The sequence below is a fragment of the Mesoplodon bidens genome (genome assembly GCF_964165515.1).
Source record: "Mesoplodon bidens genome assembly, chromosome: 7".
NCBI lineage: Eukaryota > Metazoa > Chordata > Mammalia > Artiodactyla > Ziphiidae > Mesoplodon > Mesoplodon bidens.
Genome location: NC_138164.1, coordinates 18,215,887 through 18,341,132, shown reverse-complemented (window position 1 = coordinate 18,341,132; position 125,246 = coordinate 18,215,887). Strand labels below are relative to the sequence as shown.

At 43.4% G+C, this 125,246-nt stretch overlaps 2 protein-coding genes across 2 annotated transcripts; both read left to right on the top strand.

The window, feature by feature from the left end:
• Positions 1-38,155: 38,155 nt before the first annotated feature.
• HTR3B (5-hydroxytryptamine receptor 3B) lies at positions 38,156-72,537 on the top strand (the record flags this gene model as incomplete). Its single annotated transcript, XM_081239301.1, has 9 exons — positions 38,156-38,195; positions 43,685-43,845; positions 59,707-59,751; positions 60,072-60,181; positions 60,969-61,138; positions 61,651-61,808; positions 70,795-71,002; positions 71,136-71,311; positions 72,319-72,537. 9 exons carry the CDS (start codon positions 38,156-38,158, stop codon positions 72,535-72,537), a joined length of 1,287 nt encoding a protein of 428 aa, XP_081095427.1.
• Positions 72,538-87,931: 15,394 nt separating this feature from the next.
• HTR3A (5-hydroxytryptamine receptor 3A) lies at positions 87,932-101,216 on the top strand (the record flags this gene model as incomplete). The annotated part of the gene is made up of 9 exons (XM_081240401.1): positions 87,932-87,998; positions 90,335-90,501; positions 91,816-91,860; positions 93,812-93,921; positions 95,309-95,478; positions 97,983-98,143; positions 98,468-98,678; positions 98,789-99,010; positions 100,918-101,216. 9 exons carry the CDS (start codon positions 87,932-87,934, stop codon positions 101,214-101,216), a joined length of 1,452 nt encoding a protein of 483 aa, XP_081096527.1.
• Between the last annotated feature and the right edge of the window lie 24,030 nt (positions 101,217-125,246).

Sequence of the window (125,246 nt, the reverse complement as noted above, 5' to 3'; positions counted from 1 at the left end):
GCCGTCGTCCCTCAAACCTGCTCATTTCTAGGACTCACCACCGGCTCAAGACTCCTCACAGACGAGTTCAGGCTGCTCCGCATTTGGGGAACGCGTCTAGTGACCACGTAATAGAGGGTTTTCCACCTGGCGGTGGAGCCATTTCCAAGTCCAGTGACACGAAAAATTTATCATCCTTGAGAAAAGGAAAGGCAGAGGCTGAATGGAGTGGTCTGACGAGTAAAGCTAACCAAACGGACCAGAGCCTGTATTCACTGATGCTCAGGGAAGTGCCCTAACACCGACCTGGGCATGGGGAGCAAGAATTGCCCAGTTCCCATTTTAGATTTTATGGCGTTCAAACTAAAATTTTATAGGGTTTTAAGTTTGAGCCAGATGCTTATGATGGCACATTAAGCGCTAAGGTGCCCTCAATTGGGTTGTGTTTTCAACAATTTGATGGAAATTGTAACTGCTAAACCCTGTCTCACGTTATTCACATGTATCGCAGTGACAATCCACTTGGCATACTTTGGACTGGTCCAAATCTGTGTGGAGGCTGGGTAGGGAAGGGCCTCTTTTAGAGGGTAGTGCTTATCTGGTTGCCCTGGTCTAGCCCTTGGGCAGTACCTTATGTGGATGGTGGCCTTTCCTGTGCTCCTGGCATCGTCGTTGTCCATGTGATTGTAATGTTTCACCTGCAGGCATTTCTAGTCTGCATGGAAGCACAGCTTGAGGCATAAGGAAACAGGTACAGATCAGGTGCAGCTCCCATGGGAGACCTGATTAGCCTCAGGAGCCTAGACCACGACGGCTGCTACTTCCTTCACCTGGAGATTCAGGGGGTCCCCTTTCCCTGGCAGGTAAACTGGCAGCGTGATCATAATCTTCCACGTTCAGCGGCTATGTGTTTATGTCTGATGGTTGTAGGACTCTTTATGCTGTGGCTTTGACTTTTTTTTTTTTTTTCCTCCTGGGTAATCAAAACGTGTGTTCCTGGCCTCAACCTGGGGGTCATAGCAAAATAAGTTGATTTCTCAGTCCACTTTCTTTGCAGCATTGCATACTTCTACATTGCCAGAAAGCTCTATTTCCGTGTGTCTTTACCATGTCTCTGGAGCAACTCGTTTGCCTTTGCACATTCATTTTAGGAAATTGCTTATTTAATGTGTTTAAATGCGGTGGAAACCTATAACTCTTGTTTATGAAAATTTACTTAAAAGACCTCCAGAGACCTTCTACACCCATATATCTGAAAGAGGTATGCATAGCCATTTTGTAAATACAGGCCCCTGAGTTTTGATTAAGTGTCTTTCTGCTATATGGTTCTAAACAGGGCTCCAGATCTAATAAATTTGTTATAATCTGAGAGCCGTAGATCTGGTAAATCCTCTTAGCCCCCTTGAGTTTAACTACCACTTGGTCCTGGATGTGGTAATCAGCTAGAGACCCCCTGTCCAACCAGAGTATTTAATGAATATGTCATTGCTTGGCCATCAGTTGGCAATCTTCATGGTGATCAAATATAAAAAGTAGGTATCATGGAACGTCACTACAGAAAACCCCTTCTCATTTGTCCTTAAAACCAGACTTGAAGGCTCCAGAATAATTGCATTGTTCGTTGATAATCATTTCAAGAATATTCAGGAAAAAAATAAATAATAACAAGCAGTAGCAAATAATTGACTTGTTTAAAAAAGGAATCATTTCCAGAGTATTTTCCCAAAGAGAAAATTTCCTCTCCTGGAAAACTTCTTGTCCCAATGCTAAATTATTTTCTGAGTCAATGAATTTATATTTCTGCCTCTGATTTACCTCAATTCCAAAGTATAGTTTATTTTAATGAAATGATCCCATTTCAATGTTATTGAATACTGGTGTGGAGCTTGTGTGGGCTAAATGAGAATGAAGGGGAAATGTTAGGAAAGGAAAAAAGGGAAAAGAAAGCAATGGATACTTATATTTCTTCTCTGCTTCACTCCGTAAATAGTTTTGCCTCTAGCTTCAGAGCAACTGGATTTGAAAGCTGATGGCTGAGGCTGACTAACAGGTGTGACTGTTGTTTGAGCTATGGATTCCTTTCCAGGAATGATCTAGACAGGAATGTCCTTAGAGCCAACTTCTCAGCAGTTAGGAAAATGGCCTTTCTTACTATGGAGGAAAGAATATGGGTATTTCTGTTATAACCCCTAGATGAAAAAGTTAGATGATGTGTAAGGTTAAATATAGGTGTTAAAAAGGTTTCAGAAAAGGCTCTCTTTTGCTAGTTGAAAAACAAATGTGTTTCCAACTTTTCTGAAGTGTGTACTATAGGCAATGTATTTTGTGGAGAATTGAAACAACTTTCAATAAAGTTAATGAGTTCATTTTAATTTGAGAAATATTGGGCCCTGGTATTCAAAATAACAACATCAGGTTTCCTTCCTTTTGTTTCTCTAGAAAATATAGAGAAACACTAAAAAAACAAACAAAAAAACCTACTGAAATCTGTTTTCATGAAATACATGAAAACCTTAAACTCTGGGGATTCAATTTTCCTTTTATAAAAAAGTGAAAACAACTTTAGCCTCCAGATGGAAAGGTAAAAATAGACAATTAGAAATAAGTCCATTTTTGCAAACTTGATTTTTGACAACATTGTAACCTAGTGGGGATAAGATAGACTTTTAATAAATGGTCCTCAGTTCTTCATATAAAAATTAGTTTTGGACTATTACATTATAAACAAATGTAATGAAAGGCTTAAATGTAAAAAAGCAAAATTTAAAACTTTTGAGACACTTCATTGGGGAGTCTCTATCCTTAGGGCAGAGGAGAGCTTTCTTAAATCAGAGACAAAAGCACAGTCCATAAAAGAAAAGATTGATAACTTAAATTACATTAAAATTAAGAATTTTGCTTCATCAAAAGGTACCACAGGAAAAATGAAAATATCAACAGAGAGAAAATATTTACAATACATATAACTGGTAACATATTAGTATCTAGGACAAACCTCCGGTTTCATTTGGCATGATTAACATTGGGCCCAATAATTCTTTGTTGTGGAGGCTCAACTTATTAGATTCCAGTAGCTCTCCCCTGCCAAGTTGTAGGACCATTAAAAATGTCTCCAGGGCTTCCCTGGTGGCGCAGTGGTTGAGAGTCCGCCTGCCGATGCAGGGAAGACGGGTTCGTGCCCTGGTCCGGGAAGATCCCACATGCCGCGGAGCGGCTGGGCCCGTGAGCCATGGCCGCTGAGCCTGTGCGTCCGGAGCTTGTGCTCCGCAACGGGAGAGGCCACAACAGTGAGAGGCCCACATACCGCAAAAAAAAAAAAAAAAAAAAAAAAAAAAAAAATGTCTCCAGACATTGTCAAATGTTTCCTAAGGAGCAAATTCTCCTCCAGCTGAGAATCACATATCTAAACTAAGTGAAAAATGAAATAAGTCAGACAAAGACAGATACTGTACGTCAGGGGTCCCCAACCGGTCGCGGCCTGTTAAGAACCCGGCTACAGCAGGAGGTGAGTGGCGGGCAAGCGAACGAAGCTTCATCTGCCGCTCCCCATCGCGCCCCATCGCGCCCCATCGCTCGCATTACCGCCTGAACCAGCCCCACCCCCATCTGTGGAAAAATTGTCTTCCATGAAACCGGTCCCCGGTTCCAAAAAGGTTGGGGACCAGTGGTGTACATTATCACTTATATGTGGAATCTAAAAAATAAAACAAATGGATATAACAAAACAGAAACAGATTCAGATATAGAGAACACACAAGTGGCTACTAGCGGGGAGAGTGAAGAGAAGAGGGGCAAAAAAGGGGATTAAGAGATACAAACTACTATGTATAAAATAAATAAGCAACAAGGATATATTGTACAGCACAGGGAAATATAGCCATTATTTAGTAATAGCTTTAAATGGAGTACAATCTATTAAAATATTGAATCACTATGTTGTAAACCTGAATCTAACACAGTATTGTAAATCAACTATACTTCAGTTAAAGACATCTCAAGATGATTTTAGTCCTTTTCTAGGTATGGAAAAATGCAAGTCTGGGCTCACTGAAATTATTCCTCTGATATGCATCTTAACTGTCTAGGGCCAGTACCCTGTTTTCCTCCATCCTGAATTCCCCTCAGGGCACACCAGCAGGGGCTACAGTGGCTGATGGCTTTATGGCTGCAACACCCTTTGTTTACTGAAATGGCAGGTGGGACCTTCTTTTTCCACATGTGTCAAAGCTGGGGCCTTGCTACAGAAACCAAAAACATGACTTAGGATAAAAACCAGAAAGCCACCCAGGAAAAGCAAATAGAAACTTGTATAATGCAGCAAGTACTTGGACATAAATTGTGACTCCAGGTGACTTAATTTTTTTTTTCACTCAGGACCACCACTGAAGGAAAAGATCCTCCTCAAAATATCAGGATTTGAAGGAATAGATGAGGTAAAAGTAACTTATACAATTTTGCCTTTAGAAATGCAAATTTTTTAGTGATCTGATACTTGACTCTGGTAGGAAAAAAAATATTTTTAGAGGAAGTGTTAGCTAACAGTACTGAGCACTTACAGCCTAGGTGGTGTTCTGAGTGCTTTGCATATATGAACTCATTTTATCCTCACAAGTAAGTACTATTATTATTTACTACCTGCTTCACAGATAAGAAAACCACCACAGAAAGGTTAATTTGCCCAAAGTCTCTCTACTAATAAAGGTAGAGCCAGGATTCTAAGCTAAGCAATCTAGCTCTCTTTCGGTAGCCTGGGTAAAAGATAAGAAGATTCTGGCTTAGAGAAACCCAGTCTGGGAAAGATGAATAATTAGAGAAGAAACAGCCTCTAAAGACTTCTCTGAGGAGGTGCTATTTGAGTTGAGAAAGACAGGGAAGGCTGAGAGAAAGACAGTGGGAGTCCAGGCACTCAGAAGACCAGTTATAGTTGGGATAAACACAGGTCCCAGTTTGCCTGGTGCAATTCTGATTTACCCCTATTTTCCCCACATGATTATTAGTAGCTCCGCCTTCCTCAAACTTCCAGGTTTGGATGATAAATTACGTGTTCACCCTCCTTATGGAGCGTTTTATCCTGAACTTAATTTAAGCAGTGATCCTAGAAAATTTTACCGTAGTATTTCCCAAAGTCTTTCAGACTAGCTAAGTCTGATAAGCATGCATCATTCACAAGAATTTGTTTCATTTCTAAAGAACACAGCCAGAGGGAATAGAGGGTACCCTAGAATGAGTGAATTCCTTGCCTTGAGTTCATGCCCCTAAGGGACTGTAGCTTTTTCACTTTTGTAAGCCAACCTCTACTGGCACTTAAGGCCTAGGTGCCTCAAGGCCATCCCTGAAGAGATGGAGCTTTGTGGAGGGGAGTGGGGGCGGGGGGGGGGGCTAGCAGGTAATAATTGATGGTCTCTGCCAGAGGGGTAAAAGCTAAGGGCAGAAGTTGAATGGGGCTTTCGGTCCCAGTTGGAGGAAGAGTTTAGAATTTCAGACCTGAGGAGACAAAGGTAAGAACTCTGAAGCTCTGAAACAATTGTATTTATTGTCTCTTACACTTCTCCAGAGTAATCCATAGCAAGCAACTTAAAACCAAAGGAATGGGGTGCTGAATAGACTGTCTGGAATCCAACCATTTTTTTGTGAGGAGCTGCAGCCCTATAGAATGGGTGACAGTGTCTTTAGGGAGTACAGGTAAGTATTGCATTACTGGGGCCAGCAGATTAGAGTTGGTTTCTGCAAATCAAGGAGCTCTAGTACCAAGGAGTTAAAAAGATTTAGGAAAGTGTTTCAGCTTAAAATTGTTAGTCATGTTATTTGAAGTAGAGGATTCTCAACTTTTGTTCCTTCAGCTTTATGAAAGGATGAGCAGTGATCCCAATGACTATTATTTTATGCTAAATCTCATTATTCATTGGCAAGACAAAGAGAATGGGCTGAGGGCAAACCAACACTATGACTTGTTTCTGAATGAGCTGGTTCTGAGCTCATCTGATGAACATGAAAATATTGTGACATTATGAACTGACACTTGAATGTTTTGATTTTTACAAATGCTAAATATACATTCATTGCTCAAACTGGATAGGGTAGTTAAAGAACCCCTATTCCATCAGCCTGTGGACATTACCAAATAAGCCTACACCTTCAGAGCAAATTCTAGAGATTGCTTGAGAGATATTTCTTGAAGCAAAAGTTTGTTAAAGTGACAGTTTTGTTTCCTTTCTTGGTTAGCAGTATTTAGCCATACTAGAAAAGCTATGACATATCTTTTGCCTTTTCCATCCATGTACACATGTTAGTTTGCAATCTCTCTATTGGTAAAAACTAAAAATCTGAACCATTAAATGCTGTAAGATATCATCTTTGTCTTAAACTAAGCTACTAGAGCTGATTTTCTCTTTTAAAAATGACAGATTAAAAATAGTTTCATTTTTCTCATAAAGGAATTTATATTTTAAAGATTTATTTCTTATAGTTCTTATCTATTTTTACTTTCAGATTAAAAAATTAGTAATAATTAATCACTGTTATTTTTATGCTTATGTTCAGTCCACAGCACGTGATACTCATTTTCCTTCTATATTACTGATACGGTGTTGACTTTTAAAATAAACCTAAAAAGTGAATCAACCAAGAGTACTACTTCTGATGTGGAGGAATAAAATCTTAAAAAACCTATCCTCCAACAGATAACAGTTATAAACTCTGGACAAAATAAAAACAACTACTTGAAGGGTCTGAAAATTGAACATAGTTTTTAAAAGGGAATCAAAATGTGAAAGAAAGTTCTGAGAAGGGGCGTGTGCCCCATTTTTGCAGCATTACTCAGACAACAGACCACAATTTCAGCATGACAAGGATGGTTGAAGCACTTATAGAAAACCAACCAGGTTTCTGGACTGATAAATCATAAACTAGAGCTTGGGATATTTAAATACAGCCACTCAAAAGTGAGAAAGGGAATTGTGAAAAGGAGGTAAGTAGAGAAGAAGATCCCTGAGTTCTTGTGTAGACTCTGCCCAAGTCTCTGGCTGACTCTTATACCATAGACACAAAGCACCTCAAAAAGGACAAAAGAAATCATCTGAGATTTGAACTGTTACCCACCTTAGAAGAAACAGTTTGCAGTTTGAATATAACCAAGTTAATTCGCTGCTAAAACAAAAACAACACACACACACGGACGCCTCTCTCTCCTTTAGATGTAACAGAATCCAGAGTCTCAACAAAATAACATAATGTGCAACATACAATAAAAAATTACTCAATATATAAAGACCCAGGAAAATGTGACTCATTCTCAAGAGAAAAGACAATAGGCCAGATTAAATGTTGGAATTTTCAGATAAAAACATTAAAGTGTCTAGAACTACCATATGACCTAGCAATCCCACTCCTGGGCATATACCTAGAGAAAACCACAATTTGAAAAGATGCATGCACCCCAATGTTCATTGCAGCACTATTTACAGCAGCCAAGACATGGAAGCAAACTAAATGTCCACCAACAGAGGAATTGATAAAGAAATGTGGTACATAAATAAATGGAATACTACTCAGCCATATAAAAGAATGAAATAATGCCATTTGCAGCAACATGGATGGACCTAGAGATGGTCATACTGAGTGAAGTAAGTCAGAGAAAGACAAATATCATGTGATATTGCTTATATGTGGAATCTGGAAAAGAAGGGTACAAATGAACTTATTTACAAAACAGAAGTAGAGTCATGGAGACTCTACTTCTACTTTATATGTATATATTAGTGTGTATATGTCAATCCCAATCTCCCAATTTATCCCTCCTCCCCCTTATCCCCTGACATGGTTGCCAGGGGATAAGGGGGAGGAGGGATAAATTGGGAGTTTGGGATTGACATATACACACTAATATATATATAAAATAGATAACTAATAAGAACCTGCTGTGTAGCACAGGGAACTCTACTCAATACTCTGTAATGGCCTATATGGGAAAAGAATCTGAAAAAAAAAAAGAGTGGATATATGTATATGCATAACTGATTCACTTTGCTGTACACCTGAAACTAAAACAACATTGTAAATCAACTATACACCAATAAAAATTTTTTAAAAATTAAAGTGTCTATGATAACTATGCTTAATGAAGTAAAGGAAAACATACATGTAATAAATGAAAAACTGGAAAACCTCAACAGATAATTAGAAAATACAAACAAGAACCAAATGAAAAATTTAGAACTTAAAACATTCAGTATTTGAAATAAAGTAATTGAACTGGCTTTATAACAAGCTACATATTTTTATGTAAAGGAAAAACTATAATATTTTCACATGGAGTATATAAAACAGAATACATATGACAATAGCAGGGGCTAGTAAATTGAACTAAGTGATTGCAAGATTACTACATTTCATGGGAAGTTACAGTCCTAACGCTAAAAGTAGACTGTGAAAAGTTAAGAATGAATATTTTAATCCCTAGTGTAACCGCTAAGAAAATATGTAAAAGACATAGCTAAAAAGTCAATAGGTAATCTTAAATGGGAGTTAAAAAAAATCGAAAAGGAGGAACAAAAAAACCAGAAAAATATAGAAAACAAATCATAAAATGGGAAACCTAAATCCAACCATATCAATAATTACTTTAAATGGATCAAACATTCCAATCAAAGGCACAAATTAACAAAATAAAAGCAAGACCCAACTATGCTATACACAAGAGATGCACTTTAAATATAAAAACACATGTAAGTGGATTGGAAAAAAGGGGTGGAAAATGAACTGAATGTTTCTGTCCCCCTAAAATTCATATGTTGAAATCTTAACCCCCAATGTGATGGTATTAGGAAATGGGGCCTCTGGGAAAGTAATTAAGTCATGAGGGTAGAGCCCTCATGAATGAAATTAGTGCCCTTATAAAAGAGGCCCTAGAGAGATTTCTAGTCCTCTTTCTACCATATAAGGATACCAGAGAAGTTGGTATTCTGCCACCCAGAAGAGGGCCTTCACCAGAACTTGACCATGCTGGCACCCTGATCTTGGACATCGGTCCTCTAGAACTGTGAGAAATAAGTTTCTGTTATTTATAAGCCACCTAGTCTTTGGTATTCTGTTTTAGCAGCCCAAAATAATAAAGACATAGTGCAAAATAACCATAGGAAGGCTGGAGTGGCTATTAATATCAGACAAAATAGATCTCATTACACAGAGGGTCATTTTATACTGATGAAAGCATCAACTCATCAGGAAGCCATAATAATCATAAATGTGTATGCACCTAATAACAGAGCTTCAAAAATACATGAAGCAAAAATTGAAAGAATAAAATGGAGAAACAGGCAATTCTACAATAGTGGCAGGAGATTTTAACACCTTGCTGGAAGGGGTAGAACAAGAGACCACCCCCCACCAAAAAAAATCTGTAAAAATATAATCTGAACATACTGTCAACCACCCTGATCTAAGTGATATTCACAGAATGCTACATCCAACAATGACAGAATATACAGTCCTTTCAAGTGTACATGGTTCTTTCACAATAGTAAATCATATGCTATGCCATAAAACAACTCTCAATCAGAATGAAATTATTGAAATCATATATATGTATGTTCTTTGACCCAAACAAAATTAAACTAGAAATCAAAAGCAATGCAAAGTTTAGAAAACATCAAAAAATTTAAAACAACTCATTTCTAAATAATACAAGGCTCAGGAAAGAAATCACAAGAGAAATTAGAAAATATTTAAAACTGAAAAATAGTAAATATACAACATACCAAAATTTGTGCAATGTCACTTATGCAGTGCCTAGAGGAAATGTATTGTTTTAAATGCTTATGTTAGACAAAGAAGAAAGGTCTTAAATCAATGACCTACTGTTCCACTGTAACACAATAAACAAAGAGGAGCAAAGTAAAAAAGTAAGCGTAAGGAAGGAAATAATAAAGAGGATGACAATGAAATAGAAAACAGACAAAAGAAAGAAAATAACAAAGCCAAAATCTGGCTCACTGAAACATACTTTAGAAAACTGATAACCTCCTATGTTATCAACTGAATTGTGTTCCCCGAAAATTTGCACACTGAAGCTCTAATCCCTAATGTGACTATATTTGAAGACAGGACGTTGAAGGAGATAATTAAGATAAATGAGGTCATAAGAGTGGGGCCCTAATCCTATAGGACTGGTATCCTTATAGGAAGAGGAAGAGACACCAATGATGTATGTGTACAAATTCACATATGTTATGTGAAGACATAGCAAGAAGGAAGCAATCTATTAGCCAAGGAGTGAGGCCTCAGGAGAAACAAACTAGGCATACCTTGATCTTGCACTTCCAGATTACAGAAATATGAGAAAATATATTTCTGTTGTTTAAGCCACCCAGTCTATAGTATTTTGTTATGGCAGCCCTACAAGGGCTATGTAGGGACAGTGAGAAACTGGCCATCTGCAATCCAGGAAGTGAGCACCAGGAATCAATCACTTTGATCTTGGATTTCCCAGCCTCCAGAATTGTGGGAAATAAATTTCTACTGTTTAAGCCACCAAGTCCCTGCTATTTTTATTACAAGAAATAATAAAAATAGTCAGCCTAAGCTGACTAAGACAGATGGTAAGATTCAATAATTGTTATGTTGTTAATTCTTTCCAAATCGATCTACAGATTCAACATAATTTCATCAAAATCTCAGCAGGTTTTTTTTTTTTTTTTTTTTTTTTTTGCGTTACATGGGCCTCTCACTGTTGTGGCCTCTCCCGTTGCGGAGCACAGGCTCCGGACGCACAGGCTCAACAGCCATGGCTCACGGGCCCAGCTGCTCCGCGGCATGTGGGATCTTCCCAGACCGGGGCACGAACCCGTGTCCCCTGCATTGGCAGGCGGACTCTCAACCACTGCGCCACCAGGGAAGCCCACAGCAGGTTTTTTTAATAGAAATTGATAAGCTGATTCTAAAGCTTGTACAGGCATACCTCATTTATTGCACTTTGTTTTATTGTGCTTTGCAGATACTGTGTTTTAATACAAACTGAGTTTGTGGCAACCCTGCATCCAGGAAATCTATTGACACCATTTTTCCAACAGCCTTTGCTCACTTCATGTCTCTGTATCACATTTTGGTAATTCTCACAATATTGCAAATTTTTCATTATTATTATATTTGTTATGGTGATCTCTGATCAGTGATCTTTGATGTTACCATTGCAAAATGATTACAACTCACTAAAGGTTCAAATGATGGTTAGCAATTTTTTTAGCAATTAAGAATTTTAAAATTAAAGTGTATAAATTGTTTTTTTAGACATAATGCTACTGCACACTTAAGAGACTACAGTAGAGTGTAAATATAACTTGCATATGCACTAGGAAACCAAAAAATTCATGTGATTTTCTTTATTGTGATAGTCACTTTGTTGCGTTGTCTGGAACCAAACCCACATATCTCTGAGGTATGCCTGTATAGAAATGTGGAGGAGCTAGAATAACTAATATAATCTTGAAAAAGAACAACAAATTGGAGATCTTATACTGTATAATTTCAAGTCATGTGGTGTTGGCAAAAGGATATGCAGTGGCTCTCCCAGGGACAATTTTGTCCCGTAGGAGACATTTGGCAATGTGTGGAGGCATTTTTGGTTGTCACAATTAGGGGATCGATACTACAGGCATCTTATGAGTAGAGGTCAGGGACACTGCTAAATATCCTATAATGCACAGGACAAACTTCCCCACAACAAAGAATTATTTGGCTCAAGATGTCAATAGTGCTGAAATTGAGAAACCTTATGGTAGACAAATATGTCAACACAACAGCATAAGAGAGTCCAGAAACAAATTCACAGAGTCAATTGATTTTCAGAAAAGTGCTGATGCAATTCACTGGGAAAAGAAAAGTCTTTTCAATAAATGGTGATAAACAATGGATATTTGTATAGAAAAAATGAACCTTGACTTTAATCTTATATACAACAACTAATTCCACATCAGCCAAAGATCTAAATGTAATACTAAAATTTTAATGCTTCTAGAGACAAGACAACATAAGGGAATATCTTTTCTACCTAGATATAGGCAAACGTGTTTGACAGAACATGAAGTACGTTAAACGTAAAAGAAGAAATTGATAAATTGGATTTATCAAAATGAAAAATTTCTCCTCGTCAAAAAACTGTTAAGAAAATGAAAAGGTAAGCCACAGACCAGGAGAACACATTTGCAATACATATATCTTACAAGATTATTCATACCCTGATGTATAAAGAATGCCTACAAATCATTAAGAAAAAGCTCATTTTTAAAAGGGCAAAACACTTGAACAGATACTTTACAATAAGATATATGAATGTCCAATATATCATTAGTCACCAGGGAAATGCAAATTAAAACTACAATGTGATATTACACACAGCCACTAGAACAACTAAAATTTAAAGGACTTTATAAAGTGTTGGAAAAGATTTGAAGCAACCCAAACTCACATATAGATACAATGTGGGAGTATAAAATGGCAAAACCACTTTGGAAAACTGAGAGTTCCTTATATGTTAAACATACACCTATCTTAATACCCAGCAATCCATTTCCAGGTTTTTACCCAGGAGAAATGAAAAGTGTGCATCCATAAACAGACTTGTACAAGAATGTCCACAGTATCTTTATTCATAATAGTACCAACCTGGAAGTGACTGAAATGTTCATAAACAGAAGATTGGATAAACAAGTTGTGTAATATCCATATGATAAAATATCATTCAGCAATAAAAATCAAATAATTATTGTTATACATAACAACATATTTGAATTTCAAAAACACTTAATTGTGAAAAAGAAGCCTGGCACAAAAGAGTACATACTGTATATGATTCCATTTATATGAAATTCTAAAGGCAAAGATGTGTTAAACAGAACAGGAAAAGAACATGAAGGAAATTTTTGGAAATGTACTGTATCTTAATTGGGATATTGGTTACATGAATGTATACATTTTTCAAAATGCATCAGCCTGTACACTTAAGATCTGTGCATTTTAGCATATGTAAATTATTATCTCCATTTTACAGTAACAACAAAGCATAAAAAAGAAGAATTTAAAAGTTAAAGAATTAAAAAGTGAGCTGGCCAAACTGAGGGTAAAAACTAGAATAAAAGCCTTTTAAAAAACCATTTCCATAGGAATTCCCTGGTGGTCGAGTGGTTAGAACTCCATTCTTCCATTGCAGGAGGCACAGGTTCAATCCCTGGTCAGAGAACTAAGATTCCTGCATGCCATGCAGCATGGTCAAAAAAACAAAAACAAAAAAAACAACAAAAAAAAACCTGTTTCCAAAAATCACATGATCATATCAGTAGATGCAGAAAAGGCATTTGACAAAATCCAACATTCATTAATGATAAAAACTGTCAGTAAACTAGGAATAGAGGAAAACTTCATCAACTTGATAAACATTATCTACAAAACACTTACAGTTAACATCATACCAAGTGGTGAGAAACTCTAAACTTCCCAACAAAATCATATAGAAGGCAAGGATGTTCTCTCTCACCTTTCCTTTCAATAACATACTGGAAGCTCTAGCTAATGCAATAAGACAAGAAAAGGAAATAAATGTATATAGATTGGGAAGGAAGAAATAAATCTGACATGATCATCGATGTAGAAAATCCAAGTAATTGTCAAAAATACCTCCTGGAACTAATGTGTGATTATAACAAGGTTTCAGGACACTTGGTTAATATATAAAAGTTAATTACTTTCCTATATACCAGCAATGAACAAGTGGAATTAAAAGTTATAAACACAATACTATTTATATTAGCACTCCCTCCCTCCCAAATTAAATACTTAGGTATAAATCTAACAAAATATGTACTAGATTTACATGAGGAAAAATTAGAAAACTCTGATGAATTAAATCAAAGGAGATCTAAATAAATGTTGAGATAGTCCATGCTTGTAGATAGGAATGGTAAATATTGTCAAGATGTCAGTTATCTCCAATTTGATCTATAGATTCAATGGAATCCTAATCAAAATCCCAGCAAGTTATTTTGTGAATATCAACAAACTGATTATAAAGTTTATGTGGAGAGGCAAAAATTCCCAAAATAGCCAATACAATATTGAAAAAGAAAAAGTTGGAAGACTGACACTACCCAACATTAAGACTTAATATAAAGCTACAGTAATGAAGACAGTGTAGATTCAGAAAAAAAAATAGACAAATAGATCAATGGAATAAAATAGAGAGTGCAGAAAAATACCCACAAAAATATAGTCAACTGATCTTTGACAAAGGAGAAAAGGCCATACAATGGAGCAAAGGTACTCTTTACAATAAATAGTGCTGGAACAACTGGACATCCACACGCAAAGAAAAAAAAATCCTAACGCATGCCATACACTCTTCACAAAAAAGTACCAAAAATGGGTCACAGACCTAAATGTAAAACAAAACTATTAACTCCTGTACAATAACATAGGAGAAAACACAGATGACCTCAGGTACTTTTTAGATACAACATCAGAGTCACAGTTCATGAAAGAAATAATTGATAAACTGGACTTCATTAAAATTAAAACTGTTCTGTGAAAGACAATGTGAAGAGAATGAGAAGATAAGCCACAAACATGGAGAAAATATTTGCAGAATACATATTTAATAAAGGACTGTTATCCAGAATATGCAAAGAACTATTAAAACCCAACAATAAGAAGACAACCTGACTAAAAATGGGCCAAAGACCTTAACAGAAACCTCATCAAAGATATACAGATGACAAACAGGCATATGAAAATCTGCTCCACTTCATATGTCATCAGGGAAATGCAAATTAAAACAACAATGAGGTACCAGTACCTACCTATTAGAATGGTCAAAATCCAGAATAGTGGATCAAGATGGCGGAGTAGGAGGATGCGAAGCTCACCTCTCCCAAAAACATATCAAAATATATCTATATGTGGAGCATCTCTCACTGCAGATAACATGAAGACTGGCAGAAAAGCTCTTCAACAACCAAGACTATAAAAAAAGATTCACATGTAGTCAGGTAGAAAGGGAGGAGAAGCAATTGGGTCAGGAACCACACTCCTAGCATGGGGACACAGAGGAGGAGGGGAATATCTTGGGCTTGGTGATCCTCCCTGGGGAGTGAGGGGTTCAAGTCACATTTTGGGCAACTCAGCCCTGGGGTCCAACAGCAGGAAGACAAGTCCCCTTAGCTGGTTTGAAAACCAGTGGAACTTACAGGAGGGCTGTAAGAAACCAAGACTCTGCTGTTTGGGAGTGCACACACACACACACTTGCTTACCCCCAGGAAGAGCATGGAGGCAGCAGGTTGAAAACTGCCTGGGCTCTGACCAACTTGCTGGGACCACCCCAGCATGCAACCCAGTCCATATCAGGCACCTGCTCTGGCCCCTCTTGCTCTGGCTCTGCTAGTGTGGAAGTGCTGTTGCCAAGGAGAGTGGGCACACTTAAAGGAAATGGAGCTGGCTCAGACGTAGCCCTCAGGACTTGCACTCCAGTCCCTTGAACCCCACTCCCATCCCTGAGAAGGCAGTGACTGCCATTGAGCAGAGGAGAAGCCCTGGCTTACACATGTCTCTGGCCCTAGCCCTTCCATCTCCAGCCCTACCTCCTACCAAGGTGGTAGTTGCCAGCATACCCTGGGGAAGATTTAGCCCATGATTGCTTCAGATTCAGCTCTTCCACTAAAGCCACTAGGCACAAGCAGACTATATAAGGATGCTCCCACACAAGGACACCCCTTCAAGACTGGGATAGGTAACCATTTCACCTAATTTCATAGAGACAGAGAAAGATAAGCAAAATGAGAAGACAATGGAATATGTTTCAAATGAAAGAACAAGAACCCTCACCCCCCAAAAGAACCCTAATGAAATAGAGATAAATACTGAATAATTTACCAAATAAAGAGCTCAAAGTAATAGTAATAAGAATGCTAACTGAACTTGGAAAGAGAATATATGAACACAGTGAGAATTTTAACAAGGAACTAAAAAGTATAGAAAAAGAAACAGACCTGAAGAATACAATAACTGAAATGAAAAATGCAGTAGAAGGAATTAACAGCAAACTAGGTGATACAGAAGGATAAATAAGCAATCTGAAAGACAGAATAATGGAAATCATCCAATCGGAATAGCAAAAAAAAAAAAATTAAAAATGAGGACTTTTAAGGGACCTATGGTACCATATCAAGCATACTAGAATTTGGATGGAGAAGAGAGAAAAGGATAGAAAATGTATTTGATGAAATCATTGCTGAAAACTTCTTGAAGATGAAGAAGGAAACAGATTTCCAGGTACAGGAATCACAGTGAGTCCCAAACAAGATGAACCCAAACAAAATGACACCAAGATGTACCATAATCAAAATGGCAAAAAGTTAATGATAAAGAGAGAATTTTAAATTCAGCAAGAGAAAAACAAAGAACCACATAAAAGGAACCCTCATAAAGCTATCAGCAGATTTTTCTGCAGAAACTTTGCAGGCCAGAAGGGTGTGGCATGATATATTTAGAGTGCTGGAAGGTAAAAACCTAAGCCCAGGATACTCTACCCAGCAAGGTTATCATTCAGAATTGAAGGAGAGATAAAGAGCTTCTCAGACAAGTAAAAAGTAAAAGATTTCATAAACACTAACCTGATCTTATAAGACATGTGAAAAGGTCTTCTTTAAGTGGAAAAAGGCTACAATAAGAAGTAAGAATTTATAGGAAAGAAAAATCCCACTAGTAAAGGCAAATATATGGTAAAGGCTGTGGATCAACCACTTAAAAAGCTAGTATGAAGATTGAAAGACAAAAATTTTAAAATCAACTATAACTACAATAAACAGTTAAGTGAAGGACACAAAGATGTAAACTATGACATCAACAACACAAAACATGGGGGAGGGGAGTAAAAAATGTAGATCTTTAGAAAGTGTTTGAACTTAAATGACTGCCAGTTTAAAAGAAGTGGATATAGTTATCAGTCAACATACATGAACCTTATGGTAACCACAAATAAAAAACCTTCACTAGATACACCAAAACTGGAGAAAAAGGAACACAAGCATAGTGCTAATGAAAATTGTCACACCACAAGGAAAAAGACTAAAAGAAGAAAATAACAGAAGAACTACAAACACAACCATAAAACAAGTAATAAAATGGCAAAAAGTACATATCTGTCAGTAATCACTTTGAATGTCGATGGACTAAATGCTCCAATCAAAAGACAAAGGGTGATTATCTTTGATAAAGGAGGCAGGAATGTACAGTGGAGAAAGGACAGCCTCTTCAATAAGTGGTGCTGGGAAAACTGGACAGGGACATGTAAAAGTATGAGATTAGATCACTCCCTAACACCATACACAAAAATAAGCTCAAAATGGATTAAAGACCTAAATGTAAGGCCAGACACTATCAAACTCTTAGAGGAAAACATAGGCAGAACACTCTATGACATAAATCACAGCAAGATCCTTTTTGACCCATCTCTTAGAGAAATGGAAATAAAGACAAAAATAAACACATGGGACCTAATGAAACTTCAAAGCTTTTGCACAGCAAAGGAAACCATAAACAAGACCAAAAGACAACCCTCAGAATGGGAGAAAATATTTTCAAATGAAGCAACTGACAAAGGATTAATCTCCTAAATTTATAAGCAGCTCATGCAGCTCAATAACAAAAAAACAAACAACCCAATCCAAAAATGGGCAGAAGACCTACATAGACATTTCTCCACAGAAGATATACAGACTGCCAACAAACACATGAAAGAATGCTCAACATCTTTAATCATTAGAGAAATGCAAATCAAAACTACAATGAGATATCATCTCACACCAGTCAGAATGGCCATCATCAAAAAATCTAGAAAAAATAAATGCTGGAGCGGATATGGAAAAAAGGGAACACTGTTGCACTGCTGGTGGGAATGAGAATTGGTACAGCCACTATGGAGAAGAGTATGGAGGTTCTTTAAAAAACTACAAATAGAACTACCATATGACCCAGCAATCCCATTACTGGCCATATACCCTGAGAAAACCATAATTCAAAAAGAGTCCTGTACCAAAATGTTCATAGCAGCCCTATTTACAATAGCCTGGAGATGGAAACAACCTAAGTGTCCATCATCAGATGAATGGATAAAGAAGATGTGGCACATATATACAATGGAATATTACTCAGCCATAAAAAGAAACGAAATTGAGCTATTTGTAATGAGGTGGATAGACCTAGAGTCTGTCACACAGAGTGAAGTAAGTCAGAAAGAGAAAGACAAATACTGTATGCTAACACATATATATGGAATTTAAGAAGAAAAAAATGTCATGAAGAACCTAGGGGTAAGACAGGAATAAAGCCACAGACCTACTAGAGAATTGACTTGAGGATATGGGGAGGGGGAAGGGTAAGCTGTGACAAAGTGAAAAAGAGGCATGGACATATATACACTACCAAACGTAAGGTAGATAGCTAGTGGGAAGCAGCCGCATAGCACAGGGAGATCAGCTCGGTGCTTTGTGACTGCCTGGAGGGGTGGGATAGGGAGGGTGGGAGGGAGACGCAAGAGGGAGGGGATATGGGAACAGATGTATAGGTATAACTGATGCACTTTGTTATAAAGCAGAAACTAATACACCATTGTTAAGCAACTATACTCCAATAAAGATGTAAAAAAAAAACTTTATAAGCATAAAAAAAAAAAAGACAAAGGGTGAGAGACATTAGCAACCAAGATGGCGGAGTAGAAGGACATGTGCTCACTCCCTCTTGCGAGAGCACCAGAATCACAACTAACCACTGAACAATCATCAACAGGAAGACACTGGAACTCACCAGAAAAGATACCGCACATCCAAAGACAAAGGAGAAGCCGCAATGAGATGGTAGGAGGAGTGCAATCACAATACAATCAAATCCCATAACTGCTGGGTGGGTGACTCACAGACTGGAGAACACTTATACCACAGAAGTCCACCCACTGGAGTGAAGGTTCTGAGCCCCACCTCAGGTACCCAACCTGGGATTCTGGCAATGGGAGGAGGAATTCCTAGAGAATCAGACTTAGAAGGCTAGTGGGACTTGATTGCAGCACTTCGACAGGACTGGGGGAAACAGCGACTCCACTCTTGGAGGCCACACACAAATTAGTGTGCACATAAGGACCCAAGGGAAGGAGCAGTGACCCCAGGGGAGGCTGAACCAGACCTACCTGGAGGGTTTCCTGCAGAGGAGGGCAGTGGCTGTGGCTCACCATGGGGACAAGGACACTGGGAGCAGAAGTTCTGGGAGGTACTCCTTGGCCTGAGCCCTCCCAGAGACTAACATTAGCCCCACCAAAGAGCCCAGGTAGGGTCCAGTGTTGGGTTGCCTCAGGCCAAACAACCAACAGGGAGGGAACCCAGCCCCACCCATCAGCAGTCAAATGGATTAAAGCTTCACTGAGCTCTACCCACCAGAGCAACAGTCAGCTCTACCCACCACCAGTCCCTCCCATCAGGAAACTTGCACAAGCCGCTTAGATTGCCTCATCCACCAGAGGGCAGACAGCAGAAGCAAGAAGAACTACAATCCTGCAGCCTGTGGAACAAAAAAACACATTCACAGAAAGATAGACAAGATGAAAAGGCAGAGGGCTATGTACCACATTAAGGAACAAGATAAAACCCCAGAAAAACAACTAAATGAAGTGGAGATAGGCAACCTTCCAGAAAAAGAATTCAGAATAATGATAGTGAAGGTGATCCAGGACCTCGGAAAAAGAATGGAGGCAAAGATTGAGAAAATGCAAGAAATGTTTAACAAAGACCTAGAAGAATTAAAGAGCAAGCAAACAGAGATGAACAATACAATAACTGAAATGAAAACTACACTAGAAGGAATCAACAGCAGAATAACTGAGGCAGAAGAATGGATAAGTGACCTGGAAGACAGAATGGTGGATAAGAAGGAAGTTTATAGCTATACAAGCCTACCAGAAAAACAAGAAAAATCTCAAATAAACAATCTAACCTTACACCTAAAGGAACTAGAGAAAGAGGAACAAATAAAACCCAAAGTTAGTGGAAGGAAAGAAATCATAAAGATCAGAGCAGAAATAAATGAAATAGAAACAAAGAAAACAATAGCAAAGATCAATAAAACTAAAAGCTGTTCTTTGAGAAGATAAACGAAATTGATAAACCATTAGCCAGACTCATCAAGAAAAAGAGGGAGAAGACCCAAATCAATAAAATTAGAAATGAAAAAGGAGAAGTTACAGCAGACACCACAGAAATACAAAGCATCCTAAGAGATTACTACAAGCAGCTCTATGCCAATAAAAAAAAGAAAACCTGGAAGAAATGGACAAATTCTTAGAAAGGTATAACCTTCCAAGACTGAACCAGGAAGAAAAGAAAATATGAACAGACGAATCACAAGTAATGAAATTGAAACTGTGATTAAAAATCTTCCAACAAACAAAAGTCCAGGACCAGATGGCTTCACAGGTGAATTCTATCAAACATTTAGAGAAGAGCTAACACCCATCCTTCTCAAACTCTTCCAAAAAAATGTGGAGGAAGGAACACTCCCAAACTCATTCTATGAGACCACCATCACCCTGATACCAAAACCAGACAAAGATACTACAAAAAAAAAGAAAATTACAGACCAATATCCCTGATGAATATAGATGCAAAAATCCTCGGGCTTCCCTGGTGGCGCAGTGGTTGAGAGTCCGCCTGCCGATGCAGGGGACACAGGTTCGTGCCCCGGTCCGGGAAGATCCCACATGCCACAGAGCGGCTAGGCCCGTGAGCCATGGCCACTGAGCCTGAGCATCTGGAGCCTGTGCTCCACAATGGGAGAGGCCACAACAGTGAGAGGCCCACATACCGTAAAAAAAAAAAAAAAAATCCTCAACAAAACACTAGCAAACAGAATCCAACAACACATTAAAAGGATCATACACCATGATCAAGTGGGATTTATCCCAGGGATGCAAGGATTCTTCAATATACTTAAATCAATCAATGAGATAAACCACATTAACAAATTAAAGAATAAAAACCATATGATCATCTCAATAGATGCCAAAAAAGCTTTTGACAAAATTCCGCACCCATTTATGATAAAAACTCTCCAGAAAGTGGGCATAGAGGGAACCTACCTCAACATAATAAAGGCCATATATGACAAACCCACAGCAAACATCATTCTCAATGGTGAAAAACTGAAAGCATTTCCTCTAAGATCAGGAACAAGACAAGGATGTCTACTCTCACCACTATCATTCAACATAGTTTTGGAAGTCCTAGCCACGGCAATCAGAGAAGAAAAAGAAATAAAAGGAATACAAATTGGAAAACAAGAAGTAAAATCATCACTGTTTGCAGATGACATGATACTCTACGTAGAGAATCCTAAAGATGCCACCAGAAAGCTACTAGAGCTAATCAATGAATTTGGTAAAGTTGCAGGATACAATATTAATGCACAGAAATCTTTTGCATTCCTATACACTAATGATGAAAAATCTGAAAGAGAAATTAAGGAAACAATCCCATTCACCATTGCAACAAAAAGAATAAAATACCTAGGAATAAACCTACCTAAGGAGGTAAAAGACCTGTACTTAGAAAAGTATAAGACACTGCTGAAAGAAATCAAAGATGACACAAACAGATGGAGGGATATACCATGTTCTTGGATTGGAAGACTCACTATTGTGAAAATGACTACACTACCCAAAGTAATCTACAGATTCAATGCAATCCCTATCAAATTACCAATGGCATTTTTTATGGAACTAGAACAAAACATCTTAAAATTTGTATGGAGACACAAAAGACCCACAATAGCCGAAACAGTCTTGAGGGAAAAAAACGGAGCTGGAGGAATCAGACTTCCTGACTTCAGACTATACTACAAAGCTACAGTAATCAAGACAATATGGTACTGGCACAAAAACAGAAACATAGATCAATGGAACAAGATAGAAAGCCCAGAGATAAACCCACACACCTATGGTCAACTAATCTATGACAAAGGAAGCAAGGATATACAATGGAGAAAAGACAGTCTCTTCAATAAGTGGTGCTGGAAAAACTGGACAGCTACATGTAAAAGAATGAAATTAGAACACTCCCTAACACCATACACAAAAATAAACTCAACGTGGATTAGAGACCTAAATGTAAGACCGGACACTATAAAACTCTTAGAGGAAAACATAGGAAGAACACTCTGTGACATAAATCACAGCAAGATCTTTTTTGATCCTCCTCCTAAAGTAATGGAAATAAAAACAAAAATAAACAAATGGGATCTAATGAAACTTCAAAGCTTTTGCACAGCAAGGGAAACCATAAACAAGACGAAAAGACAACCCTCAGAATGGGAGAAAATATTTGCAAATGAATCGATGGACAAAGGATTAATCTCCAAAATATATAAACAACTCATGCAGCTCAATATTAAAAAAGCAAACATCCCAGTCCAGAAATGGGCAGAAGACCTAAATAGACATTTCTCCAAAGAAGACTCACAGCTGGCCGAGAAGCACATGAAAAGCTGCTCCACATCACTAATTATTAGAGAAATGCAAATCAAAACTACAATGAGGTATCACCTCACACCAGTTAGAATGGGCATCATCAGAAAATCTACAAACAACAAATGCTGGAGAGGGTGTGGAGAAAAGGGAACTGTCTTGCACTGTTGATGGGAATGTAAATTGATACAGCCACTATGGAGAACAGTGTGGAGGTTCCTTAAAAAACTAAAAGTAGAATTACCATATGACCCAGCAATCCCACTACTTGGCATATATCCAGAGAAAACCATAATTCAAAAAGACACATGCTCCCCAAAGTTCATTGCAGCACTATTTACAATAGCCAGGTCATGGAAGCAACCTAAATGCCCGACAGACGAATGGATAAAGAAGATGTGGTACATATATACAATGGAATATTACTCAGCCATAAAAAGGAACGAAATTGGGTCATTTGTAGAGACGTGGATGGATCTAGAGACTGTCATACAGTGTGAAGTAAGGGAGAAAGAGAAAAACGAATATCGTATACTAATGCATATATGTGGAACCTAGAAAAATGGTACAGATGAACTGGCTTGCAGGGCAGGAATTGAGACACAGATGTAGAGAACAAACGTTTGGACACAAAGGGGGTAAAGTTGGAGGGAGGTGGTGGTGGTGGTGTGATGAATTGTGCAATTGGGATTGACATGTATACACTGATGTGTATAAAATTGATGACTAATAAGGACATGCTGTATAAAAAATAAATAAGGTAAAGTTCAAAACAAAAAAAAAGACAAAGGGTGGCTGATTCAATAATAATAATAATAATAATAAAAGATGAATCTATACACTGCTTACAAGAGACACTTCAGAGCTAAAGGCACACACAGACTCAAAGTGAGGTGATAGAAACAGGTATTCCATGCAAATGGAAATGCAAAGAAAGCTGAGGTAGCAGTACTCATATTAGACTAAGTAGACTTTGAAACAAGTCTATAACAATGGACAAAGAAGAACGTTACATAATCATAAAGGGATCAATACAAGAAGATATCATAACTTTTGTTAACGTATGTGCACTTAAGGTAAGATCACCTAAACTTATAAAGCAAGTGCTAATAGACATAAAGGGAAAAATAGAGAATTCAATTCAATTCAATTCAATACAATACAATAATAGTAGGGAATTTTAACACACCACTTACACCAATGGACAGATCATGCAGACAAAAAATCAATAAGGAAACAGTGGCCTTAATTGAGACATTAGACCAGTTGGACTTAATAGATATCTACAAGACATTCCATCCAAAACAGCAGAATACACATTCTTTTCAAGTGCACATGGTATGTTCTCTAGGATAGAACCCATGCTAAGCTACAAAGAAAAAGTCTCAACAAACTTAAGATGATAGAAATTATACTAAGTATCTTTTCTGACTAAAACTATATGAAACTAGAAATAAATTACAGGAAGAAAAAGTGGGGAAAATGCAAACATGTGGAGACTAAACAACATGCTACTAAAAAACTAATGGGTAAATAAAGAAATTAAAAGGAATCAGAAAATACCTCAAGACAAATGATAATAAACAACTTTCCAATATCTATGGGACACAGCAAAAGCAGTTTTAAGAGGGAAGTTTACAGTGATACATGCCTTCCTCAAGAAACAAGAAAAATCTCAAAGAAACAACCTAACCTACCATCTAAAGGAACTAGAAAAAGGAGAACAAAGCCCAACATTAGCAGAAGGAAGGAAATAATGAAGATCAGAGCAGAAAATCACATGATAGTATATACAGAACACCCTAAAATCTCCACCCCAAAACTATTAGAACTAATAAATGAATTCAGCAAGCTTGATGGATACAAGGTTAATATACAGAAATCTGTTGTCTTTCTATACAATAATAATCAACTATTAGAGAAAGCAAGAAAATAATCCCATTTAAAATTGCATCCAAAAGTATAAAACACTTAGGAATAAATTTAACCAAAGAGGCAAAGGACCTATACTCTGAAAACCATAAAATGTTAATGAAGGAGATTGAAGATGCTACAAAGAATTGGAAAGATATCCCATGTTCATGGATTATAAGAATTAATATTGTTAAAATATCCATACTAGGGAACTTCCCTGGTGGTCCAGTGATTATGACTTTGCCTTCCAATGCAGGGGGTGCGGGTTTGGTCCGTGGTCTGGAAGGTAAGATCCCACATGCCTCTTGGCCAAAAAAAGCCCAAAACATAAAACAGAAGCAATAATTGTAACAAATTCAATTTAAAAAAACACTTAAAAAAAAGTCCATACTACTCAAGGCAATCTACAGATTTAATGCAGTCCCTATTGAAATACCCATGACATTATCCACAAAACTAGAACAGATAATCCTAAAATTTATATGGAAGTACAAAAGACTCTGAATAGCCAAAGCAATATTTGGAAAAAAGAACAGAGCTGAAGTTGTCATGCTCCATCAATTCAGACTATACTACAAAGTTTCAGTAATAAAAACAGCATGGAACTGGCACGAAACAGATCTATTGATCAATGGAACTGAATAGAGAGCCCAGAAATAAACCCATGCATATATGGTCAATTAATCCATGACAAAGGTGGTAAAATACACAATGGGGAAAAGACAGTCTCTTCAACAAGTGGTGTTGGGAAAATTGGAGAGCTACACGTAAAATAATGCAATTAGAACACTTTCTCACACCATATACAAAAATAAGCTCAAAATGGATTAAAGACCTAAATGTAAGGCTAGAAACCATAAAACTCCTAGAAGAAAACATAGGCAGAACATTTTTTATATAAGTCATAGCAATATTTAATTCTTTTGGACCTGACTCCTCAGGCAAAGGAAACAAAAGTAAAAATAAGCAAATGGGACTTAATTAAACTTAAAGCTTTTGCACAGCAAAAAATACCATCAACAAAATGAAAAGACAACCTACTGAATGGGAGAAAATATTTTCACATGATATGTCTGATAAGGGGTTAATATCCAAAATATATAAACAGCTCATACAACTCAATATCAGAAAACAAAGAACCTGATCAGAATATAGGCAGAAGACCTGAACAGATATTTTTCCAAAGAAGTCATACAGATGGCCAACGAGCACAAGAAAAATTGCTCAGTGTCACCAGTTACCAGGGAAGTGCAAATCAAAATCACAATGAGATATCACCTCACACCTGTCAGAATGGCTATTATCAAAAAGACCACAAATAACAAATGTTGGTGAGGATGTGGAGAAAAGAGAACCCTCATAGACTGTTGGTGGGAATATAAATTGGTACAACCACTATGGAAAACAGTATGGTGGTTCCTCAAAAAACTAAAAATAGAAATACTATATGATACAGCAATTCTACTCCTGAAGAAAAAAAAGAAAGAAAATACTAATTCAAAAGATATATGCTTCCCTATGTTCATAGCAGCATTATTTACAATAGCTGAGATATGGAAGCAACTTAAGTGTCCATCAACATATGACTGGATAAAGAAGACATGGTGTATATATACAACAAAATAATTCTCGGCCATAAAAAAAGAATGAAAATTTGCCATTTGCAACAACATGGATGGACCTGTAGGGTATTATGCTTAGCGAAATAAGTCAGACAGAGAAAGACAAGTACTCTATGTTATCACTTATATGTGAAATCTAAAACATAGAACAAACAAATAAATACAACAAAACAGAAACAGACTCACAGAACAAACTAGTGGTGACCAGTGTGGAAAGGAATGAGGGCAGGGGCAAGATAGGGGTGAGGGATTAAGAGGTAGAAACTGTTATGTATAAGACAAATAAGATACAAAGATATGTTGCACAGCACAGGGAATATAGCCAATATCTTATAATAACATTAAATGGAGTATAATCTATAAAATATTGAATCACTTTGTTTTTCACCTGAAACTAATATTGTAAATCAATGATAAAAAAAATATCCAGAATACCACAGCACCAAATGCTGGTGAGGATGTGGAGCAACAGGAGTTCTCCTTCATTGCTGGTGGGAATCCAAAGTAGTAGAGCACTTTGGAAGACAGTTTGGCAGTTTCTTATAAAACTAAACATACTCTTATCATGCGATCCAGAAATTGTGTTCCTTGGTATTTATCAAGAGGAGTTGAAAATTATATCCATACTAAAACCTGTACACAATTGTTTATAGTAGTAATTATTCATAATAGCCAAAACTTGGAAGCAATTGAACTGTTTTTCAGTAGATGAATGGATAAACAAACTGTGGTACATCCAGACAATGGAAAATTATTCAGCACTAAAAGGCAATGAACTCTCAAGGCATGAAAAGACATGAAGGAACCTTAAATGCATATTCGTATGTGAAAAAAAGCCAATCTTAAATGGCTACATACTGCATGATTCAAACAATATGACATTCTGGAATAAAAAAACTATGGAGACAGTAAAAAGATCAGTGGTTGCCAAGGAGTTGGGGGAGGGGGCATAGGGGATAGCGAAGTACAGAGGATTTTTAGGGCAATGTAAATACTCTGTATTGTACCATAATGATTAATACATGTCACTCATTATGCATTTCTCCAAACTCATAGAATGTATAACATCAAGAGTAAAATGTAGGGCTTCCCCGGTGGCGCAGTGGTTGAGAGACCGTCTGCCAATGCGGGGGGACAGGGGTTCGTGCCCCGATCCTGGAAGATCCCGCATGCCGTGGAGCGGCTGGGCCCGTGAGCCATGGCCGCTGGGCCTGCGCGTCCGGAGCCTGTGCTCCGCAACAGGAGAGGCCACAACAGTGAGAGGCCCGCGTACCGCCAAAAAAAAAAGAGTGAAATGTAGTGTTAACTACGGACTTTGGGAAATTATGACATGTCAGTGTAGGTCTATCAATTGCAATAAATGCTGCACTTTGGTGGGGGATGTTGATAATATGGGAGGCTATGCGTGTGCTGAGTGGGGCACGGTGTGTATGAGAAATCTTTGTACCTTCCCCTTAATTTTGTTGGGAACCTAAATCTACTTTAAAAAATAAAGTCTTAATTTAAAAAAATAATGAAGCAAAAATTTAAAAACTCTATCCATACTGGTTTTAATAATAAGTTTATGTGCTGGGAACTTACCTATTTTTCTGAAGTGTGTAGCCTTAGATTTCCTCTGAGGGCTAATCATATAATTTGGAGTTAATTCAATCTCTAAGATTCTCTGAGAGTTATAAACTATGAATATGAAGGAGTTGGCATATTTAGCAATGACGGAGCACCCTAGAGTCTTTAGTTTGAAGGATCACACTCGACCTATTTCATCACAATCAATAAAAGTGAGTTGAATAAATAAATCAGCACACATTGTGATGGGCTGAACTGTGCTCCCACCAAATGTGTATGCTGAAGCCATTACTTCTAGTACCTCAGCATGTTACTATGTGGAGAATATGTGGTCAAGTCCTTCAAAGAGGTAATTAAGTTAAAATGGGGTCATTAGGGTGGCCCTTAGTTCAATATGACTGGGATCCTTATAAGAAAAGATTAGGACACAGAAACTTACACAGACCAAGGGGCAAGCAGATGAAGACACAGTGAGAAAGTAGCCACCTGCAAGCCAAGGAGAGAGGCCTCAGAAGAAACCACCCCTGTTGACGTCTTGATCTTAGATGTCCAGCTCCAGAAGTGTAAGAAAATAAATTATTTAAGCCCCACAGTCTGTGGTATTGTGTTATGACAGCCCCAGCAGACTAATATATACATATTCTATTTGACAAGCCTCATAGTGGAATTCAACAATCATGTACTGAACCTTCACTGTACCATTTTACTGTGCTCGATGGCAGCTGGATGATTAAGGCATAGCCTCTCTTCCTTAAGGGCCCTCTAGTTCAGTGAGGCAGACAAACATGGTGATGAAGAATGACTCCACACAGACTCAGAAATGTATACGCACTATCAGCCCGTATAATTTACCTAACAGAAAGTTATTCTGGGGCACAAACTTAGCACCTGGCCAAACTACCGTTGTTTTAACAAAGGCTTTTTAGTTGTAAGTAAGAGAAACCAGCACAAAGAAGCTCTAAGTAAAAAGGGGCGAGGAGGGCTTTTGTGGAAGCCACAGGGCAACTTGTTGGTAACATAGCTGGGCCACATGAGCACTGAAACCAACTCTTGGAGAGTCATCAGGAATCAGTTACTCTTCTCTTTGCTGCCACGTGATTTCTCATCCTTGATCTCTCTACAGGTCTGTTGTCTTCTCATTCTCTGTCGTCCAGTTGCTTCTCTGTGGAAATGGTGGAAATTGACATTTCCCCAGCCCCAGGTCCATGACACTTTCCCAGCCCCAGCACCACTAAGTTCTGGGAGAGAGTCTAGTGGTCCACTTGGACCAGATGTCCACCCCTTGTCCTATTGGCTTTGGTCAGAGTGGTTGGGAAAACAATACACACATGGCCATGGGAACTGGAGAAGGAGGCAATTATCAAAGAAGGGAAGTGTACACAGGGCAAATATCCTGACAGTTTCTTTTTACAAGCGTCAAAGTAGAATTCAATAATAATTGAATGAAGGGAAATTCATTCCATACATCTACAAGTGCATCTATTTGCACTGATTTAAACTTGTGATTTTCAGACCTGGTTGCACATCAGAGTCACCTGTGGAGTTTCAAAAGCATGCCAGTGCCTTGTTCCCTTTTACCTTAACATCAGAATCTGTGAAGTTGGGGCCCATGTAATCACTGTTGTGGGCTCTCCCGTTGTGGAGCACAGGCTCCGGATGCTCAGGCTCAGCGGCCATGACTCACTGGCCCAGCCGCTCCGCGGCATGTGGAATCCTCCCGGACTAGGGCACGAACCCGTGTCCCCTGCATCGGCAGGTGGACTCTCAACCACTGCGCCACCAGGGAAGCCCCCCATGTAATTTTTTTTTAAGTTTTTAAGCACTCCAATGATCCCAGTGTGCTGCCAGGGTTGCAAACTTCTTGTTTAGACTTCATGCCATTACAATTTAGACTTACGATTTTATGGTTTCATATCTCATTCTTTAATACTTAAGAATATTTATTTATTTGGTTGCGCCAGGTCTTAGTTGCAGGACACAAGATCTTCATTGCGGTCTGCAGGATCTTTCTTTTTTGTTGTTGTTGCTGCATGCAGGCTCTTAGTTGCAGCATGCAGGATCTAGTTCCCTGACCAGGGATCGAACCTGGGCCCCCTGCACTGGGAGCACACAGTCTTAACTGCTGGACCACCAGGGAAACCCCTTCATATATTATTCTTAAAAGATGTGATCAAGTTAGGAATCATGTGCCTCTCCTAAAATTTAAGGCAAAATCATCATTGAGTATTTTGGGGAGAGAAGAGCTTCCTTCAGGGTGGGGTAGTATTAATTTGCAGGTACCTTTTGTTTTATTTTAAAAAAATTGTTATTGGAGTGTAGTTGATTTACAATGTTGTGTTACTTTCAGGTGTGAAAGGTAGCTTTTTATATTTCTGTATGATTAGGCTCTGAAACAAAGTTGATCATCAGGTTCCTTAGAATGTAACAGTCTTCTGGAAAAATAAGAAACTTAGTATCTCCCACAAATCTTTGCTGACTCTTCAGTGGAAACCTTCAGTGATCTTCCCAGCTCTTCTCAGATCCCTTTTTACTGTTTCTGTGCTCCCTTATCTCAACTTCTATGTGCTATTGCTTCCAAATGCCAATACCTAGAACTTTCATAGAACTTTCCTTGGGCTACTAAAGTTTTGTCTGCCCAAGAAAAGAGCAGAAAATGCCTGGGAGTTCACTCCCTGTCACCCCTGCCCCCAGGCCCAAAGCCAATGACAGACAGGTGTGAGTATGCCACCAGGCTCCCTTACTGATGAACAAATTCTTAGTGTAGCTTTCTATCAGTTTCCCTGCAGTGTGAGGCTATAACGGTTGTTTTTCCTTAGCTATTTCTGTTGTGAGTACTTCTACAATAAACACGTGTTCACAAATCCTTATCTCAGGTATGTTTCAGGAAAACCCCATCTAAGACATTCAGCTTTATGGAATTTTATACTTTCTGTCTAACATTAAAATTCTATATGACTTTTAATAGTAATGTTTATAACTTTTCAGATAAGGAGCATCAAGGCTTTATTTATTCCTGCTCTTAGCAACAGAGTAGGGAAGTCACTGAGTCACTGGGAAACTCCCAGAAGCAAAGAGTTTGGAGGAACAAAAGTAAGTGAGCAGGGAGGAATTGGTTGACATTTGTAAGCAGAGTGGAAATAGATTAGACAGGTTGGTGTGAGTTGATGTTGGGGAATCTAAAGAGGGATGGTCAGAACAAAGAAAAAAGAGTGGTGACACGAATAGAGGTGGGACGTGACTTTCAAGTCATGTAAAAGTGCACTGTATAATAAAATAGAAAACAGCTTGGCGTTTTCTGGGGCTGCAGGTATGACAGCTGCCACAAGGCAGCGCTCTGATTACATTTACTTTGACTTCCAAGTAGCTTTCCCTTTTCCCACTCTGCAGTCTTTAAGGGCTCTGACTAGAGGTCTGTCACACTCCAGCCATAGTCAGCCAGCCTATTATTAGTGCCAAGCCTTCCTCCTGGCGCAATGACAGTGTAAATTTCAGCAATGGCAGAAAGGGGACAAATACAACTGTTGTGCATTTTAGAATAATTGCTACAGGCCATTTGGAGACAGCTTTATAACAACAGCCCTTATACAGACTTATACAGTATTTCACTTTTCCATTTTATTCTCTCCTCAACGCTTTTTAACACGAACTTATTAATCCACTCAACTCACGTGAATCTGGAATTATCTGCCTCCCAATTTTACACAGTGAGGCTTGCAGCTCCCTGGAAGGTACCATGCTCTTTCTTTTCTTTTAGTTTTTATTGGAGTATAATTGATTTACAATGTTGTGTCAGTTTCTGCTGTACAGCAAAGTGAATCAGTTATACATATACATATACCTACTCTTTTTTTAGATTCTTTTCCCATATAGGTCATTACAGTGTATTGAGTTCCCTGTGCTATACAGTAGGTCCTTATTAGTTATCTATTTTATATATAGTAGTGTGTACATGTCAATCCCAAACTCCCAGTTTATCCCTCCCCCCTGACCTTTCCCCTTTGGTTAACGATAGGTTTGATTTCTATGTCTGTGACTCTATTTCTGTTTTGTAAATAAGTTCATTTGTATCCTTTTTTTAGATTCCACATATAAGTGATATCATATGATATTTGTCTTTCTCTGTCTGACTTACTTCACTTAGTATGATCATCTCTAGGTCCATCCATGTTGCTGAAATGGCGTTATTTCATTCTATCATGCTCTTTCATCTCACCATCCAGCCTTTTCATATGCTATTCCTTCTGCTCTCCTAGTTCTCTCCTCACCTACCTATCTTTACCCAGCACAAATGTCACTTGTGAAAAGCCTCTCCTCACCTCACCCCAAATCTGGGCTCCATTTTTTTTTTTTACTTCTATTTTCCCCCACTTCACTCATCTGCTGGCATTTATCTCATTGTATTCTAGGTGTTTCTTACTTATTACCTCCACCCCAATTTCCTTGAACTCCCTTATCTTTATATCCCCAGTGTCTACCACAATTCTCCACAGAGTGAATGAATGAATGAATAAAGCAAGCTCTAAAAGATCAAAGCCCTTGCCCATCTTGAGTCCACAGCAGAGATAGAAATATCCAGAAATTTAGACCAAACCAGAATATCTTACTGGTTTCTGTGATTGACCGTATCCAGGCCTCTCCACAGAAGACTCCTAAATGAACCTAAATGGAAAAGTCCTGGGCTCTGCGGTGAGCCACAGGTCACAAGAGATTCCCCAGTGCTGGCACAGCAAGACTTGAAGGCTCATGATCTGTGCAGAAGGCCTGACCAGCATGGCATCATGTGTCAGACTATTTGCTTTACACTTCAGTCTAAGCAGCTTCCTGGAACTGCTGTCATTGGAGGAATACACAGAAGCAACAAGCTCCCAGGTCTACATTCCTCTGGCTTCTGGGGGGACATCTCACTCCTAGTGATCACAAGACTCCCGAATTTTAGGTACCCTCTGAGAGACTCAAAGAGAGGCATGAGCTTCCTTCATTTGTGTCCCATGTTTATCCTTTTCACGGCTTGCTGGCCGGTTCTGGAGCAAACTAAATAAAAGCAATCTTGATCTGAACCCAAGTCATTATTCTCACCATCCTTTTGAGATGGGTAGTGAAAAGATAGCATATTATATGTGGTTGTGAAAAAGCTAGGCCCTTCTTGGTGCCATCTTTCCTGCATCAACCAAAATCCTTTTCTGCCTGTTTGTTCATTCCTTCCTTCCTCTCCTCTTTCCATCCTTCTCAGACATTTAATGAACACTCACTAGGTACCAGGCTCTGTGCTGGAGATAGAAGGATGAATAGGATACAGTGCTCTGCCTTCAAGGAATCCACAGAATTCTGGAAGAGATAGGAAAGCAAACAGATAGTCATAACACACTTGAATTAAGTGCCGTAATGGAGGTGTCTATGAAGCCCTGTAAGTTCAAGGGAGTGGGCCCTGGGGTGCTAGTGGGCGTTTAGTAACCAGCTGGTCGGAGGAGACCTGATTTTTAGTATTTGCTGGTTCCCGTGTGGCAGATACTTCCGTCATGGCTGATTTCAAGCTACTAACCTGAACACAGAGTTGGGAAGGGCTGTACACAGTTGCGCCCCCCACCCCCCCTTTTTTTTTTTTTGGCTGTGCAGGGCTGCCTTCGGGATCTTAGTTCCCTGACCAGGGATTGAACCTGTGACCCCTGCAGTGGAAGCGCAGAGTCCTAACCACTGTACCACCAGGGAAGTCCCCACAGTTGGCCTTTTTGATGCAATAAGAGCCAGCTCCAGCATACCACCATGATTTCTGCCTTGTGAGATCCTGAGCAGAGAATATATCCCTGCTGTGCCTGGGCTTCTGACCTACAGAACTTTGAGCTCAAAAATGAGCTTTGTTTTAAGCTGCTGTGTGGTAATTTGTTATGCAACCATAGAAAACTAAACAGAGCCTATTATACCCTTTTTACAGTTGTGAAAACTGAGGCTTAGAAACAGTAAGCAATTTGACCAAGGCCATGAGCATCTAGCAAGTGATGGAGCTGGGAGGCAAAATGAGGTTTGTCTGACTCCAAAGCCTGGAACCTTAGCTCCTATATTCTCATGGAAAACAATGTCACATAACCACGAAAGGCCAGGGTCATGGCGGACCATATTTCTTTGTTTCTTTGTTTATTTTTAGGGACCAGAAAATGTGCATTATTACTAAAAAATGAAATCCTGTGCCAGAAAAAAAAGCAAATGTTCAATGGAACTTTGAACTTGAAGTGGTACCCAAGTGGTTACCTTGATATTTATTTCAGAAGACAATGCTATGGAATAAAAGATATTTCATATGGGACTCTACTCATTAAATAAAAGAAATTTCATATGGGACTCTACTCATTAAATATTTGAGTTTGGCTAGGGTGTCCATTTCTGCTTTTCTCCTCCAGCCTGACCAGATGTGCTCAGAAAATTTGGTTCTCCCTGAATATGTACATCTGTCAAAATTCCTGTCAATTTTAGCACTACTGCCAAGGGAGTGAACAAAGAGAGTTAGCGATTAACTTCAAAGAACTTTGTTGGAGAGGAATAAAGATATTTAAGGCCTATTTTGTCAACTAATTGCATTTGCATATTTATGGGATTTACTGATATAGCGGTAATTAAAAACTATTTAGTAGTCTTAAAGGACACATAACTCAGTTGCTGTTTGCATAATAAACACTTCCTTATTATGTTTGCATAATAAACACCTCCCCCTGCTTCTTCCAAAAAACTGGTCCGAGAGGTGTCATATCTTACTTGGAAATAATGGAAAAACAAAGTGCAAGGGCTCATGGGAATGTGGAGAGCGGACTTCTGAAATAAATATATTTCTAGGTACTCTCTTAATGTTAGGCCTGGCCTGAACTGCTCTCAGAGAACGGCAGATTCAAACTTCAGATTAATAAGTCTTTTTTTTCCCAGGTGATATTTAAGAAGCCTGAATGCTTATCCCCTGACAATTCCATTTTCCTTACTTTAATACCCTGATCTGTTTGAAGGGTCTGAACAGGGTTCACCCTGCATTCATCCTTCCTAAAGAGATGTCTAAGGGGGGGTGAAATCTTTGACTAATGGATTGCAAGAAATAATGTGAGTAAACAGTATTGAATTTAAGGAGTTGTGAAGAGACGGTTTTCATGGAAAATTAAAGGTTGAGCAAGGGACAGACACCAAATGTAAAGGCACTGAGTATATAAGCTAAACCTAGACAGGACAGTAAGGTTGGGAAAAGAAAGCTCTGAGCCATCTGGTTGTGCAGAGCAGGGCGATCAAGATCTGTATATAAACTACTTTGAAGACAAGTCACTCACACAAACCTTTCTTGTCTTTGCAAAATTCATCAGCCAATAAAGAGCTGTAATGGGCAGGATCACCAGACTGTTGTTAAATTAGCTAATGAAGGTCGTAATGTACCTGTATTACACGTCATTAGCAGTGGCCTTCCAGTAACAGATGGGTATATGAGAAAGTGAGCCGGAAGGGAGGGCAAGCGTGTCCCAGGAGGTCTGACTTAGAGTCATGGCTTACTAAAATGTGTGGCAAGAAGATAATGTTGATTACCATCTCAATTAAACCTTTGCATAAAGGCAAGCTTCTGTGTTACCTGCCCACAAAGAAAAATGGTCTGCTGCCTGCTTGCCTTTCTCCTGTCCTAATTCATCTCATAGGTAGAAGCCAACAATTCAAAGCATTGATGGGATTTTGATGGCGGAGTCAGTCCTTCATGATCTTACCTCTTGATGAAGCCCTATTTATTTTTCTACCCTATCTCAATGGTATTTCTCAAACTTTCCATAACTTTGTATCCAATTTCCTCTACCAGGTTATATTTCTTTTTTTACTTTTTCTTCTGAAAAAGTAAAAGTATTTTCAAATGCCCAGCAAAACTGGAAGCACAGGAAGTAGAAAGAACTCTCCACCCCCACCAGCCATGTGAGAGTTTGTTGCCAACATGATGACCCTTCACCTGTGATTACTTAGAGCATTATTCTTACAAACAAGGACATTATTTTACATAATCTCAATATAATCAAAATTAGGAATTCAACATTGCTATATTACCACCATCTAATCCACAGACCCCATTTGAGTTTCACCAGTTCTCTCCAAAATATGACAAAAGGATCCACTGCAGAATCACACATTGCACTGAGTTGTCATGCCTCTTTAATCTCCTTCTGTTTGATACAGTTTCTTTAACTTTCATATCCTTGACACTTTTGAAGATTACACGCCTGCTGTTTTGTAGAATGTCCCACAATATGGGGTTTCCTACTGGATAGATTCAAGTTATGAATTTTTGGCAGGATGATAACAGAAGGGCTGCTGCGTCTTCTCAAATCTCATGGTGCACAACTCCCGTAACTGGTGATGCTAATTTTCATCATTTGATTAAGGTGTTGTCTGCCAGACTTCTCCACTGAAAGATTTTTTTAAATTAATTAATTAATTAATTTTTGGCTGTGTTGGGTCTTCTCTAGTTGCAGCGAGCGGGGGCTACTCTTTGTTGCGGTGCACGGGCTTCTCATTGTGGTGGCTTCTCTTGTTGCAAAGCATGGGCTCTAGGCGTGCGGGCTTTAGTAATTGTGGTGTGCGGGCTCAGTAGTTGTGGCACACGAGCTTAGTTGCTCCGCGGCATGTGGGATCTTCCTGGACCAAGGTTTGAACCTGTGTCCTTTGCCTTGGCAGGTGGATTCTTAACCACTGCACCACCAGGGAAGTCCTGAAAGATTTTTAAAAATCTTTGTATTTAATAAGTATTTTGTGTTAATGTCCTGTTCCTCATCAAACTTTTGCCAACTAGTTTTTATCACCCATTGATGTTTCTTTTGTGAATTAATTATCACTATAAAGATTCCATTATTTCTTCTACATTTATTTATTAGTTGGCAATTCTAATTTAAGGGGAAAGTTTCCTCTTCTTCCCATTCATCTCTTTATTTAAATCAGGATGGACTCATGGATTGTTATTCTACTTCATGAGTTATAATTCTTTGCCATCATTATTGATTTTGATGCTTGAATCATCACAGATTTGGCCAGTGGGAGCCCCTTCAAGCTGACTCTGTCCTTTTATCCTGTCCCCATGATTCTTTTAGCACTTCTTTACTTTGTGATACAAGGAGGCATTCTAGGCTCTTTTTCTACTTTCCTGCCCTGGCCCTGGCATCACGCATTTCTCCATTTCTTCCTTGTAGGTATGTATGCTATTTAGAGACCAAGATCTGGGTGTTAGGTGTACTCATTTTTGTTGGGCTGTTCCTGCTCTCAGGCGCTCTAGTGGACAGAGCTAGGAACATATGCATGTATGAACACGTGTACACACACGCTTACATTTGTATGTATTTCTATATTTAGCTACATGTATCGAAAACCAAGAGTTCACTCTGATACTTCCAAAACCAACTCAACACTACAGGGTTCATCCTAGTTTTCTCCCTTTCCATATTTGTAACTGCTTTCACTAACATCTATATTTTACTGGTAGATGAAAATTAAAAAGAGAGCTTCATGGATTCTAAACAAAGGGACCAAATGATTAGGAGAACAGGTATCAGGTATATACTTCCCCACCCTCAGTTTGTTCTGTGAAAACTTATCTCAAACCTGTACCTCTACATTCCATCTATAGTAAAAAGTGGGCAGATGTTGGAAATGGTATGAAATTTAATTTTTGTTTCTAGAGCATCTAGGGGTCTACCAATACAAGATAGAGTTATGTGGAATGATGCATCTTTTTCCTTAATAATGAAAAGTGAATGGGGCTCAATCAAAAAGTGAAAAAAAAAACAGTTTCTATTGAGCAATGTTAAACTTTAGTAGTTTCCATCTTCAGTAAGCCTAGACGCATTCTCTCTTATGTAGTTACTTTCTGAATTGTGGGCAGTGAGAATTTAAGAAGCATTTCTATTTATCAAAAATCAATGTTTCTTTTAATGAAAGGGGCCTAGGAGAAACAAAAGGCACTCTTCCCACTGTACTGTTAGCAGTTGCTCTTCATTTGACAATACCAGGTTTCCATTAGCTTAGTGTAATTCAAGAGTCCAATAATCATAGTCAAATGCTGAAGATGTTACTGCATAAGTCTGATTTAGATCAGCTATTTGGATCTCAATTATTAATGAAATTAGTGTCCTAAATGTCAGCAAGACCACTGCCTTAGGTAAAGGCTGTAAAGGAAATCACATTAGTGTGGAATTTCCCCTCCTTAGGGGCTCCTCTTAGATTACATTATTCACTTAGCTATCTCCTGTCAGGGAAATTGAAATGTTGGCCAAGATCTGATCCTGGGGCAGAACCAAATGGAGAAGTTAAGAGGTATTGCAATGGCATCAATTCCAAAACATTTGTGTGGTGCTGGTACTGCCTTTGGTCCCATTTAGTGTTTACAAAATAGCACCAGCAAGGACAGCATAAACTGGCAAACAGAGAAGAACGGAATGGAAAGGAGGTCTTTTAGGAAAGATTGAGTGGCATTCCATCCAATAGGCAAGTTTGTGTTTCTCATCTTCTGGAGGTGGCTGGGGAACACTGGCAAGTTCAATGGCCCCTCTGTGGTCCTTGGTCCTGGTGGCCGCCTCAGGTGAATCTTTTAATGATATTACTAGGCTTTGAATATTAACGCCTAGAAGCTAGAGACATGGTTTTCTACGTTGTGCTGTATAACTCATCACAAGTGTTTGTTTTTATTTACCATCTGTAAAATGTCAGTCCTGTGAAGCTACATGGAGACCAACAATTTGTTACAACTTTGCTCCTACAATTATAGATGTATATACACATAGGGTCACACAGTGGGGCTTTACACATGGCTGAAAATATGCTCTGAAATGTTATAATTGTCTGATAAAATTTCTGCTTCCTTAGAAATCAAGCTTTCTTTACAACAATTGACATTGAGAGTTTGGGGTATTCTCTTTCAGATTTACTTTTATGTCTGAATAGTATATTTTTATTATCCAAAGTAGTCTTGGCTTTTAGTAGCCCAGGGAGAGAGTCCCTTGGATCCATCATAGCTACAGAAACCTGGATGTCATTTTGGTATTAGGGGCTTTACATCCAGCTGTACAAAGTCTGTGTAGGTGATGAGTGTTTCTCTAAAGACGAGCTCTATAAACTTGCATGTTTTGAGTCTACAATTCCCCTTAAAAATACTTTAGAAACTAATATGTGTGTGTGTATATATATATATATATATGTTTTCTTTCCCTAAATTTCTGAAACTAAAATTCCATAGTGCCAGTATTAACTCTACTAAATTGAGCCATTTGAATAGGATACAATTGGTTCTTAGAAAGTATACACAAATCAAAAATTTATGTTTATGCTGGTGTTTCCCAACACCCCATTTTCTTGAGGGTTCTTCTAGAGCTCGTATCTGAATTTCCATGTCTTAAAATATAACTGAAAGTGGAATGAGTCAATTATGGAGACGATGAAGGAATTTGGTAGCCAAGCAGCTGGCAATGATTTTTTTATTGGGTAGAGAAGAAAAATAGCCACTTATCATTAAAGTATAAAAATGCTGGGTGTTGAACTTAAAGGATAAAAGCATATCTTAATTATAAAAATGAAAACAGAGGGAATTTCATTAAATGTCAAATGGGTTTCTTAGCAGAAAATAATTGTGAACATTAAACTAAGAAAGATAAAATAGAAAAATGAAGGTTTGAAAACAGAAGAAATTCTTCTTAATGATTTCTCTTTCTAATATTTTGCATTGTGCTTGATTTTTGCTCTAACTGTGGCAGAGAAAGTGTTTTAATAGTGTCCCGTAATCAGTGCTTGACCATAAATCATACTGAGAACATTTGTTGCAGAAAAATTCATGCTTTGGAATTTTTACTGGTTTAATATCAAGATGATTTGTAAACATTAAAGCCCTGAACCAACCACCAATTCACCGCTGCACCCAGGAGACAGTGTTGTAAGGTAGGAGGCCTGGATTAGAAGCATCTAGTTCCTGCCACTCTACTCACCAGCCATGTGACCCCAGGCAAGTCAATTAACCTCTTAGAGACTCTGTTTCCCTGTAAGTTAACTGTTTATTTTGTGTATTCATGAAGACCGAATAAGATAGCATTATGAAATTGTAAGGTGCAATGCAAATGTAAGATATCACTGACCTGAAAACACACAAATGGCAGTCCAGTGGCTAAGACTCCGTGCTCCCAATGCAGGGGACCCAGGTTCGGTCCCTGGTCAGGGAACAAATCCCACAGGCAGCAACTAAGGGTTCACATGATGCAACTAAAAGGTCCCGAGCGCCGCAACTAAGCCCCGGCACAGCCAAATAAATAAATATTTTTTAAAAACCCACAAGCACAGAAAATAACAATGAGCTGTTTCTGTCCAAAAATGTACAACATGCGACTCTTCCTTTTTTTTTCGGTATGCAGGTCTCTCACTGTTGTGGCCTCTCCCGTTGTGGAACACAGGCTCTGGACGTGCAGGCTCAGTGGCCATGGCTCACGGGCCCAACCGCTCTGCAGCATGTGGGATCTTCCCGGACCGGGGCATGAACCCGTATCCCCTGCATCGGCAGGCGGACTCTCAACCACTGCACCACCAGGGAAGCCCACAACTCTTCCTTTTGAAGGGTTACTCACTGCTGTTCCTAGTATTCTCAGGGAACCAGTTCAGGGTAGTGCCAGAGTAAGAGCTTGACCTTTGCATCCAGATCAGTCTTGTTTAAATTCCGGCCTCCTCACTTACAAGCTGTGTGATCTTCAGTGGTCCTAACCTCACTAGGCCTAGAGTCCCTCACCTGTAAGTGACCCTTCACGGGGCTGTAGAGTACCTATTCTTGTAGAAGTTAAATGAGATAATTCATGTAAAGGGCTCTTAGCCCAGTGCCTGGCACACAGCAAATTATTTAATCAGTATTAGGTATTCAGTAGTACCATGCCCCCAAACCTCTGTTTCCTTGTAACATCTCAGATATATGTATTGCTACCAACCAGGTTTCTTGGCCTTCCTTAATCAATAGAAATTGATAAGAGGCCAGACAAGAAGTTCAGGCAAGGCTCTATTGGGACCCCTACTATAGCAGGGAGGGGCAAAAACAAGTAACAGGTTCCCTTGCTTGCTCCTTGAGGTGGGACGAGCTGGTTCCTTACATGGGGTGAGGGTAGGGGTGTGTCCAGGGGTCCAGCCAGAGGGGAGGCTTAGGTGGTCTGCCCACCCCCTTGGTGGTGCTGTGTGCAGGGGCATGTGCAGTACCCTGCTTTTGCTCCCTGCTCTTCAGAAGTGGCAGTTGGGTTTTTTTGGTCTTTTTGTATCTTGTTGTCCATAATTTGCCCTAACTGCACATGCACGCAGTTATTTTTAGTCCCTTTAATTTCTTTGTATTTTGCTTCTTAAGGAGACGTTTGTCCAGGTGTAAGCATTGCAACAAAGGGTCCTAGGTCCCAGGTCCCAGCCTGTCTCCGTCTCATTCTCTTATAATCCTAAAGGTGGCATACTTACTAAAGCAAAAAGAGCTCTTTTCATCAAGGTGCACAGAACATTCTAAGATAGGCGTGTGTGTAACTCGTTGAAATAAGGAAAACAATGGAATAATTCTATTGTATTCTTATCTTTTCTAAATCCCTCTTCACCAAAAGTGCTTCACAGCTCAGTGCCTCACACATTCTACTTTCCAGAAATTTCATAGGTGAATTATTTGAAGCTGATTATTAGCATTCAAGGAGGCAGAGCTAGTGAGGACTCTTTCCTGGGTCTGTTGACAGTTTCCATCAGTGTCTGTTGAAACATCACCGAACTGTGAGTCATTTAGTGCTTGTGTGAATGTCACATTAGCTTTCAAGGGGCATAATTTACTGTTAATTAATGGTCACTTAAATCCTTAATCTCTCTCCTCTAATTGATCTTTCTCCTCAGGCAAATTTGCACTCATAGTAGAAATGTAATTTATTATTTCTTCCCATTTTAAACAAAGAACTCTTTCCCTCTGTAGTTTATTTAAGCATACTTCCATTCGCTTCTGATTTTTCTCCAATCATTGCCTGCTTCGCTTTTGTTCCTATTTCCAGCTTCCAGAACATTCTCTTTTTACCCAAAGACTTTGACACATTCTAGAAAGTATGTGTTTATCCATAGGGGACCTATGGATTGTTTCCTAGAAAAGGTATCAGAGGGGAATTTGAATCTCCATGAACAGAGGGTATAGGGAACACATATTCACTTCTCAGAATTATGTCTTAACTCTGTCTCAAGTGGTTTCCTGTATTCAAACAGGCACATTTCAATGGTTCCGCAACTGGGACTTGAATTGGGAGCTTCCAAGGGAGGTAAGAGTGAACTTGCCCGAAGCGAAGTTCTCAGGAAAAGCACCAGACCAGCTTTGCTTTGGGCTCCAGAAATCTCTCCCCACAGCGTCCGCCAGCAAGAAACAGTCTCAGGTAGAGAGATTCACAGCACATTTTTTGAAGCCCTCAGTTCACAAAAACTAAAGATGATGCCTGATGCGAGCCACCCACCTTAGTCCCGCACGCCAGAATAGCTGTTGCCACTTCTGGCGTCTTGTCGGGTGAATAGTTAGGGAGTTAAAATGCTAATTAGATTCCCAGTTCAGATGGTAATGAAAGTGAATATTCCACTGCCCACAATGAGTCTGGAATTGCACCTCCAGCACCGTTGTTAGCATTTTGGTCACACTGACATTGATAAATATAGAAATTGCTGCCTGCGGCAGCAAGTGACACAACATCATTCATAAAGAGATGGGTATAAACAGGATTGTCGCATCGGGAGAGGATATCTCATTTACAGTTTCCTGCTGGATCCTGCGTACCTTCAGCAGCTCATCAAAATAACCATCAAAACCGCTGAGAGCCGAGGTGAATTCACGTGCAGGACACTACAGATAGATTTCACTCAGGCGCTGTTGGCGGGAGGTGTGCAATTTGCTTCAGTCCAATGACTTAGCAAAGCTTTGAATCCCCCAGGGGCCGGCAAAGCTGGTGAACAAAATATCTTTTTGCAATTCTGAGAAAGCCCTCACAGATTCGTCACTTCCAATTGCTGGTGCTCATTTCTCTTGCTTGCTTTCCCCTGGCCTTCCTGGCCTCAACACCAATCACGGCTCCTCTACAAATCAAGATTCCTGGGTCGTAGGAAATGGTTGTTCCCTGGAACCACAGAGAATTTTCCCAAAATGAAGATCTCATTTTCTGACAAGTGCATTTTAAGGCAGAGTGAGAGAACAGATATATTTTTGAGGAGAAAAATATGAATTGGAATCTCACTAATCCCATTATTCAGAAATCCACACAAATCTTTGTGTTCAACTGTTTTGTCCATGTTTCTGCTTGGGCTTTCTATGTGATTTTGAATTACGAGTGGAAAATCAAAAGAAAAATCCAAAGAGGAAGTTAAATGTTGGCTAAGTGCATAGGAAGCTTTCTCCTATGTACCGGGAGGGGGTGATACAGGAAAAAAGAAAGGATGTTGTCTCCAATATGCAAGATTGTTGTAAAAATGGAACTGTAGGTGAAAGTTTGCATCCTCAGAGATGGGGTTGATTTATTTATCTTTACAATGAGATTTCTCCATTGGGCACTTAGACCATCAGCTTACTTTACTTTTTTTCTTTTTCTTTTTTTTTTTTTTTTGCTTTTTAATTGAAGTATAGTTCATTTACAATGTTTCAGGTGTACAGCAAAGTGATTCAGTTATAGACACACACACACACACGTATTCTTTTTCAGATTATTTTTCATTGTAGGTTATTATAGGATATTGAATATAGTTCCCTGTGCTATGCAGTAGGTCCTTGTTGTTTATTTTATATACAGTAGTGTGTATCTGTTAATCCCAAATTTCTAATTTATCCCTTCCCCCTCTTTCCAGTTTGGTAACCATAAGTTTATTTTCTATGTCATCAGCTTACTTTAAATAAGTGTCTGCCAATAAGCCCGCTAGTTGGCTGTGAACTTAAGCAGTTCGGATGAGCTGAAAACCATATCCTGCTAGGAGCCACTGAGTCCTGAGCAGTCTGAAGTGTCCTAAAGATGCTAAGTTCCTTTTATTTTCATAAATGATGAAAACGATGATAGTTTTCTTTTTCAGGAATCCTGACCATAGATACCCCTCATCCCAGGAGTTCTGCTCTGCATCATCTCACCAAGCAGCTATTACAGAAATATCACAAGGAAGTGAGGCCAGTTCACAACTGGACCCAGGCCACCACAGTATACCTGGATGTGTTTGTCCACGCCGTGTTGGATGTGGTAAGGACCATCTTACCATCTCCTAGTCCCATCATTATTTTGTAAAACTACCTGCTGTTTATGCAGGGGTCTAGGAGAAGTTTTATTCTTGAAACTCTCGTTGAGCTGATAGAGAAGTTGTGCTAGACTCAGCAGTGAGCCTGGGGTAAATATTTATTAGGCAAATCATGCTTTCTAGCCCCCAACTTACATTGTAAGGACAGATAGTCTAGAAATAGGAATTTCACAGAAATAAGATGTTTTAAGAATTGTGGTCATAGGTCACAGAACATATTTTATGAGCATTGCTGAAACCAAAAATGGCAATAGGTACTATTTTCTATGGTTCACATTTCTTAGTGATAGTAGTAGGTTTATGAAACAACTTCTACAACTTACTGCCTGAAATTTTAAAAGAGGGAAAAAAGTGCCTTGCTATCCTGAGCTTTTACAGGAATTTATACCTAAGATATTTGCTAAGGGTAGTGGGAAGATTTGTTTATTAAAGCGCATCTTTCCTACTATGTCTGAAAAATGGGTTGTTGTGGGTATTAAATGAGGAAGTGCATGTAAAGCAGTCAGCAGAGGTCTTAGGAAACCCTCAGTGATGGCCCGTATAATTATCTCTGCTTCTTCTTTCTCCTTTTTCTTAATTACAAAGTCTTCCATATCAATAGATCCCAAATTTCTTTTGATTTCTTTTAAAAGCAGACTTTACTGAGCTTGTTTGTTAAAGTAGTTTAATAATTGTTTTTCAATTTAGTTCTCAAAACTTTTTTTCCAACTGAGGTATAATATACAGATATTGAAATGCACAGTATGAGTTTTGATAATTGCATGCACACACATAATCCATATCCCTATCAATACGTCAAACATTTCCATCACCCCAGAAAGATCCCCTATTTCCTTCCCAGTCAATCATCATCCCCTCCATCCACAAGGACAACCACTGTTCTGATTTCTTTCATCATAGATTATTTTTGCCAATTCTAGAACTTCATAAGAATGAACTTTTACTGTATGTACCCTACTGTGCCTGGATTTTTCACTCAGCATAATGCTTTTGAGCTCCATTCATGTTGTTGTGCATATCAGTAGTTTTTCTTTTTTATTGATAAGTAGTATTTGGTTATGGCTATACCATGACTTGTTTATCCATTCTCCTGTTGATAGGCATATGGGTTGTTTCCAGTTTTAGTGTATTATGAATAAAGCTGCTGTGAACATTTCTGTACAAGTATTTTGGTGTATATATGTTTTTATATCTCTTCAGTAAAACCTAGAAGTGGAATAACTGCCACTTCTCATAGGATAGATGTACATTTAATGAGAAACTGCCAGACTGATTTACAAAGTGGTTGTACATTGTATACTCCCGCCTATCAGCTATGAGAGTTCCCATTTCCCCACATCTTCACCAACATTAGGTGTTATCAGTCTTTTTAATTTTAGCCATTCTGGTAAGTGTATAGGGATATTTCATTATGATTTTTCTTTATACTTCCCATGACTAATAATTAGGGGCTCTTTTTTTTATGTGTTTATTGGCCACTTATATATCTTTCTTTGTGAAGTACCCGTTTAAGTCTTTTCCTATTTTTTATTGTGTTGGTTGTATTTTTATTATAGATTTATAGGGATTGCTTATATATTCTGGACACAAGTCCTTTGTCATCTATGTATTGCAAATGTTTATTCTCAGTCTGTGGCTTGCTTACTCATTTTCCTAATGGGTCTTATGATGGACAGAAATTTTTAAATTTAATGAAGTCCATTTTTTTACCAGTTCTTTATTTATGGTTAGTGTTTTCTGGGTACTGTCTAAGAAATCTTTGCTACTACAAGTTTACCAAAATATTTTCCTATATTTTCTTTCAGAAGATTTATAGTTTTTAGTTCCTTAGATTTAGTTCTGTGATCTTGAGAATTAATTTTTGTAATGGTGTGAGGCATAGTTCAAAGTTTTTTGCTGTTGTTTTGTGTTTTGTTTTGTTTTGTTTTTGTTCTTGCATTTAGAAAGGATTTTTTCCAACACCATTTTTTCAAAAGTCTTTCCTTTCCCCGTTGAATTGCTTTGATGTCTTGGCTGAAAAGGAAGTTAACTTATAAGTGTCAGACTATCTGTTATCTTGAAATCAGATAGTGTAAGTCCTTGAACTTTGTTCTTCATTTTTAAGATAGTTTGGCTTTTTAGAACCTTTGTACTTCTACATAAATTTTATATTCATTTTGTCACACTTCATTAAAAAAAAAAACTGCTGGGAGTTTGCTTGGCATGCTGTAGGACCCACAGAGAAATTTAGGGGAGAATTGACATTTACCAATACTGAGTTTTCCAGTCTTTGAATATGGTATGTCTCTCCATTTATTTGGGTCTTCAGCAGTGTTTTATAATTTTAAATGTAGAAGTTTTATACGTATTTCCGTTAAAGTTATCCCAAAGTATTTTTGATGTGGCTATAAATATTACTTAAAAATTTAAATGTTCCAGTTATTTGTTGTCATTATAAAGAAATAAGATTCATTTTGTATGTTGACTTTGTGTCCTGTAACCTTGCAAAATTCACTTACTAATTCTAGTAGTTTTTCAGATTAATATTTTCTACATATACAATCATTTCATCTGCAAATAGTTTTACTTCTTTCTTTTTTAATCTGTGTGCCCTTTATTCTTCTTGTCTTATTGCATTGCCTAAGACCTCTACTACAGTGTTAATGGAAGTGGTGAGAGCAGACATTTTTATTTGTTTCCATTCTTACAGAAAAATCTTTCACCATTAAGTGTGATGTTAGCTATAGATTTTTCATAGATGATCTTTATCAGATTGAAAAAGTCCCCTCCTATTTTCTATGTGCTGAGAGATATTTTAAAAATCATGAATGATACTAAATTACATCAAAGTTTTTCTCAATTTGAATGATCATATGATTTTTCTGTTTTATGCAGTTAATATGGTAAATTATTTTTGATTGATTTTCAAATGTTAAACCACCCCTGCATTCCTAGAGTAAACTCTACTTGATCTTGATATATTATCCTTTTTATATATTTCTGGATTTGAATTCCTACTTATTGTAGGTTGCATCTATGTTAATGAGGAGTATTGGGCTATAGTTTTATTTCTTGTAAGGTATTTGTCTGGTTTTGGTGTCAGGGTTATGCTGGCCTTATAAAACTAGTTGAAAAGTGTTCCCTCCTCAGTTTCCTGAAGGAATTGTGTAACATGGATAATTTCCTTCCCTAATGTTTGATAAAATTCACCAGTAAAACTATCTGGGACTGGAGTTTTCTTTGTGGGAAGGTATTTAAATATAAATTCAATTTCATTAATATATATAGGAATATTCAAATTTTCTATTTCTTCTTGTGTGCATTTTGGTAATTTGTATTTTTCGAGGAATTTGTCTATTTCATCAAAGTTGCAAATTTATTTGTTCATAATATTCTCTTTTAATTCTTTTAATGCCCAAAGGATCTCCAGTGATACTGCCTCTTTCATTCCTCATATTGGTAATTTGTGTTTTCTCTTATTTTCCCTTGACCAATATTGCCAAATGTTTATCAATTTATTTCTTTAAAGAACCAAATATTGGTTTTGAATTTTCATTATTGTTTTCTATTTCACTGATATCCACTCTTATCTTTATTTCCTTTCTTCTACTTACTGTGTACTTAATTTGTTCTTCTTTATCTTGTTTCCTAAAGTGGAAAGTTATATCATTGATTTTAAACCTTTTTTCTTTTATAATTTTAGCATTTAAAGTTATAAGTTTTCCCCCAAGCACTAATTTAACTGCATCCTATGAAATTTTGATGCATTTTACAATTTGAGGTATAAATTATATAGACTGAAACTCATCTTTTTAAAAAAGATTTATTTATTATTTATTTTATTTATTTTTGGCTGCATCAGGTCTTAGTTGTGGCATGCAGGATCTTCATAGAGGCATGCAGGATCTTTTGTTGCAGTGTGTGGGCTTCTCTCTAGTTGTGGCATGTGGGTTTTCACTTCTCTAGTTGTGCTGCATAGGCTCCAGGGTGCCTGGGCTCTGTAGTTGTGGTGCATGGTCTTAGTTACCCCGCGGCATGTGGGGTTTTAGTTCCCTGACCAGGGACCAAACCTGCATCCCCTGCAATGTAAGGGGGATTCTTTACTCCTGTACCACCAGGGAAGTCCCTGAAACTCATCTGTTTTAAGACAGTCCCCTCCCCCTAGCCCCAGTCTCTGGCAACCACAGATTTTCTTTTTTTCTCCCTATAGTTTTGCCTTTCTAGAATGTCATATAAATGGAATCATATTGTATTTTATTCTTTGTTTTTGGCTTCTTTCACTTAGAATAATGCCTTTGAGAGCTATCAGTGTTGTGTTGTTGCTTATATCAGTAGTAGTATTCTATTGTACAAATGTACTGCAATTTGTTTACTTATTTACCAGTTGGACATGTGATGTGGGTTGTTTCTAACTTGGAGCAATTATGAAAAAAGTCACTATAAACATTCGCATATGCTTTCACTTCTGTTGGATAAATACTTAGGTGTGGGATTGCTGTGTTGTATAAGTCTATGTTTAACTTTATAAGAAACTGCTAAACTGTTTTCCAAAGTGGCTGTGTTATTTTGCATTCCACCTGCAATGTCTGAGAGTTTCAGTTCCTCCACATGATTGCCAACATTTGATATTGTCAACCTCTTTAAATTTTAACCATTCTAGTAGATTTGTCACCACAAAGTAAATTTGTGATATCTCGATGTGGTTTTAAACTTTCATTTCACTAAAAACTAATGATGTTGAACATCTTTCCATGAGCTTACTTGTCAACTGTATATCTTTTAAAATAGAGTATTCACTCAAATCTTTTACTTTTTAAAAAATAGTGTTGTTTATTACCTTATTATTGAGTTACAGAAGTTCTTTATATAGTTTTGGTCTATTTTTGGATTCTATTCTGTCCAACTAATCAATATTTCTCCTTACACCAATACACTGTCAATTACTGTGCATTACAGAAGTCTTGAAATCAGATAGTGTGAGTCTTCCAAACATATTCCTCTGTTTTAAAATTGTTTTTGACTCTTCTAGGCACTTTGCATTTCCATATAAACTTAAGAAAATTCATCAATTTCTATTTTAAAGACTATCAGATTTTTGCTGAGATTGCATTAAATCTATAGATCAATTTAAGGAGAATCAACATCTTAACAATAAGCTTCCAATCCATGACAATAGTGTATCTCTCCATTTGTTTAGTTCTTTAATTTCTTTGCATAATGTTTAGTGTTTTTCAGTGTTCTGCACATATCTGGTTAAATTTATCCCTAAGTATTTCACATTTTTGATGCTATTATAAATGATATTTTTTGATAAGAAAGAATTAAAATTTTAATAATATAAATGTATTTTAATTTTGGGTCTCTGTTACTTGCTAGCATACAAAAATATAACTGATTTGTATATATTGGCCTTGATCTTGTGACCCTGCCATCTCATTAATTTTTGAGTCTTCTTTGTAGATTCTTTCAAATTTTCTCTGTAGAAGATCATGTTGTCTGCGAATAATGAAAGCTGTATATCTTTCTTTCCAATCTTTATAGCTTTTCTTTCCTTTTATTGCCTACCGCCCTGACTCGAACCTCTAGTGCAATGTTGAATAGAAGGGTGCATTCTTTTATAAATGTAAATTCAATAAATGTGTTTATAGTATTGTTAAAATCTCCTATAACAATTTTATTGTCCAGTTGTTCTATTAATTTCATAGAGAGGGGTATAACAATCCCCAATTATAATTGTGGTTTGTCTATTTCTCTGCCCTGTTATTAGATGCATATGCATTTAAGATTGTATGTCTTCTTAACAAACAGAACCTTTTACCATTATAAAATACCCTTCTTTATCTCTGGTAATATTCTTTTTCTTGAAGTTTTTTTCTTGCTTACTTTTTGCATGGTATGTATTTTGCCATCTTTTTATTTTCAATTTCTGTGGTACTCAAAGTAATCTCTTAGACAGAGCATATAGTTTGGTCTTTCATTTTGTTAAACTTTTTATTTTGAAATAACTATAAATTTACAGGGAGTTGCTAATAAATTTATAGGGAGGTTCTGTGCACCCTTCACCCATTGCCCCCCAATGTTAACATCTTGCATAAATACAGTACAGTATCAGTACTAGAAAATGGACTTTGGTGCTTATTCAAATTTCTCCAGTGCATGTGTGTGTATGTTTCTCTATAATTTTATCATATGTGTAGCTTTGTGTAACCACCACTACCACCACATCAAGCTACACAATCATCATCACAGGGCTCCCTGGTACTGTTCCTTTACAGCCGCAATCCTTTCTCCCCTCTAACCCTTAGCCCCTGGCAACCAATAAATCCCTTCTCTATCTTTATAATTCTGTTATCTCAAGAATATTATATAAATGGAATCATGTAGTATCTTACCTTTGAGGTTGGCTTCTTTCATTCAGTGTAATTCCCTTCAGGTTCATCCAAGTTGTTGTGTGTATCAATAGTTCACTCTTTTTTGTTGCTGAGTAGTATTCGAGGGTATTGCTATTTTAACCTGTAAATCTATGCATTTTAATGGAAGTGTTTTGTCCATTTACCAATACCATCTTGCTATTTGTTTTCTAGCTGTCTCATCTGTTTTCTGTTTTCTGCTCTTCTTATCCTGCCTTATTTTGGATAAATTAAATATTTTTTAATATTTGATTTTAGTTCCTCTAAAATAAAATTAGCTTTTTTGCAATCCCTCTGTGTATTGTTTTTAGATGTTATTTTAGGGATTTCCATACCCATCATTAACTTAATACAATGTACTTAGAATTAACATTATTACGCTTCATATAAAATGTACAAATCTTACAACAGTAAAATTCTATCTACCTGTTCCCCTTACATTTACATACATAATACGCCCTACAATACAATGTTATCTTAATGTACTTAAAAAAATAATTCAATAATTTCTCTTTAATTTATTTTAATGGAGGTGCTTCTCTATGTTAATATCTTAGTGCTGCACTATGAATCATAGACTCTGATTTTTTGACTGAGACTCAGGTATTGAAATTGATGAAAAATACTTTAAAACTGAAAGTATAAATTTTCTGTTATAACACGGTTTAAATTATTTTTTATCTAATGAAGTTATTTTAGCATAATTTTCCTCGAGCTTAGATAAACCCCTACTCATTATTTCTTCATAAGCATGTATATTTATTTATTTATTTTTAACATCTTTATTGGAGTATAATTGCTTTACAATGGTGCGTTCGTTTCTGCTGTATAACAAAGTGAATCAGCTATACATATACATACATCCCCATATCTCCTCCCTCTTGCATCTCCCTCCCACCCTCCCTATCGTACCCCCCTAGGTGGACACAAAGCACGGAGCTGATCTCCCTGTGCTATGCGGCCATAAGTAGGTACATTTAAATGAAACACAAAAAATCCTCCTTTTAACACACAATTTCACTTTTCTCAGCTTTATTTTCCCACTCACACTAGTAAAAGTACTATATCTAAGATCCTAGAAAATACTGTTTAATTAAATGCCAGAAAACACCCACCCTTACTCTCCAAAAGACCTAGTCTTACACAAACCTTCAGTAGAAAACTCCTTTAAATGTCTTTTCTATTTGGATGTTGAACTAGAATTTTGGAGACAATTTTCTGGGGCTGCATCTTCACTTACTTAAGAGATATTAGTCCTTGCTATTTAGTTGCCAGTGGGTTATTACATCTATATTGTTTATCGGACATTGTCCAATGGGAAAAGCTTGATTTGAATAAAGACACGATATGAACTATGTTATATGAAACTCCAGGGAAGAGATAGAATCAGCCTTGAGTTAAGAGCTGAAGACAGATTTCTAGGTCTCTCCTCATTCTTGTACTTTCTGACTTCATATTGGTGAAAGTGAAGTAGAATTGCTCAGGCTTTCCTTTAGAGGCTTATTTGGAGATAAAGAAAAGGAATAAAGTCTTTATATTACTAATTCCCTTGGAACAACTGCATCAAATTGAAAGTTTTAATCTAACTCTTTCTTCTTACCCCAATAAAAGAAAATAAAATTATATCCCTTATGGTGGGTAAGGAGAACACCATTATTTTTTCAAAGATATGATTTTCTCCACTGTTGTGAAATATACTAATTTTTTACAAGAATATGTTAGACATATTTTATTGGATATGGAAAACTTGCCTTCAGAAATATGGAAAAATCTTATATTCCATCCCTCTAATTTTATCCCTATCTACTGTCTTAACTTTATCTTCTACATGTACTCAATGCTACAGTGAACCTGAACTTTTTGTTTCCTGCCTATATGCTGTTAATTCTGCTATTTCCTCCACTGAATGTGTTTTCCTCTTCATTTGCCATCTATCAAATATTACAGTCCTCAAATCTAGCTCCTAAGAGAAATTTTCCTCAATTCTCCAAACTGACAGCAATGTCTCCCTCTTTTGAATCCAACGAAGTATGTATATTTCTTAATGCCCATAGTTAATTGTTAAAATGTCACATACACTAATGGCTACTTGAGGGAAGGATTTTCTAACTCATAGTCCTATTTCCCACAATATGCAGCATAGTATATCTTACTTCAAAGCTACTGGGTAGATATTTGTCTAACCAATTAATTAAGATATGTGAGTACAATTCTAGGGTTGTCTTTATGAGTGACTCAGTCTAATATACTTTGCAAATGTCTCTATTACATTCAGGTGGGCTGTTCCTAAAGTTTGTTCCAGAGGCAGGGCTGGTTTGAAGGACTTGATGAAAATCACTCACAAATTCTGCTCAGACAAGGACACTCCCAATGTGAATAGATAACTTGTTGGATGCATCTACCAGCAGCTGAAGCACTGGCAACTTTTGTTTGGAGTGAAGAGCTTTCAGCCCAGCTTTCATCAGTGCACCTCCCTTCCGTTATGTTTTGCCTCCTGTTCTGTTTACATGAAAGACTACAGTCTTGTCTTAGAATTTCTGGGTATTATGTGTACCTTAGGGAAATCTGATTACAGAGATAATCTACTAACAGGGAAGAGTTTCCATTTGTTTCTATTGAGTTTTGTCAATTCGGAATCCAAGATTCCTTTGTATTCCAGTCCATTGACTAGAGCCTCCCAGCCAGACGTTGAGGCATCTGTTTCTATAGTCTTTGGAACTGGGAAAGATAAATAAGAACGTGCGGGAATTATCTGTATATTTGCTAACCACCAATTTAGATCTAAATAGACTCCCTCTGTTAGGAAGACTAATGAATTCCAATTCTCTGAAATATCCTTTGCTTTTAACAAGCAAGATGGAAGGCATCTAAAGAAAAAAATAAAAGAAAGAGATGCACAGAGGGAAAAGCTGTGAATAATGCCACCAGAGAACCAATTATGTTCACCAGCTGGCATTGAGAAACTTGTTTCCCTTGACAAAAAAAAAAGACTTCAGTTTTAGCCTCAAACTTCTTTTTGACGTTGTGTTCTTTAGGGCTGAATGACAAATCCTCCCAGACACCCACGTAAGATATTAGGGAAAAAAGTCTTAACATTATTGTTACGTGTAACATGACAAAGAGCTTGGCAGGAAGAGAAAAACAAGCGAAGGCATCAACATGGCAGTTAATAAGAACCAACTAGATAAAATGACAGTGAAAATGAAACATTAATACGTAGAGACCTTCCTCCCCAGCCACATGACTGAGTCAACGAGTTATGTTCACAACTTGACATGACAGTGATAAAGAAACTGGTTGGGACATTTCATAGATGTAAAAGTATATTTGTTATGAAAGAGTAGCTAAAAGCTATATTTCTCAGTAATAGAAACAACATTTTGTACTTTTTCCCCTGTTAAGGGGGGACCCTCTTTGATTGCAGCTAAGCCTAGAACTGTGCCTTTTGTGTGTTAGTGGGTGAGATATGATCTATTTCAGGCTCTCTCAGCCAGTAAAACTTGGAAGAAAGTGGTGTCACCCAATCTTGGGCTCTCAGTAGAGGTCTTTTTTTAACTGCCCTGAGCCCCTCAGAGCCAATCTTGGCTGGGAGTCCTCTCTGTACCTCCTCCAAGCTGTTTCTTGGGGAAATACTTGTGAATTCAGTGTTTTCGTTTTGTACAGTCAGTCCTCCATATCCGTTTTGTATTTGCAGATTGAACCAACTGTGCCTCGAAAATATATTTAAAAAAGAATTCCAGAGACTTCCCTGGTGGCTCAGTGGTTAAGAATCCGCCAGCCAATGCAGGGGACAAGGGTTCGATCCCTGGTCCGGGAAGATTCCACATGCTGCGGAGCAACTAAGCCCGTGTGCCGCAACTATTGAGCCCATGTGCCACAGTTACTGAAGCCCACGTGCCTAGAGCCCGCGGTCTGCAACAAGAAAAGCCACTGCAATGAGAAGCCTGGGCACCACAACAAAGAGTAGCCCCTGCTCTCTGCAACTAGAGAAAGCCCGCACGCAGCAACAAAGACCCAAGGCAGCCAAAAATAACTAAATAAAATAAATAAATTTATTTTTAAAAATTCCAGAAAGTTCCAAAAAGCAAAACTTGAATTTACCATGCTTCAACAACTATTTACGTAGCATTTCATTGTATTGGGTATTATGAGTAATCTAGAGATGATTTAAAGTATACTGGAGGATGTATGACTGATTCACTTTGTTATAAAGCAGAAACTAATTAAAAAAATAAATAAATAAACTTAAAAAAAAAATAAAGTATACTGGAGGATGTGTGTAGGTTATATGCAAGTACTTCTCCATTTTATACATAAGGGTCTTGAGCATCTATAGATTTTGGTATCTGAGGGGGTTCTGGAGCCAATCCCACATGGATACTGAGGGACAACTGTATACCATTTTAAAACCTGCCTTTCTCAAGTGTCTATTTGAAGTTCATAGAAATCTGCAGAGCAAGTTCACTCAGGCTAACCTTTGCTGAACCACTGAAGTAGAGTCCCTCTGTATCTGTGCACAATCCCTTTTTTCTCAAGGTACCTAGAAATGTTTATTCAATAGCAACTTGCTTTTTTGATTGCAAAAAGGGGGAACTTTAAAAAGTGTATTGTTTCTCTTTCAAATGATGCCATCCTGTGTACACCTGTATAGTCTGAGCACTACACAATTCCAGGTGCACCCCCCGCAAGAAGTAAATATCAATGGCTCCTCCCTACCCCCCACCCAACCTGGATTGAAGAGAGTGGTAGTCTTGACCCTATGCACAAAGATTATATATTTTTGATGTGATTGGATAACTGACTGGATAATTAATTTAATATACTTTGTTCTGGGGAGGAAAATGGAGCTGTTATTGCTTTCATGCCATAACTCCCCAATTCTATTATTTTACTGAAATTGGTATTACGCTTAATATTACAGAAATACAAATGTTATTTAAATGACTCCTTAGCTTTGAACCAAAATCAGTAAGGAAGTGTTTTACACATTTTATTTCACATGTTTTCATCTTGGATTTTTCATGCCTCTTATTCTCTTTGAAGGATACAATTGGAAAGGAATGGTTTCATCAGTAGTTTGTACCAGCCTTCTTACTTATACATTCCCTGAAACATCTTCAAAAATGGTTTCCTGGGACTACCCTGGCAGTCCAATTGTTAAGCTTCCATGCTTCCACTACTGGGGGCACGGGTTCGATCCCCAATCAGGGAAATAAAATCCCGCATGCCACACGGCGTGGCCAAAAAATAATGATTTTCTTTTTCTTTATTAATACATTTTTTAAATGGCAGTTCTATTGAGATACAACACAACCACAAAACTCATCCATTTAAAGTGTATAATTCAGGGCTTCCCTGGTGGCGCAGTTGTGGAGAGTCCACCTGCCGATGCAGGGGACGCGGGTTCGTGCCCCGGTCCGGGAAGATCCCACATGCCGCGGAGCGGCTGGGCCCATGAGCCATGGCCGCTGAGCCTGCGCGTCCGGAGCCTGTGTTCTGCAACGGGAGAGGCCACAACAGTGAGAGGCCCGCGTACCGCAAAAAAGAAAAAAACAAAACAAATAAAGTGTATAATTCAGTGGTTGCAGTATATTCACAGAGCTGTGCAACCATCACCACTATCTAATTTCAGAGCATTTCATCACTTCCAAAGATTTCATACCATTAGCAGCCGCATCCTGCACCCCACCCCCACCGGCCCTAGGCAAACACTAATCTACTTTTTAAGTTTTCTTTTGATGTGGACCATTTTTTAAAAAGTCTTCATTGAATTTGTCACAATATTGCTTCTGTTCTATGTTTTGTAGTTTTTTTATTTTTGGCTGCAAGGCATGTGGGATCTTAGCTGCCCAACCAGGGATCAGACCTTCACTCCCTGCATTGGAAGGTGAAGTCTTAACCACTGGACTGCCAGGGAAGTCCCACTAATCTACTTTTTATCTCTATAGATTTGCCTATTCCAGACATTTCATATAAATGGTATCATACAATAAATGGCCTCTTGTGATTGAATTCTTTCATTTAGCGTAATGTCTTCAAGTTTCATCCATGTTGCAGCATGTATGAACTTGCTACTTTTTAGTGCTGGAAAATATTCTATTGAATGGATATGTACCACATTTTGTTTATCCATTCATCAGTTGATGGACATTGGGTTATTTCTACTTTTTGGCTGCTATGAACAATCCTGTACAAGTTTGCTTTTTTTCCTGTACACACTGTGTATGTGTGTGTACTTCTGTTTTCAAGAGTCTTGGTTATTTACTTAGGAGTGCAGTTGCTAGGTCCTATGGTAACTCTATATTTAACATTCTGAGGAACTACCATACTGTTTTGCAAAGTGGCTGCACCATTTTATAATCCCACTAGTAATGTAGGGGAGCTCTAATTTGTCTACATTTTCCCAACACTTATTTTCTGTCTTTTTAATTTTATCCGTCCTAGTGGGGTGAAGTGGTATCTCATTGTGGTTTTGATTTGCATTTCCCTAATAACTAATGATGTCGAGCATCTTTTCAAGTGTTAAATGGCCACATTTATATATCTCCCTTGGAGAAATATCTATTCAAGTCCTTTGCTTATTTTAAAATTATTAATTTTGTTTGTGGTAAACTACACATAATTTAAAATTTCCATCTTAACCTTTTTTAAGTGTACAGTTCAATGGCATTAAGTACATGCTCATTGTTGTACAAACATCACCACTGTCCATCTCCAGAACTCTTCATCTTCCAAAACTGAAACCCTGCAGTCATTAAACACCAGCTCCCCATTTCCCATTCCCCAGCCCCTGGCAACCATCATTCTACTTTCTGTCTCTATGAATTTGACTAGTCTAGGTACTTAGACTATATATAGTGGAATCATAAAATATTTGTCCTTTTTTTTTTTTTGGCGGTACACGGGCCTCTCACTGTTGTGGCCTCTCCCGTTGCGGAGCACAGGCTCCGGACACACAGGCCCAGTGGCCATGGCTCACGGGCCCAGCCACTCCATGGCATGTGGGATCTTCCCAGACCGGGGCACGAACCGGTGTCCCCTGCATCAGCAGGTGGACTCTCAACCACTGCGCCACCAGGGAAGCCCTATTTGTCCTTTTGTGACTGGCTTATTTGTGACTTTGCATAGTGTCTTCAAGGTTCATCCATGTTGTAGCATGTGTCAGAATTTCCTTCCTTTTAAAGACTAAATAATATTACATTGCATATATAATACCACATTTTGTTCATCCATTCATCCACTGAGGGACACTTGGGTTGCTTCCACCCCTTGGCTATTGTGAATAATGAACATGGATGTACAAATATCTGTCCAAGTCCCTGCTTTCAATTCTTTTGGGTAAATGCCGAGGAGAGGAATTTTTGGACCATGTAGTAATTCTATTTTTAAGTTTTTAGGAACTGCCATACTGTTTTCCATAGCAGCTGCACCATTTTACATTCCCAACAATAGTGCACAAGAATTCCAATTATCCTCACCAACACTTATTTTCTGCTTTAAAAAAAAATAGTAGCCATCCTAATGAGAGTGAAATGGTATTTCATTGTGGTTTTGGTTTATATTTCCCTAATGATTAGAGATTACATCAGCCAGCTCCAACTGCCATAACAAATACCATAGACTGGGTGGCTTAAACAACAGAAATTTATTTCTCACAGTTCTGGAGGCTGGGCAGTTCAAGATCAAAGTTCCAGACAATTTGGTTCCTAGTAAGAGCTCTCCTCCTGGCTTGCAGATGGCTGCCTTCTCACTGTGTCCTCACAGGGAGGAGAAAGAGAGATCATTCTCTCTTCCTCTCTTTCTAAGGTCACCAATCCTATTGGATGATAGCCCCACCCTTTTGACCTCATTTAACCTTAATTATCTCCTAAAAGTCGTATCTCCAAATACAGTCACATATGAATTTTGGAAGAACACAGTTTGGTCCATAACTGTGATGTTGAGCATATTTTCATGTATTTATTGGCCATTTGTATATCTACTTTGGACAAATGTGTATCCAAGTCTTTTGTCCACTCTTAAATAAGGATATTGGTTTTGTTTTCAGTTGTAGAAGTTCTTTAATATTCAGGATAATAACCCTTTATCAGATATAGGATCCACAAATGTTTTCTTCCATTCCATGAGTTGCCTTCTCACTCTGTTGACTGTGTCATTTTTTTTTTTTTTTTTTTTTTTTTGCGGTATGTGGGCCTCTCATTGTTGTGGCCTCTCCCATTGCGGAGCACAGTCTCCGGACACGCAGGCTCAACGGCCATGGCTCACAGGCCCAGCCGCTCCACGGCATGTGGGATCATCCCGGACCGGGGAACGAACCCGTGTCCCCTGCATCAGCAGGCGGACTCTCAACCACTGCACCACCAGGGAAGCCCTGGCTGTGTCCTTTGATGCTCATTTTTAAATTGGGTTATTTATCTTTTTATTGTTGAGTTGTAAGAGTTCTTTATATATTCTGGATACAAGCCCCTTACTAGGTATATGATTTGCAAATATTTTCTCCCATACTGTGGGTTGTCATTTGACTTCCTGATGATGTCCTTTCAAACACAAAAGTTTTAACTTTTGATGAAGTCCCATTTACTTTTTCTTTTGCTGCTTGTGCTTGTGGTGTCATATCTAAGAAATTATTGCCTAATTCAAAGTCATGACGTTTACTCCTATGTTTTGTTCTAAGAGTTTTATAGTTTTAGCTCTTACATTTTGGTTTATGATCCATTTTGAGTTAATGCTTGCATATGGTATGAGGTATTCCTTTTCTTTTGATCCCTAAGAACACAATCATTTTAGTATGTTTTTACTAGATTCAATATGAAAAAAAATTAGTAAAGTGGGTTTTTTTGTTTGTTTGGGGAGATCTTTTTTTTTTAATCACTGACTCATTACAGACGTGGGAAACCACATCTATTTATATCACCAAAAATATACCTCACTTGGATTAAGCTCATTCAGTCTGTTTTATAAGCAGAGAAATCCAAGCATAAGGTAACAACAGGAATGGCTGCCAATGGCAGTTGTGATAACACTCATTGAAAGATTATGAATAACATCTTGATTACAAATAAAAGCGTGGTCTCATCTTTTTAGTCCAAAATTGACTACGACTACATATCATCTTTTAGTCTGATTAATGGCAGAGTAACAATTAGAGTAGGAAAGAGATTAGCAAATCATTTAAGATGTCAAGTGCAGTTAGTGTGTCATTTTATCATAGATAATATAGTAAAGCTCATAGCGACAGGTGTATGTAACAAATAAGAACTGAAAATACTCAGATATTGAAGAGCCAAGTTAATGTTTCTAAAATCAGCATTATTTCATTGGATTTGATTTTCTTCCTCTGAATTGTCATACTGTTGAATTGGGCTTTGACTTAGTGACACTCTAAGATTTGGTGTGGATGTTCTTTTTGCTTTGCAGGATGCACAGAATCAAAAATTAAAGACAAGTGTATGGTATCGTGAGGTAAAAGATTATGTTTTCTTCCATGCATGCTGGACTCCTGAATTCGATCTGTTGCAAGATGTAATTATTCGAAGAACTAGATACTATCTTGTGTTTCTAGTTCTTTATGTCTGCAGCAGACCTGATTTATTAGAATCTGAGTAAGATACATGGCTGTGGTTTCTGGTTGGGGCAACCCTCTTTAGGAGTTGAATGGAAAGTCTTCTTCCCTGACAGATAGAACCAATGGGCTGATCAATTGAGTTATTCATCCGAATCCCTCTCCAGTTCTGTGATGAGATTGACATTGCCCCTTTGTGATGTTTCCTTTTTGGCTACGGGTTTGGGATGATGAGTTTTTATCCTGGAACTCCAGCATGTTTGATGAGATTAGAGAGATCTCCCTACCCCTAAGTGCCGTCTGGGCTCCTGATATCATCATAAATGAGTTGTAAGTGTACTGGGGTGTGTTTCTGTGGGGTTTAGACTGCTTAGAATATTCAGGCTGGTTGCTGCTTCCTTTAAGTCATTGTTACTATTTTTTGTTTCTCAACTTGAAGAAGAGCATACTGTTGGGAATATTCAGGTTAGAAGTACCATGAGTTGACGTCATTTAAGATACAGATTTGATTGCTAATGCTTGATGTTACTCATGGATTATGTCTGTGTGTGTGTGTGTGTGTGTGTTTGTTTTATACATTTACTTATTTATTTATATTTTTTATTTTTGGCTGCATTGGGTCTTTGTTGTTGCGCATGGGCTTTCTTTAGTTGAGGGCAGCGGGGGCTACTCTTCGTTGCGGTGCATGAGCTTCTCTCATTGCAGTGGCTTCTCTTGTTGCAGAGCACGGGCTCTAGGCATGCGGGCTTCTGTAGTTGTGGCATGCAGGCTCAGTAGTTGTGGCGCACAGGCTTAGTTGCTCCACAGCATGTGGGATCTTCCCGGACCAGGGCTCAAACCCATGTGCCCTGCATTGGCAGAAGGATTCTTAACAACTGCAACACCAGGGAAGTCCTGTGTCTGTGTTTTAACATTAGCAAGTGAGTTGATTTATAAGGCTGTCATTGCTGAACCCACCTTTGCCAGGGTGGCTATCTCATGTAAAGTGTGATTCTGTCTTTGCACTTCTAGGCTAGTCTTGGGTGTTACGGTCACTATCATCTCATAATCAGTTCTGCTTGTGTATTGGAATGACTAAAGCCCTTTCTGTAACAAAGATCTTTTGTGTTTCATATAGTGTGGACATTGAAAGATCACCTGATCTTCCCTATGTTTACGTGAACTCATCTGGGACCATTAAGCACTCTAAGCCCATCCAACTAGTCACTGCATGCAGTTTAGAGACATACGCTTTTCCATTCGATATCCAGAATTGCAGCCTAACCTTCAATAGCATTCTGCACACAGCTAAGCCATGAGAGGTGTAGCCTGCTAGTGGGCAAACACACTTGTGCTGGGTTGGCACACATAGGTGAAATTATTATATTATGCTGTCCCTCAGGTCTATTTTATTTTTGCACATAACTGACTTTTTATAAATCTAAATCTCTTCTTGCAGTTATTTGGCTCCCGCTGTAATTCAGACTAAGTACAGTATTGTGCCCAGAGATATTGCCCTTTGCTGCTGTTGGTTTGAAAATACAATATTAGGCCTCTACTGCCATTGAGAATGTTATAGAAGTCTCATTTTATAGACAATGGAGTACAAACCCTCAGTTCATAGCTGCTTTTTTTCATGACAGAAAGTTTTTATCCCCCATCCCTACCCCTAATTCAAAATGGTATATTGAACCCCATCTCCATAAGACTGTCCATGTGGGGACAGGAGTAAAAAGGAAGGATTTGAATTGAGAGTTGGAAAAGTGGTTTAATATTGGTGCCTCTCTCCATGGGAAGTCAACTGTTTCTGTTGTTTTCAGTGGAAGATGTAGACCTGGCCTTCCTGAGAAGCAGAGAAGACATTACACATGACCAAAAAGCATTTTTGAATGACAATGAGTGGGAACTTCCTTCTGTGTCCTCAACGTACAACATCCTGCAGAGCAGCGCTGGAGATTTTGCACAGATTCAGTTGAATGTAAGTCCTCCCCCTTCCTGTCCCTGTTGCCCACTTCTCTGCAGTCTTTCACCTTCTCTATTGGGCTGAGGAGTCTCTCTCCTGCATCTTCTCATTCGTTACCACCTAAGTACAGGAGATTCCAATGGTTCCAACATCCACTTGCATTTTGGCATTTCAGAGACCAGAGATTCAGCCATAGGTCCTGGACTCCTGCTGTAGCTATTCCATATGTGAATATAAAGAGAAGGGTTTTCAGACAGAGACCTGAACCAGCCACTACAGCAGGAATCTTCAAGCCTTTCAATACATGTAACATCCTCACTTTTAATTGCTACTGAAAGAGAGAGAAAAAAAACCCCACAAACAACAGCAACAAAAAATTGGGAGAAGAGTGTCTCTTCAACATGAATGTCCTGTTTGCAATTGAGTAAATTATTAATTAATCCCAGACTCAAATGCATAAAATTATCATATTATTAACTTGAGTATCTTGAGGGATTAGCTAACAAATCATCTGCAGGATCCACAGAGACCACTGGTGGTTTCCGGATCAGAGAGAACAACTACTCTAGAACGACGTGATAAGAACAGGAACTTCTCAGATGTGCCACCGGGAATGCCCTTGGCTGCACTGTTCCTGGGGAAATTTGTCCAGCAGACACCTCGGAGGCAGTTGGAGCAGGACAGTGAAGCCTGATACTTTGCAGCAAGTTTCTGCAGCCGGCAGACTTGTCATTAGTATTCAGCCCTGCTTTTCTGCACAAAGTCAGATGGTGGTGGGACCTGGGGGCAGTGGGAGGGTCTTTCATGCCAGGTAATCTGATTGAAAAGTAGAGACTACAGACAGGTCAGGATTGCACAGATGAATTCACACAGATGAAGTCTCCTGGAAACAAACCTTTTGAATAGGAAGGAAAAGTCAGACTAGACTAAGGTGCTATGGTTACAATGGATAATCATATGCTAAAGGGAGTGGTGGGGATGAAATAAGCGATTATTAAGGGCACAGAAGTCCTCCATTGGTTAAAAGGTGTGGTATGCAGCTTTCTAGCAATGCTCTTGTTAAATCAAGGCCTCTTAGACACAGCTGTGATTTGAACCTGACTAATGTATAACGCCGGGCATGAGCTAATCCCAATTCATACCTTCCTTGAGGTAGGGCTTGGGTTCTTGCCTATCCTGCTTGGTTTTTATTAAAGCTTTCATTGTGGCTTGTTTGTCCACTTTTTTACCAAGAGAAAGGGAGGGGAAAAAGAAAGCTTTTTTAATTTCAATGAGTTTCTTGGCTAAGAGTAAACACCTCATTAATTTTAAAGATATCAGCCCGCAAACATTATTAATGCAGCCCGAATAATGGAGAGCATTAAAGGGAAATGTGAGGGTGTAGCACATGCAAGGTGGAACACAGTCACCTATCAAGCACTCTGGAGAACGCTGCACACACCATTACCTACACTGCATGGAGGAGACAAAGATGGGAGACAGGGCAGGTAAACAGGAGTGTGTGTTCCCAAGTGCACAAACTCATTCTCTCCATAGAGCAGCCATTATTTGTAGTTACATGTCACCCTTTACCCTAAATATTAATTGCCTTCTCAACAGTGGCAAGAGGTTTTCTTTTTTTACTTTATTTATTTATTTGTTTGTTTGTTTGTTTTTGGCTGTGTTGGGTCTTCGTTGCTGTGCGCAGGCTCTTCTCTAGTTGCATCGAGTGAAGGCTACTCTTTGTTGCTGCACGTGGGCTTCTCATCATGGTGGCTTCTCTTGTTGCAGAGCACGGGCTCTAGGTGTGCGGGCTTCAGTAGTTGTGGCACATGGGCTCAGTAGTTGTAGCTCGTGCACGGGCTTAGTTGCTCCGCAGCATGTGGGATCTTCCCGGACCAGGGCTCAAACCCATGTCCCCTGCATTGGCAAGCAGATTCTTAACCACTACGCCACCAGGGAAGTCCTGGCAAGAGGTTTGCTATGTCCTAGCTCCATGTTAAATATGATGAACAGAGGTGTAAAAGATTGTTAAAGGGAGGAGACGATCTCCTCCCTGGATCTCAGGGACCAAGGTCCCATTCCTTTGTTGTCTTCACTGCCACCCTTCTTTTCCATTCAGTGTTTACATTGAGTGGGGCTGGAGGGGACATCAATGCGAGATTTCATGCTCTTGGAACTTCTCCCTGGGGACCTTTGCCCTGGGGGTTAAGGTTGGTTATCTAGCAGGCTGGCTTCCACCCTGGCCCTCGGGAACAGAGTAGGGAAAGAATCCTGAGAAGAGCCACAGATCGTGTTTGGTAAGGCAGGGAGCCAGACTCAGGAGCATTCCTGCAACTTTGGAAGACAAAGTAGATTGAATGACTCTCCAGTTCAGTTCTTTGTCCCCCTTGACCTCTTTCAGCCTCCCTGACTCCCTATTCCCACTATGTGCACCGTGTCTGCTCATGTTCTCCTACTCTGTGCCAGACATCCTACTCTGAATTTAGCAATCAAGTCACCCTGGTGTCCTTCAACGACCTTTAGCCAATAATGTGAAATTCAGAGCCCAGTTCCATGCCAACAATGGGCTGCCAGGGTCCTGACAGCAAAGGGCCAGCTCCCTCTTGATCTAATCACCTCCTATGTCCAAGTCCAGGCTAGGTGGGGCAGGCAGGAGGAACAAAGATCTATTCTAAGTATGTCATCAGCCTGGGCCTGATGTACATGCTGCCATTGATACTGAACCAAAGGCTCCGGATGCCCCATTAGTTACGGCTAACGTGCAATCCTGTCTGCAGCTCCAGGATATGTATTGTTGATCAGAGGACACCGCTGACACTTTGGAGTCAGGCTGCATTCCATAGGGGGCCCAGAGCACAGGCACCTCTGCCTACCAGGATGTCTGTGTGCAGACTGGCACCCCATCCAGCAGCCATAGGAGGGAAGGTTTCCTCCAATACATTGTCAGAGGTGCTGGTTCCCAGAAACAGCAGGATGAACATTTGATTTCTATATGGTAGTGTTTTGTTTCTTTTTTGTTTGTTAAAGAATGAGGGTAGAAGTGAGAGGCAGTAGAAATAAAATTTGAGAACTCATGCTGGATAGAAAAGGGCGGACCGTTGTGGGAACTAAAGTGAGCCCAACCACAGATGTCCTCTCACTGACTAAATGTTCATGCGGTCAGAATTGGGAGGCCCACAGGGGACTCCTAGAAAAATGCAGAGGGGCATCTGGGAAAGAAAGGCGCCTTGTTTACCCTCATTTTCAGATATAATTTTCCTTTCTAGAGTAGGGTAGATTAATTTCGTTGAGATATCCATTGAATGCAGCTCAGAAACTTGATAGAAGATCCTTCTAAGCTCTATTAGGTCACTCCAGAGAGAGAGAGAAAGAGAGGAGAGAGACAACACACACATAGATAGATAGATAGATAGATAGATAGATAGATAGATAGATAGAGAATTTAGACCCCTAGAAACCTTTCCAGGGTCACTCAAGTAACCCTGGAATCTCGGACTTTCTGCTAATACAACCCGACCCATGGTCTAGATCCAAGAAACTCTCATTCTTGTGCAAGGATCTTACTTAAATGGCCGCAACTTTCCTATTCTTTCTGAATTGGGAATGTTAGGAGGGGCTTGGGAGAGGAGGAAAATGGGCTTCTGTATGAAGCTTGAGTCTGGGCGTCAAAATTCCAACTATGTTATAAAGATGGTCATGCAAAATTGAGTACTGGTGAGGTCTACCATCAAGAAGGCAATTAGAGGCTAACCTTGGGGCCTATTCCATCTCCAAGGAGCTCTCCACATACACATTCTGAATTAGATTGATCTCTTTCATTAACATCAATAGGCTCCAAATACCTTTGTGTACTTATTATTACCTGGCTTTAATGGATAATGAAATTGTGGCATAATATTGCTAACACCTGAAGGGTGTCTAATGGAGAATACGGACTGAAACCAAAGTGCTTTTTCTTCCCCTTCTGTGGAATTTAAAGGCACCAGCTCCTTTAGTCCATTAGAAATGATGGGCTCTAGGTAGGGGCAGTTCTGCAGAGAGTGGTGTCTCACTGAGTTGGTGACATACTGTCCCCTGGCATACAGGGGTCACTGCCTGACATGACCTACCTCTCTAGGTGACCCTCAGAACACTGACCTTAAGACAAGAGCCCCCCTTTGGGCTCACTCCACTCTCCCACCCTACTGGAGCTAAAAGAAGCATTATTAACAGACTCTAATACAGCTCAGTGAACACCTTTTGTGCTCTTATCATGCACCAAGCTCAGTGCTGAGCACTGAGGACACAAGCATGAATAAAACAAGACTCTTGGTTCCTATCAAGGGCCTCAAAATCTACCCAGGGAGACATGGTAACAGTAACCACAAAACCAAGCACTGACTCCAAATCAGGCACTGTTTTAAGAGGTCATACTGTAACCCTCACATCTCCATGAGATGTAGCCTCTAAGGATCCACATTTTTACAAGTGTTTGAATTGGGGTGCAGAGAAGTTAAATATCTTAACCAAAGTTATAGGGTGACTGGTGGAGCCTGGACTTGACTCCAGAAACTATGTGCCTAATCCTATATGATGGTGACACACAACTAAAGATAAGCAGTAATATTCCAGTCCAGTCTGTGGCATCCTTCCACTGTGTGTTACTGGCCAAGTCGCCTGTATTAGTTTCTAAGGGTTGCTATAACAAAGTACCACTTTAAAACAATAGAAATTTCTTCTCTCACGGTTCTGGAGGTCAGAAATCTGACATCAAGATGTTGGCAGTGTTGGTTCCTTCTGGGCACTCTGAGGGAGAGACTGCTCCATGCCTCTCCCTTAGCTTTTGGTGGTTGCTAGCAATCTTTGGCTTTCCTTGGCTTGTAGACATATTGCTCCAATGCCTGCCTCTATCTTTACATGGCATTATCCTTTGTATGGATACAAAGGATATCCATTTTTTCTTCTTCTTACAAGGACATCAGTCATATTGGGTTAAGGGCCCACCCTACTCCATATGACCTCACCTTAACTAATTTCATCTGCAATGATCCCATTTCCAAATAAGGTCATATCCTGAGCTTCTGGAAGGACACGAATTTTGGGGGACATTATTCAACCCAGTACCATCTGCCACCCTCTGACTCCCCCAAATTCATGTCTGTCCCATGTGCAAAATATAGACGCCCTATCCCAACATCCCCAAATGTCTTAACCCATTCCAGTACTGATTCTAAGACCAGAATATCACCTAAACATAAACTCAGAAAGTCCCAAATCTTGTCATCAAATCAAGTATAGACCCTTGGTATGGTCCATTCTGGGGCAAACTTCGATCTGCAGACTTGTGAAATATCTAACCATCAGAATCTGGTTCGTGATCCCATAAGACGTGGGTTGGGGGTTGGGGGGGCAAGAGTAGAGACCTGTCCTGTCACCAGGTCTAACTCTATCATTTAGGATAGTGCCTGATACTCTGTTCATGCTCAATTCATGTTTCTTGATCGGGGGAACAAAGGGCTTTGAGGATCAAAGGAGATCATGAAAACAAAACATTTCTGAAAACTGTGGGATAAAATCAGAGTTTCTTTAGGCTGCATTGGGCTTGTAGAGAAAATTAGTCTAGTCCATAGGTAACATTGCCCCCAGATCAACTTAAAGGAAAAGGTGGGTCCTTTGTGCTTGAAGAAAACCAAAACTGTAGGAATTATTTGACCTGTCTTAGGAATTGGAACATCCTTGCTAAAAGGCAGAAAAATGGCTAAGGTAGTTCTGGAGGGTCTATCTAGTTTTACGATTTTACAAGCCAAACATAGACATAGAGCTTTCTGCTTTATGTCACAGCCCAAGCTAATTGTCCACCCCTGTACCTACCTGTTTACTTTCACCTATTGTTGATAGTCAGTGAGGAGTATCCTCACAACAGGGCAGGCTACATGCTTTGTGGGGCCTCCTGCAAAGTGAAAATGCAGGGCCCCTTGTTTAAAAATTATTAAGAATCTCAAAATGGCACAAAGCCAAGCATGGGCCCATCTCAGTGCAGGGCTCCTTGTGACTGCATGAAGCTGGCCTGCCTCTCAGCCTCTTAGCTCTTGCCACGCCTCTCCCGTGGCACCTTGGGGAGCATGAGGTTTGGTGAAACTGCACTTTCCTGGGAACCAGGGACCCTAAGGAGCCACACTGCCCGTCTTTGGTTCTGTCCCAGATTTCCATTCACTCTCTGCATCAGCCTCTGGGTGGAGAAGAGTCATCTCAGCACGTGCTATTTACACAGAAACTTTATTTAAAGAGTACAACAACCAATCTCAATTGTACCCAAGATGCTTGGCAAGGGAAAAATCAAGGCATGGAGAGGTTCGATACCATCCAGAATCACTTAAACCAGCACATCAAATTGAGAGGCTTGGAAACTCTGCTGTTCCTTTGACTCTAAGTCTGAGCTCTTTTTGCTTAACCAACATGCCTACTGGTACTTTTCTTTAGGGTGGTATTCTTATTCCTTTCTGTAATATCCACCATGAAGTCTCTGGTGCTGTTCCCACTTCTACCCTCCAGAGACAGCAGTCTTGGTGGCCCCCATCTCCCCATATGGCCAGATCACCAACAGCCCAGGTGGGGCTCACAACACAAGAGCCCCTGTGGACTCTGGCCCCTTGACTCCCTTCCCCCTGCACCTCTTAACCACGGCGATGTCTGTCACAGCACAATGAAGGGAGTAGAAAGGTGCAGGTTGATGACAGGTCATGGTTTTCCTTGTTGACTGCACTTGGGTAAAAATGTATTTTAACCAAATGATTGCAAAGCAGTGAGTGTCACTCTGGTTTAAATATTTGCAGCCAGTTATGTCTCATGTGAAAGACAATAACCAGACTACAATCCACTGAATGGCTCTGGTCTGCAGAACTCCACTGAGTCAGGACATGCTTCCAGACCCAAAGGCGGGGGAGGCCCTGCTCTCACCAGCAAGGTGACATCTGGTCTCACCCAGCCAGACTCTTCGCCCACCACCTTCTGCTCTTTCCCTGGTCTCTGCCCTGGCTCCCGTCTATGTGATCCTCATCCAGAGAGGGAGGCAGAGGTGAGAGAGAAGACCCTGAACTCAGCTCAGAGGTCTGATGAGACCAAGAGTAGGCTGTATGGGAAAGAGCACAGGGCTTGGAACCAGAAGATGTGGGAGCACATCCCAGCTCTGCCACTTACTCAGCTTACTTAGGGGGCTGAGCTTTATTTTTAAAGATCTATAAAGTGGGGATGCTCTATTACCTCCCAACAAACTGACAGTGAAGAGTGAATAAATCACATCCTATGTGAAAAAGTGTCTAGCACACTATCTGACACATAGAAATCATTCAGCTGTTTGGTGAATCAGAGAAATGGGAGATTTCAGACATTATTTTTTTCCAAATCTAACAGCAACATGGCCCAGAACATTCATTTGTTCAGTAAACATTTATCGAATACCCACTGTAAGATAGGTATTATTTCTGGCCCCATGAAGGATTAAAAAATGCCATTTTCACCCTCAAACGGTCATTGCAAAGCAGTAAGTGTCTGATGGGGGAAACAGCCCTGTCATATCATAGTTTCTCTCCAGGAAAGATGAGAATAGATTTTGTGTTAATTACAGACATCTCCTATTCCCATCCCAGAGAAGCTAGGTATAACAAAATGGCAACAGCAATCATTGTAATTTTATGAGTCTTAAATTACCAGCTAAAAAACCTGCTCAGCAGCTCTCTGCCCAGCCGTGCTGCAGGTCCTGCTGGGTATCTGCAGTTGCCCCCACCTCACATCTACTTTTGCTCCTGGAGGCTGGTCTACGGCCTGTAGAGTTGGGACTCCTGGTCATGTTTGGCCAATAGCAGGCAGGGGAGACAGTGGCAGGAGATTGGAAGGAGGGGGAGAGTGAGTGGGGCATTTATCTCTCCATTTCTCCCCACCCCACGGTGTCTCCACCAGCTGGCTGTGCTCCTAAGAGGAAGCCACAAGTCCAACCAGCTTTCTGTCCCCTCAAGTTCTAACCACATTCCCGGTCTTTGGTCCTTCAGGCCTAAGGGTAGGAACAGCTGACGCAGTCCCCCAAATCCCTGGGGCACTGTCCTCTTCCTTGTGCTTTCTCTATGTCCTGCCCACACTTTGTCAAGCTCTCCTCTACTTTCCCAGTTTAACTGTGCTATTTGTTCCTAACCAGACTCTGACAGATACACAAGTACTAAAGTGTTTGCATTCCAGGTAAGAAGAGAGACTAAAGCAAAACCAATACAATATATTGCAAACTAAATGGTTTAAAAAGAAGGATTATGGTGTAAAACCTGGTTTTAAAACAGTTTCTCTTTACCAGTTATGTGAATTTGGACAAGCAATTTAATCTCTAGGAATCTTAGTTTCCCGGTTTGTAAAATGGAAATAATAATACCCAGCCCTGTGAGAGAGTGGTAGTGTATATATGGACATATATACAGTACCAAATGTAAAATAGATAGATAGTGGGAAGCAGGCACATAGCACAGGGAGATCAGCTCGGTGCTATGTGACCAGCTAGAAGGGTGGGATAGGGAGGGTGGGAGGGAGGGAGATGCAAGAGGGAAGAGATATGGGGATATATGTATATGTATAACTGATTCACTTCGTTAAAAAGCAGAAACTAACACAGCATTGTAAAGCAATTATACTCCAATAAAATCGTTAAAAAAAATAATAATAATACCCAGCCCTCAGAGCAGCCCTCAGAGTTGTTGTGAGGATTAAATAAGACAAATCATATGAAACACTCATTCCAGTGCCTGGCATAGAGCAAGTGCTAAATAAATGGTAGCTTCTTCTTATAATGATTAATAATATTAATATTAGTTCTATGTAAAAGCTTAAAGGATTTTTTTCTATTTTCTAAACCGCAAGATAATCTCCTATTCTAAACTACATAGACTTCTCATATTTTGCAGAAATGTTGGGATGGCAGAAAGTGTTCTTGGCTAGGGGTTTGGCCAAACATTTGTCCATTGGCTTAGACCCTCTTGTCAACAGATTCCTCATCCCTGTCCAGGTGACTCGCAGGCGCCCACTGGTCTATGTTGTGAGCCTGCTGATTCCCAGCATCTTCCTAATGCTCGTGGACCTGGGGAGCTTCTATCTCCCACCCACCTGCCACGCCAGGATTGTGTTCAAGACCAGCGTGCTGGTGGGCTACACCGTCTTCAGGGTTAACATGTCTGATGAGGTGCCGAAGAGCGCAGTGACCACCCCTCTAATTGGTAAGCAGCTCTGGGGTCGCTAGGTACCTGTCTTGCATTACTTCTGTCCAAGATCTGATGTTGCCTTTCAGATGGGGAAGGAAGAGGCCCAGAGACCCTTGCTAACTCCACCTCCTCTGGCTCCTTCCCTCAGGGCTCTTCTTCATGGTCTGCATGGCCTTCTTGGTCCTCAGCTTATCCAAGTCCATCCTGTTGGTCAAATTCCTCCATGATGAGCAGTGCAGCCGGCGGGAGTGGACCTTCTTGTGCCTTCGAGGGGACACCGATGTGGAAGGGCCTAGAATGGATCCCTGGGCCCAGCTCACTGGGGTAACAGGTTTGTGAGAAGCCTTGAGGTCCCTGCCTGGTTCTGCTTTATCACCCTCAGCCTTAGTTCCCATGGGTGGAGCACCAGGCCGTCTTGAGTTAGCTGTATAAAAAAATGGAAACACCTGCTTCTTAACCTCGCCCTGCATATTACATTACCTCCCTGGAGACTGAAGACCATCTCCTGCTGGCTTCCCAGAAAGCCACGTGTCAGCCTAGGGATCAGGGCCTCAGTCCCCTTAGCTTGTTTTATTTTCCAGTTTGGAGCCATTGACTCCAGAATAGCAGAGTGCGTGCATGTGCACGTGTGTGCACACACACACAAATAGTTTGTATACATTTGGGATCTGATCGCTTAATGTGCAAAAGTATACAAATCATCCCAGTGTTCCCTTTGGCAACACATATACTAACACTGGAATGATACAGAGGTTAGCATGGCCCCTGTGCAAGGATGACATGCAAAGTCATGAAGCAGTCCACATTTTCACTGTATCCTTGAAAGTTGCCAAGAGAGTACATTCCAAAAGTTCTCATCACAAGAACAAAAATTTTAACTGTGTGGTGATGGATATTACCTAGACTTATTGTGGTGAGCATTTCACAATATATACAAACATTGAATCATTATGTTGTATGCTTGAAACTAATATAATATGTCAATTATACCTCAATTAAAAAAAAAAAGAACCATTCCAGCCCCTAAAGCTCTAAGTCAATGTGGGCTGGCTGCTAGCTCAGAAAAATCTCCCAGATAGATGTAGCCTCGACACCCTACTTACACAACACCCTACTTGCTGTGTTCTCCAGGGGTTCCTTCAGCGCAGTCTTGCCTCCCCTCAGCAGGTAAAGAGAGGGTCCCCAATCCTAACTAACCCACTGCCCAGTTTTGCCCACCACCTTTCTTGAATGTTGAGGTCATCGGCTTCAATGGGAAGGCGGGGGGAGCCTTGGTAGCCCCTGGCTCACCTAGAGTGTCTTCCTCTCATGGAAAGCCCCCCATCTGTCAGGAGCACCAGGCCCAGCCATGGACCCTGAGGGAAGTCTGGTCCCAGCTTCAATCAATCAGCAGCTACTTCCAGACCCAGGACCAGGTGGACCGACAGGAGGCTGAGTGGCTGGCCCTCCTGGAATGCTTTGACCGATTGCTCTTCCAAAGCTATCTTGTTGTGCTGGGGTTCTACACCATCACCCTGTGTTCCCTCTGGGTGCTGTGGAGTGGCTTATGAAGACCCAAGTTTGCTGGTCTCCATCAATGTGTTTGCATGGCACTTGGGGAAGGCTGAAAAGTTTTTGTGGGGATATTGGAAGGGGACAAATGATGGGGTAAAAAGTTCTCCAGCCCCCGTTGCCTCTTTTCATTCAGCCCAGGGATGCACATCATCGAATTAGCTATTGAATGACCCAGAAGTAATGCATTCATGATGAAAATGCATAAACAGTACGAGGTATCCAGTGAAAAGTAATCCTGCCCTCTTACCCAGTCCACTCCCCGGAAGTAACCACCGTTAGCAACCTCTTTCAGAAAATTTCTAGCACATGCAAGCATACATGTGTGTTTAAAGGGTTTTTTAAAAGGTGTAAGAGCACTCCATCTCCCAGTCTTGTCTTGGTCACTTATTCAGTCAGTCGTTCAACAAAACTTGCATTGAATGTTAAGTCCTAGGCCTCGTGTTAGGCACACCAGAGAGTACAAAATAAGTCCGTTTCAGATAGTTCTTCACTTGACTTGATCCCTGAGGAACCTTGTTCCAACCAGAACACAAAGTTCCCACCTTATCTATATCCTGGAGCTCTTGTTCCCTTAATCCCAGGTGAGTATATCTTCCCCTGTGCCTTCTCAGCAGTGCATTCCTATTGGAGGGGATCCAGATCTAGCACAACATTTCATCAACATGCACCATGTGTAAGGCACTGAGCTGGGAGATAGGCTTAATGCATGGCCCTTGGGTTCAAGGAGTTTATTATAATCTGCTATCCTTGTATTAGTCTGCTCTGGCTGCCATAACAAAATAACACAGACTGGGTGGCTTAAACAGAGATTGATTTTCTCAAAGTTCTGAAGGCTGGAAGTCCAAGATCAAGGTGTTGGTAAGGCTGATTTCTTCTGAGGCCTCTCTCCCTGGCTTGTAGATAGCTGCCTTCTTCCTGTGGTTCTTTTCTTGATACATATGTGTCCAAATTTCCTCTTCTTCTATGGACACTAGTCACACTGGACCAGGGCCCACCCTAATGAACTCATGTAACCCTAACTACTTCTTTAAAGGCCCCGTTTCTAAATACAGTCCCACTGTGAAGTATTGGGGGTTAGGACTTCAACATACGAATTCTGGGGGGACACGATTCAGCCTATAACACTCACATGATTGTGGAGGCTTGGCAAATCCATAATCTGTAGAGTATTCTGGCAGGCTAGAGACTCAGGAAAGAATTGCAGTTTGTGTTCATAGGCGGTCTGCTGGCTGGATTTTCTCTTCTTCTGGAGAGGTTGGTCTTTTTCTGTTAGGGCCTTCAAATGATTGGATGAAGCTCACTCACATTCTGGAGGACAATCTGTTTTACTCAAAGTCTACTGGTTTAAAGACTTTAAACATCTAAGAGATACCTTCACAGAAACATCAAGAATAATGTTTGAACAAATATCTGTGGCCCAGCCAAGTTGACACACAAAATTAGCCATCAGAGTCCTGATGGCCCCTTAGGTCCCCATCTGTGCCCACAGCCATCTCTCCAGATAGAAGAGCCCTGATCACCTTGCACTTGGGTAACTAATCAACTTCTGGTTCATTCTCCTCAGTAGCCAATTCTGTACTGATTATCCTATCTTATGGCAGTTCCTGTGGCCTCATAACCTGAATCCTAAGATTAGAATTCAAGCCTTCCACAAAGTTTCCCTCCCCTTATATTTAACTTTCTTCATTTCTCATTGCTTTCTATTACAGAACCTTCAATCTAGCCAAGCCAGCCTGCCTACCATCCTGCTCAGGAAGGGGTTCACTTCCATCTAAGCCTCTGTTTCTAGTTGGCACAGTCTTCTTCTGTTTCACCAATCTGTAGGTCCCTGTCTAAGGACCTGGCTCAAAGAACAGCCTTCCTCCCCGCCCCCCTTACCACCTGATCACCCCATGACTCTGTCCTCTCTCCTCTAACTTCAGACTTACATTATCCCCTATCCTTCTCCCCTTGAATGTTTCATGGCTCTGTGTGTGTGTGTGTGTGTGTGTGTGTGTGTGTGTGTGTGTATCGCTTGTCAAATAGATCGCACACTCCTAAAACAGAAGTCTAGTTTTCTATTTCTAGGTCATCCTCATCTCTGCCCAGGTCCATACAGAGTTTTTTTCATGGTGATTCTGCCATAACTATTGCAGAGAAACTCATTCTAGCTCATGGCTGATGGTAGACACATTTCTACCATCTACCAGTGTGTTTCTCCAAGTCTGAGGGACTGAATCTGCCCAGGGTCAGACACCCAGTCCCTCAGCATCCCTCACTCAGGACAACCACCAGGATTTGGTGGGTAGAAGAACACAGTGTGCTGAGGGTAAGGCATTACTCCTAACACTGCTTACAGAGGACTGCTGTTTGCTGGGAACTTTTTCCAGCACTAAAATTGCCTTTAAAAAAATCTGCCCCCCATCCCCCCAAAGGAAAAGAATTTAAATTCAAACAGCCTTTACCCGCATCCTCCCTCTCTCATTACCTCCCAGTTAGTGCTCAACGCCAATTGTCCATGAAATTCCGCTGCTGCTGTTAATGAAATGAGGAGCATAAGAAGTTTGTGAACAGGAAGTGTCCATGCAAACGTCCACCTGTTTCCCTCCTCGCTTCCTACTTCCTGCTCCTGGTCTCCTCTGCCTTGACCTGCTCAGTTAGCCTCTAAATTGATCCCAAATCTTTCTTCACTGTCTGGGTTATTAGAAAAGGAAAAGATCTGCGGTGAGGTCCCCACTACAGAGTCTCCTTCCTTTCCACCTCTGTCTTGGAGAAAGCAGCTGACTTTGCTCCTGACTCCATCACTACCTAGCCAGGGGAGCTTGAGACTGACCTCTCAGAGCTTCGGCTTACCCTGTTTGACATCGGGGCTGCTTATACTTATTCTACCCATATCACAGAATTTTGAGGATCAGAATGAAGCAATGTATTCAAGAGTACTTGGAAAAGTAAATCATATATTGCAAAATAAAAAGATCTGCCTGCTGTCAACAGACGGATTCCATTCTTTAGTCTTTGCTGTGAGGTCCTCTTCCAGCTACCTCTATCAGAATCCATTTATGGACTGGATTCCCCAGAAGGGCCTTTATTCCAGAATCCAAAGGCCAAGGGCTGAAGCCACCATATGCCTCCTTGTCAGGAACTTGGGCTGCGGGCCGGGCGAGGGGTGAGGGTGGGTGCTGCCCAAGGGACTTCCCATTTCACTTCCCATGCAGCTCACCTTGGCTTCCTCCCTAGGGAATATCTCCCAGCCTCTCTATGTCCGCAGGCCTTCAGAAGTGAAGCCTGGCTGCTGAGCCAGGCCCCAGTGTGTGGACCTCCTCTGTCCAAGTGCCAAGTGGCCCTGATGTCAACATGGCAGCCAGGGACTCATTCTAAGCCCTGGGTCAGGTCTGCATCCTGAAGCAAAGCTATCATTAGCGAATGGCACTAGAGCCCTCCTCCTGGAATAGTGTCCCTCGGCAATGGGACGAAGATAGGGCACCAGCAACCCTTACTTACAGAGCAGCATTAGTTCAGCCTCTCCAAGTGTTTATACCTTTCATGATTCCCATTTCATAGAGGGAGGAAACTGAGGAACAGAGCAAAAATGGGATTTTCCCAGCTGTGAATGCTCCTCCATCTGCTGTTTCCCAGAATCTCAGGTAGTTTCAGCACTCACCAAGAAATCACAGCTCCAGTTCTGGGGACTTCACTAACATCTAGAATAAAGAGTTAGTTAAGCACAGCCCCTGGCTAGACAGGCAGCCCTCTCTTTGTCATTATATCCAGAAAAACCTCCAAGTGCTGCTGCTACACTCTCCCACAGTCTCTGCAGCCTGTTGGATGGCCAATAATTCGATGGTACAGGTCTCACTTTCCTCCCAAGACATCCCCACCTCCTTCTCCAGTTGTCCTAGAGGAGAGGAGCTGTGTGGTTAAGGATGCTGAGCCCCTCGCCTCTTACATCTCCATGACTCAGCCAGTCTCCCGGGGTCCAGCTTTAAGCCTCTAGGGGCCAGACCCATAAATGAACCAAAGAGCCATCCTGCAGGCAGCCAGCCTGAAGCTGCCCGAAGGCATTAGTTCTCCCCTCGGTAAAGTCCCAAGGCTTCCAGGGCCCTCTCACTTCTCAGGGATCTAATTATATTTTTAAAGGCAAGGTTAGTAGGAAGGGGTGGAACTTAAATTTTTACCCTACCCTGTGGCTCTGAGGTTCCAGAAAACTTCAGGTCTTGGGTTTTCTTTTTTCTTTCTTTCTTTCTTTTTTTTTTAAATTGAAGTATAGTTGATTTACAATGTTGTACCAATCTCTGCTGTACAGCAAAGTTATACATATATAGACTTTCTTTTTTAAAATATTCTTTTCCATTATGATTTATCCCAGGAGATTGGATATAGTTCCCTGTGCTCTACGGCGGGACCTTGTTGTTTATCCATTGTGAATGTAATACTTTGCATCTGCCAACCCAAAACTCACAGTGCATCCCTCTCCCTCCCCCCTCTCCCCCTCCCCCTTGACAACCACAAGTCTGATCTCTATGTCTGTGAGTCTGTTTCTAGGTCTTGGGTTTTAAGACCAGTTCCCAGATGGTGGGTGGTCACCCCAGGGCAGGGACAGCAGTTCCTGTGTCCCCTCCAGGAAGGCTGTGCCTCCCTCCCTGCAACCCCATCTGTGCCCCAGGGCCCATTTCAGGCGTTGCCCTGTCCGGTTCCCCAGCTCACACTCCATCTCAGCAGCCAGAAGCTCTTAGTCCTGAATTATTCAACTGGGAGACAGTAAGAGATTCACAATTAGCTGAGCACCAGCATGGAGACTTTTAGGAGCTGCCACGCCCCCAGCACACTCCGTTGGCATGCGGAATTGAAATGACCCATGCCAGTGATTAGATTAGGGGCTGAAGCCGCCCAGCGTTCCACTCCAGCCCCTCCCTGTCCTGTCAGGGGGGTGATGTAGTTAAGTTTGTGCTTCATTTGGCAGAGGCCATAAAGTGGGAATTGCAGCCAGGCTTTCTGCTGGGCAGGAGGGGACTGCTGGGCAGTAGGTGGGCTCGATAGCAGGCAGTAGAGCCGGGGTGGGGAGCCCTTTCCTCGCCCTTTACCTCACCTTCTACCTCTCCCCAAGCCTAGTGCCAGGCTCCAAAGACATGGGGCCCACAAGGGCCTAGCAGGATTATCAGCCCTAATTGGTGTCACTAGGGACAGACCTGCATGGGGATGACCAGCCCCCCGCCCAGTCTTCTTGCTCATCCTCTTTGGAAAGCTCCAGGCCGAGAGCAAGGGAGTTGAGCAGCTGTTGGTAGGGCTTTCCCTCCGCATCTCCCTGGTCAATCTTGGCTTCTCAGCTCTTCCCCATATGAACCTCCCTCTGTCTCTGTCCCATCTGCCTCCTCCTGGGTGCTGACACCACAGGCTTTGAGGTCAGAAATGTTCAGTTGTTCCATGATAGCATGGTTACTCAGAGCTGACATAGCTTTGGTCTCAGTGCAGACAGAGGCTGCCTGGAGTACTGTCTTGAGACAGGTTTTTTGGACAGAGGCAGGCTCTGCGGGAAAGAATGCTGTGATCAATTAGTGATGTCTGCCACAGGCAAGAGAAGGGTTAGAGGACAAGCAGAGCTAGTGTTCATTGAGGGTTTTGCCATGTGCCAAGCACTGTGCTGAGTGCTTAGGAGGTATTAGTCTAGGACCCCTAGAGAGCAGGGGCGTTATTGTGTTCACTGCTGTATTTCCAGTGCCTACAGCAGTGCCTGGCACACTGTAAACACTCAATCAATATGTCAATATGTGTTGCATGAACCACACTGGGTTCAAATTCCGGCTTTGTCACTTATTAGCTATGTGATTTGGGGCAAGTCATTTAAACTCTGTGCCTCAGTTTCCTCATCTATACAATGTGATTAATATTAAACCTAGCTTATAGACTTATTATGAGAATTAAATGAGTTACTACATGTAGAAAAGTGTCTGACACTTGCAAAGTCTTTGATTGAATGAAAGTCTTTATCTTTAGTATCAATATCCCCATTTCACAAGTAATCATATCACTGATATTTGTGCCAGACACCTTTCTAAGTGCTCTCTGTCTACAATCTCATTGGACAGATAATATAAAAATGAATAAACAGAGACCTCAATGAAAAGCAAGTTGGGAAGTCAGAAGGAGGAGTTCTCACACCGTGGATGATAGCAGAGCCCTACAGGAAGAAGAAAAACTTTCTCTTCTAGGCTGGCAGGAGCTCAACCAATGAACAGCCACTATGCTTTGAACTCTCAATTCCTCCAATGGATTCCAAGTTTACTATAGCCCTCCCAGCTTCCTTTCCCCCTCTATAGAAGAGTTCTCCTCTCTTTGTTGCACAAGACTTATACATGGCTCACCATGCTTGCAGACCCCAAATTACAATTCTTTGCTGATCCTGATAAACCCATGTACTGCTGAAGAAATAACTGTCTATTTGTTTAAGGTCAATGATAGATAGATAATACTATGGTTATTATGAGGATTATATATATTATGAGATGCATATATAATGAGATAGTATCTACAGTGTCACTTGGTATCTGAGGGGGATTGGTTCCGGGACCCCACCCCCTTGGATACCAAAATCTGTAAATGCTCAAGTGTCTTACAGTCAGTCCTCTGTATCTGCAGGTTCCACATCCATAGATACAGAAGGCTGACTGTATAATCCTCATAATAACCCTAGTATTATCATTCCCATTTCAGTTAAAGAAACTGAAGCACAGAGAAGTTAAGTAAGTTGCCCAAGATCATTAAGCTAGCAAGTGACAAAGCTAGCATTCAAATCTTAAGAGTCTGGGTCCAGATTCTTGGGCTCTCTGCTAAAGTCAGACACACTCTGGCTCCAGAGCTTACACCCTTGACCATTACTTTTTAAAAGAAGCTTAAATTTGCCAACCTTATATATAAATAGAGGAAGGACCAGTGTTAGAAGTTGGAAGTTTGAATTCCAACTCCACCGCTCATTGGGTTCATGACCTTGGCAAGTTATCTCAGAATGTCAACTTTTTTCTCATCTGTAAATTCTGAGAAAGAGCTCTTTTGCTGAGGTGCTGTGAAGATTGAAATAGGATTTATGAAATTCGGGGTTCAGTGTCTTGCATTGGAGGCAATGAGAATGATATATGCTACTACTATTATTATTTTTATTACTATTATTATTAATCTTTCCACAGGGCTGTTATGAGAGCAGAGATCATATACATAATAATGCTATGAAAATTCTAAAGATGTCCTACTCAGAGCATTGTCCCTGCAGCAGCAGCAGCAGCAGCAACAGTACCGGGAACTGGTTAGAAATACAGAATCTTGGGCTCTAAATTGGAATCTGAACTCTAACCAGATCCCAGATGATTCACTTGCTTATAACAGTTGGAGAAGCGTGGATCTAAAGAATGATGAAGGGAAAGGGGGACGGTCTGAGTTTTGGGAAGGGGACACACAGGAGTCCCAGGAGCTGGGGCTTCTCGGGCAGTACAGCGTCACGTGGAGCCTGCCTCTGCTACCAGGGCAGCCGGGCCCCCCAGGCACCTGCCAATCACTGCACTCCACTCGGTAATCTGCCCTCCCCACAACCAGAGCAGCCAAGCACTCAGTGCAGCTGGGTGGCTGAATTACAGGCTGTGGGCAGATGCCGGAGATGACTCTGTGTATGCTGTCCAAAGAGAGAGGGCAGTGAAGGGAAGAGAAAGCCCCTTCCACTGTCCTCCTTCCTCTGACAGCAGACACCCTCTTTTTTGGAGAACCAAGCTGCCGATACCAACCATCAGGTGGCCCCTTTCCCCCAGAGCCCACTCGCCGTGGAGCAAACTCAATGCAGCAAACTCCTGAGCCCTCCTGCCGACCAGGTCATGGCCACAGTATCTCCAAGGACCTCCATTGTGTGAATCCTTCCCCTCACAGGAGGGGTTTCCTCTAACGGATTGGCCTCTGACAGATGGAGCAGGCTTGTTCACCCAAATCCTCGCCACTCCCCAGAGCTTGGCGCCTCAGAACACCTGCGACCAGAGCTGCAGTCGCCCTAACCGTATCTGGCATGTAATCACAGGCCCGCACAGAGTAGGGCACTGGGAATTCCGGATGAAGGAACATGTGCTCCAGTTTCCCCAGAAGGCATCCGGCCAAGCTGCAGTGGGGCAAGCGCTTTGCTGCCATCTTGTATCAAAGCGCCGGGCCCCGGGGGTGGGGACGGGAAGAGCCCCAGGTGACAAGGTGCGCCGTGCTGCAGTCACCGCTCATTGCCTGCCTTCCAGAGGTGCCAGTTCTGGGAGGAGGTGACGCTCAAGTGGAGATGAAGCTCTGCTCCCCACCCAGGTCTCCCTGCCACCATGTCTCAGCCCCAGTTGTGGGGGGGGGGATGAAAGCTCTCTCCAACTCCCAGACCTTCCCTGGCTGGTGATAGTTCAAACACCCATTAGGTTTTATGGGGCACTGATTCCAAGTGATGGCTCTGGGGCTGCACTCCAAGACCTTAGGTCTCCCTGCATCCTGCTAATCCTTCTGGACATTTGGCCTGTTTCTCCCTCACCCTCTGCCCTCTTGCCTTTCAGCCACCATGACACTCTGCCTACTCCCTGAACTTGACCCTTGAGGGTAACTGAGCAGAGCTCAGGCTTGTCACTGTGGCTTTGTAAATCTGGGGTCCCCTGCACTGCCTCTTTGAGCAGCAGGGTGTGTGTGTGTGTGTGTGTGTGTGTGTGTGTGTGTGTGAGTTTGAGGGAGTCACTCAAATTTGGAAGGGAATTAGACCATCTCGTTCAAAGCTCTCATTTTGTAGATGAGGCTGGGAGAAAATAACAATAAACCAGAGATAGTGATAAAGATGATGGTAGTGATACTGATTACTGACAGCTACCACCTATGGGATACTCACTAAACGTGAGAACTTCCCATATTGCACATAAGTTAGTCCTCCTGATAATCTTACAGGGTCGGGTAAATTTACAGATACAGAAACAGAGGCCCAGAGAGGTTAAATAACTTGCTTAACATCACAGTGAGTAAGAGAAAGAGTAGAATTTGAGCTTAGGATTATCTGACTTAACACCTATTAGCTTGAGTATCTAGATGTCAGTATCTAGGTGCATCTAGTATCTCTAGAGTTTAGGGAGGTGGTGATGATAACCGGGGCCCTCCCTGTCGCAGGGAGCTGTGGCAGAGTTAAATCAGCTCCTGAGGGGGTGGAAGCTGCAAACATGAGGGGTTATTATTCTCAAGTGCAGAGCCCAGAGGAGAGCTGGGGTCTTCTGTTTCCCAATGCAGTGCGCCTCCCCGAGGTTAACCCTGCTGGGAGAGAGGCCCTGCCCCCCTGTCGTCATGTTAGAAGATGCACACACCGTCCTGGACTAGAATCCTGAGGACCCCCTGTGCTCCCCTGCCCAGGTTGAAGAGAATCTGGTGCGAAGGGTAGGGGAAAGGGTCAGATATGGGGCTGGGCTACCGCAGGTCAAGTCAGGATGGGCCAGGTCCAGATTTAAGGGGGAGGCTAAGAAGGCTGGCCTTGTGGTGTGACAAGCCATGCTGCTCTGGGGAAGTGTTGGAGCTAGTTGGGGCTGGAGTAGAGGGTGCAGGGCTTAGGGGTGCCCAGGGCTGGGAGCCTTCTCTTTCAAAGAAAATATAGAAGATGATGGGGAGAGAGTCATCCAGGGCTAAATTCAAATCCTGGCTCCATCATTTAATGACTCTGTGACCTCAGAAAAGTTAAATAATTCTCTGAGCCTCAGTTTACCCATCTGTAAAATATGGATACTTCTGCGAAAAATGCCATTGGTAATTTGCTAGAGAAATGTAAATCAAAACCACAATGAGGTATCACCTCACACCGGTCAGAATGGCCATCACCAAAAAAATCTACAAACAATAAATGCTGGAGAGGGTGTGGAGAAAAGGGAACCTTGTTGCATTGTTGGTGGGAATGTCAATTGATACAACCACTATGGAGAACAGTATGGAAATTCCTTAAAAAACTACAAATAGAACTACCATACGACCCAGCAATCCCACTCCTGGGCATATACCCTGAGGAAACGATAATTCAAAACGGGTCATGTACCACAATGTTCACTGCAGCACTCTTTACAATAGCCAGGACATGAAAGCAACCTAAATGTCCATCAACAGATGAATGGATAAAGAAGATGTGGCACCTATATAAAATGGAATATTACTCAGCCATAAAAGGAAATGAAATTGAGTTATTTGTAGTGATGTGGATGGACTTAGAGTCTGTCATACAGAGTGAAGTAAGTCAGAAAGAGAAAAACAAATACCGTATGCTAACACATATACATGGAATCTAAAAAAAAAAAAAGGTTCTGAAGAAGGTAGGGGTGGGACAGGAATAAAGACGCAGTCGTAGAGAATGGACTTAAGGACTCGGGGAGGGGGAAGGGTAAGCTGGGACGAAGTGAGTGAGTGGCATTGACATATATACACTACCAAATGTAAAACAGATAGCTAGTGGGAAGAAGCCGCATAGCACAGGGAGATCAGCTCAGTGCTTTGTGACCACCTAGAAGGGTGGGATAGGGAGGGTGGGAGGGAGACGCCAGAGGGAGGGGATATGGGGATATAAGTGTAAGTATAGCTGATTCACTCTGTTATACGACAGAAACTAACACAACAATGTAAAGCAATTATACTCCAATAAAGATGTTAAAAAAAAGATAATTCCTCAGAAAATACTAATAACAATATATTAAGACTCTAATCTTCCCGGAAACAAGAGGATGGATAAAAAGGCCACTCCAGTTCCTTCCTTGATAGGAATTAGAATTCAAGTAAGAGAGAAATTTAAGCCAAAACATCTCCATCCCCAGGCCCAGCTCTGGGGTGTCCAGATGGACTAATGGCCACTCACTAGGAATAAGGTGCCTTCTCTGGTCCCTTCCTTCCTGGAATTTAGTAATTCTTTTGAGTGAGAGAGAAATTTAAGCCAAATGACCTTCTGTCCCCAGGTCTAGATCTTGGGTGACCAGATGGACTGACCCATAACCAGCCCCATTAAGGCCTGGCCTTTGTTACTAGCTTGTTAATTCTAGATGCACTTTCCAGGACCTTCTACCTTGGAGACGTTTCTCTGTTTTGGGGGCACAGAAGAAGAGATTCCATCTCAAGGAGCTGAAAAAGCTAGAATTTGATGGAAATTTAGGGAAAAGGGAAGGGGAAAAGTTTCATCTTTAGGAAGGAGACATATTCAAGAGGCTGGAATACCCCCTTCTTGGATCTTTGCTAGGACTTGAGAGAGACCTCCATCTTTCTTTGCCAGAAGGACCCTGCCTGTGCTGCTGTTTCCCACACCCATGACCCCACCACCACCACCATGGACTGTGTGAAGGATTACCAGCTCCCTTGTGAAAACAAGTCCCTGATCTCTGAAGTTTAGCAACAGGAGGATGGCCAGGCAGGCGAGGCAGTGGGACCAAGCAGCCCACCGTGGTCCCTTGGGTTTCACTGTTCTCACTGCTTCTCTCTCAGACCGTCGCTGCTGCTACAACACTGGCCTAATCAGTAGTAAACTCCCCTTCCTTCTCCTCCCCTTAGCGTGGAGGAAGAAGGTGGGGCATTCTGTATTGAGTACATATTAAGGGAAGAGACGAGGGAAGTAAGCAAAGGGATACATGAAGACTGAGACAGTCTTGTAGGGCACAGGGCACTCATTCCTCCTCGACTTAGTGTCCCAAAATAGCTTCATAGAGTCCCAGAAAGAACAGCATAACTTCACAGGCCCCTTGCCTGGGTGTCTTCATTCCTACTTCTTGCCTGTCTGCATGTGGAATGTGGCAATATAAGCAGCCACCTCCTAGGAACAAACCCTTGGTCATCTTGACCTTTGGGGGTCAATATTGAGAGAAAAAGCCCCAATGTATCACTTACTTCAGAATCTCCATCCTGTCTGGTTGGAGGGCTAGAAAAAAGCCTTTTCCTCAGGTGGCAAGACAAGAAATAACCCCATCCTTCTAATGAAGCCTCACCTCATGCACCCAGACTCTACAGAGTAATATCAGACTCCAAAAACTCTAGCATCACGTCCATACCATGAGGAGGGGCTACAGAGTTCACCAGTTCCACATTTACTGTGCAGCCCATACCTGACATTTACAGAGCTTAGCTGGGACCAGGATGATAGAGTGCAGTGTTTCTGAATCCATTTTGTAGTGGGGAAAATAGTACGCTTAACAGTCCATTAAGTTATCATATATTCTACTTATGACACGCCTCAATAAAAATATCTTTAATTAGCAGACTTGTGAGCCTACCCTTTCAACAAAGCCAATCAAGGCAAGAATGTGGACCCCCATGCATTCCCGGGATTGGAGCCAGAGTCCAATCAGCCTGGGTCTAAATCCAGAGATGCCCTGGGATTCAGTGCAATCAGGTGGTTAAAAGCCCAGGCTTCCGAGTCTATAAGACTTAATACCATGTTCTCCACTTATTGGCTATGTAAGGTTGCTTAACTTCTCTGTGCCTCAATCTCCTCACTGGCAATATGGAAATAATATCTTCTTCATAGGAAGTAAGGATTAAATATGATAAAGAGCTTAGCACAGTGCCTGGCACATAGTATGCTTGACAAATAGCAGGTACTGTTGGTGGAGTGGTGTGGAACCAGGTCATTCCAAGGACCGGTGCCTTATTAGAGAACAGGTTATGATGAGACCTGATGGGACATCGAGGAAAGAAAAACCCAGAGAGGAGAGACCCTCCAGTGTCTGAAGACACTGTTGCTCTCCTCTCCTTCCTATAAAGGCCACTGCTGCCTTTTTGGGCAGGGGAACTAGGAAAACTGATCCTCCTAGTTTCCACCCTCTCCATGAATAGACAACCCCTAAGTTGTTCAGCCTCCAGGCCAGGATGTGTCAGGTCCCTGGCACTGGGTGGTAGAAAGGCTGCCCCCATGCCACCCCCAGAGCAAAGAGAGGTGGGTCTCATAGGGGCCTCGGGAACGAGAACCAAGCCTGGGTGTCCAACCAATGGGCTTCGTGAATCTCTCTCCTCAAGGTGTTTGGGGAAGATAAAGCTCTATCTCCCATTTAGCACCATAATGAGAAACCATAGGCTTCCCCCAGCCCTCCTCTAGCCAGTGGGCCTCTAGTGGGGCCAGATGTTACTACAGGTTGCAGAATTTTTATAGGTTTGTAGGTTTTAAAAGATCGGGTTCTTCAGTGGTAAAAGTTTTACAGACCAGTAAAAAATCTACTGGTGGAGATGGGAAGCACACAGCTGTAATGGGAAGGGCTGGAACCAAGCGTCTGGAGGAGCTCAGCTCCATCCATAAGTAGCTTTGGGAACTGAGGCAAGTCCTGGAGGCTCTCTGGGCTCTGTGTTTTAACCTGGAAAATGGGAGCAAGAAAAGTGGTAAAGGACTATGTCACGGGACAGCATCATGAATGGGTGGAAAGCTCCAAGCACACATGTGAACACAGTCCTCCTTCCCATGGTTCTGGGAGCATCTGGACACAAAGGAAGGCCTACAGGCCCTACAGCCTCCGAGCATTTCATTACCCACACTGGATGGCTGCCATCTGTGTGTCTGCCTCCCTGGGAGGAGCCTGGCCGTCTGCAGGCAGAGCTCAGGAATCAAATTAGCCAGGCCTCTGCTTTTCCCTCATCCCCACTGGCCAAGGAGAGTTCATCAAGGCCTCACACTAATTCTTATCTTGTTTTAAAGGGGCAAAAGTGACTCCACAGTTTCATCGGAAGCAATTTACACCCCGCCACTGGCCACGGCTCCAACTCCCCTTGTCTGTTGTGCCATCAAGTCCATTAATTTCTTCAAGGGAAACTTGATTGCTGCTCCATCAGAGAGACGCACAGGCAATACATCTCCATTGGAGGCCGTGGCCTGCCCGACTCGCTCTAATTCTGTTACCTAAGAAGCTAATTCTCTAATGCACACGCTGGGCAGAAGACATCCTCTTCCCTCCCTAACACAATTGGGCAGTCCCAGAGGGTCCCAGGAGCCACTGCAGGAATGAAAGCTTGGGGTCCATGGCACAGGGTCTCCAGGCTTCCTTACTGTCCCCGAGATGGTCCACCGCAGTATGGAGAGCCCATTGCCCAGATTCCCATTCGGGGGGCGTCAGCCACATTCAGGCCACCTGGGGCTCACGGCTCAGCCCCTTCTTGCTGCCTCTGCTTCCTCCTTTCCCCTCCTCTTTCTTCTCTTCTTTTCCTCCTTCTTTGCCTCTATTTGTCCCCCTCCTTCCTTGCCTTTCACTTCTATTTTCCTCTTCCTTCTCAGTTTCCTACCAAGTTTTCTTTCTCTTCTCGTCTTCCTTTTCTGCTTCTTTTTACTTTTTTTTTTTTTGCCGTACGCGGGCCTCTCACTCTTGCGGCCTCTCCCGTTGCGGAGCACAGGCTCCGGACGCGCAGGCTCAGCGGCCATGGCTCACGGGCCCAGCCGCTCCGCGGCATGTGGGATCTTCCCGGACCGGGGCACGAACCCGTGTCCCCTGCATCGGCAGGCGGACTCTCAACCACTGCGCCACCAGGGAAGCCCTCTTTTTACTTTTTTACCTCCCCCTTCTCTTTCTCCAGATCCCCCCTTTCTATAGTTTACCTTCTGTTTCTTTTCATCTTCCTCTTGTCCCTTTTTTTCCTCCAGCTTTGGTGCTGGCCCTTTTAGATCAAGGTCAGTGTCTAATGCTCCTTCCTGGCTCTCTGTCTCTGGAGGATTTGGCTCAGTGGAAGGAATGGGCCCCAGGCCACGTTGGCCTGGGCTTGGAGCAAAATACAGCAGGGCGGGGGGTGCCTCATGTTTACACACCGGGAGCCCCAAGGATACAGAATGGGACATTCTGTATCCTTGTGTGTGTGTGTGTGTGTGTGTGTGGCAGGGGAGCAGTTAAATGTGTATTTGCCCTTTAATGATAATGCCCAGTCACCTGTTTAGCTAGGGGCACTGTGTCACCTGTGGAGTTAAAGCACGGTCCTCCTGCTTCTCGGACCCCACCCCACCCTGCCCCAGCCCGATGCTACCGACGGGCATAAGTGAAGGCAGCAGCCTAAAGCACCTCCCAGCGGACGGGCTGCACCCTTGCTCCAGGAGCTCCTGCAGCCCCCTGTCATGAAGTTGCTCCTTGGCCAGGCCACCTGGCTGAATGGGTGGACTGAGCTCTGGCCGCATGACATCAGCCGGGAGGGCTCCCCTCTCACTGGCTCCCTCTTCTTCCTTCCCCGCCCTGAAACCTGATCCAGCTGAAGGATTGATGGCAGGAAAACTTGGCGGCTTCCCAGCCCTGGTGGCCGGGGCGGTGCGAGGCTGCGGCCTCCGAAGGTGCAGGGAGCAGCCAGCTGGGAGAGGCAGGCTGGCTGGGACGTGAGGCTGGCAGAGCGCAGGCAGGCTGGTCCTCAGCAGGGCTCACCCTGAAGGCCACTCGAGGCACCCGACCCCGCGAGAAGCTCACCATGCTGCTGTGGGGGCCGCGGGCACTGCTTGCCTTGCTTCTTCCCACGCTCCTGGCCCAGGGAGAAGGTAAGGAGACCGTGGGAAAGCACGCAGGACCTGGCTGGCAGCTACAGAGGTGGGAGAGGGGACGCTTGGCCCCTCCAAAAGTTGAGGGGAAGAGGGTTTTGGAGTGGGTGGGGCTACAAGAAAGTTGGGGATCTTATTGCATATGAGCATGAGAGGATTTTAACACACTGGGATCCAGCTAGAGATTTGGGATGTTGAACATCGGGTGAGAGCAGGGCTTGCAGAGAGGGGCCCTGAGCCGTGTGGGATATGCTTAGACGGGCTTGTGACAGGGGTTCCTCTCTTTTTGCCCTGCCCCCAAACTCATCAAAGGGCAGCTGCAAGGGAACTTTGAGCTCATTTGGTCCACCCTTTCTTGTTATAAATGGGAGTGCTGTGGACCAGAGATGGGGAGTAATTCACTCAAGGTCACACAGCTCCTTAGCAGGAGAGTGGAGATCAGAATGAATGTCATCATGGTTCCCCAACTTCACTGCTTTCGTTGCATGGGTTCTCTAAAGTTCCTTCCAGGGCTAACCTCTAATAGCACTTCTCTCTGCATTCCCCCACCCATCCCTTTCCGCCTCCTGGGGACACAGGGCGTTTTGGTCACAAAAGGATCCATTTCCTTTTGCTGCAGACGATATTCAATATTCGTTCCCCATTTGGGAAGGTTTTCTCTCCATCCAGAGCAGGGTTGAAGCTGGGGCTGGGGCACAGTTAGGATGTGCTTAACTGGACGGATCTGAAGGGCTTCCGGGCACAATGGTTTTCCTCCCATGAGCTGTCGTTTGGGGAAACTCAGTGGGATGTGTAGGCCTGGGCTGCAAGTTAGGACTGTGGTCTGGAGTTTCCTTGGCTGAAGAGAAGCTCTGTCCCTCCCAGCATTGGTCCTTTGCTCTGAGGCCTTCAGGGCCCAGACTTGTTCTCTCCAAAGTGATCAGAGTCCCAGACAATAGGATCTGAGCTGCTGTGTAGTGAAGACACACAGGGACCTGGGTTTGAATTTCAGTTCCTTCCCGTACAGGGCACGGTACTCATCTTTCTGAGCCTTGGGGAGCCTCACCAAGGCTTCTGAGCCTTACCTTCTTTATCTATAAATGGGGTGTCATGATAATCACTCCAGCGGGCTCTCCTAAGACTGAAATGAACAATATGTTCATTGATATTTTTTCAAAGGGGACACTCAGTAAATGTCCTCTTGTCTTCCTCTCTCTCTGCTCTTCTCTGCCTTTCTGAGGGAAGCCGAAAGTTTATCAGCGGCAGGTGGGTGAGGGGCAGGAAGGAGGGTCTGCAGGACCAACTTGCTGTAGAGATCCACACGTGATAGATGAGATGGGAGAAGAAGCAGCCTTGTCAAGAGAAAGCCGGGCCTGCTGGCCCCTGGTCTGTGAAAGACCCTGGTCTCCCTCTGCCAGCCCCTCACGGCCTTGCAGCCTGTGCCCTGGTCCTCCAAGTTGCTCCCCTCTCCGACCCCGTCTTTCACCTTCATGTTTCTGGCACCTTTCAAGAGGTGCTTCTACTGTTTCCCAGATGGACAACTGAGGCGCTCATGAAATCCCCAGAGAGCGGGGCTAGGGCCCAGGGGCTGGGTTTCACTGTTTTATCTTTGCAGGCCTCCTGCTCTGGGGACTGTTTGGTTTCTCCTTGCTTCCTCCACACCTCAGCCCAGCCCTCTTCCTAACCCCATCAAACCTGCCCATAAAGCTACCCTAGACGGAGGCCTGGCAAACCCTCCCCAGGAGTTTCTGTGAGTGTGGAGAGGGGGCAGGTATCTCCTCGGGGTAGATTTTGCAGGAGGGAGAAGGAATGTCCATATTCACTGGATGCCCACCCTTTTCTCCTTACTAATTGCGGGCTGGGGTCAAGGGGACAATGAGCTATGCAGACGCTGAAATGTGACCTTGGCTGAGGCCGACCCTCGGCAGACCATTGGGCTTAGAAATTGTGCACTTAGGGCCACACTTTCCAGTAGCACAGCCTAGGGCCAGCTCCCCTTTATCTCCCAGAGCCCCTCATGCAGGGCCCCATGGGCCCACCTCCTCTGGGCAGGCAGCTTCTCTCAACCCTTCTCAGCCCTTGGCCTACTTGAGAGCTCACCTGTCTTGTGGCACCTGCTTTCACAGCCCAGCTTCCCTTCTCATGTAAATGCGTGCCTAGGTTACCCTTAGGAGACAATATCTTTGCCTTTGGGCAGGAATCTCTGCAGATCAAATGCTCTAGTGATGGGAATTTCAGTCTGTGGGAGTATCTGGGAAGGGTGGGGACACTTTCCTTTTAATAGCTTTCAAACCAGGGCCAGAGAACTGGGGGAGGCTCAGGCTCTGTTGTCTGATTTGAACTGTTCTCCTTCCCAGCCAAGCACAGGCTGGGCCCCCGGGCCCGGAACGCCTCCAGGCCAGCTCTGCTGCGGCTGTCAAATCACCTCCTGGCAAACTACAAGAAGGGTGTACGGCCTGTGCGGGACTGGAGGACGCCAACCACGGTGTCCATTGATGTCATCGTCTACGCCATCCTCAGCGTGGTGAGCGCCTGTCCCCACTGCCTGGCTCAGAGGTGGACCTTCTGGGTGGGAGACCATGTGAGACCAAGTCACCCCCAGGCAACACGGTGGGCATTCAAGTGCCCACAGTACCTGTGCTCTGGCACCACGGCACAGGACAGCTGCCCAAACCAGAAAACTGTGGTCACCTTCATGGCTGCCTCTCCTGTACCCTACAGCCAGGGGGTCACTCAGTGCATGCGGTTTCCACAATCGTACCTACCTGTGTGAGCTGTGTGAGGGTTCAGACCGTCCTATTCGTCTCTACACCCTTGCTGTCTTACACATGTCCTTGGTACATGGCGGGTGTTACTAAATCATTGTTGAAGAATTAATCATAAAGAAATCAATTAATCAGTTACTGAAGTAGGGTGGGGTGCACTGCCCAGCCGAGGAGGTCGGACATTGGGCAGAGATAAATGAGAGGGCAATTGCAAGACTCAGGGCACTGCACTGGGGTAGGATGGGTGGAATGGACTTCTCTGGCTGTCTCTACTGGACTCAGTTGGCTGTTTCAGGAAGGTAAATTGGGAATTGGATCGAAGAGAGGGATAGTGATGGATTTTTCATTCTGTGTGGTTTTGTACAGCTTGACTTCATGCTAGAGTAGGAGATAGGTACATATATATAAACGTACAGGGCTGGCTTCCCTGGTGGTGCAGTGGTTGAGAGTCTGTCTGCCAATGCAGGGGACACGGGTTCGTGCCCCGGTCCAGGAAGATTCCACGTGCCACGGGGCAACTAGGCCCGTGAGCCATGGCCACTGAGCCTGCCCATCCGGAGCCTGTGCTCCGCAACAAGAGAGGCCGCGACAGTGAGAAGCCCGCGTACCACGATGAAGAGCGGCCCCCGCTCGCCGCAACTAGAGAAAGCCCTCGCACAGAAACAAAGACCCAACACAGCCAAAAATAAATAAATAAATTTAAAAAAAAAACAGTTTACGCTTTATAAATGTACAGATATACATCTATATGATACTGTTATATGTCTTCTATCATTATCTTCTATTGTGTTATTATACATGTATATGTGAAATATACACAACAGAATAGAAGATAATAGAAGATACGCACACACACGCACGATGTTAAAAAAGAAATCACTGAACTTCTTTCTAGGTGTGTCCTAGTAAAAGACCGACTCTTCCTGGCTCACCCCTTTTCCTCCACCTCATTTCCTCACTCTCACTTCCCAAGGGAACAGAGACACAGAGCAGCAGCTCCTGCTGGGGTTGGTGTGCGCAAGGGGCCCGCAGCCCACAGGGCCACCTACGCTGAGCTCCCGTTCTTTCCACAGGATGAGAAGAATCAGGTGCTGACCACGTACATCTGGTACCGGCAGGTGAGCTGACCAGCCCCTGCCCCTCCCCCACCCCCATTTCCTCGGACTGGGACTTTCCCTTCCTGGAGGGGCTCCTACATCTCCAAGGAGTCAGGATCTCAGAGGCCTTGGGGAGGGGAAGGAAGAGGTGGGAGGCCTACTCACGAGATCCAGGATCTCCTGGATCTGGACCCCTCTAACCTCAGAACTGGGAATAGAAGGCGGCTTAAAGATTGGTGGAGGAGAAATCCTCCACACCCCTCTGGTTTCTGAAGTTTTTCACAGCCTCACAAACAAGTGCTTTTCCCACCTCTGTTGCTCAAACACCTCAGTGACTGGTAGCTCAGAAGGCAGTCACTTTGCTTTCAAACAGTTCTAATTGCTAGAAAGTTCTTCCTTCTATTAAAGCCAAATTGGACGACAACCAAATTGGGTGATTGAAACAGGATGATTCCACCCACTTAGTCTTCCCACCCCCAGCCATTTGCCCGCTCTTCCAGCTTCTGATGGGCGTCACTCAGGCACTGGTGTGTGGAGGACTGTGAGGCCTTGGCAGCATTTCTGGCTTGGAGCTGGCGGGGGGAGGGCAGGAGACAGTGCGGGCTGCCGTCCACAGGCTGGTCCTGCTCTGGCAGCCCCTGAGGCTGTGGGGAAGACATCAGAGCAGGACGGGACACCAAAGTGGCTGAAGAGAGGTCAGCAGGAGGCAGGGGACAGTTCCTAGAAGTCAAACCTGAGAGAGGCGCTGAGGACACACCTGGTGTATACGGGTCTCTGTTAAATCCCTCCCACTTCTCATGGGACAGGGAGTGGGGTGGAGGAAGAAGCCAGAATGCTGATTCCTGACATCCTGCTCCCTTTCTGCCTTAGAGAGATCTCTTAATACACAGCACACCTGCCTCAAGAGAGAGACCCAAGCCAGAACAGGCATTCTGGGGCTCCTTTCCCAGGACATCTGGCTTAAGTCCCACCTCTGGACCTCTAGGGTCACTTGTCTGCTCCAGCAGTAGGAGATGTCAATCTACTATGTACCAGCAGCTGTGCTAAGGCACAAAGTTAGACTCAGATCCTGCCCACAATGAGCTCACAGACTAGTGGAGGCCACAGACACGTGAACAGACAATGCAACACAGCAAGATAGCTGCTCCTATGCAGCAAAGAAAAGATGCCAATTGTGGGAGCAAAGAAGAGGCACTAAACTCAGTCTGGGGAGTGGGGGTCATGGGAGGCTCCTGGAGAAGGAAACAGACAGATTCCTTGGTTCCATCTGGAAGGATGAGCGAGACTCACCTCGATAAAGAAGACAGGACTGCAGTATGCGGGGGGACAGGATATGCAGCGATGCAGAGGTTTTGACAACGTTTAATTCCATGTGGCTGGAGTGTAGACTCCACAGAGAGCCATAGCAAGAAAAATGAGGCTGGAGAGATAGGTGGAGACCAGATCAGGTGAACCTTTGTAGTCCATGATCTTAATGGCAGTGGGGTACCACTGAAGAGCTTTAAGCAAAGGAGTGACATGATGAAATTTACATTTTAGATCATTTTAGATCAGTCATTCTGGCAGGATAGTGGAGGAGGCATTGATCAAAATTTAGTAATAACTGTCTCTACCCTGTGAGGTGCACGCTATTATCCTTGTTTACATGTGTGCCTATCAAGACCCAAGAAGCAATTTGTCTAAGATCCCTCAGTTGGTGGCTGGGGGTTTATAACATTAGAAATGATTGAATACCTTCCCAGGGAGAGGCTGCATCCGTCTGTGTTGTATTCGCATGTAGGGATGTGTGAGTACAGAGGTGGGGGGGACTTCTGGGTACCGCTGAGTGGTCTGGGTGCCACTGACACCCAGATTCTCCCAAGAAGATGCCCACCTGTTGCCTGGGCTACAAGTGGTGAAGTTGGCCTGAGTTGCGGACGACTCGGCCTGAGACGGACGGGGTAGCCTGTGACCGTTCCTATTCCTCCCCTAGTACTGGACTGATGAGTTTCTCCAGTGGAACCCTGAGGACTTTGACAACATCACCAAGTTGTCCATCCCCACGGACAGCATCTGGGTCCCAGACATCCTCATCAATGAGTTGTGAGTACTGTCATCAGATGCTGGGCAGCCAGGGGGCGGGAGACAGGATCACTGCTGTTGCATTTAAGGTGCCCCACTAGACCTGGGGAGCCATAGGTAAAGTTGAATCGGGCCCCAATTCCCCTTTGTCTTGTTTCTCCCTTTCTTTTCTTTTTAGAAAACTCCTCTTTTTCTATGTCTGAGGTTAAAACTCTGCACTTCTTGGTCCAAGGGCCCCCTTCCCCAGGAAGGGAGGGAGGCCAGTGAATGAATCCACACTGAATCATAAGAGTCTAATGAGGAACGGCTGCGTTTTTAAAAGGGACAGTTACATTACTGAAAGGAATGAAGTGCTCGCGGTGGTTACCACTCCTGGTCATGAAGGAGATTTGGGGCTGGGAGACACTCAAAATTTCAAGTCACACATGTGCCTCACTGGCCACACATTGCACCCCCGATATGAAGCGAGTCCCACCAGCCTTTATTCCTAGCCACCAACATTCCTTCTCCCCATTCTTCAGGCTCCACTGCTTGGGTTTCTGAATCCAAGGTCTGAGAAGATGGCTGGGGAGAGGCACAGAAGGAGAAGGTGGCGGGGGCCAGTTGCCCTCCACCCAGTACCCCTGCATCACCCAATTCCAGAGGATGCCATTCACCTTGTTATTTGGAGAGGCAGCTGACTCAGAGCCCCAGCCTTGAATAGCTCAGGTTGGAGGGATTGGGGAGCCCCAGTTTGTGGCTGGATCTCCAGCTTAAACAGTGACGTAGCCTTGGTCTTGACTTCTCATCTCTCAACCAGATGTCACAGAAGGCTGCAGGCTCAGGATCCGAGGCTCAGTTGCAGTGGTTGCTTGGGAGAGCCCAGCCCGGGGTTGGCTGATAGAACGGGATGAAGTTTGCAGGACTTTGCTGTTTTGTTCCAATTCTTCTCACTGATTTTGCCCATTCCTTCCCCCCTGCCCCACCCCGGAAATGATGGTTTTCATTTCACAGGGCTTCTAGGGATGGAACCCAAGGTCCTGCTCTCCCACCAAGCCTGCCCGTCACCATCGGGCTGGCGATCCTGGGGGCTGAGGTCTGCCCAGTCCGGGTGGGGGGCGCGTGGGGACAGCTGGGCATTCTCCTTATAGCCCGTGTCTTGGGGGTCCATGGACTCCTGGCCTGCCTCTTGTGGTGAGGGTGCCAGGGGAATAAATGAGAAATGCCCTTTACTGCTTGGAAAGTGGCCTTGGCAATGGCAGGTGGGGAAGCCTAAGATAGATAAGAAGCTTGGAAAAACAGAGGCCAGACAAAACTGCCAGGTTGTCTTGCTGCCTAGACCCTCCCTGCCGAGTAGCTCAGAGACCTTCAGACTTCCACAGCTTGACCTGCTTCTTGAGTCCCAAACCGACCCCTCTTCCCTGGCCAGTGTGGACGTGGGGAAGTCTCCAAATATCCCGTACGTGTATGTCTGGCATCATGGAGAAGTCCAGAACTACAAGCCCCTCCAGGTGGTGACCGCCTGTAGCCTCGACATCTACAACTTCCCCTTCGATGTACAGAACTGCTCGCTGACCTTCACCAGCTGGCTGCACACCAGTGAGTCTGTGGGCTTTGGGAGGTGGGAGCACATGTTGGGGGCTCCCGGGGTGCCCGCTTGAGGAGCACACCCTAGGATGCAGTCTCCCTCCCCCAACTTGATCACCCCTTGTTTTCTTTTATTTTTTTGCGGTACGTGGGCCTCTCACTGTTGTGGCCTCTCCTGTTGTGGAGCACAGGCTCCAGACGCGCAGGCTCAGCGGCCATGGCTCACGGGCCCAGCCGCTCCTCGGCATGTGGGATCTTCCCGGACCGGGGCACGATCCCGTGTCCCCTGCATCGGCAGGCGGACTCTCAACCACTGCGCCACCAGGGAAGCCTACCCCTTGTTTTTTAATGTTGCTGAGCCTCTGTTTCCTTATCTTCCAAAATGGCACTACGATTATTGCCCTTGTGGCCTCCCTCAGTTGTCATAAGGACTGAATGAGACAGTGTAAACTGACGGCAAGATGCTCAGGGACAATTCTTTCCCAAAATCACAAGTAGGATCTGGCACGAAATGTCTTTCAAATCCAGCCACTCCTCCACTGATGGACCCTCCCCCCAGTGCAAGCAACCCTCATCTCCTGCCCAGGTTGTTGCAGTAGCCTCCTAGCTGTCCCCACCCATTCATTCTTCCTCCGTCACCCCCATTCACGCTCCTCACAGCAGCCAGGGAGGTCTCATTAAAATGCAGATCTGATCACATCACTGTCTGCTTCCCTGAGACACAATCCAAATCTCTTACCTGGCTGAGAGGCTCCTACAAAGTGTGGCCACCCCTCCAGCCTCACCTGGTGTGTGCTCCCCAGCCCAGCTGCCTGCCTTCCTGGGCTCCAGAGCCCCTTGTTCTTTCTTTTACTCACATGCTGCTTCCTCTCCTAGGCCAATGTGCCCCTCCCCCAGGCCAACGTGCCCCTCCCCCTCCCTCCCCCTTTCCCCCTTCTGCCCCCCTGTCCCCCACCAGCTGGGCCAACTCCTCTACAGTCCTCCTAATCACAGTGTCCCCGTCCGTGCCCCAGGGAAACCCCCTCTCATCCCCCAGATGAGGCATCCCCAGCACTCAACTTCATAGTCTCCTGTTCTCCCCAGTTCTAGTCACTTGTAAGGACTTGTTCAATGTCTACTCCTCCAGATAGAAACTTAGAGAGGGCGGCGACATGATTTCTATCCACCATTAGATCCCAGGGCAGTGCCGGCCCAAAGGAAGATGCTCGGTAAACTTTTATTGAGTGGACAAATGCTAGATGCCCAGTATGGTCTAGTGAAGTGAGAATTGCCCTACTGCAAAAAGGCATCCTCCAGTTCTATCCTGATTTTATTGCATTCACTGTAAATGGCAAAGGTAATACCTAACTCCCTTGAACAAAAGCCATAATTACAGGGACTCCCCTAGCGGTCCAGTGGTTAAGATTCTGCCCTTCCACTGCAGGGGTTCGATTCCTGGTCGGGGAACGAAGATCCTGCATGCCACGCAGCGCGGCAAAAAAAAAGTTTTTTTAAAGCCGTAATTACAAATAATCTTTGATCTTTGACCTTTACTCTCAGTCCCAAACTCTTACCAACAACTCCCCACACCAAGACTTAACAATTTTTATCCATATAAACTTCACACAATATGTTCTTCCAGACCCTACTCTATCCTTTGAATATATACACATACATACACATCTATGGAAAGTGCCTGGAAATTGTCTTATAGGTTTTTATTTTACATAAATGTAAAATACTTCATGTTCTATTATATACTGGTATCTGAGCCTTTTTACTCAACAACAGGTCTTGGACATTTTTCCAAGTTACTGCAGATTTAGTTCTGCCTCATAAATTTTGACTGCTGTAGAATAGCTTATGATTTGAACTGCATAATACCTTATTAAGCATTTTCCTGATTGGTAGGCATTTAGATCTTTCCCAATATTTTGCTGCAATGGATACTCCTGTCCTTTTGTGCATTTGTATATCTGTTTCTCTAGTATTGATACAGAGCAGTATAACTGCTGTTCTATAAGTGAGGGTTTTGCTTATTTTCCTAATTCACCTTTAAAGACAGGCAGCTCTATCAAGGCAAAGGTGAGGAAATCTGACTCTTGCTTATTGTCTAAATGAGAAATTCTAACAGGAAACCTAGAAAGGTGCTTGAAGGGCTGTGTGTGTGTGTGTGTGTGAGAGAGAGAGAGAGAGAGAGACAGACAGACAGACAGACACAGAGATAAACAGAGAGAGAAAGACAGAGAGAGACAGAGACAAAGACAGAAACAGAAACAGAGAGAAGAGAGCTTCCTAATAAATGGTTCGCTGGTTCTTCACATTTTGCTGTGTTTCCACCCAAGACTTCGTCTCCCTTGTTGCAGCCCCACTGCACAGACAGGTACAGTGTGCACTATTACCTCATCGTATAGCTGAGAAAACTGAAGCTGAAGATTAAGAGCTGAGGCTTGAGCCACACCACGTGGGTGCTGCCCCACCCTCACAGGCACACCCCTGGCCCAGACTCCAATGCTGCCTGATTTCTCCTCTCTCAGTCCAGGACATCAACATCTCCCTGTGGCGCCTGCCGGAAAAGGTGAAATTGGACAGGAGCATCTTCATGAACCAGGGCGAGTGGGAGCTGCTGGGGGTGCTGACCCAGTTTCAGGAGTTCAATATAGAAAGCAGCGACTGTTACGCAGAGATGAAGTTCTATGTGAGTCGGACAGGAAGCGGATGTGGGTAAAACAATGAATAAAGTCACATCCAGGTAGACTTAAGGAGGCATAGCCCTTTTCCCAGCTCACACTCTTCCCTCAATGAAGTAGGTGGGGAAACGCAACTGAATTGTCCTTTACTTTTCCTCTGAACAGCCGCAAGCCTGGATCTGGAGGTGGAATATGGGGTCTGGCCCATCTCCTTCTCCGAGCAATCCAGGCTGCAGGCCCCACTAAGCAGGGTGGTCTGGGATGGGGTGGTGGTTCCTGGGTGCAGGACCCGTCTGCTCCCGGCTTCCCCAGAGCTCCTCTCTTGGTCCCAGGTGGTCATTCGCCGGCGGCCCCTATTCTATGCGGTCAGCCTGCTGCTGCCCAGTATTTTCCTCATGGTCATGGACATCATAGGCTTCTACCTGCCCCCGGACAGTGGCGAGAGGGTCTCCTTCAAGATCACGCTCTTCCTGGGCTACTCGGTCTTCCTGATCATTGTGTCCGACACGCTGCCGCCTACAGCCATCGGCACGCCCCTCATCGGTAAGGCCCGCTCCGGGGGAAGAGCTCAGGGCGACCGAGGAATGGAGGAACCGGCCCTCTCCTACCTCCCGTGTGTGTCCCCCACTCCCGCCCCACCCCGGGGTGCACAGGTGTCTACTTCGTCGTGTGCATGGCTCTTCTGGTGATCAGCTTGGCCGAGACCATCCTCATCGTGCGGCTGGTACACAAGCAGGACCTGCAACAGCCAGTGCCTGCCTGGTTGCGGCACCTGGTCCTGGAGAGAGTCGCCCTGCTCCTCTGCCTAGGGGAACAGTCAGCTTCCTGGAGGCCCCCAGCCACCTCCCAAGCCGCCGAGACCGATGACTGCTCAGGTGAGAGAGGGAACTTCTGGCCTGGATACAGGGACATGGGAGGGATTCTCTGGAGGGCTAGCTGGGCCAGAGAGCCTGGGCAGGCCCCGGGAAGTGGGTACCATCCTGCACAGTGAACCCACGGTGGACTTCAGCCCAAGGCATCAATCAAACCCTTTCCTCACCTTTGTATTCGCGCATCACCCCAGGTGGGGACGGAGAGGGGTTAGGAGTCCCAGAGGCTGAGCAGATCAGGAGCTGAGACCTCTGGGCTGAGGGTGGCCTCTCCTGAGATGGATCCCGAGGCGGGGGTCAAATGGATGCCTCTCGGGCACTTATGGGACAGCTAGTCTCATGTGGTTCAGCACTGCACCCGGGTTCCTAACACTCTCTCATTAGAATCAGCCAAAGACCAGGTCCATTAGAATTTCAGACACCTATGAGGCAGAGAGACAGGGCACAGAGGGACACTAAATTCCTCATGCCCCTGAGGAATTTGTCCTCCTTGCTGTTGGTGGTGGTGGTGGGTGGTTTGCTGGTTTATTTCTTGAGCACTTTACCAGGTGTTTGCAAAGCATTGTCCGTGCATTATCACAGGTGATTCTCATGGCAACTCAATAGGATCTTCACTCTAATTTTTCAAACAGCAAACAGAAGCATAGAGAAGCCAAATAGCGTGCCCTAAGTCACTGAGCCAGGACCTGGTGAACCCATAATTTGAACCCAAGCCCCCCTGACTCTAAGCTGGTGTTTTAAACTCTCCACCCCACTCCCCTCTTTTGTGTCTTCGTCCTGGCTGGGGCCAGGCCTTATACAGAAGATGTTTGGTTAATCAAAGACCATCTCATCATGAGCTTGTGCAACAGCCTAATACCTAATTCAACTGCTCACCTGGGGAAGCTAGTGATCCGAAGGTGTATTTTCTGGTCTAGAAGGATTCGAAGTCATGGAGAGGAGGGCAGTGAGGCAATATGATGTAGTGGACAGAGCAGTGGATTTGGAGTCCAGATACCTGGGCCTTGGTGGCCTCCCCTTTAAATGATGCTCCAACTGTGTCACCAAGGGCTAGTCACAACCTCTCTGAGCTTTAGCATCTTCATGTGAAGAGTGTGGTTGGTACTTATTCTTACTCTGCGTCTCTGTGGGGCTGCTGGGAGGCTCAAATGAAATAATGGATATCAAATTGCTGGGGAAAGCCCACGGGTTAAAAAAATGCATGGGAAGGATAAATATCAAATTCATGATCTTGGTGATGTGGGGAGGGAACGAAGGATGTGACTAAGGAGAGGTATACGTGGATCTTCCACTGCACTGGCTTTCTTTTTTCTTTTTTTAATGAACCATACTTTATTTATTTATTTATTTATTTATTTATTTATTTATTTATATTTATTTTTGGCTGCATTGGGTCTTCGTTGCTGTGCGCGGGCTTTCCTCTAGCTGTGGTGAGAAGGGGCTGCTCTTCGTTGTGGTGCATGGACTTCTCATTGCGGTGGTTTCTCTTGCTGTGGAGCACGGGCTCTAGGTGTGAGGGTTTCAGTAGTTGTGGCACATGGGCTCAGTAGTTGTGGTGCATGGGTTCAGTAGTTGTGGCTTGTGGGCTCTAGAGCACAGGCTCTGTAGTTGTGGAGCATGGGCTTAGTTACTCTGTGGCATGTGGGATCTTCCTGGACCAGGGCTCGAACCTGTGTCCCCTGCATTGGCAGGTGGGTTCTTAACCACTGCGCCACCAGGGAAGTCCCTGTACTGGCTTACTTTATTTGTTTAAGTTGGATGGTGGGTACACAAATACGTAAGTTATTCTCTATACTTTTTTGGTCTGAGATTATACATAATAAAAATGTCTGAGGCCTTAGAAACATAAAGGTCAGTGTTCAAGCAAGGCTGCTGGGCCTCCCTCCTTTGCCAATGCTGTGCCCTTCTTCTAGACATGACAAACCACTGCAGCCATTTGGGGGGATCCCGGGACTTGGAGAAGACCCCGAGGGGCAGTGGCAGCCCTCCCCCACCGCCGCGGGAGGCCTCCCTAGCAGTGCGTGGGCTGCTGCAGGAGCTGACCTCCATCCGGCACTTCCTGGAAAAACAGGAGGAGAGCCGAGAGGTGGCCCAGGACTGGCTGCACGTGGGCTCCGTGCTGGACAGGCTGCTCTTCCGCATCTACCTGCTGGCCGTGCTGGCCTACAGCGTCACCCTGGTCACGCTCTGGTCCATCTGGCAGTATTCCTGAGTGGGTCCAGCCCAGTAGGGGGTGGGTAATGAGGCTGGTTAGGATGGGGGTGGGGGAATTTCAGGGCCCAGGGGATGCCAGGGATGTTCTCAAAACACATAAACAGTTCCATGCCTGTTTCCAATACCAAGTCTCTCAGCAATCCCGAACCAGGGCCTTAACCCTTCCCCTAAGAACTTTAAGGCTCTTACATCCTCCTCCACTCTCCTACAGGCCCATTATGGCTTTAAAACTCACTATCTTAGATGAGAAGAAACCCACGCATGCCCTGACTTCACTCTGTCTCAGCATCAAGCCTCGATTTCCCCATTGGCACTCCCCTGAATTGGCACTTTGCAATTCTGCTCACTCCCTCAGCCTTGTTTTGAGATGCAAGTTAAACCAGCTCTCTACCACAGGGCCTGAGAACTCTGCATTAGGTTTATCCAACCCTAATGTCTCTCTATTCGCTTCACCTCTGGCCACTTCCCTGAACATCCATCAGATGGGGGTGGGGGGGTGTAATAAAATGCTATGAAGCCCTAAACTCTCTTCTTGACCATTTGTCAGCAGCTGGGTGGGTGGAAGACGAGGTCTGAAGTTGCTGGTGGAAATGAGGTTGGGGAATTATCTGTGGTTTCAGATGTATGATGCTCTCTGCCCCAAGGAATTAAGAAGTGACCAAACAGTGGCTGTTCTGAAAAAGAAACAACAGGAGGTGGGATTCAAGGTGTGAGGGTCAGGACCATGAACACTTAACAGTGCGGAGGTGGGGAGGAGGATGCTCAGTTCTGTGACCTCCTGGAAAGATGCTGGAAGGGTCTACAGAGTCCTGTTATCATTCTGGGCCCACGGTGTCTTGGTGAAGCTGGAAGCCAGCTCTCTCCCTGCAAGAACATCAGCACCACAGCCAGCACCCACTGATTTGGTGTTTGAAAGCAGAAACTGCTAAGTTTTGAGTTTATGTTTCTCCTTTGGGAACTCTCAGCAGCCGGCCCCTGGCACATCCACCAGAAAGCAGGACCATGACGGAGGCAGAGGCCGGGGCATGGTCTTTGATCTTGCATCTCAGATCCTGGCCCCTCTCCCACACGTCAGGATTTAAGACATGCTAAGGAGCATCCCAGCTCTATCACTCCATCCACCTAACAAGCATTCAGAGGAAAGGAATGCCAGAACCACCAGGAATGTTGGCTTCATGTTTGCCATGTTTGCTTGAGGCTTTCTCTGGCTCTCCCTTTCTCATTCCAGATTTATCTCTTTCCCTGTCTTGGGGTGCCTGTCTCTTAGGGACTGAATTCTACCAGGCTGAAAGAAAAGGAACCCCCAAAATACCTGGGATGAGTTGTTTCAGGCTGGTCAACTGCAAGGGATTCAGTATGGATCACCCGAACCTATAGTTTCCCTGATCCCAAACTCTGCAGCTCTAGTTTGTAGACCATCCGGTGAAGCTGGATGGAGGGCAGAACCTTAGGCCCTTGAGAGCTTCATGTCTGAAGAAGCCTAGAGGCTGAGGAAGCAGGCTCGTCTGGTTTAGCTTCTCTGAGCTTCTTCTTCTCACCCCAGTTTCCCCAGCATGCCGAAAGAACTCATTAAATATTGTCTAACCGGCTGCTGGTTCCTAAATTGACCTGGAATGAGGTTTCATCTGTTACTTCCACCTCAGACATATGTGCTCTTGATATTAGTTAAGGATTTTTGTTTGTTTTGCTGATGGATAGGTATGAGGGTTTCCCAACAAAAAGCAGGAGACTGTGGAGCTGGAGATTGGCTCCCATTCACAATTGTTGTCTCCTGCTAAGCGCAGGTTGGGCTAAAGATGAGGATTGCTCATCCCAACTCTCTCAAGATGGTCCTGGCAGCCCATACTTGAGAGCCTGGTCTTGGGATCAAAGCTGTCCCACTCCACTCTCCACTTGGCCCTGCTGGGCCAGTCATGCTGCTGGGTGATTCTCATGTCTCAGGACAGAGAGAGAGAGAAAGCTGGACAGTCTGGAACTGTCGATGTACCACTGATCAGTAAGTGGGTGGCTATTGACAAAGTGTCCAACCAGAGAGCTAGTAAGATACTAATCAACCTATTGATTCCCCATCTCCCCCTCCCCACTCTTCACCCACAATCAATGGGGTAACAAGCCCAGCATTAAGGCAGCCAATCAACCTCCTCGAGAGTGAGCCACCACATGTAACATCTTCCGCTCCACTAACCACAGCCAATCAGCTCATCAATGCAGCATCCAGGCTGCGCTGCCCAGGGATGGGAAACTGAGACCCAGGGCCAGAGGATCCCCAGGTGTACTAACCCCTGTCCGTCAGTATTGATCTTGGGCTCCTCCCAAGGAGACCTTTACCCAGTCTGGGATATGAGAACACCCAGAAGCTCCCTCTCACCTGTTATCTCTCCCAGAACTTACTTGCTTCCTTCCTCCTGCCACTTCAGCTCCTTCCCTCTCCTTGTGTCCTAGGCAGAGAGAGAAAACCAGAAACTGCCCATGTCTTTACAAGTGCTTCTGGGAAGCATCCTGCTTCTCTCTATCTCATCTCCACTCCTCTCCTGCAGCCTTCTCCATTCACCTACGAATAGTCCCAGTTCTCACCTTCTTTCCCATCCACGCAGCTTTCCAAACCTGTCATTTCTCCTCAAAAGACTCCCTTAAAGATTTTGAAAGTGCCCAGCCTGAACCGCCCTGTATGGTGCTCCAAGCTGTGGAGTCCACCACCACCATCCCAGGGAGGCTGCCTCTCCTCCTAGGCAATGGCCATCTCTGCTCAACGACCCCAGGGCCCCTCACAAGAGTGGACATTCCGCGGCTCTTGGGAGGGTCTAGGGAGAATAGCTGAGCTCAGAGTCAGGATGTGGGCTTAGGGGAGATTTCACTGAGAGAATAGGAGGGAAACTTGCCTGGTGGGGTAGGGGGGAGGGCGAGTCAGTGGAGAGGTACGGTTCAACATTCCCCAGCCAGATTCCCCTCCTTCCCTCCCTCACTTCCCTCCAGCCTCTGAATCAGTACGTTTTGAATCTAATCTAATAACAGAGATTTAACGAGGGGATAATGCTTGTGGAGCGGTCCGGCGCTTTGTCTCTTCTTTCAAGCGGCAGCTGGGGCCCATTATCCAAGGACAATGCCCCATGCTAATCACTCCCTCTCTCCTCCGAGTGTTGGGGGACGGGTGGCAGGCAAGAGAGGGCAGCTCCTCCCCTGATTGGAGGGGAGTGGAGGGGTGGAAGAGGGGGGGAATAAATCGTGAATGGTCTGGCCGGGGCCCCTCTCAATTGCCTTGACCTGACACCAACTCAGTGGGCTTCTCCCCAGACCGCACTGTCCATCCTGAGCAGTCAGGGCTGGAGCCTGAACAGCGCACACAAACTGCAGATAATTACCTATCAGCTGCAGTACCAGGGGTTGGGAGTTGGGTGGGTTTTTTTTTTTTTTCTTCTTCTTGCCTCTAACTTGGTCCTCTATAATTTAAGCTCTCCCATTAAGGCCTATGATTGGCCAGCCCTGACTGTCACGGCTAGAGAATGAAACCCTTCTTTTAGAGACCAAGAATACCCTTCTCGGAAACAGAAGCCTGCTTCGCATCCTCTTTCCTATCTGGGACCTTATATCTGGGCTTGACCTGCAGGAGGAGGGCTGGGAAGTTAGACTCAAGAAGAACTTCCTGAGAGCCATATTCCTGACATGAATGAGATTGGGAGTCTGAAAGGGAAGGAATGGAACTCAGTTCCTAGAAGCCTTTAAAGAGAGACTTTTAGGGCTTCCCTGGTGGCGCAGTGGTTGAGAGTCCGCCTGCCGATGCAGGAGACACGGGTTTGTGCCCCGGTCTGGGAAGATCCCACATGCCGCGGAGCGGCTGGGCCCGTGAGCCATGGCCACTGAGCCTGCGTGTCCGGAGCCTGTGTTCCACAATCGGAGAGGCCACAACAGTGAGAGGCCCGGGTACCACAAAAAAAAAAAAAGGAGAAACTTTTATCTAGGTTGGGAAGGGGAAGAGCAGGTAGAAGATCTGCCTCAATTTCCACTGTCAAAGCTCAAGTTGGGAGGACACCAGAAGCATGGCCACTCCCATTCCTTCTGCAGTACATTTATTGGGTACAATATCAGAGTGCCATGTGGAGTGGGCCACCCCAAATTTGAATTTTGGCCCCATCACATGCTAGCTGTGAAACCTTGGACAAGCACATAATTCCTCTGTGCCTCAACCTTCTCATCTGAAAAATGGGCACACATCAGTACCTGCTCATAGGTGCTGTGGGGCACCACACTCCCAGTATGGGGCCAAAGCCCAGGGAAGTCATGAGGCTGGAGTAGAGGGATGTCTAGTGGCTTAGGGGCTCTTCCTTGGTCTGCTCACATCACATTCTGAATGGGTGGGAACGTCTCCCTTTTCCTTGTTGGCTCCATTTTTGAGAAGGGCAGGGTGAAGTGAGCTGGTCATTCACTATAAGGCCAGCAGGGGATAAAGTTGTGTCCACACCAGGCTGAATTCATATCTCTATGTCCCATACCTTCCTGTACCTTTTTCTCCTATCACTACCCACTCGGCCTCACCCCTGTGCATTCCCGGGCTCCTTTGTACAGAGTTCCTCCCTAAAACTACAGCTTTGAGTTCCTCCTCTGGGAAAGCATGTGAATAGTGGGCACAGCTTGGGGGGATCATCCTCCTCCTGGCTGGGTCTCTCCTATTCAATTCCACCTCCTGTGTCCCTGTCTGCAAAGGGACCTAAATTCCTGGCAGAGGGACACATCATGAATATGACATCCAGGACCAGGGGAGCCTAGGACTCACTTCCATGTGCCCGGGCGAACCCCCGACTCAAGACTCAGAAAGAAGTACCATCCTGTAAGGCCCGGAATGAGACGTCAAACTTGGGCCAAGGACAGTCACAACCCGGTCCTTCTAAATTCTGTCCACAAGGTGGCAGCAAAGTCCAGCTATTCTATCGAGGGGATTAGGCAGCCTTTTTTTGCCCCCTTCTCTCCCCCAGTCCCCCTCAAATGCCCCAACCCTCCTCAGGAGCCTCTGAGTCCCCTTTTCTCAAGGCCAGCCCCTTCCTTTTGGCCAGCACTAAGGATCATCTTTCAGACTGCTTGGTGCCCTGTTCTGATGCTCTGGGCGGAGGCTGTGCCAGTACTGATCCCTGAACAACGGCCCCTCTTGTTTCTGTGCTCAGGCCTGGACCCCACACTAAGCTGCACACTTAGTTTATTTTCCCCTTTCTGCTTATGTGATGAAGATATTGATGCCTGATGGTGAAGACGTTGTTTTACCCAAAACCCATACATGTAAGTTCCATGGATGACTCTCTGCCTTTCTCTTCTGCCCACGTCTCTAGGGCCCCAACTCCATCCCCCTGCACACTGGCTCTGAGATGGTCCTCAACTGTCCTAGGAAAAGGAGAGTGAGAGTAAGGGGCTTCCCAGAGCAGGAGCCGGGGAGGTGTGTGTAGGGGTGGGCGTGGGGGTCAGTAGTTAGATGAGGAAGGCGGGACCCTGGGAGACACTCGTCCAGTAGCTCTGGGGTAAGGACTGAAGAGATGATGTCGGTCCCAAATAGGGTTAATGACATGATTTCTTTACTCATCCTAGGGCAACACCCATAACTTTGCTGTTGTCCCATGCTAGCTGTGCATATTAGGTTTCTGCTGCTGTAACAAATTACCCATTTAAAAACACAAATTTATTATCCTGCAGTTCTGGAGGTCAGAAGTCCAAAATGCATCGGCAGCGCTCTGTTCTTTCTGGAAGCTCTAGGGGAGAATCTGTGTCCTTGCCTTTCCTAGATTCTAGAGGTTGCCTGTATTCCTTGGCTCATGGCCCCTTCCCCCAGCTTTGAAGCCAGGAGTGTAATATCTTTCAGATCTCTCTGCTTCATCACATCTCCTTCTCTGTCCCTTTTGCCTCCCTCTTTCCCCTATAAAGACCTTTGTGAATACAATGGACCCACCCAGATGATCCAGAATAAAGCCCCATCTCAAGATCTTTAAATTAATCCCAACTGCAAAGACCCTTTTACCTAGTAATGCAACATAATCACAGGTTCTGGGTATTAGGAAGTAGTTATCTCTGAGGGGGGCCATCATTCTGCTTACTACCCTGTGAGATCTTGGGCAAAGTTGCTTAGCTTCTCTGTGCCTCAGTTTCCTCAACTGTAAAATAGACACACTAACAATACCTACCTTATGGGATTTTGGGGAGGAGTAAAAGAAGCAATGCAAGTAAAGGTTCCAGCACAAAGTAAGTGCTTGAAAATTTTTAACTACAGTATTCTTATTGCTTTTATGTGTAAATCTAGAAGCTTCCTGCCCAGACCCTTGCACAGGAAAAATGAGGTGTGGTCTATTTCAGACCTATTTAATTAACACTATATAAGAAGTAATATTCTCCATTAGGCAGTGTTCATTTGTGCAAGAGCTTTATGGTGATGAGTTTGAGCTATTTTATGACCTTAGGGGAAGGGGTTATGAAAGCAATGAATCCAGGACCCCAGCCTGGTAGGAGATATAGGATCAGGCCAAGGCAGCACCTTCCCCAATGCCCGCAACTCCCAGAGTTTTCTCATCTTCCTGGGGCTTCTTTTTTTTTTTTTTTCTTTGCTGTACGCGAGCCTCTCACTGCTGTGGCCTCTCCCGTTGCGGAGCACAGGCTCCGGACGCGCAGGCTCAGGGGCCATGGCTCATGGGCCCAGCCGCTCTGCGGCATGTGGGATCTTCCCGGACTGGGGCACGAACCCGTGTCCCCTGCATCGGCAGGCGGACTCCCAACCACTGCGCCACCAGGGAAGCCCCCTGGGGCTTCTTGAGGCAAGAGGTGTTAAACCCAGAACGGGGTGCAAAATCATCTCCCTCCGAAGACTTCAACAGAGACACCCACCCCCTTCTCCTGATCCACCCTCTTTGAGAAAGCAGTACAGGCAGGGGGATGGAGAGAATAAACTCTGGAGGACCTTCCCAGGTTAGGGTCCAGGAAATCCTGCCTTTCCATCTGGGTGACACTTCATCTTGGCCTGAGGCTCCAGCTCTGTGCTCTATCCTTTTCTCTTTGCTGACATATCCACCCCCTGCCCTTTTCACCCAAGGACTCATTTTTCTGGCTCTCACTGATGAAACTCAAATCTATCTGCCAGATGGGTTTGTCATTGGGCTTAAAATTCCCACGAAAGGTTCACCCCTCAAAAGTCTTGTGAAGGTGAGTGACGTGTTTCTCCCATTGCTAACCCCCCATCCCCGCCATTTCTTCACTCTCCCAAGAACTGTGATGCATTTCTTTATTGTCGGGTGATTTGTTTAGCATTTATCTTGGCTCCCAGCCTGGAAGTCCCCAAAGGCCGGTATTTCTCGTCCCGTTCACCACTCACACCCAGCTGGCATGTAGTCCACGCTTGGCATTTAGCGGGCAAATGAATGGATGAGCTGCGGTGGGGGAAACAGACACCTGCTGTGCAGAAGGGAACTCTGACCTGCAATCCCTTCCCTAATCTACTCTTTACCTCTCCCGTCACTGCCAGTTTGGTGAGGCGCAGCTAGTAAGGCATAAGAGAGACCCAGGCAGCCTAAAGCACATGGGAGAATCTGGGCGGGAGAGTAACTTTGCAGGGCTGGGTGGAGAATCTGGGGGGAGTGGCCTTAAGGAGGCTGATTGGCCATTGAAGCCCCTGATGTCACTTCTTCGGTGAACCTTCTCAGATCCTTTAAGAGAATGAATCACTTGCCCCCAGAACTTCCACATTGTGCCATAGCTGGTTTGGCGCTGTAGCTGCCAAAATCGGTGAGCTCCTACAGCCAGGACTGCCTGCCTCATCTCCAGGGCCAGACCTGTGCCAGGCTCAGGGCGGAAGCTCAATATCTGAATGAATGAAGGGGGTGGTGGTGTGGATTCTATGTGAGTCCCTTTCTGCTAGGATGATCCTGTAATTATCAGCCAGACCAGAGCATTTCTGTCCTGGAAATGGAGGCGCTATTATTAATTACACATGGACTGTCCCGGGCAAGCAGGATGCATGCATGCACCTTACCTCTTTATGGATTCCCTGGCCCCCGTCCATGGCTGAGACCTGACCCGGGCTGGTCGGCGGCGAATGCTTTCACTCCTGCGTGTTCCAGAGTTGAGCCATCTTGGGCTGGGGGAGGGGAGGAGAGGCACAGCGCTGCCCTTTGTCCACTCTGGGGTCATGGTTTTCCTCCTGAGGTTTGCTTCAGAGGTTGGAAGGATTTCCTGTAGGGTCACGGGTCAAATGCCGCATGTCCTCAGCAAAGCTATGTCGAGTCCTAGCTCGGCCTCTGCCCTCCTGCCCCCAGGAAGAAGGAGGGGCTGACTCTGGAGCAGGAAGCGGTGCTGGGCAGGCAGAGGCAGGCCAGGAGGGGCTCCAAGGGTCCCCATCTCCGCCATCTGAAGAGCTGAAGGGCAGGTCCTGGGGAGCCCCTCCACCCCCGAAGCAGGAGATGATGCCTGGTGCCTATATGTGGGGTAGAGTGCAGTGTGGAGGGAGCGCTGCTGGCAAGGGATGTGCCCCATGGGGTTGGAAGTTGACTAAATGGGGCTGGATTGACAAGGAGTCCCGGGGTAAACCACTGCCTTAAAAGATTACTTTTCGTTAATCATCCCGTTTGTGGAGGAGGAAACCCATATGTCCTCCTTCAGAGTAAAGAGAAAGAGCAATTGTATTGCTGAAGGGGGAAGGATTTGGGCCTCTCCCTAGTTTCCTCATAGTTCCCTGGGGGTTCCCCAGAGTTTGGGAGTAGAACAGAAATCCCCTGGGGCCAGGCCACACTTAAGCAGTAGCACCCCTAAGGGGCCTGATATAAGGGAGACGGCGGGAAATGGGGGTGGGTTGAGAGGTCCAAAGCTGAAGGTCTACTGCAGTGCCTGCTGGGGTTGGGGACCAACCTCACCACCCCCTGCATGCACCTGGGCCCCAGCTTCATAGGGTGCCTGCGTCAGGTTGCACAGGTTGTGCACTGTATAAACCCAGGGGCACCATTTACACGGACCCCAATGTGTACCACTCAGGAAGCTCTGGTCATGGGCCTTTACACATTCCAGTCCCTCTGCCTAGTACGTCATTCTGGCAAGTTCCTACTCAACCCCAAAAGGCAGCTCAGATGTCATCTCCTCTGAGAGCTCTTAGAGCATCCATCACACCCATGCATACCTCTGTTCCTCAACATATTACATGGAATTGCAATGATCTTCTCCACCATTGTCAGTATCTTAGCCATCCTCCCCGCCACCTTCCTAACACAGTGCCTGGAATGTGGAGGCACCGGGTGGACAGTGGTGACAGTACCGGATCTGGAAGCACCTGCTTGGTCATCGTGCACTCTCTTCCGGGTTAAGAAGATGCTGTGGCCCAGGGCGGCGAGATGACTTGTCCACAGTCACTCAAGGTCTCCGAGGTAGTGAATGGGAATGTTGGACAGGCCCTCAGGCCCTCAGTACTGGGGACAGGACTGCCTTGCAGGGATGACAGTGGTCTCTCCTCTGAGACCACCTGGGGACTGGGCCCCAAACCCTTTCTGGCAGGTCACTCCCTCCTGTCCTTGTCCTCTCTCCCTCCCACTTTCCAACCACGGGTATTTTAAAGGCTATTTTGATTCTCTCCGCTGTAATAAGAAACTAGCAATTAACTATTATAAGGCTGTTTTACAATCGTATGGAAGCCCCTTTTATCCACTTTGCTTTAAATGGTTATATCTTTTAACCCTAGTTTTCGGGAATATAAAACTTTACAGCATTTGCTGCAAACCTTCATACTTTGCTTTGCAGTTTATTGCTCCCTCTGTAGATATATCTTTCGCATAAATAAGACTTTCATCTGTACAGTACTGGGCTTGGGCCACTGTGGCTCCCTGACGTTTCATCAGTGGAACTCAGCCTTGGACACAAGATGATTCACACTGAGCCATTGGCCTGGTTGGCCGCCCTCCGTTCCTTGTCCTCTGATGAGGGCTGGACCGGCAGCTCTGCCACAAAGGTCATGGACCGGACCCCAGGGAGAGGGAGACATGATGGGGAATCCCTGAGTGGGCGTTTCCCACTCACTCTGTCCCTGATCTGAGGTTTGGGTCCCCGAAGGCACCAGCCAAGAGTGTCCTGAACTCTCCTGTGCTTGAGCAGGGAAATCTTCCCTGAAAGCAGCCAGGAAGCAGCAGCAATAAGCTTAGCCAGAGCTCCCCAAGGCATGCCTGGAGTAGAACACAAGCCAAGTTCTTGGGAAGCCCTGGCCCTCCTGAGGTGCCAACCTGAAGGGCCTCTCTGAGGAGAGGCTCCATCTAGAAAAGCCATGGTGACAGAGAGGACCACACAGGTGATTCTGTCTCCAGGTGAATTCTCCAACTATGACCTGTTTTTCTGTTTTTTAATCTGGAGTGATTAGATTAAGTACAAAAAAAAAAGGGGGCACCTCTTAGGGTAGCCATGAGAACGCCCTGCCCCTGGACTGCCAACTACGCTGAGGGTAATTGATCAAGGGCTCCAGGTGCTGCTCTGAAAGCAGTGTTGGTGCCAAGGCCACGCCTCCCAAGGGCTGCCCCTGGCCGGGACTGAGAGTGGCAGGGATGCTAAGAGAAGCCTGTTCCTGGGAGGTGGGGATTCCTCTGATGAACAAGGGGCTGGAGGACTCCCCGACAGCCTTGCCAAACCTTTCCTCTGCTGCCTGGCAGTCCAGGAAGACTCCTTCCCTCATTCCTTCCCTCTCTCCTTCACTCAGACCAGACTTACTTACCGAGCAGTCTGACAGCTCTCCCCGCCATCCCTGTCTCCCTCCCCAGTTCCCCTCACGGGCATTCCCCCTAGTAAAATCCTTGCACATTTAATCCCATATTGGCATCTGATTCTCAGAGGACCTGGACTAGCACACCTCTCACTTACAAAAGGAGAGAAAGTTGTATACATCAGTGTCGCCGATGGAGATTCTGGGCCTCCCTGTTGTTTATGCAGTAGCTGCTAGAAAGACATGTAGACAGGGAGAAAGGTGTGTATATGTTTATATGCAATGCTAGAAGCAAGTGTATCTCCAAGTATAGACGTGTAGGTGGGTATAAGTCAATGGCTATAAATATACTTTTTTAAAAGAAGAGTTATTTTAGAGCAGTTTTAGATTCACAGAAAAATTAAGTGGAAGGTACAGAGATTTCCCCTGTACCCCTCTACCCGCCCCACACATTACCTTCCCCATCATCAACATCCCCCAACGGAGTGGTACATTTGTTACAATCGATGAACTTACATTGGCACATCCCATACCCAGAGCCCATAGTTTGCCTCAGGCTTCACTCTTGCTGTTGTACATTCTAGGGGTTTGGACAGGAGTATCCATCACTATCGTGTCCTACGAAGTAGTTCCACTGCCCTAAAAATCCTCTGTGCTCTGCCTGTTCATCCCCCCCATCCCTCCACAAGCCCGGGCAGCCACTGATCTTTTAATGTGGGAGGGACCGTGGCCCTGATGACAGCTGGTTTTAGACGTCTAGCCTCCAGAACTGTAAGACAAATTTCTGTTGTTTGAAGCCATCCATTGTGTGCGACTTTGTTATGACAACCCTAGGAAATGAATATAGGATCCTTTTCACCTATCAACCAACCGTACAGTCCCCCTACCTTGAGACCACTTGTTATGCATAATAACAATTTTTCTTTATCATTCGATCTAGTTGGATAGCGGTTTTGTTTTGTTTTGTTTTCGGCTTTGTTTTTTTTATTTTTAAAATTTTATTTATTTTTGCCTGTGTTGGGTTTTTGTTGCTGTGCGCGGGCTTTCTCTAGTTGCGGCGAGCAGGGGTTACTCCTCGTTGAGGTGCATGGGCTCTAGGGTGCACAGGCTTCGGGAGTTGTGGCGTGCTGGCTCAGGAGTTGTGGCTCACAGGCCCAGTTGCTCCACGGCGTGTAGGATCTTCCCAGACCGGTGCTCGAACCCGTGTCCCCTGCACTGACAGGTGGATTCTTAACCACTGTGCCACCAGGGAAGTCCCTTTGTTTTGTTTTTTAATTGTAATAGCTTTCAGACTGACAACTGATAGGTCTTTATGTTCCTCAGGCTTCTGTCCTTGGCCTCTTCTCTTCTGACAACGCTCCTTCCTAGAGGGATCTCAGCCACTCTCATAGCTTCAAACATCACTCAGTGGGCCCCTAACCCTTAAGTCTGTATCCCCAAGCCACACTGCACTCCTGAACTACAGATCCAGTATCTATCTAACATCTGCCCTTGGAGCGTCCCCTCAAATTCAAGAGGTCAAATTTCAATTCCTATCAATCCCCTCCTTTAGCTGTACTTTCCATGCTCTCTGTTTCAGTGAATGTCACAACTACTGACCTAGGTGTCCAAGTAAGACACTTGAGCAAGGATGTCACTCCATCATCTTTCCTTCAAGTCTAGAACATCCACAAATTCTGCTGATTCTGCCTTCTCTCCCTAATCTCTCTTCTATCCATCCTCTCTTTACCATACTCATTTTCACTGAAAGAATGTACGTCCACATCATTTTTGCCTGGGATCTTGTACTCTAACCTTGAACAATTCTCCACATTACTGACGATTTAAAATGCATCTCTTAAAGTTTGGTAAAATCGTCATCTGGGTCTATAGTTTTCTTTGTGGACAAACTTGTTTTAAATGACAGATTCAGCTTCTTTAATCGATACAGGATTTCAAAATGTTTATTTCTTTTTGTGTCAATTTTGTCAGTGTGTTGCCCTAGGAATTTGTCTATTTCATTTACATTTTTGAATTTATTAGAATAAAGTTGTTTGTTGTAACATCTTTGTATTAGTTTCCTGGGGCTACTGTACCAAAATCTCACAAAATGGGAGGCTTAAAACAAAAGAAATGTACTAGCTCACAGTCTGGAGGCTAGACGTTGGAAATCAAGATGTCACCGGGTCCATGCTGCCTCTGAAACCTGTAGGGGAGAATCCTCCCTTGCTCCTTCCTAACTTGTGGTGGTCATCACCCTTTGATGTCCCTTGGCTTGCCACTGCATCCCTCCAATATCTGCCTCCGTTGTCACATGGCCTTCCCATTCTGTGTATCTGCTTTCTCCTCTTATAAGAACCCCACTCATATTGGAGTAGGACCTACCCTACGTATTGGCCCACCCTACTCCAATCTGACCTTAGCTTAACTGATTACATCTGCAAATACCCTATTTCTAAATAAGGTCACATCCTGAGGCACTGAGAGTTAGGACTTACACATATCTTTTGGGGGGCACAGTTCAATCCACAGCAATCTCATTATCCTTTTATTATCTTTTTTCTTTTTTTGCGGTACATGGGCCTCTCACTGTTGTGGCCTCTCCTGTTGCGGAGCACAGGCTCTGGACGCGCAGGCTCAGCAGCCATGGCTCACGGGCCCAGCCGCTCCGCGGCATGTGGTATCTTCCCGGACCAGGGCACAGACCCGTGTCCCCTGCATCGGCAGCCGGACTCTCAACCACTGCGCCACCAGGGAAGCCCTATTTGTAGACTTTTTGATGATGGCCATTCTGACCAGTGTGAGGTGCTGCTTCATTGAGGTTTTGATTTGCATTTCTCTGATAATTAGTGATGTTGAGCAACTTTTCATGTACCTATTGGCCATCTGTATTTCTCGTTAGTGGTTAAGAGCACAAATTTTTTTTTTTTTTTTTTTTTTCCGTACGCGGGCCTCTCACTGTTGTGGCCTCTCCCATTGCGGAACACAGCTCTGGACGCGCAGGCTCAGCGGCCATGGCTCACGGGCCCAGCCGCTCCGCAGCATGTGGGATCTTCCCGGACCAGGGCACGGACCCATGTCCCCTGCATTGGCAGGCGGACTCTCAACCATTGTGCCACCAGGGAAGCCCTATCTTATTATATTTTAATGCACTTGTAAAAATACTAAAAACCAAGAAAATCTTATACGAAGAAGAACAAAATTGTAAGATTTCCATTACTGGTTATCAAGACTCTTCACATAACTACAGTAATCAAGACAGACTGGAATAGGGGCAGCCACAGTACATATACTAATGAAACAAAATAGAAAATCCAGAAATAAACACAAACATATATGGATACTTGATTTATGACAAAGATGGCACTGTATAGCAATGGTACAAGGACGGTCTTCTTAATACATTGGGTGTCCACATGGGAAAGAAATGAATCTTGACTCCTACTTCGCATCCATCACAAACATCCATTCCGGATGGATGGTAGATCTAAATGTGAAAGGGAAAACAGGGACTTCCCTGGCAGTTCAGTGGTTAAGACTCCGTGCTTCCACTGCAGGGGGCACGGGTTCGATCCCTGGTCGGGGAACTAAGACCCTGCATGTCTGTGCTGTGCGGCAAAAAAAAAAAAAAAAAAGTAAAACAAAAAGCTTTAAAAATACAACATAAGATAACTTAATGATCTTGTAGCAGTCAATGATTTTTTAAGCTGGACATAAAAGGCATTAACAGTAGGGGTGGTCTGGTACATTGGTGGTCCTCAGTGAGCCATACCTGACTGTATTCATGCCTTTGTGTAGACCCTTCCCCTTAAATGTGAGCTGGGTTTGTGACTTTATTAATAATCAGTAGAATGTGGTTGAAGTGATTTGATGCCCGTTCCCAGCCTCAGGAGGAGCTGCTATCCAGAACTCAGCTAAGGATTCAGGACCCTGGAATGAACTATCACCCACTTTCTTCTAGGGCTCTTCACGGTAAATCCAATCACACCTCACATCCCTGATTATTTTAGGAACCTCCAGAAGTCCAGGCTTCCTGGGTCATCCATTATCAGTGGATCACTGGTCCCCAAACTGCTGGTCGTATCTCCTGGTCGTATCTCCTTAACTAACCCATTTCATCTCTCCTCTGGAGCTTCCAATCTAGAAGCAGCTGACTCCCTTCCATCTTCACTTCCATCCACTGAGGACACTATCCTCTTATGTAGTTCTGGGGTGGGGCTCCCAAATTGCATATCTAACAAGTTTCTGGGTGATGTAGATGCCGCTGATCTAGTAATCACACCTTGAGAACCACTGCCATGGCCCTTATTATAATTACTACTTTATTTACATCCTCAACCCTCCACTCAGCTCCCTGTCTAATACATTCGGTGTCCACATGGGAAAGAAATGAATCTTCATTCACCTGGTGAAGCCACAACCCCAGCTGGGTCCAGCCAGCCACATACTCTGCTCCCACATCTGAGTAGTTGAATATTCTTGGAGAAAATCAAACTGAGCTGACTGGATTTACTATAAATCCATGGCTTCAAACTATAACGGGCACTGAATGACCGCCCCCTCCACCCCCGGCAAGCCTATATTTCTCTTTTAATTTTGAGTTTACTCTCCAAATAATTATTATATTATTCTGTTTTTTTCCCCCAACCTCCCACGCCTATCCCACTCTGCTTCTTGTTGATGACCTCATTCTTTCATTCACTGAGCCATCAGAAAGGAACCCCCTCATCTTCTGACCAGCAAATCCACAGATGGACCAAACCTGTACCCAAGTTCTCACAGGTTAAGATGCAGGAAAGGGGGATCGTTTCAAAGGCAACCCCATCTCACATGCTCTGAGTCCTGCTCAAGAACTTTTGCTTTTGAGCTTATTTCCCTTTTCCTCTGCATCACCTAGCAACCAGGTCTACTGGCCCATCCTCATGAACAAACATATTTTAGTGTCTCCTATTATTAAGAAAGCACAAAGAAACTTGCCTTGAAACGGTTCCAAAGGGGAACTTCTCAAATAGTTTTTATATTTGCTCTTCCCAATTCCTCACCTTCAATTCTTTTTTAACTTCATCTGGTTTTAACAGATTCCCTTGAATCCGTCCTTGTGGAATTTACCAGTAGCTATATACAAATGGCCAATAAGCACGTGAAATAGTCATGAGGGAAATGCAAATCGAAACCACAATGAGATACCATTTCACATCCACTAGGATGGCTAAAGTAAAAGACAGACAATAACAAGTGATGGTGAGGATGTGGCAAAATTAGAGCCCTCATACATTGCTGGTGAGGATATAAAATGGAGCAGCCACTTTGGAAAACAGTTTGGTAATTTCTGAAGATGTTAAACATAGAATGACATGTTTAACATGACCTAGCAATTCCACTCTAGGTATCTACCCAAGAGAAATGAAAACATATGTCCATAGAAAAGTTAGTACACAATGTTCACAGCAGCATTATTCATAATAGCAAAAAAGTGGAAACAATCCAAACTGTAATCAACTGATGCATGATCAGTAAAGGTGGCATATCCGTACAAGGGAATAATATTCAGTCATAAAAGGAATGAAGTACTGACACGTGCTACAATATGGAGGAAACCTGGAAACATTACGCTAAGTGAAAGAAGCCAGAGGCAAAGACCACATATTGTATGATTCCATTTCTATGAAATGTCCAGAATAGGCAAATCTATAGTGACATAAAGTAGATTAGTAGCTGCCTGGAGCTGGGATTGGGTAGGGGGTGAGAAGGGGAAAGGGGAGTACTGTTAACAAGTATGATGGAAGTGTTCTAAAATTAGACCGTGGTGGCTTGCTCCATTCTGTGAATATGCGAAAAATCTGTACCGTATACTGAAAATGGGCCCATTTTTATGGCATGGGAATTGCATCTCGATAAACCCGTTGTTTTAAAAAGTCATTAAAAAAACACATCAGCAGCCTTCACATTGCCAATTCCAAAGGCCTCGTCTCCCTATCCCACTCTTCCCACACTTCCCAGCAGCCTAACAGTTGCCCAGTCCCTCCTCTCTCTTGCCTTTCCTGACATCACTCCAGGTTCTCCCACCTCACTAGCCACACCTGCTCAGTCTCCTTTGCTGGCTCCTCCCCTTCCAACAGCCTCTAAATGCTGGAGGGCCCAAGGCTCTGTGCAGGGCCTTCTTATCACCTCCATCGATACGTTGTTCCTTTGGGCGTTTATCCAATCCTATCTCATGACTTTACCCTCTCACGCGCTGATGACTCCAAATAAACTAGGACCTCTCCCGATTAGTCTCAGACTTCTCTATCTAACTGCTTATTCAATATCTCCCTTTAGTGATCTGAAGTTATCTCAAGCTTACTATGTTGAAATCTGAGCTTTCTAGTCTCAATCTCCCACCCTACCACCAATCCTATTTCTTCCCGGGTTTTCTGGTCCCGGTAAATGGTACCACTACTCACACAATTGCCCAAGTCAACCTTAATTTACATATTTTCCTTCTGTCCTACACCTGATCATTCAGCATGTCCTATCTTCCACTTCCAAAATGTACCCCAAGCCCACCCTCTCTTTTTCATCTATTCACGATACAAGTCGTCATAATCTTTCAAAGGCAACAGCTTCCTAACTGTTTTCTCTGTGTTCATTTATTATGTTACTTTCCCTATTAAGATCCCTCATTGACTTCCCATGACATGTCAAGCCCTGACCTGCCTCAGGGCCTTTGAACACGCTGTCCTTCTGCCTGAAACACTCAACACTCCATATGGACCATCCATTCTCTACCTTTCTGTCTCAGTTCATGTCACCTCCTCAGAGAAGCCTTCCCTGCAGACCTACCTGTGTTCTTCCCTCAGCTCAATTATTCTCAATTACTTCATGATGTCTTTTCCTTCAGAGCACTTACCACAACCAGTAATTATCCTCTGTATTTTACTTACACTGGTTAATTAAGGCAATAAATATCTGTTGTGTCTCCTCTGTGCCAGGCACTGTAGTAGGTGCTAAGGATAAAGTCGTCATCAAGTAGACAGGGTCCAGTCCCAAAGCAGCATACAATTTAGTGGAAGATACAGATATTAATCAAATAATCCTACAAATGACAAAATAAACACAAACTCTGATAAGTGCTTGAATGAAAAACTGTTAGAGGATCAAATTCCTAACATTTATTGGATGCTTATATGCCAGATACAGAACTAAATTACAACCTATTAAAACAGGGACTTGTTATACCCAGTTGACTTGTGAGGAAACCAAGGCTGAGGGCACATAAGAAACCCAAAGTCACATAACTAGCTGGGGGCTGAGCTGAGGTCAAGCGCAGGTGTATCTCCCTCAGAGCCAGAGCTCTGCACTGCCATGTCTCATCTTGCTACAGCCTTTTTTGTTTTTTTCCTCCTGCCTTTATGACAGCTTTGGCCACAGTCTCCACCATCATATCCACCCCCTCTGATCATTCTCAAAACTCTGGTGCTTCCTCGGTTTCTGTTCTCAACCTTCTCTTCCCTGGGTGTCCCAGCTGGGCTAGAGCTGAAATGTATACATTAGTCACGAAGAGTCAGGCAAATTTTGGAAAGCAATCTGGTACTACTTACTTAAATAACAACCTGGCAATTCTGCTCCTGAGATCCCAAAGTAATTCTCCCAGCAGCTCTTGAGGCTCCCTGAACAAGGAGAATCACGACAGCATGATCCATGATGGGGTGAGGCTGGGCACCTGGGTGTCCATCACCAAGTGGGCGCATCCGTGTCTGTGGTTGTTGCACGACACGGAGTATTTATTATGCATTCACTAGAAGCAACAGATTCGATGTAAACATGAACAGTGCTTAATGAAAAAGGTAAGAAACAGAAATAGATCTATAGCAAAGTATCATTTATATAACAACGCATGTGCATAAAACAAAAATATACATTTTATAAAAATATATAAAAACGAAATGCACTAATTAGACAAAATAGAATGGCTGTTAGAGGGACACAGAAATGGACACAGGAATAAACAGGGACCATATGTCCTGGTTTGCCTGCGGCTGTCCTGGATTACGGCTGTGATCCCAGCATAACGATTATTAAAATGTCTCTTTTTCTTCTCAAATGTGTACTTTCTTGTATAATAAACATACAGTCGCTCTAGGTATGGAAATAAGAAGAAGAAATAAATAAGAGGGAGAACTTGCACGGATCTGGTGGCTGTAACACGGAATAAGGACTACGGTTACCTCAACCCTCCATACCTAAGATCCAAAGCAAAATCAAAGCGTGAACAACCATAACAAAGCAAGCAAACAAACAAAAAATCTAGGCCAAAAAATACCACCCCAAGATTTGAACAATACTCATGTCCTTGAGCATCTTTCTCTGTGTACTGATCCATCGGGTTGAGGACCATTGGTGTGTGGGGACAGAGACTCGATCTGCATTTGGTTTCCAGGCTCATAAAGGCACGTCAGGTGCAGTGGGAGGGGTGCAGTGCGAGACTGGGGGTAGCTGGAAGAGGCCAAATCATAAGAACTTCCAGGCCTCCAGGAGAGAATTCACCACAAATGGAGACATCTAGTATGATAAGGGACATCCGCCAAAAGTGCCCAGTGGTCATAGGAGGGCAGTGATCTAGGTACCGATCTAGGTTTTGCAGGGCAGCTGGTATGGACGAACCCCCAGAACCTAGGGGATGGCAGGTATGCACCCCAGGAACAAGGGCTCCAAGGGTGAAACTAAGAATCTCATTGTAAAAGCTGTATGGTCTACGACAGCCTCATTGCCAGAGGGAAGGAGCGCCCTGCTCTAACCTCCCAGCAGGTGGCCGCACACATGTGCAGGGCCTACAGCTTCTGCACACCTGGGCAGAGCTCCACTAGGCTGCTGGTGCCAATGAGGGGGGGTGACCAGTGGATCTCTTGTTCTGCAGAGGTGGCGTGTCCATGACTGATGACTCAGATGGATTCATGAATGTGGGTAAGACTTTTTAAGTTGCCAGGAGTTCTTTGGGAAAACTTTGCAAGGATCTGCAGGTGGGGCTTTGAGCCAGTAAAACTGATATTTAACTGTTAATGTGGTAGCATTTGTCCCCATAAACTGGTGAAGCTAAGGGACAACAAGATGACACTGTCCCAGTAAAAAGAACCACCTTTCACTTAGTCTCCCCAAACCAAAACCCAGGTGTTATCATGGACTCTCTCCCCCATCTTTCAAGACTGACTGGTCACCAAATCCTGTTCAACTTGTTAACAATTTTCTAATCTGTAATTTCCTCTGTATTGCTGTGGCCACTGTTCTCATCCAAGCCACTATCATTTCTCCTTTGTGTGATGGTTAATTTTATGTGTCAGTTGACTGGGCCACAGGGTGTCCACACATTTGGGCAAACATTATTCTGGGTGCGTCTGTGAGGGTGTTTCTGGATGAGATTAACTTCTGAATTGTTAGACTGGGTAAAGCAGATTGCCATCCCTGCTGGGGGTGGGCCTCAGCCAATCTGTGGAAGGTTTGAGTAGAACAAAGGGCTGACATTTCTGTGAGTAAGGGGGAATGCCTCCTGCCTGATTGCATGAGCTGGGACATTTTCTTTTTCTGATCTTCAGACTCAAACGGAAGCATCAGCTATTCCTAGATCTCCAGCCTGCTGGCTTTCCAACTAGATCTACACATCAGCTCTTCTGGGTCTCCAGCTTGGCAATAAATAAACAAATATATCAATCTCTTTATATATAGAAAAAGAGTGTAAGTCTCTGGAGAACTTGGGTTACTGCAGTAGCCCCCTGAACGGTCTCCATGCCACTTTGACCTTCCACACTACTTTCAGAGTGATTTTCCCAAAACATAATCTAAGTAGTCTTTTACATATTTAGCTTTCTTCAGTGACTTCTCATTGCCTTCAGGATAAAATTAAACTCTTTAGCATCTATTCAAAATCCTCCTGATTAATCCCTTCCCTACTTCGCCATACCTTCTCTTACCTCTTTGCCCCAACACACACACTCCAGCCTCACTGAACTCCTAGTTGACCTTCAAAAGGGCCTTGCCACCTCCTCCCTAGGCCTTTGCTCAACCTGCCCCAAATGCCCTTCCTGCCCTGCAGGCTCACTCATTCTCTAGCTGTGTGGTCTTGGCCAAGCTACTCAACCCCTTAGTGCCTCAGTTTTCCCATCTGTAAAATGGTGATAATAACCATACCCAGGTCGTTGTTTATTGAGTCGATTAAATGCATCAGTACATGAACAGTGGCCAGCATTTAATATGCCGTGAATGGGTGATAGCAATAATTATCATTACTATCATTTTCTAGTGATGAGGTTTCCTCAGTCTAATAGTCTCCCTGCTCAGTTGGGTTAAATTGCTCTGAGGCAGGAGTGGTTCTGGATTCCTGTTAGAAGATAGTAGGAGGGAAATAGGCAAAGATGGATGGGTGTCTAGACTATGCACTGATCTCAGGGGTAATGATGCCTGCCCTCACCTTAGGGCCAGGAAGTTTCAGGAGACACAAGATCCTTGGGATTTCAGGCTGGCAATGCCCTAGAGAGATCTCTGTGGCCATCCCTCTGCCTCCAGACAGCTTTTTTGTATTTCCTCTGCTAGGACAAGGCCTTGAAGAGCCAGGTGACAGCGTGTGGCTGCCAAGAGGCTTTATGGTGCCTCATACTAGCTGTGACTTCTATTTCAGGACCCACAGAGGTCAAAGTCAGTCCCTGCCTGCAGGAATGGCGAGATGCATGCCAGGAGCAGCTGGGTTCCCCAGCCTCCTGGGTCCCACTAACCAGGAGGCATGAACCTTGAACCCATCAAGCACAGGGGTTGACATAAACTCCAGTGCTGAGTCCCAAGGTGCTACTTTGTACAGAATCCCCAGTGAGCCCCAAATGGAGAGAAATACAGCTTCTCACAGCTCATTCTGGGCCCTGCCTGCCTCTCCCTTCTCCCATCACTCAACCAATGAAGGAGCTGGGCTAACAATTAAATACGGTAGCAATTTAAAACCACCCTGTGGTGGGGGCCCCTCTGTGAACCCTGCCTGCCTGCCCAGGCTGCTGTTTACTCTTGGTGGGCCTGGGCTCTCCCCACAGCCTGATGCTGGCACTGAAAACTGGCTCATAAAACACCCTGTAAAAGAAGCTCCAGGGGCCAGTGAGCTAGGATCATGACTGGGGCCACGTCCTGTCCTCAGACCTTCTCCCTTTCATGGGAGCTTGCTTTTGCTTTACCCCATTTCCCTGGGAGCCTTGTAGATTTACTGTGGCCCCAGCCAGTCTACTCGACTTCCAGGTAGAGAGATTTCAGGGCATTGATGGAGTTCCTACCCAGACACTGTGCAGAGGGCACCAGCTGAGGTGGACAGGGAAGGAGAGCCTTGGGATCAGAAACCTTGGGTTTCGCTTCCTAGCCACAACCCTGGAAGTCAGTGGTCCTCAGACTCTGGTCTCTGAGCAGCAGCATCAGTGTCGCTTAGGAACTTGTTGAAATGCCAGTTATCAGGCCCCACTTCAGACTCACTGAATCAGAGACTTAGGCTGGAGCCCAGACATCTGAGTTTTAACCAGCTCTCCAGGTGACGCTGGTGCTCGCTGAAGCTCCAACCACTGTCATTTCCCCTGAGACTCACTTTCCTCATCTGGAAAATGGGGAGAAGACATCTGTTTTGCAGGGTTGTTGTATTTAATGAGACTGCAGTATGTGACAGAAAGCATCACCTTGTCACATAGAAGGTGCCCAGAGTGCTGCTGCTAGAGGGCTTAGAGCGCAGGGTACTCCTCCATGCAGGAAGTAGCCTCTCACTCGGCCGTGGTGCTGAGGGGTTCTAAAGCCAGACCTCATCTCACCAACCATCAGAGAGACCGAGTAAGCTACGTGCATTGTCTTGCATACACATTATCTGTTGTTTTTACCATAACACTGAAGCGTGGAGCTAGTCATTTTTGTTTTTCTTAGTGAGAAAAACTAAAGCTGAGAGAGGTCACGTAACCTGCCTGAGGGCACATGGGAAGGAGCAGGTCCAGAGTTTTAACCTGGTTCTCTCTACTTCCAGTACTCTTTCAACCATATTGGCCAGATATAAAAGTTTTCCCTGTATTACCACTCATTAATTCATTCAGTTAACATATATTTTTGAGTACCTGCTTTATGTCAAGCACTGTGCCGGCAGTACAGCTAAACGGAATTTCTTCTATTTCTATATAAGCCAACTCTTGCTTATCCTTGCTATTAGGGAAAAAGATGCAAGCTGATCAACAAGTGATTATCTGGGAAGGGTTGAGTCAAATATGGGAACATGACAAATCTGAAAAAAATTGTTTCAGGCCCTTAATTCTTTCTTGTTTGTTGCTCCATGCATCTCTCCACCGGGTTGAGAGAAAGATCAGAGTTATCTAAGAAGAGAAGGGGGGATCATGGGAAGGTCTTCAAGGGCAAGGATGAGAGGATCATATACAGGGCACACTCCTAGTGTCTGGAGGTGTGTGAGATGTAATTTTATCTAAGTTTATCTAAGAATCCCTCAACTAATGGGTGTTCCCAGTCCCTTCCTTTCCCATATCCTGGGAAAGAAAGAAAGAAAGAAAGAAAGAAAGAAAGAAAGAAAGAAAGAAAGAAAGAAAGAAAGAAAGAAAGAAAGAAAGAAAGAAAGAAAGAAAGAAAGAAAGAAAGGAAGGAAGGAAGGAAGGAAGGAAGGAAAGAAGGAAGGAAGAAAGAAAGAAAGAAAGAAAGAAAGGAAAAGAAAGACTAGGACTAAGAGTTCCACAAGGGCCATCTATACTGGCCTGGAATCACTGGTCCCTTGGTGGAGACAAGTGACAACTTTCCCTACTGTCTACTGCTTATCCAAGTTTTATGTTCTCTTTCCTCTGGCACAACCCCCTAGGACTGACCGTAGCCTTCAAACGGACTCTTTTTTTTTTTTTTTAACATCTTTATTGGAGTATAATTGCTTTACAATGGTGTGTTAGTTTCTGCTTTATAACACAGTGAAACAGCTATACATATACATATATCCCCATATCTCCTCCCTCTTGCATCTCCCTCCCACGCTCCCTATCCCACCCCTCTAGGGGGTCACAAAGCACCAAGCTGATCTCCCTGTGCTATGAGGATGCTTCCCACTAGCTCTCTATTTTACATTTGGTAGTGAATATATGTCCATGCCACTCTCTCACTTCGTCCCAGCTTACCCTTCCCCCTCCCCGTGTCCTCAAGTCCATTCTCTACATCTGTGTCTTTATTGCTGTCCTGCCCCTAGGTTCTTCAGACTTTTTTTTTTTTTTTAGATTCCATATATATGTGTTAGCATACGGTATTTGTTTTTCTCTTTCTGACTTACTTCACTCTGTATGACAGACTCTATGTCCATCCACCTCACTACAAATAAGTCATTTTCATTTCTTT